The sequence below is a fragment of the Cynocephalus volans genome, chromosome 3 (genome assembly GCF_027409185.1).
Source record: "Cynocephalus volans isolate mCynVol1 chromosome 3, mCynVol1.pri, whole genome shotgun sequence".
NCBI classification, from domain to species: domain Eukaryota; kingdom Metazoa; phylum Chordata; class Mammalia; order Dermoptera; family Cynocephalidae; genus Cynocephalus; species Cynocephalus volans.
This window is the reverse complement of record NC_084462.1, coordinates 63,233,589-63,358,479: the sequence shown is the minus strand read 5'-3', so window position 1 is coordinate 63,358,479 and position 124,891 is coordinate 63,233,589. Positions and strand designations below refer to the sequence as shown.

The following is a 124,891-nucleotide window of genomic DNA, read 5'->3' as shown; positions in this document are numbered from 1 at the left end:
TATTTGCTTCAAAACTAAAAAACGAATCAGGAAAATGGGAGGTGAACTGTCGTTATTTAGTACTGCAGCAAACCAATATGTAGGTCTGTTATGTAGGCATAAATATTTTCCTTTTTTTTTTACAAACAATTAATTTTGTTACATTTTCCTTTTTTGTACTATAGTATTTTTTTTTTTTATATTGGCATATAAGTGGAGTTGAATAAAAGAGAATATTTACTGTTTCTTTCCTGGCTATTATTATTTGTTTCATTTCATGATTATATATACTGAAAATAATTTTGTCATATAGAGGAGGGAATATTTATGTTTTTTTTTTTTTTTTTTCTTTTTCGTGACCGGCACTCAGCCAGTGAGTGTACCGGCCATTCCTATATAGGATCCGAACCCGCGGCCGCTGGGAGCGTCGCCGCACTCCCAGCGCAGCACCCTCCCGAGTGCGCCACAGGCTCGGCCCGAGGAGGGAATATTGAAAATTGATCCCTCTGGGTGTCAGATATTCTGAGTATACTGCTGGGCCCAAATGTTCACCAAGTGAATGATATTCAGTTTTAAAGTTAGTCTTATTGTGTGTTTAATATTTGAAATTTTGCATGTATTTCATAAGCAAACCGTTCCTTTGGCTACATATTTCATTTTTGCCAAAATGGAATATCAGTGATTATGTGTGTGTGTGTGTGTGTGTGTGTGTGTGTGTATTTGAAGACACAAAAATGATCCAGTATTGCAATTCTAGTATAATTAGGCTATTTTAAAACCTAGCAAGTTAAGTGTCCATGTGTTTATTGATAGAATCCTAATAATTGCTGAAATGTATTGAATATTTATGATGTTTCAGACACCATTCTGTTTGCTTTATGTGTATTAATTTTTTCATAATAATCCTGTTGGGAAGGTATAGTTATTATCAATCTCACACAGCAGCTAGTAAGTGAGGCAACTAAGATTCAAACCTGAGCAGTCTGACTCAGATACCTCAAGTTCAACCATGGTGCCTTGCTGCGTCACATATATACACAAAGTTGTGCCTAAACACATTTGAGGAATCATTACGGAGTGGGAAAAGCATTCTGGATTCCAGGGTTCCACCTCTAATTCATTCTGTAACTTTGAGTAAGGCAATTAAGTGAATGTCTCTGATTTAGAGAGGATTGAAGTTCATCTAGAAGTTCTCAAAATTTTTTTCTAGCTCTAAATTTTTATGATTCTATGACTGTTTTTACGTAAAGAAGAAAATTAGACTTTTCACTTACCTAACAAACTACAAGTGAACCAGAAAAATAAAGAACCAGTATGACTGAATTTGTAGGTAGATGAATTTGATGTTTTGTAGTTGCAAAAATACACTATTCTTCAACCTTTCATGTTTATTATTTGTATAACTACAGAAAGACCATTAACTTCTGAAAAATTGATTGCTGCATTCCAACAATTTGGCTTAATATGAAAATTTATAATATTTATATATGCTACTTCTATATAATTATGATGTTCTGAGCCATTGTGCTGATCTTCTTAGTGCCATGTAAAGTAAAAGATCTTTGGGAAAACGAAATTTTTTTTTTTTTTTTTTTTTTAAAGATGACCGGTAAGGGGATCTTCACCCTTGACTTGGTGTTGTCAGCACCACGCTCAACCAGTGAGCCAACCAGCCATCCCTATATGGGATCCGAACTCGTGGCCTTAGTGTTGTTAGCACCGCACTCTCCCAAGTGAGCCGGCCCGGAAAATGAAATTTTTAAATGGATGATACATCATACTACATACTACTTTTTTCCCTTTGTTCCTATGAAGGCTACCACCTTATTGAAATGACAGTCCTTATTAAGCTTCTGTCTATCATAATGCATGTAAAATCTTTTCTTGGAAGACATAACAGAAAAAGTAACTTTCATAATAAAAGAAAAGTAACTCCTTGACTTTCCCCAAAAGTCCCTGTTTGTATGGTATAAAGGGCTCCTCCTCCCCATCCAATAACTTATAATAACATTCTGTTTCCTTCTTACCCCAACTTCTATCCTTGTATTTAGAAATAACAACAATAGATAATTTTCCTTGGACTTAAGGGAAAAAAGATTTGGGAAGGAGGAGAAATTAAACATGTCAACCAAGTGAAGTTTCTCTTCTTATTATGAAGTCCTTTGAGGTATCACTAAATAAAGGAAAAAGTTCATAGGAAATTTGTAAACATGTTCTACTTTCCTTCTCTTCATGTGTTACTAAAACTGTTATACAATTTTTAAAAAATTTTTTCTTTATAGTGGCCATAATTCCTATTAAAGCAGAAGAAATGGAGGTGAGCCATAAAGAGAGAGTCAGTTTCCTCTCTTCTCTTCAATCTAGAAGAAAATATTTTTATCCAAGGACAGATCAGGCAAGTAATCATTCATTCATTCATTCTTTCTTTCTTTTTAATGTTTTGGTGGCTATATAATTTGTTAACTATAATCCTAGGTCATTGGTTTGATAAAACTAAGAGACAATAAGGATAGTTCCTGCAATATGGAAAATTCTGTAATTTTTAACTTTATGGGTCTTAATTCCAATGTTTGATAAGCCTGTCTACATAGAACTATGTTCAATTATATGTTAACTATATAAAAAAAAATTATGAACAACAACATGCTGTAAGCTGGTTAAATCTTAAGTCTGGTGTTTGTGATTTAAAAATAATATGAATAGAATTAAGTATGAATAGAATTAAAGATAGTTTTGGAGAATGGAATTCTGGAGAAAAGTCCAAGTTGTTGAGCTTAGAAAAATGAAGGCTTGCAGGTAACAAAAATGCTTTTCAAGTAGAAAAGATGCTGTCGTACTGAGGATGGTGCCTGTCCTTTTTCATTCTTTACAGGGGAAAAGCAGCAGGAGAAATTTAGACTAGAAAAATGAAAGATCTTGAAATTAAGAATATTTAAGATTGGAATTATTTACCTTGGGAAATTGTAGAATCCTCTTTCTAGAAGGTTTTCTAAGTAGTGATCATCTCTGCCAATGATAGCTTGTGTACCTGTCATAAGGCCTTCTAACTTTATGGACTCTATGGTTTTGAAAAGCAGTGGTGATTTATGTCTAAGGCAGTAGCTGATGTATTTCTAATGACAGAATACATAAATTTATAGAACTTGACTTTAAGAGTATTATGGAAAACTATAAGGTTATTTTATGATCACGGAAATAGTCAGATGTCTTATTTATTGTATTCCATTGTTGTCCATCATTAATGTGTTTAATTTTTTTGGTTCATGTAATATTCTCCAAGTACACATATGTTAAGACTGACAGAAACTGAATTGTGAACTCTTAATGATTCACCTCTACCAAGACTAGGGAGAAGGGTGGGAGGACAAATTTAAAGAATAGTGTGTTCAAATAGGATTGTTGAGAACGGTTTTCTGAAATGTGGGATAAGGTGGAGATTTGAAACAAGAGAAGTAGCCCACAGTGTGATAATGTGAAAATGGCATTTGGGAGCAAGGAAAAGGCAGTTTCTCACTTCTTCCCATTCAGTCAGAGAAAGAGGAGAAAGTAAAGACTAAATGGTTATATTGAAAAAGGCACCTTGTGATCTAAGGGAAAACCAGATTTTTATTAGAGTGAACTGCAGAGAAATGAAAAGTAAATTTAGGATAAGAAGAGTTTGTACTCAAAGAAATGATCTTTCTAATAGATATGATTGAGAAATGGGGCAGGGGGAGAAGAAATGACTGAGAAGTTGAATTGGGTATGGAGTGAGAGGAGTTGGGAAGGTTTGATAGTGAAGATGTGAGGGTCAGAGACAACAGGAAAAAGAGGTTTGTGCTCATGGAGGTGAGCAAATAAAATGGAAATGAAAGAAGCATTTGAGTAGGAGAGAAAATAGACACGTTAGAGGAAAATCAGGATCATTAAGATAATAATTCTTTGAAAGCAAGGAAGTATTAAGGACTACCAGTTGTATAACTGAGGAGAACAGGGGGATGGTAATTACTCCTGAGATTGGCACACACATGCGAAAAGTAATTAGGCTGATTGACCCTCTTATTTCAAGAGAAGTTTTCCTGGGACAATGTTTAGAGACATATCCTAGTTGGATATTGATTATAGACTGAGTTTCTAGGCTTCAAGGACACAGGAAACCTCTAGGAAGACCAGGGTATGAGGGGCAACACTGAGGGGGTAGTGGTTTCGGGATTGCTATGATTTTTCTCTCTTTTACATTTATATATGGAGCTGTAGCCTTTTGTAGGAGCATGCAAAATTCAAGACTATTTCTGGCAGCAAAGAATGGAAAGTTTGCTATTTCCATGTGGCAATAGCTTAAAAGAGTTTATAAATCACTCACCAGCCAGGTTTGAAAATGTGATTCTTGATGAATTATTAATTTGGAGAAATTTGTGTTACTTCATATTTTGCATATAAAGTGAATGTTTATTATCCATTCATTTTACATTTGCATAAAATGCGACCATATACTATTTAGGTTTTCTAGTTAAGAATAATGATGATAGCTAACACTTGTTGAGTTCTTTTATGTTCCAGGTATTTTACGTGTAAAAATTCATTTTATACTCAGATAAGCCTTTGAAGTAGGTACTATTATTCTGTCTTTTCTTCCTCTGTCCCTCATGTATAAATGAGGAAACTGTGCACAATGATTTTTGCCTAATGCCACACACCCATTATAGGGTAGAACATTCTACTATGAAACTGCAATTTGTATTCTAGCCCTCTGGCTCCAGAGCCCATGCTCTATATACTGTACACCTACACTACATACGTTTTTATATATAAAAAGTGTGAGTTGAGGGTTTTTTGGAAACTATTATATTTGAATGTTTGGTGACCTGAGTATATTTATAGGTGGCCAATTTGTGTGAAAGAAAGTGGCTTTTGGGCTGAGCCCGTGGCGCACTCGGTAGCGTGCTGCGCTAGCAGCGCGGCGACGCTCCCGCCGCCGCGGGTTCAGATCCTATATAAGGATGATCGGTGCACTCCCTGGCTGAGCGCCGGTCACCGGAAAAAAAAAAAAAAAAAAAAAAAAGTGGCTTTTGTGAGCTGCTACATGGAATGAAAATTGATTTATTGCTCCTATAAACATTTTTTAAAAAGAGGTTCATGCCAATCCACTCAGTGATGTGAAGGGCTATTACCTGGGGCAGGCCAGCTGCTATTATTCAAAAGACCACACTAAGGTGGTGTAACCTTAGTGAATTTTCCAGGGTCTGACCTTCATTTTTGTAGTCTTAGAAACCTGGTCTAGTCAGTAGTGTCCCAAGAGAGGATTAAATTAGTCTTACAACCTTATAAGCCTAATATGTAATGCCAGAATGTAAATTTATTAATATACAATGAAATAAAACTGTTACAAAAACCAATTGTACCAAGATGATCAGGGCATTTTCTTCCAGGTGGTGGACCTATATGGGAAACCAAATTATAATCAAGAGGTTTCTTGGTGAACAACAGGCACATTGAATATTTTTTTTCACAGTATTTATCTATTTCAGAAATTAAGGGTTTCATCAATAATAGCTGCTATTGGCATTTAATGTGAGTTTTTAACTTATAAATAGCCTCCACCAATGTGCCCCACCACCAGGGCCTCTGCTGCTATAGAAACAGTTGTTAATAAACATGGATATTTTAGAGAATCTGTGGGTTCAGAATTGAAGGAAGGAAAGAGTCTGTGAAAAGCAGAATTACTAAAGGGTGCTAATTTTGGGAATAGACTCCTTAGTAGAATCGGTTTGTTTGAGTGGGGATCTCTTTACCTAAAATGTATCTGTGTAACACTGCCTGAGGGGCTTATTTTTCTCACACTCTGTTATAGTGTCTGATTGCTTTCTTAAAACTATAAATATTTATGTTTGGCAGATATTCTTAGTGGTTTCCCCGATACCATTACCCATTGCTTACCTTCATTTTATTACGGTAGCAGTGTGCCCAGCTTCAAGCAAAAAACCATGACTAGTTGAAGGCAATCATGACAATTTCATTCCTCTTTGCCAGTGATTGCGAAGGGAAGTCTGCTGAGTTCAGGGAGGGCTTTTGTTTTCCTGATAAAAAGGGCATAGTTGCCTAGTACTGTCCTTTTCCCCCTTTCTTGTGCTTTAAATGTATTCATGAAGCCTGGAGCTGTAGCAGTTATCTTGCAAACATCAGATGACAAGTAGGAGACTGAAAATGTGATTCCAACAAGCTGAGGATCTTAGAGGAGAAGGATTGAAAGAAGCTGGGACATTGTTGAACAGCAGTTCCAACTTTGGATTGTCCACCTCCAGACTTATTATGGAATAAGATAAGGAGAGGAAAGTTGTAACCCTTGTTCTGTGATAGCAAAGCATTTGATTAACCTGTGCCTTCTGTTCCATGGAAGGTTGTGTACAAACTGAGGCTGAAGTGTTAAGAGAAATGATAGGAAAAATTTGGAATATTGCCATGTGTTGGTTACTTCTTGTGACTTTTCAGTAGGATACTACAGAAGCGGGTGAGCTCACATTAGTAGTCCTGAGCATGAAAGCAGAGAAGGGGGGAAAATACAGCTTCGCTAAAGAGATATTCTGCCTTTAGGTCCCACTGCAGATTAATAAAGAGCCCCATAATTTAGAATTTTGCAGAGCTTAATGGTAGTACCTCCCCCACTAAGGCTATTGTTAGAATCGCCTCAAGTCTATTAAGAGTTCAGAGGTCAGCAAAGAGATGAGAATCTCCAGGCCTAAAGATGATTTGGAAATATTTTTTGGCTGTGATTATTCACACAAATAATTGATGGGAAGCAAAGAGAATGGAAGTTTGATATATTTTTGAGGAAATTATATTACAAAGCTGGCAATTAGTTGTGATTATTTTTACCCTCCAAGCAATTTTCATCCCTACCTCCCTAAGTCAAACCAATATGAAGTAGGCTATAAAAGCTGTGGAGCCCCTGGGAAGAGCATCCTTTTCAAAACCTACCTTAGATACGGCCACAGAGGACAATGACGAAGCAGATCCTCCTGGGACTTAAACTAGGAGCTGCCTTATTGACTAGCCAAGGAATTTACTTTATTGCCTGCCAGGAAATCTGTGATTTCTGTTTAGTTAGACTTGATATGGATTGTGGACCGTTGACCACTACGTGCTTCGCAGTATCCCCTTTTCTAAATGGGAATTTTTATTGTGGTTACTCTGTTCTTTCTTTTTCACTGTTTTAAATATGAGAGGGGAGTGGTTTAAATATGGATAGCTTATCTTTTAACTGTATAGGTGGTCAGACAAGAGTTGCCATATTTAGGCTTAAGAGAGCAAATAGAAAATCACCCAGAGATTCTGCTTCAAGCTGGATGCAACAATTGGGTGAGTTGTCTTCCTTGAGGAGAGGATGAGTATGTTCTTTTTAATGCATATATATAGGAAGAAGTGGGTGTGTGCATATTGAGTTGAGGACTGTGGCAGACATTATTGGTTGACCAATCCAATATCCATTTCTTAACTCTACTATAAAAGTTAGAAAAATTAAATATCTGATTTTCTAACCTTTCTTACTGCTGTGGTGGCCATGTAATTCAATTCTAGCCCATGACTCTGCTAGGGACTTAATGGAAGTATTTCCCTTTTTCTGATGCAAGGGTCAGACAGGGCTGGGGTAACCGCTTTTTCTTGCTTTGACCTTAGATATGATGCTTGGAGCTGCAATGATTATGTTGGAACCATTAGGCAATAAATATGAGTACAAAAAGTTAATACACTTAGGATGGTGGAGCAGAAATATTGAAGATATTGATGGCATCATTGTTTAGTAAACCAACCTTAACAATCGCTCAGTTCAAGATGTCTTATGAGAGAAATGAATCTGTATTTGTTTATGCTGTTGTGAACTGGGTTCAAGATTACTTATAACCCAAAGCATTCTAAACTAATACATTATAAAGGTTTCTTTTCTATGATAGTGTCAGGAACAGTTTTTGTTTGATTTTAGCCATGATGTTTTATTAGTAAATAATGATTATATGAAGTGAGAAAAAGATTATAACTTTTCACAATAGGCCAATCCAACATGTTAAACTGCATTACTGAAGTGTTACTATTGACAAGGATCTTCTTGATATATGGACCAGTTTACATTTTTACTTTTTGGAATAGAATATCAGCATAGCTCAGCCTTGCCCTTTTAATATAATTAGGGAACACCTTCTGAAAATTGGTTTCCCATGCTAAATTACACAGTAAGAAATGCTAAAATTTTTTCCAAGCAAATAAAATTCTTCAGAAAGAAATTGCTGAGTCCAGTAGAATAGATTCAGTATAAAGTCATGGCTTCTGTATAGAATAATCTTTTCGTTCTGCATCATTGACTGCTAGTAAATGTTTATTACCTCCAAAGTGATATTTTACTCTAAATGGCTTATATCAGACCTTTAAAATGTTTTTTGTCCTTTTAAATGATTTCTTCATCATTTCAGAAGAATTTTTTATTCCAATTGTTGACTGAACCATATGAGGTTCAAGATTTTGTTTTTCTATTTTTGCCTTTCTAAAAATTAGTAAGCGGTAATAGCCATGTGTGCCAGCTTTTTATATCTCATAAGGACATGTGTGAACACCAACCAAAGAAAAATACAGGATTAAGGACAATAGACATTTCTATGGATATAGTTTGTAGAAAATTTATATTTGGCCTTCAAGGAAGGGTAGCTTTTAAATTTTATGTTCATTACATATTCACATATTGACAAAATGTGATCCAAATTATTTTCCTAGAAAAGTATTTTATTTTTATTTGGCAGATGGCCGGTTTGGGGATCTGAACCCTTGACCTTGGTGTTCTCAATACTGCATTGTAACCAACTGAGCTAACTGGCTAGCCCTAGAAAAGTATTTTAGTTTGAAGCATTTTTTGTTTTGTTTATGTTAAATTCTAAAACCAAAAGCTTTAAAAAATGTTCTGAAAGGACCTGGCACTGAAGATTTTGTGATTACTGTACCTAAATGTGTGAGAAATGATTTGCGGGGTATCGAGATGTATTGGTCTTTACTGTGATTTTGTTGCTGGCTTTGAGATAGGAGGTGCTCAGTTTCTCTGGGCTGGGGTTTCAGGACACACCTCTGGGTTTCAAGCCATTCTCCAAGGTCTTAGGCCCCTCCTCTAGACCCTCCCATAGAGGAAAGCTACTGTTGCCAGTTAGACCTATTTTCAGCATCAACACAGGGAAAATGGGACCACAAGGGGCTGGCTTATGCAAATCTAGTGGCTGGGCATACTCAGTAGAGAAGTAGTTGAATAACCCTGGTAGTTGAATGACCTTCCACTCGAGGTGGTAGAAAGCACAGAATATTCTTGAATATGCCTGGTACATGTGATAGGGTTTGACCAATGAACATGCTCCAAGAAAGGACCAACTCAGCATGTGCAAGACTATGTTACATAACTGGGAACCACTCCCTTAATTGAATATTCATTAGACAAAGAAACCATAAAAGCCAAATCCCAGCAGAAGATGGAACTGTTGCTCACTTCCTGGAGCAGCCTGCACTCTGCCTATGGAGTGTGTATTTCTTTCTTTTTGTATTAGACTTACTTTCAGCAAACAGCTGCTCATTCTCTTGAGCCAGGCTGCACTCCGTACAGAATTTTAAGTATGTATTTCTTACTTTTCTATTAAACTTGGTGTGGGCCCTGCTCAGTCTCTGGAGCTATGCTGCACTCTCTGTGAAATCTTCATCTCTTATTCACTATATTAAACTTGTTCTCATTTTCTGCTGTGACTATGCTCTTGAATTCTTTCCTGTGGCAGAGTCAAGAACCTGGTAAGATGATGGTGTGGGTTGAGGCTAACATCAGGCCCCCCAACCCACATCTGACATCGGCTTCATACATAATGTTTTGCTTTCCATTCATGATGTACCCTGAAGACAAAAACAAAACAAAACAAAAATAAAAACAAAAAATCCCCAACTAATATGGTAAGACTAGCAAAGTTAACATGTAAGTGGGAGATTCTTAGATGTATGGTTAAGGTATTTTTAACCAACTGACTGAAAATCTTTTTGGTCTATTTCTACTGAGATTTGAATACTCTGTTGAAGAGCTTTGAAACAAAGTTTAAAGCTTGGGGTTTTCTTGATTTAAATTACTTGTATTTTCAAGAATGATTTGTTATTAGGATGGTAGCTCTATGCCTATAATGCAAAGTCTTTTTGCTGGGTGATTCTCTTGTCTGTTTTTTATGGTTACCCTGTTTGCTGGCTTTTCTTAAATCATGTATGATGTACCCATGCTCATTTTCTTTCACTATGGGATGCAGCATTGCTAACGGCTACCTCCATCTTTAACCTTATCTCATGCTTTGCTCTGCCCAAACTGCAATGGTCTTCTTTTAGTACAGGTATCTAGTTATCTGAGTCCCCACAGTTACGAATTGAAAAGGGAAGCCAAAGATATAACAAATATTCATTGATAGACAAACCATTTATAAAATTAGTTGTCCCTCATACATGCATGTTTGTCTAACTTAGGGGCATCATTGGCCAGTCTTTTTTCAATTGTTGAATACTCCTATGAAATAGATAAAATACAAAGTGTTTTCAGAGTTAAATTGCAATCTTGAAAAGATATATGAAAATTGATGAAAATGATGTTGGTGAACTCAGATCACAAATGAAACCAATGACAAATAAAGATCTGGCAGTTAGGCCCTAGCAATTGGAGAAAAGAAAAACGATGATAATGATCTTCTCTCTTAAAAATAAAGGAATATCAGGATTAAAAGAGGGTGTTGGGAAAATTTTCGACAATCTCTTAAATTTTTACAAACAAAACATTCTTAACAGTTGTTATATTTATACATAACACAATTTTGTAAGAAAAATTATGCCCAAACCCCAACCTGATCTATTAATTTCTAAGAATTAGTACATAATTGCAATTATAGCCAAAGTTTGTTAAATATAAGATGAAATAAACTGATCAAAACTTTCATTACTATTTATAAATGAAATTTTAGTCTCTGTTTTAAGCACATTTGCTTTAAATGGCTTTTTTTTCTAATATCCATTATCTCCAGAGAAAGAAGTTCTCATATATATTCTGTGTCTGAGATTTTTCAGAGTTTTATATATCCTGTATCTAGGATTTCAAGAATATGGGTATATTCCCATTATAAGAATAAATATATAGAGTCTACTTTCCATGGCAAATTCTTTAAAATTCCATATATAAGATGCTCTCTTGCTTGGTTAACTTCTGCTCATTCTTCAGATCTTGACTTCTTCAGGAAAGCATCCCCTTGCTAGGCTACAGTTGCAGTTTTACTTCTGTGTGTATGATTACTTTATTAATATCTGTCTCTTTCATAGTCTCTAAACTTCATGAGGCAGGGATCTTTTTGAATTTGTTCATCATTGGGTATCTCCTGTGCCTAGCACGGTACCTTGTTTCCAGCAGGCACTGAAAAATATATTTTGAATCAATGACAAATAGTTAGAGTGTGCCATCTGGAGCAAGGCAGATCTAGATTTAAATCTTGGTTCTGCCAGTTATAAGCTGTAGTCTTGGGAAAATCCACTTAACCTCTCTTAGACTCAGTTTTCTTCTCTGTAAAATGAAGATAATCCCTACATTGCAAGATTGTTAAAAACTGTAGTACATATGAAGCTTTCATTATTTTGTTTGGCATACTGTGAGTGTACAATACATAGTAGCCGTTATTGTTAACTGTTGGGAGTACAAATTGTGTGATATTTTTGCTAGTTTATGTTTGTTTTATAACAGAAATAGATTTAATTATCTAGAGAACATGGAGGAACTTTGGTCAAGGGACCCTACCAGTTTCTGCCCTTTTGAGAAATCACCATCTGGTCCTGGAGGGAGCATCTGCGAGGCCATGACTAGGAGATAATCAGCCCAGGCCAAAATGCCAGACTAAGTATCAAAATAAAGTCAACCCTGCTAAATTCCATATCACTAAGGTTGTGGTCTGACCTACAGGAGAAGCATAACAGCCAATTTCCCAAACAGGCCAGTTTAAATCTTCAATAGCTATGATAATAAAGTTCCCCCTGCTTTAATTCTTACACAAAAGAGATAGCCTGAAGTAGTCTATTGTTAAACTCTTCAATTATTTTTCTGTTGTTCTGGCTCCCTGTCCCCCTCTTACAAGAAAAGTAACTTTGAAATGACCAATATGCTTTTTGTTCTTCGTTTCTGCTTTCTTTAGCTTTTTTCTGTCTATAAAATCAACCTCCTCTGCTCATCTCATTGGAACACTTATTCTATTTATTTATTCTATTTTTATTTATTTATTTATTTGTTTGTTTTTAATTTTTATTTATTTATTTAATTTTTAATTCTATTTTTACCTCTTTGGGCTTGGTAATTTGCCAGAATGGCTCACAGCACTCAGGAAAACAGTTTACTTATGACTGCTAGTCCATTATAAAAAGATACCATTCAGGAACAGCAAGTGGAAGAGGTGCAGAGGCCTCTTTATGTGAGAAGAGGTGCAGAGCTTCCATGTCTTCTCTGTGTGTGCCACTTTCCTAGCAACTCCAGATGTTCACCAGCCCAGAAGCTCTCTGAACCCTGTTGTTTAGAGTTTTTATGGGGGTTCCATTTGAAGCACCCATGTCCTCCTGACTGCACCGCGCCCTGCTATCATATATGCCCAGCTGTGCCCCACTCTGCTGCAATGGCTGATGCAACCTTTGACTTTCCCACCCTGCTGTAATGGCTAATGGACCTGGAACTTTTCCCGCCTAAGCAGAAGTTATAACCATATAAGGTCGCCACTTTATCCCACTGTAAAAACCAGAAGTGTAACAATATAAAAGAGACAGCCCTACTGCATTCGGGGCTCAGCCTTTGTGACACAAGTCTACTGAGCTGTTGCTGGCATTAATAAACTCTGCTTCCTGCTGCAAGCTTCAGTGTCCTGCCTCTCCTTGAGAGTTCGCTGTAACATGGCTATAACATGCTGTAACATTTGGGGGGGGCTCATCTGGGATGGCGGAGACAGCAGCTTGACCACCTCCCTTGTCTCTCGGTCTTGGCCCTGGGACACCTAACAATGCAGACCACAGTTGGGCACCATAGGAGAGTTCTCTGTGAGTGGGAAAGACCTTGCCTGGTAGACACAGAGGTCAAGCCCTGAGCACAGTGAAACCCAAAGAGGCACAGGAACCAGACCAGGGGAGCTCCATCTGTCGGACTAGGTAAGGACCCAAGTCCCACTAGGTTCCTACTCCTGTGAGAGTAGAAGGGGATCCTGATCACCTCCTAAAGAGGGGAATGTTTCAATACTCCATTTCACAGAGGAAAACACATTCCCCAGTCAGGTCAGGATTTCAGTAATTTTTGGGTGGTGAGCTCTGTTTCATGGAGGAAACCACATTCTCAGGTCAGAATTTCAGTAGTTTCTGGGTGGTGAATGAATGTGTGTGGTTGTGTTTGAGTGAATGAATTGAGTGCGGAGTCCCAATCTGTGGTTCCATGGTGAACCTCATACAGCTAAGGGTGACTCTCACAAGAGAGGTCCCGACAGGGGATTATACCATCTCACCAAAGCCAAGAGGTGCCTGAAATATCACTGCGAGGTGAGCAGCCAGAGACAGACGAAGTGATTGGAATAGAGTGTCTTTTGGGACACCGATCATGGGTGGAAAACATGGGAGGAACACCTAGCAAACAAACTCCCCTTGCCTGTATGCTGAGGAATTTTAAAAAGGGCTTTTCTGGTGACTATGGTGTCAAACTATCTCCTGATAAACTCAGGGTAATCTGTGAGGCGGGTTGGCCATCTTTCAATGTAGGATGGCCCTCTGAGGGGTCCTTTGACCTTTTCCTTATCTGTTGAGTCAGAAGGATCATTACTGGCCACCATGGAAATGACCTTCAGGGCCACCCTGACCAATATCCCTATTATTAATTCTTAGGAAGACTTAGTTCATTCTCCACCCTCCAGGTTAAAGGCCTGCATGGAAGAACACTGCCAAATTCTCCTGGCATGAGCAATGTCAGTCCCAGATCAGACTCATACCCAAAGGGGACTGCTACATGTGGCCTCCCCAAGCCAGTTATCCTGCCCTCAGATCCAGAGGATCTGCCACCTCCCTACGGGACTGGGCCAACTGCCCTGCCACTCCCACAGTCCCAGATGCTGCCTTCCACTCCAGTGGGGATTCCAGCATCTCCTCCTGGCCCATCAGATGAGACAACCTCACCCCTCACTTCTCCAGAGACCCCTACCACCTCCTGTCCTGACCCCATATGGTCCAAGCCAGACCCAGCCTTCAACCAGGTCACCATGGGGAATGGCTCTCCAGATGCCACTCTGAGAGACTCAAGGTCCCTTATGCTATGATCAGGATGGACACCGGCAGGGAGGAAACCCCACTTTCATCTATCAGCCATTCACAATGACTGACCTTATGAATTGGCAACATCATACACCCTTGTTATATTGAGAAGCCCCAGGCTATGTTCAGTCTGGTCTCGTCCATAGTCTAGACTCGCTGGCCCACCTGGATAGACTGCAGGCAACTCCTGATGACCCTTTTCAATACAGAGGAGTGATGCTGCATCAGCCAGGCAGCTCTAAAATGGCTCCAAGATGCCCAAGTGTATGTCCAGACCCATTTCCCCGATGAGGATCCACACTGGGACCCCAACACAGATCAGGGCCTGTGGATGCTGGAACGATACCAAGAGGCTCTCCTGGAAGGCCTAAAAGAAGTGGGGGAAAAAAACGACCAACATGAGTAAGATCTCTGAAGTCCTCCAGAAGCCAGATGGAAGCCCCAGTCAGTTCTGTGAAAGGCTCTGTGAGGCATTCCACCACCACACCTCCTTTGACTTAGAATAGCCTGAAAACCAGAGGGTGGTCAATGCCGCATTTGTGGGCCAACCACAGGGGGATATTCACTGCAAGTTGCAAAAGCTGGGTTTGTTGGCATGAATATTACCCAACTCCTAGAAATTGCAACCAAGGTGTTTGTCAACTGGGATCTGGAGGGCCACCGCGAAGCAGACAAGAGAATGAAGAAGAAGGTGGGCCTCCTAGCTGCTGCACTGGTCAAAAAGTCAGGACCTCCAAAAGGGCCCTGGCCAAGGCCAAAAGCCTACCAGAGGACAGCCACAGGATGCACCCAGTTCCAGACCACGTCTGAGACCCAAAGAATGTGCCTTGTGTCATGAAGATGGTCATTGGAAGAATGAGTGTCTCCAACTCCCTGCCACTGCTAAGGGCAGATTCCAGCCCCTAAGAAAGGGACAAGCCTCCCAAGGAGACTGCAACCCAGGCAAACTGGCTACTAAGGCACCCCAGCAAGATTTCATCAGCCTGGCTGAACTTGAACAATATGAAAGTGAATAGGGCTTACTGGGTTCCCTATCCCTTAGCCCCCAGGAGCCCTTGGTCCAAATGATGGTAGGGAGCCAACCTATAAATTTCATGGTGGATACTGGAGCTGAACATTTGGTAGTCACACAGCCTCTTGGATCTCTTTCTTGGAAACAGACTACCATAGTTGGGGCCATGGGAAGCCAACAGAGATACTCCTTCTTGCTGCCCAGAAGATGCAACATAGGAAAAAGAGAGGTCATTCTTGAGTTTCTCTATCTGCTCAGCTGTCCAATACCCCTACTTGGACAAGATCTCATAAGTAAGTTACTGGCCCAAATAACTTTCTTGAAGACCAGAGAAATGTCCCTGACTCTGGAGGTTCAGAGGCTCAGATTCTATTCCTCACTGTTCCCCAGGGGGAAGAGTGGCAATTGTTTAGTCTTTAGGCCACAACACCAACATTTCTAGAGCTTTCTTTCTGAATGCCTGGAGTCCGGGCTGAAGACAACCAACCAGGCCTGTCAAAGGATATTCCCCTGGTCCCGGTGGAACTGAAACCAGGGGCATTGCCAGTCTGACAAAAACAATACCATATCCCCTGATGGGCTCAACAGGGGATACAAAAACATTTGGACAGACTCATCAAATATGGACTTTTAAGGCCATGCCAGTCCCCCTGGAACACACCTCTACTGCCAGTGCAGAAGCCGGGACCAATGACTTCTGATCAGTACAAGACCTCAGGGCAGTCAACCAAGCAACCATCACCCTGCACCCTGCTGTTCCTAATCCATACACACTTCTGAGCTTAATCCCTGCTGATGCCACTTACTTCACCTGTCTGGACCTTAAAGATGTCTTCTTCTGTATCAGACTGGCTCCCCAGAGTTGACCCATTTTTGCTTTCCAATGGGACAATCCCCAAGGGACTCAAGGATAATTAACTTGGACATGGTTGCCTCAAGGATTCAAGAACTCCCCAACCATTTTCGGCATGAGCCTGGCTTCCAACCTACAGGATTTCCCAGTCAAACAAGGTGGATGTACTCTGCTGCGATATGTTGTTGACCTGTTGCTGTCTGGAAGAACCCATCAAGAATGTATGAAAGGGACTGAACTCCTCAACCTGCTTTGGGAAAAAGGATACAAGGTATCTAAGAAAAAGGCCCAAATAGGCCACAAAAAGTCAAATATTTGGGGTTCTATGTCTTTGAAGGACAATGCCAACTGGGACCAGAGCACAAACAGGCTGTCTGTTCCATCCTGACCCCCAACACTCGAAGACAGGTTTGTGAGTTCTTGGGGGCAGCAGGTTTCTGCAGGATCTGGATCCCTAACTTTGCAGTGCTGGCCAAACCCCTATATGAAGCAACCAAAGGGGTGGAGAAAGAACCCCTGATCTGGGAAACAGCTCAACAAAAGGCCTTCCTGAACATAAAAAGGGTGCTTACAAGTGTCCCAGGACTGGGAATGCCTGACTTAGAAAAGCCCTTCTTTCTATCTGTCCATGAGATACAGGGCATTGTGGTGGGAGTTCTAACTTAGCTTCTGGGGTCCTGGCACTGCCCAGTGGCATACCTTTCAAAACAGCTGGATGCAGTGGCCTGAGGCTGGCTGCCTCATCTCCGGGCAATAGCAGCCATGGCACTTCTGGTTGCCAAAGCTGACAAGTTAACCCTGGGACAAGAAACCACTGTGCAGGTGCCCCATGCTGTCCTCACTTTGCTGGACCTAAAGGACATTACTGGCTCACTAATGCCCGACTAACTAGATACCAAAGCATGTTATGTGGAAATCCTCACATCTGGAAGTAAGTTAAGACTCTCAACCCTGCTACACCGTTGCCAGTTGGGACTGGAGCCCTGGATCATGATTGCATAGAAGTGCTCAAAGAAGTGTACTCCAGCCAGCCGGAACTCAAAGATCAGCCTCTCTCAGACCCTGATGTTGAATACTACATGGATGGGAGCAACTCTGTCAACAATGGCCAATGCCAAGCAGGATATGCCACAGTCACTCTCAACTCCACCACTGAAGCCAAGGACTTGCCTCCAGGGGCTTTGGCCCAGAAAGCCGAGTTAATTGCCTTGACCCGTGCCTTACAGCTGGCCGCTGGAGCTAAAGTCAACATTTACACAGACTCCAAGTTTGCCTTTACTACCCTCCATGCCCACGGAGCTTTATATAAGGAATAGGGTTTAATCACCTCAACGAGCAAAAACAAAATACCAAGAGGAAGTCCTAGAACTCCTGGAGGTGATTTGGGCTCTGAAAAAAGTGGTAGTCATGCACTGTAGAGGCCACAAAAAGGGAAGTAATTCAGCATTTGTACCTGAAATTCTTTAACTGCTTGCCAGAATTTAAAAATTACCTGGCAGCTGCATACTGCCTATCAACCCCAAAGCATGAACAGGACTATAAAAACTCACCTCAGAAAGCTTTGCCAAGAAAACCACCACACTGGAACAAAGTCCTCCCCATGGTTTTGTTCCAGATCCAATCTACCCCCACCAGGCATACAGGTTTCTCTCCCTTGGAAATCCTGTACAGAAGGCCTCCCCCTCTCATCAACGCTATTCAAGGTGATCTGATGAAGGTCAGACATGTGACCTTGCAACAACAACTCCTGGCCTTAAGAAAAATCATGCAAACCATTCACCAGTGGGTAGGAGAATGACTTTCAGTTAGTCTTAACCCCCCTGTACACTCCTACAAGCCAGGTACCTCTGTTTGGGTAAAAGAATGGAATGTACAGCCCCTCAAACCCCTGTAGAGGGGACCTTTTACTGTCTTGTTGTCTACCCCTACTGCAGTCAGAGTAGCTGAGGTCACTGTGGATACATCACAGCAGACTCAAACCAGTCATGACTGCTTGGGACTGCATTCCTCACCCCACTTCACTCTGCAAGCTGACTCTCCAGAAACAAGGACCCAGACCTGCTTCGGAGACTCCAGATGACATCAGCCCTGCTCTAGTCAGTCCGAGGGCTGACTAGTCTATGCATGGCAGAAGCCTGGGGATCTCCAATGAAAAATTGTGTCCATGCAGAAATTGCTGGACTTTGCTTTTTTGGACTGGTGATACTTTTCTTTGCTTTGCTTTTCTGTTGTGTGTATCACATCTCTTTACCCTGTTAACCAGTTCAGGAACCTCCAGACAAGCCATACTTCCCATCCCCTGAGGGAACGTGAACCCTAACCTGATTTTAGCTTGGGCTCTTGCCCTGGTACTCCTCCTTGGGCTCCCCACAAAGGGGGAAGATGAAAAGGATAGAGGGCTGACCTCCTCCTGACAGGCCCCAAAAGGCCCAACCAGAGTCCCCAAACTACCCCCTCTTAAAACATCCCCAACTAAGTGCGTAGTCATCAATGATGGGGATGAAATAGACGGCAGTACCTGGACCACGTGCACTTCAACCAACCCGGTGGGTAGGGTAGGATTCACGACCGTCTTCAACCCCTTGCCAGCCCTGGGTCCTCACCCACCAGCCCTGGATCCTCTCCAGTCCAAGACTTGGGACTCTACACCCAACTCAAGGCTTCCCTTAAAAAGGCCTCCCTAGATCTGCCCACGGTTGGCCAGAATCTGTTTATATACTTGGCAGAAAATATAGCCCAAATCCTAAATGTGCCAAACTGTTGGGTATGTGGGGGAGCCCTAATGAGTGAGGAATGGCCACAAAAGAGATCTAGCCTGAGGTTTCTGAAATCCTCCTTTGGAACGAGACCATAGTCCCACAGGCATCTGCCCCTCCCTGCAGTTGGGTTCTGTCCTCAGAGGTCATTGGACGGAATTGCCTAATTAGAAAAGGCCGAAATTTCACTCAGTGGGTTGGAAAAACCTTTTGCCAACAGCTGTATTCCTTAAATGAAACTTCCCACACCTGGTGGCCTAGTGCCGCCATTCAGTACTGGGCTCGATCTCTGACCAATGAGATCATTGGTACAGACACCACCAGCCCTGTACACCAGACTCCAGACACCAGCCCTGTACACCAGACTCCAGACACCCCCAATTAACAAATTATACAGGATATTGGCCCTTCTAGGGAATCCCAGAAATTTTCCAGTACTGGGAAAATTTGAACTCTACCAATCCAGAAACTTGGGGAGTACCCAAAGGGCTCTTCTGGATCTGTGGGAAAGGGCTTATTCCCATCTCCCCCTAAATGGAGTGAATGTTGCACTCTTGGAATTATTCAGCCAGGTTTCTTCCTGTTGCCACAGGAGCAAGGTCCACAAATGGGAATCCCCCTACATGATGACCTGAGGCTCAAACGGTCTATTGAGTTGGGGGGAACACAAATGTGGGAAGAAGATAATGGCCACCCCAGTGCATAATACAATATTATGGCCCTGCTACCTGGCTCAGGATGGTAGCTGGGGGTACAGAACCCCCATCTACATGCTAAACCGTATCATAAGACTCCAGGCAGTTTTAGAAATAATTACCAATGAAACTGCCATGGCTCTAGAACTCCTGGCCAACCCGCAAGCCCAAATGAGAAGAGCCATTTATCAAAATTGGTTGGCATTAGACTACCTCCTAGCGGAGGAGGGAGGAGTTTGTGGAAAAATTAATTCTTCAGACTGCTGTTTACAAATAGATGACTACCAAAAGGCAGTCGCTGACATAGCCACAAAAATAAGAAAATTAGCTCATGTCCCTGTGCAAAAATGGCCAGGCTGGAACCCAGGAAACCTCTTCAGAGGCTGGTTTAACATGTTTGGAGGGTTCAAAACCGTCATTATTATTGTCCTTTTCATAATGGGCACCTGTCTCTTCCTCTCTTGCCTGCTTCCTCTGGTAATACACATGATCACATCCTTCCTGGAGACCATAATAGAATGAAAAACAACACCCGAAATGTTCTCACCATGGCAATACCAGCCATTAGCCCGGGAGGACCCTGAAAGTTATAATGATGCTGTATGACTGGGCCATGTCTGTCCACAGATAATGCATCAAAGGGGGGAATGAGGCACCCATGTTCTCCTGACTGCTCTCCTGACTGTTCCCCACCCTGTTCTCATATATGCCCTGCTGTACCCCACTCTGCTGCCATGGCTGACGCAACATTTGACTTTCCCGCCCTGCTATAACAGCTAATGGGCCTGGAACTTTTCCCTCCTAAATGGAAGTTATAACCATATAAGATCACCACTTTACCCCACTGTAAAAACTGGAAGTGTAACAATATAGAGACAGCCCTGCTGCATTTGGGGCTCAGCCTTTATGACATGAGTCCTCTGAGCCGTTGCTGGCATCAATAAACTCTGCTTCCTGCTGCAAGCCTCGGTGTCCTGCCTCTCCTTGAGAGTTTGCTGTAACACAGCTGTAACATGCTGTAACACACTAAATAGGCATGATTGATTAAATCGTTGACCATTGGTGATTGAACTCAATCTTCAGCCCCTCTCCCCTCCCTGGAGGTCAGGGGGTAGGACTGAAAGTTCCAGCCCTTTAATCACATGGTTGGTCCAGTCCCCATCCTGAAGCTATCTCTAGATAGAGGCCACTGCTCATTTCACTACCATACAAAAAGACACTCTTATAACTATTGAGAGTCCAAAGGTCTTAGAAGCTCTTGTGTCAGGAGCCAAGGACTAAGACCAAATATTATGACAAAAGATGCTCTTATCACTCAGAAAATTACAAGGATTTTAGGAACTCTGTATCAGAAACTGGGGATAGAGACCAAATATTATATCTGTTATGTCACAGGTAGCCACCACTTTAATCAAGATATAGAACATTTCCATAATCTCAGAAAGTTTCTTCTAGTCAATCTTCTGCTCCCAGAGGATTGCCTGTTCTTGAATGTCATATAAATTAAATCATTAAAATATTGTTGGCAACTGGCTGATATGGAGATATGAACCCTTGACCTTGGTGTTGTCAGCACCACACTCTAACCAAGCGAGCTAATTGGCCAGCCCTTTTTCTTTTCTTTTCTTTTTTTTTTCTTTTTTGGCAGCTAACCAGCCAGCCTTGTACTATTTTGTATATGACTTCTTTAGCTCAGAATTATGTTTTAGAGATAGCTGGATCTCTAAAACATAAGTCAGCTATGTTACTATTAGTATTGTTTTTTTTTTAATTGCTGAATACTATTCCATGGTATGACTATACCACAGTTTGCATATCCATACTCCTGGTGAATATCCAAAATCCCCGTGATGGCAACTGTTTCTAGCTTCTGACTATAGGTTGAATATCCCTTATCTGAATGCTTGGGACCAGAAGTGTTTAGGATTTTGGATTTTTTTGGATTTTGGAATATTTGCAGAATACATATTGGTTGAGCATCCCTAATCCAAAAATTTGAAATCCAAAATGCTCCAATCAACATTTACTTTGTCATGTCAGCACTCAGAAAGGTTTGGATCTTGGAGCATTTTGGATTTTGGATTTTCAGATTAGTGATACTCAACCTGGACTACAAATATAGCTGTTGTGAATATACTTAGACAAGTCTTTTTGTGGACATAGGCTTTCATTTCTCTTGGATATACCTAGGAGTGAGTCAAGGCGTAGGTGAATGTTTAACAGTATTAGAAACTGCAAAAGTGTTTGTATCACTTAACACCCCCACCAGTGACATATTAGAGTTCCAATTATTCTGCATCTTCACTAACATTTGCTATTGCCAGTCTTTTAAGTTTTGGCCATTCTGGGGGTGCCTAGTGGTATCTCATTGTTCTCATTTGCATTTCTCTAGTAACTAATGACATTGAGTACCTTTTCATATGCTTATTGGTTGTTTGGATATTTCCTTTAGTGAAGTGTCAAGATCTTTTGCCCTTTTAAAAGTTGGGTTGTCTTTTCATTACTGACTCATAAAGAGGTCTTCATGTATTTTCTATATGAGTCCTTTGTCGGATATATGTACCATAAATATTTTCTCTTCATCTGTGGTTCTTTCATGTTTCAATTGCATCTTTGAGGAGAAATTTTTAATTTTGATGATGTGCAAATTATCATTTTTTCTTTAATAGTTAATGCTGCTTATGTCTTAAGAAATCTTTATCCAAAGTTAAGAGGATATCCTCTAATGTTTTCTTTCAGAAGCTTTATAGTTTTAGCTCTCATACTTAGGTCTATGATCCATCCTAAGTTAATTTTTGTATAAGATGCAAAGTAGGAGATTAAGGCTAAATGCTGGTCTGGAGCTGGCATAGACTCATTTCTACTGTATTTATTGGTCAAAGAAGTGCATAAAGCATCCCATATTCAAGAGGGTGAAGAACAGACTTAACCTATTGATGAAGGAGTGCCACATGCATACAGAGACCAAAGGAATTGATATTGGCCATCTTTGGAGACAAGCTACTATGTTAATATCTAGAAGTATAATTAATTTTTATATATTGACCTTGTATTCTGTAGTCTGGCTCAATTCACTTATTAGTTCTAGAAGTTTATAGATTCTTTTGGATTTTTTTGTACACAGTCTTTTCATCTATGAATAATGACAGCTTTATTTCTTCCTTTTCAATTTTTATGTTTTATATTTCTTTCTATTGTCCTAATGTTCTGGTTAAGACCTTGCTATGGGTTAAATGTATCCCACAAAAGTTCATGTATCGGAAACTTGACCCTATTATAACAGTGTTAAGGGGATGAGAAATAAAAATGTGGTATTTGAAAGATGGGGCCTTTAAGAGGTGACTAGATTATGAGGAATGTGCGAATAGGATTTATCCATTCATGGAGTAATAGAAGTAGTTCTGATGGGTTTAAAAGGAGAGCAAGTGAGAAGGTTAGTTCTCTTGCTCAGCCCATTCTCTGCATTGCTGTAGAGAGTCACCCAGCCAGGAAGAAGGCTCTCACCAGAAGTGTTGCCTGGACTTTGGACTTCTCAGCCTCCCAAACTGTAAGAAATAAATATTATTACTTCAAGATTACTTGGTTTTCGGTGTTCTGTAAGCAACAGAAACAGGCTAATAAAGACCTCTAGTATAATGGTGAATATAAGTAGTGTAATTGAATATCTTTGCTTTATTTCTAATCTTAGGGGAAAAGCTTTTAGTATTTCAGCATTAAGTATGATGTAGACTGTAGATTTTTAGTAGATACTCTTTATAGGATTAAGGAAGTTTCCTTAGTTTATGGAGAGTTTTTTCCCTTGTTGAATGGGTGTTGGATTTTTATCAAATGCATTTTCTGCCTCTATTGAGGTGACAATATAATTTTTATCCTTTATTTTGTTAATGTGGTGAATTAAATTGGTTTGCACATGTTGAACTAACCATGCATCACTGTGATAAACCCCATTGATCATGATATACTATCCTTTTACTGTATTGCTGGGCTCAACTTGCATGTCCACGTTTATGAGGATTAATGGTAATTTTCTTTTCTTTGATTCCTTCTCAGGTTTTGGCATCAGAGTTATATTGGCTTCAAAAAATTGAGTTGGGAAATGTTCTTTCTCTATTATCTGGAAGAGTTTGTATAAGATTGTTATCATTTCTTCCTGAAATGTTTGGTGAAATTCACCAGTGAAGCCGTCTAGGCATGGAGTTTTCTTTGTGGAAAGATTTTAAATAGAGATTTAATTTCTTTAACAAATACAAGGGCTATTTTGGATTTCTGTTTCTCCTTATGCCAGTTTTAGAAAATAGTACTTTTACGGGAATTTATCTATTTCATCTGTGTCATCAAATGTAATGGCATGAAATAATTCCTAACAGTGTCTCATTAAAAATGTTTGAATCATCTGTAGTGACATTGCTTTTTTCATTCCTGTTATCAATAATTTGTGTGTTTTCTTTTTTCTCTTTATTCATTCTGACCATTTATGTCTTTGAGTATTTAGTCCACTTACATTTAATATACTTATATTACAGTCTCCTATCTTACTACCTAATTTCTATTTGTCCATAGGAACAAGTATGTTTCTATGTTCTGCCTTCTTTTTATTAATCAACTATTTTTTCATATTCCATTTTATCTCCTTTATTTGTGTTTTACTTATACCTCTGTATCACTTTTTAGTAGTTACTCCAGGGATAACAATAAACATCCTTATATTTTCACAATTTACCTTTAATTACTATTATACCACTTCCTGTATAATTTAAGAACCTTCCAACAATATATTTCCTTTTCTTGCCTTTCATCATTTGTATTATTGCTGCCATACATATTATATACCTACTTATATTATAAACCTAACCATCCACTTTTATTATTTCTGTTAAAATACTTTTATATTTACTGCTTACAGTGTTGTTCATTTCTTCTTATGGTTTCAGGCTTCATTATGGGATCATTTATACATTTAGCCCGGAGAAATTACTTTGGTATTTTTTGTCTCAACTTTTGTTTTAAAGTGTCTTAATTTTTGCCTTCATTTCTTGAAGAATATTTTTACAGAATCCTAGAATGGATGAATTTTTCTTTTAGCATTTGAAAGATGTCATTTTGCTACCTTCTGGCTTTCTTTGATTGTGATGAGAAATTAGCCATTGTTTTTACCTTTCAGCAAGTAGTTGATCTTACTTTTTTCTCTTTGGCTTCTTTTATGGTTTTTTTCTTTTTTTAATTTTCAGTAGTTTTACTATGATATGCTAAAATATGGTCTTCCTTGTATTTGCCTTGTTTGGGCTTTGCTGAATTCCTTCGATCTCTGGGTTTATGTTCTCAGAAATTTTGAAAATGATTTGGCCATTATCTCTTTAAGCATTGTTTGTGTCATATTCTCTTTCCTTTCTTCTGAGACTTTAATTATACATGTATTACACCATTTAATATTGTCCCACAGCACTTGGATACTTTACTCCATTATTTTTAATTCTTTTACTCTACATGCTTTTATTTCGATAATTTCTATTGACCTGTTTTAAAGTTCACTGATCCTTTCTTCTACTATATCCAGTCTGATGCTTAGCCTATCCAATGAAGTCTGTATTTCAGATTTATTTTTTAGTTCCATTTGGTCTTTTTTAGAGTTTCCATTTTTCTCCGGAATACTCTATGTCTTCTTTCGTTTAATCCATCGTTTTTTCTAAATTAACATATGTATAATAGTTGTTTAAAGTCCTTGTCTGTTAATTTTTACATCTGTGTCACCTATGGTCAAGTTTTATTGAGTGTTTTTTATCTTATCTACAGGTCACATTTTCCAGCTGCTTTACATGTCTAATAATTTTTTGTCTTTTTGTTTTGTTTTTTGGTTTTGGTGGCTGGCTGATAAGGGGATCTGAACCCTTGACCTTGGTTTTATCACCACCATGCTCTAACCAAGTGAGCTAACTGGCCAACCCTAATAATTTTGATTATATGCTAGACGCCGGTAGCAATGCATTGTATAGACTCTAGATTATGTTATCCTCTACTGAGGAGTCCTGAGTTTTTTTTTCTGGCAGGCAATTAGTTTACTGGTGGATCACTGTAATCCTGTTAGCTAGGTTTGAGGCTTTCTTTTCTTTTTTTTTTTTTTTTTTCTTAAAAAGATGACCGGTAAGGGGATCTTAACCCTTGACTTGGTGTTGTCAGCACCACGCTCACCCAATGAGCTAACCAGCCATCCCTATATGGGATCCGAACCCGGGGCCTTGGTGTTATCAGCACCGCACTCTCCCGAGTGAGCCATGGGCCGGCCCGGTTTGAGGCTTTCTTAGGCCTCAGTTATGTTCTCATTTCTAGTATGCAACCTTTACTTCCTCTTAGGACATGGTTCACACTCATAAGGCTTGACCTTTATGGGATCTCAATTGCAAATGCCTAGGATATTCACCAAGGTCTTTTCACTTTGGCTAGGGACTCCAGAGTTACCCCAGAATTCTGCAACCGCTGAAAGCCATTCAACTGTCATCCACAAGTAGGTATAGTCTGCTAGGCCTTTTAGAATAGCAATTCACATTTTCACCATTAAAGAATTTATGTGACCATTTCCAGACTGCCCATTTGTGAGCAATGTAGGCACTGTACTTTTTTGTTTTTGTTGAGTAATGGATGAAAAACTATCTCATAGTTTTTATTTCTTCTTCTCTGACTTTTTCAATGAGGATAAACATCTTTTCAAGTTTATTAGGCCTTCAGAGTTCTGTGAAATGCCTGTTCCTATGTTTTACCTATTTTTAGGTTATTTTCTTATTAAATTATCAGCTTTTTGTACATTGGAACTATTAATATTTTGTCTGTTATAAATGTCAAATAATTTTTTTGATTTTTAAATGTTCTTCTATTTATGATAGTCTTTTGCCATATAAAAGTTCTTAATTTTTATGTTAAACATATGTACTTTTTCATTTGTGGCTTATGGGTTTCCTATCTGTATTAGAGAGCCTTCATTTGTAGGAAACAAAGAAATATCTAGCCAAAAAAATTTTTGTAATACTAGTCAAGTGCAGTAGTGAGAAGGGGTGAAAGAGTAGAGAAAGGAGTTCTATCTGTAACTGACTGTGAATAATCAATTGAGATAACTCCCTGCCTTTGGACCAGTCAATCTAACAATTTTAAATAGGAAGAAAAGATTTAATATGAGGAATTACTGCTTACAAAAGTTTTAGAAGAAATAAAGGAATGAGATCTAGGCTGCACTTTGAGGAATGACTGCCATAAAAACAATTCCAAACTGGCCTGCTAGACTGGAGGACTAAGACAAATAATTAAATGCAATGTGGGTTCCTGGACAGGATCCTAGAATAGAAAAATAACATTAGTGGAAAAATTGGTGAAATTCATACAGTCTGTATTTCAATTAATAGTGTACCAATGTAAATTTTTTTGTTCTTGATCATTGTACAATATGACGTTAACATTACAGAAACCATGTTGAGGGATATAAAGGTACTCTTTGTACTATTTTTGCAACTGTTTTATAAGTTTAAATTAGTTCAAAATAAAAAGTTAAAAAAACTCAAAACCGAATAACCTGCTAGGTGATCTGCTCTTGTTGCCACAGTTGAAACTATTGACAAATACTGGAACTGATTTCAAGAACATGTTGCCAAAACTATGGTTCAGGGATCAGGCTGCCAATTCCTACTACCCAACATCCTTGAAGCCAGTGAATGAACACTGTCAGAATGCTAAGTCTGACTCCCAGCACCATTTGTTTAAAAACTGTCTTTTCTCATGGCTCTGCAGTACCATCATTGTTACAGGAGTATATGCAGCATTTGTTTCTGGGTTCTTTGTTCTGCTTGATTGGCCTACTTGTGTAACCCTGTCCCAACCCATACTGCCCAAATTATTATTGCTTCACAATGAGATTTTATATCTGATCAGACAAGGCTTCACTTTTTGTTGTTCTTTAAGAATGGTTTGGCCATTGTTAGTCGTTTTTTTCCCATGAAAATAACCTGTTGGTATTTTTATTGCCATTGCATTGAATCTATAGATCAATTTGGGAGATGTGACTTCTTACAATGTTTAGTCTTCCAGTCCATAAATATGGTATATTCCTCCATTTATTTAGGTAATCTTTAACATCGTAATTATTTATATTTATTTTTTAATTTTCTTCCTGAAGTACTTGTACATATTTTATTAGATTTATTGCTAGGACCTTGATATTTTTTATATTGTCATCAGCTATGTGAGTTGCAATCTCTTTTTCCATTCTGTGCTTTTTCTTTTCTGTCTTTTATAGTGTCTTTTGATAAACAAATATTACTGATTTTTCTTTATGCTGGTGTTTATGGTGGTTCTGAGTCCTATTTAAGAAATCTTTCCCTACTCCAAGGTCATGAAGATATTCTGTATTTTTTTGTGTGTTTGTTTGTTTCCTTGCTAAATTTTGTTTTCTCTCTTTTTCTTTGCAGGCATAATAGGATAATTGATTTTTTGTGTGTTGATGTTTATATCCTGGAATTTTGCTACTCTTTCAATTTTAATTTATGTGAAGATTATCATGCAGTTATTTTATCTATGAATAATGACAATTCATTTCTTCTTTGTAAGCTTTTTATCATTTTTCTTGTCTCTGTATGTATTCATGACCTAAAGCAAACACTCTTCCCTTGCTCCCAAACTCAAAGGGAAAGCTTTTCAATGTACCGTTATTAAATAGACGTTTATAGTAGGGAATTTTTTTAAGGATATGCTTTTTATCAAGTTAAAATTGTTCCTTTTTTCCCCTAGTTTATGAGTTTTTTTAATCATTAAAGTTTTTTTAATTTTATTAAAGGTTTTTTGTGTTTTTTTGGTATCTATTGAAATCATGCAGTCTTTCTCTTTAATCTGTTAAAATAATTACATTGAATTTTTTCTAATGTTAAACTAACATTGCATGCTTTCTATATACCTATATGGTCATGAGTAATATCATTTTTATATACTGATAGATTCAATTTGCTGTTTTTTAAGTTGATTTTAACATCTGTATTTATCTGTGTGACATTGTCTATAATTTTTCTTTCGTGCTTTAAGGGCATCCAGGATTTGTTTTAATCAGGTATTGTTAAGACAAGCAGACACAGAAATGACTGTCTTGAAGGAAAAAATTTATCATATCCATAGATCCCAAGAGTAGGGGGCATGACATTCCACACAGGGCCACATGGGGAAGCACCAGTGTCAGTCAGGAGGCAGAGGGAGGAAATGTGGACAAGTGCCTTCATTGTTGTTTCTGTGGGAAGGAAGGGACAGAGGCAGGGTAAGCAGGGTTAGGATTTGATGGTTTGAATCATTTCAGCAGGCTCTGGAGCATAGGGATGTCTCTAGTTGTCTGGTGCCTGACCCTGGGGTGATTAGGGCAGATAATGGTCCAGGGTATGAGAGCTCAGCAGAGGAGGTGGTTGGGGTGTAGGCTCTGGATTGGTTGGTTTGCATTTGAAAGGCGTGCCCCCAGGTGAGTTGTTTACCATCTCTAGGAAATGGTTAACCCTGGAAGGGCAATCCCTCTAGGGTCAGCAAGGCCCCAAGATATCAAAGCACTAGAATACAGCAAATAGAAGATGTAGTTAATACCATCTTTGTCAGATTTTGGTGTCAATATCAGGCTAGTCTCATAAGAGTTAGGGATTTCCCCCCATTTTTTCTATTTTCTGGAAGGTTTAATATAAAATTAGAATTATTTCTTGCTTAGATGTTTGGTAGAGCTTGCTGGGTGTAGAATTCTCTTTATGGGAAGATTTTCTATTAATTTATTCCTATTTCCTTAATGATTACAGAACTAAATAAGGGAAAATTGTTTCTTATTGTGTCAATTTCTTTAAGATATTTTTATGGGAATTTTCAGTTTCACCGAAATTTTCATAAATTTGTTTGTAATAGCCTTACTATTGTTAAGAGCTTCAAGATCTGTAATAATTCCCCCCTTTTTTTAACAGACATTGGTTATTTCTGCCCTCACTTATTTTTTCTTGATCAGCCTCAACAAATGTCAATTTTGTCAATTTTTTTAGACTTTCCAAAGAATCAACTTTTAGCTTTATTAATTCTCTCAATTGTATGTTTGCTTTCCATTTTACTTTTTTTTGTTCTTATCTTTGTTTCCTTCCTTCTACATTGTTTGGATTTTTTTTTTCTAATTTTTGGGTTGGATATTTAGCTTATTATTCGTAAGTCTCTTTCCACCTAATATATGCACTTAAGGCTGTGTATTTTCCTCTAAATGCTGTTATGGCCAACGTATGACGGGTAAAAGAAATTTTTCCACGAGAACCGGGTGATAGGAAAAGGAAAAGAGTTTATTTCTGGCAGCCAGGGCTACGCAGGCCAATCGAAGTGCACAGCCCCGAGTTGAAACCTCTCGCAGCTTTTATTTTTAGCTAGGCGGGAATTTTTCACGCCTGACACAATCTAGCCAATGCAAGCCAGCCAACGATACATAAGCTAATTTTGCAGTTAGCCCTGTAGCCCCTCCCCACCCTGGATTCCCCATAGGGACTTTCCAGGCTAAAATGACAGAGCCACCTAAAATGGCATTGGCCATGCTACTCTGTTTATTCCCCCATTTATTTTAGCAAGCGATTTGTACAGAAGCAGAATGCATATGTTAAGGTCAGTAGGGGTCGGGGTGTCCCTTAACAATGCTGCTTTAGTTTTATCCACAAGTTTTAATATATAAATTTTCATAAATGAGTTAAAATTTCTTCATTGACCCATTTATTTCTAGTTTATTCTGATTGTGGTCAGAGAACTTACTTCGTTATGATTTCAGTCCTTTGAAATTTTTGAGATGTGTTTTTCAATAATTGTATGCATTTATGAATGTTCTGTATATGCTTGAAAAAATCCTAGCAGTTGTTGGGAACATTGTTTTATATATATGTTCATTAGGTCAGGTTTGCTTATCATGTAGTTCAAACCTATATCCTTATTATTTATTTATTTTTTGTGTGTGAACTTATTCTCTCTATACTGAGAAAAATGTAAACGATACCCACTATGATAGAGAATTTGAGTTTGAATATGCTCTTGTATTTGCAGTTTACTGTCTATCTTATGTTTTATATTTTTTTCCTCTGCTTTTGCCTTCTTTTGAAATTATTTTTTAAAAAATTATTGTTTCCCCCTCTGTGAGTTCTGACTCATACACTGTTTCTATTCTGCTGGTAATTAACCTAGAAAGTACAACATGCATTCTTAACTTGACAAAGTTTAATATTAATCAATACTTTTCCTCTCATCCAAGAAAAGAAAAGTACCTTAAGACACATTTAATTTACTCCCTCCCAACTTTCATGCTTTTGTTTTCAGAAATTTAATGCTATATGTATATTAATTAAACCCAAAGAACATCATTTTTTATGTAGTGTTTAGATTTATCACCATATTTACTGCTTCCTTTGCCTCCATTCCCTTTTGCATCTCAGAGTTTTTAGGTAGGATAATTTTCCTTTTTTCCATTCACCCTTTATAATTTACTTTAATACAACTTTTTTAGTTCAACTTTTTTTCCAGTTTTGATTTATCCAAAAAAATGTTTACATTTTCAAAAGTAAATCTGTAGCACATTTGTATATAAACAAATCTTTGAGGGGACATTTATTTTAATTTCTTTTAAGTAGATTTCTAGGAGGAGAATTGCTGGGTTGTATGATAAATATATGCTTAAATTTTTAATAAATTGCCACACTTTTCCAAAGTGGCTATACCATCTTACATTTCCACTAGCAGTATATGGGACTTCCAGTTTCTTTATGTCCTTGCCGAGTGATATAGTTTGGATATGTTTGTCCCCCCCAAAGCTCATGTTGGAAACTTAATTCCCACTGTGACAGCGTTAAGAGGGTGGAGAAGTGATTGGATTGTAAGGGCTATATGTCCATGTGAATGGATTGATCCATTCACCGAATAATAAGTTGATGGTTTGATGGGTGGTAATGGGCGTGGTTCTGGTGGCTTTAAAAGGAGAGTGCGTGAGAAGCTCTCTCTCTCGGTTAGCCATTTGCCATGTGATGCCCTGCATCGCTGTGTAGAGTCACCACCAGTAAGGCCCTCACCAGATGTGTTCCGTGGACTTTGGACTTAACAGCCTCTAAAACTGTAAGTAGTAAATTTTGTTTTCTTACAAATTACCCAGTTTCAGGTATCCTGTTATAAGCGAGAGAAACGGACTAATACACCAACAGTATATTATCAGTGTTTTTTATTATAGCCATTCTAGTAGGTATATAGTGATATATCATTGTGGTTTTAATTTCAGTTTCTCTAATGAGAATGAATGATGTTGAGCATCTTTTCTTGTACTTTTTAGTCATTTATACATGTTTGGTGAAAGGGCTATTCAGATCTTTTGCCAATACTTTACTTGAGTTGTTTTGTCTTTTTATTTGAGTTGTAAGAGTTCTTTATATGTTCTGGATACAAGTTCTTTTATCAGGTATACAATTCTCAAATATTTTTCTCCCATTCTGTGCCTTGCCTTTTCATTTTTTAATGGTATTTTTTAAATAGGAAAAGATTTAAATTTTGATCAATTCTAATTTGTCAATTTTTTTATTTTATTGATTATATTCTTGGTGTCATATCTAAGAAATCTTTGCCTAACCCAAAGTCACAAAGATTATTTTCTATATTTTCTTCTAGAAGTTTTATAGTTTTAGCTCTTACATTTAGGTCCGTTATATGTTTTGAGTTGATTTTTGTGTATGGTGTAAGGTAAAGGTCTAAGTTCATTTTTTTGTACATGGATATTCTAATATCCCAGTACCATTTGTTAAAAGACTGTCTTTTCCTTACTGAATTGCTTTGGCATCTTTGTCAATATAAGGGTTTGCTTTCAGTTTATAAGTTTCAACCTATACATTCAATATATTCCCTGACAATATCTGACCATAATTTTTTTGCAGTAATTGACAGGATAATTCTAGAATTTATATGGAAAGTCAAAGGACCAAGAATAGCCAAAATAGGTTTGAAAAAGAAGAACAATTTGAAGGACTTACCTTACCTGATTTCAAAACTTACTATAAATCTGCAGTAATCAAGACAGAATAGGGTTCAATGCCTGTTACCAGCCAGCCACAAAGGAAAAAAAAAAAAAAAAAAAGGTGCTTTTTTCAAGAAGAAAAGAGAGAAATACTAATTTAGACCACTATCTTCAAACCAGAAGTTTCTTGGTTTAATTTCTTGTTATCATGACTGTAATCCATTTTGGATATTGCAAAAGTATAGCTATCATAGGCATTGAAAAAATTTCAGGAAGTTTTCCAGTTGGTGAATTTTATCTTTTTAAGATAAGACTAGTAGGAGTTAACATTCTTTTCTCATGTTTGGAAGATGAACCAGAAGAACTTGTAGAATCAGGAAGAGTGAGATTTAAGGGTGTGGCCTGGCTTCTTGGCAATTCCTGGTTCTTTTGGGCAATTCCAGGTCATTTCATACAAAATTATTTTTTAGAGATTATGAAACATGTTTTAGAAGGTGTAGATTGAGGTGGTGATTATTATTCTGCCTTATTCATATAAACTAAAATATGGAAAGTTTGATATACTCTTTCAAAAAAACCCTTGATAATAAAAAGCTTATAATTTTTTTTTAGTAACACATAAGAAATTAAAAGTCATTCTAGCAGTCAGCTATCAACAGTAAATTCATAAACAACTACTATGAATAAGGCAATGTACTAAATCTAGCCTGGATGGATACAAAGATAAGACAGGTTCCAGTCAAGATGGCAGAATAGATGGCCCCAGTGTCACTCTCTCCCACAAATCAACCAATTTACAACTATAAAAATGTAACATCAGCCAAGCTCAGGGGAAAAGGAGAAGAGACCTACAGAGTTCATGAAGGCAGGAGAAACCATGATGAGAGAAAGAAAAAACTGCTTGGAGTGTTTTGGGCCACAGCTGCTTTAAGGTTGCAACTGCTGAGCGCATGGAGCAGGAGCCGGCAGAAGCCACAGTTGTGCCCTTCAGATGGAGTTAGTTGGAGGCAGTAGGGGAGAAGATTGCCTTGGTGGCCCCCACGACAGCAAGACCACTAATAGGGTTCCCGTGGACCCACAAAAGAGCGAGGAGCCAGAACAGCTGAAAAAGGGGAGCCATTCAGAGGCCTGTGAGTCATCGCAAGGGACCAGCACAGAGCTCGCCCCATGGGAAGTGTTTGGAGCACAGGCAGTGGGGGAGACAGGCCCACTGGGAGAACACTGGGACACAGCAAGGACAGCAGATCCGCCCCCCAGTCAGCTTAGGACCACTCGGAGGATACTGGTCGGGAATGCAGAATTGCATGGGGTGCAGTTGGCTAAAAGAACTCAGGCCCAGATTAGAGTTTCTACAGAACCCAGGTACACCGGGTCTCTGGAGAGCTGGAAGTACCTATAAGGTCAACCGTTAAGCCCAGAACTGCACAAAAAGTCTTCCCTAGGGAAACAGCAGCAAAGCAGCAATTTAGCTCAACCACAGAGCTCAAGTACTGGTTCCCACAGGAAGTTCCCCCGTTTTAGAAGTAAGCAAAGGACAAAAAATTAGTTCCGGCCCAGGCATATCACCAGTGCCTTGGGGCCTGCCAAGGGACATGAGGTATGGAGCTGGGGAATGGACCCCCGCCCACAACCACTCACACCACCAGTGCTTTGGGGCCCTGACAGGGGCTCAGCCCAGGGCTTGGAGCTGGGTACTGGACCCCCTCCCACAACCAGGCACACTGTGCCAGCACCTCATGGCCCATGGGGGCCCAAGGCATGGAGCTGGGGACTAGAACCCTCCCACAGCCAGGCACACCATGCCAGTGCCTCAGGGCCCACCCGGGGACCCAGGGTATGGAGAAGGGGACTGGACCACCCTCCCACAACCAGGCACACCACGCCAGCACCTTAGGGCCTGCCCAGGGACCCCAGGCATGGAGCCAAGGACCAGACAATCCTCACAACCAGGCACACCACCAGCACCAAGGAGCATGCCAAAAATATCACCTCCATGTGGGTGGCTCACCACAGCCACCACAATAACCATGGCTGCCATGAAAGTGGCTAGACGCCACAACCTCCATGCAGATGGTCCGCCAGCCACTGGTGTGCATTTACACAAGGAAAGTCACCAGTAGAAATAAAGAAGAGGAAGTCTCTCTCCACAAAGCCCATTTCAGAGTGACAGAAGAAGCATCTGCTCTATGATAATATTGAGGGACTTGATCACACCTCTCAGCATTGGACATATCATTTAGGCAACAAATTAACAGAGTAACCATTATTCTTTCAGAAGGAGAGAAGAAATCTAGGCTAATTAGAGGAGGGAGGGGAGAGGGAGAAGGGGATGGGGAGAGGTTGGACAAGGGTCATAAAGAATAATTACGATTTGTAACGATATATATGCTAGTAATATTGATTTGATCAACATATCTCAATGATGAACCCCCAAAATATGTATAATCAATTATGATTCAATAAAAATTTTTTTAAAAAAGATAAATAAGAAACAATTTCTGAGTTAGGAAATATATATTTAAATTAAGGAAATAAAGCATATTCACATAGAGACTAAAGAAAAATCCAGGGTAGTAAATGAAGAAAGGTGATTCAATTTCCATTTTCTCCTGGTAATTTCCTTGTTAGAGTTTTAATCCCTTCATTAACCTGGTAGTATTCTTTGGATCTACACTGGTTCAGTCCTAAAAAATATACAGCACAGAATATCACAAACACTCAAACTGTAGTCTACTTTAGTGGTTCTCAAAATATGGACCAAGACCAAGTGACATCAGTATCACCTGGGAACTTGTTACAAATGCAAATGCTCAGACCCCACACCAGACCTACAGAATTAGAAACTCTGGGAGTAGAGCCCATCAAGTAATTCTGATGCATGCTAAAGTTTGGTTTAACCATTACAGAATAGGAAGAGATTATTTACTCTTTTGTTCTGGAAAATTTTCTTTTTTTTTTCTAAATCAACTTTATGGAGGTATAATTTATATACAGTAAAATACACTCATTTTAAGTGTATAGTTCAATGAGTTCTGACAAATATATATAAAACCTATCTCCATATATCCATTTCTACAATCAAAATATAGAACATTTTTACCACCCTCAAAAATATGTATTGTTTTGTGTCTGGCTCTTTTCACTTAGGCTATTTTTGAGATTCATCTATGTTGTATGTTTCAGTTGTTTGCTCCTTTTTATTGATGGTAGTATTCCATTGTATAAATTTACCACAATTTGTTTATCCATTCACCTGTTAATGGATGTATGGGTTTTTCCAGTTTGGGACTTTTATGAATAAGACTAGTATGAATACTCATGTACATAACTTTGTGTAGACATGTTTTTTATTTCTCTTAGGTAAATACATGGGAGGGGAATGGCTGGGTCATGTCGTAGTTTATTAATTATCTACTGCTGTGTAACAAATAGTCAGAGGCTAAAAACAATTAAAAATTACCTCACAGTTTCGTTAGATTACGAATCTGAGAATGACTTAGCCAGCTAATTCTGGCTCAGGGCCAGTCAAGGTGTCAGTCAAGGCTGGGCTCATCTCAAAGTTTGTCTGGGTGAGAATGCACTTCCAGGCTCACTCATGTGTTGTTGTTAGGCCTCAGTTGGCATCTGGTTTCCCGTAGAGTAAAACAATTTGAGAGAGGGAAGAAGTACTAAGACAGAAGCCATCATCTTTACCATCCAGTCTAGGAAGTGACATCCCATCACTTCTGTCATGTTCTGTTCTGTAGAAGTGCGTCAGCAAGTCCAGCCTACACTTAAGGGGAGGTGATTATACAAAGGTGTAAATACCAGGAAAAGGAATTCATGGGGCTCCACCTTAATGGCTTTCTACCATAGTAGATATTCACTTAAATTTATAGGAAACTATTATACTGTTTCCCAAACTCTTTGTACCATTTTACATTCCCACTAGCGATGATGAGAACTACAGTGGTTTCGTATGCTTGCTAACATTTGATATGGTCAGCCTTTAAAATTTTAGGCATTCTAATGGGGGTATAGATTTCATTGTGGTTTTATTGCAATTATCTGAGGATGTTGAACATCTTTTTATGTGCTTATTAACCATTCATATATCTTCTTTGGTAAAATGACTCCACATTTTTTGCCCATTTTTAAATTGAGTTGTCTTATTACTGAGTTGGAAGTGTTCATTGTATATGTGTATTGGATACAAGTCCTTTGTCAGATATATGTAGAGGAAATATTTTCTCCCAATCTTGGCTTGCCTTTTTGTGTCTTAATGGTGTCTTTCAAAGAGTAAGTTTTTATTTTAACCAAGTGTAATATCAGTTTTTTCTTTTATAGTTCATACTTTTTATGTTCTAAGAAATCTTTACTTTCTACAAGCTTGCAAAGATTTTTGGAGATTTTATTTTTATTAATGTAAACTGATGGGGAATTGGGAGCCTCTCAATACTGTTATAGCAATATACTGTAGTAATTAACTATAGTAATTTGTATAATTCATATATATGAAGTATATATAAACTGCTTTGTATGACTATACATTTACTGTTGTTGAACTTTTCATGCTTTTCTCACCAACTAGACTATATATGTTCCTTAAGAGTGGAAAATGTTTTTAATTTGTTTGTGTATCCTTCATTTTCTGGTACAAAGTAGAGATTGAGTAAATATTAGGTATGCGATAGTTTTTGAATTTAAGATAACAGTGGAACATTTATGCGGACATGTTCAAAAGAGGAACTTATGAGAACTATTAGAGCTGTAAATTAAAAATTGAGAGTCTTCCCCTTAGAGAAACAATCGAAGCCATGTGAATGGATGAGATCTCCAAGGGAGAGAATATATAGAAATGGGGTCAAATCTTGGGGCATAGCACCTCTGAACTATCGTCAACAAGGATGCTGCATTGTTCTCCTAAGAAGAAGGATGAATTTGGATTAGTTATTTGCATTATTTTGACATCTCTGCTTATAATATTTCTATGCCATTGAGTATTAGAATAATATTCTTCTGTTTGAATAATAAGGATAAAATCTTTCAGTAGGCAAATTAATCCAATTCAAGTACTGAATTATGAGGAAGCTGTAGTTTGGCCTTACCAAGTGCTTATCTTTAGCAATGTTTTGAATTAATTATAAATATCTAATTGGTAATGATATTGAATTCAGAGTGATGCTTTTGGGTTGTGGATTGGTTTAAGATATAAACCTATGCTTAATGTAGACTAAATATAGACTCTGGGATTCTATCATTTTCTGTAGATAACTTACCATTCAGGTTTTTATTGGTATAATTTAGGGTCCCCAAGAAAGAATTCTAGAAATAGTCTGCCCTTTTAAAGTTGCAGACATTTCTAGCCCTCTTGCAAGTTGGAGATTAGGTACGCCTTGGAGGAAAAGAATGGCTTAGGAGGGATAACTCCCTTGTTCCAGTTCTAAACTGCTCTTCAATTGCTTTTTATTTTTACTTATTTAAATAGATTTAATTCTTAAAAACAGTTTTAGGTTCACAGCAAAATTGAGCAGAAAGTACAGAGTTCTGATATATCTCCAGCCTCCACACATTCACAGCCTTCCCCACTATCAACAGCACATTGACATGTCATTATCACTCAAAGTCCATAGTTTACATTAGGGTTCACTCTTGGTGTTGTACATTCTGTGGTTTTTGACAAATGTATAATGACATGTATACACCATTATAGTATCGTATAGAATAGTTTCACTACCCTAAAAATCTGCTCTGCCTATTCATCCCTCTCTTCCCTCTTGCCCCCCAGTAACCACTAGTCTTTTTACTGTCTTTCTTTTTTTTTTTTTTTTAACTGATTTGCTTTTCCAGAATGTCATATGGTTGCAATCACACAGTATGTAGACTTTTTGGACTGGCCTCTTTCAGTTAGTAATATGTGTTTAACGATCCTTCATGTCTTTTCATGGCTTGATAGTGCATTTCTTTTTAGTGATGAATTATATTCCATTGTCTGGATGTAACACAGTTTGTTTATCCATCTTTCTACTGAAGGAAATCTTTGTTATTTACAAGTTTGGCAATTATGAATAAAGCTGCTGTAAACATCTCTGTGCAGGTATTTGTGTAGACATAAGTTTTCAACTTTGGGTAAACACTAAGGAGTGCAATTACTGGATCATATGGTAAGAGTTTGTTTAGTTTTTAAGACTAAACTATCTTCCCAAGTGGCTGTACCATTTTGCATCCCACCAGCAATGAATGAGAGTTCCTGTTGTTCCACATCTGTGTCAGCATTTGGTGTTGTCTGTGTTTTGTATGTTGGCCATTCTAATAAGTGTATGGTACTATCTCTCTCTTTTTTTTTTAATTAAAATCTTTATTCATTATTTTCTTAGAATTGAAACCCATAGAACACATTAGAAATTTAGGTGAGTATCTGTCTTGTTTGGTGTCTTACCAAGTGCAATCTCTATTTATGTAGTAGCTCTGAGAGGAAATCCTTGGCAGATCAAAACAGGGTAATGGTTCCTACACCTCCCATTTAAGTAAATAAATTAGCTTCTGAGCAAGTTTTTCAGTAGTATTTTGTGTTTGTGAGGAACACCTTAGTTCCTAAAAACCTGAGGCAGTGTAGTACCCAGCCCCTACCTTTTTACTACCCAGACTTGAGAAATTGAAGAAAGAAGACTAGCCTTCCTCTGTAGAAAAATTTCATGAAGTCAGGTCTACCTGGCTCACCAATGTGCCTAGCCAGTGCTGACATATACCAGGGTTGCTCAGTAGGTGTTTGCTCAATGAATGGTTGTTATGCCACTTAGGATCTGATCTCAGAGACTGAGAAAAGAACCTTTTACTGGCAATGTAATTCATTGTTTCTCTGTGTCAAAATATGTTTTTCTTGCTAGAATACATCTGTGACTATATATATACATATACCTTTACTCATGTTTCCTGAAGCTCAAGCACACAGGATTACTCATACAAGATAGCTCACTGACAGATACTGTTTTATCATCATTGAGGTGCAGTCAGTTACTGGTCAAAGAAGAATACATGGATGATAGAGAAAGGAGGTTGAAGGAATATGGTGGATAGGAAGGGAAGGCCAAAGCATTTATTCTTTTAAAGAAAAGAAAAGATGTATTTCTTTGGAAGGCAATGCTGCTTTCAGGTGACACTGAAAAGTTGCCATGTATAGGATTCATATTTCCCCAAATGATATGCAATGGATATATCCGACTTCTTCTATTTCCTTTTTAAATGTCATTTGACATATTAACCCTGAGGGCAAACAGGGAGAAATGCCTTATTAATACATTATTGAACAATAATTCGATCCTACTAATTTGTTCTGCACAGAAAATTATTTACACCCCTCCCCAAACCCACAATGCAGACTCATGTTAAAGAAAAGTTTTACAATGAAACCTTAATCCCCAAAGTTCCCCATTCAAACTTTGTAATAAACATTTTCAAGAAGTGGGAGGAGGGCAGGAAATGGCAATCTGTTCTGATTTTCCTAGTTTTATAATATTAAAATATATCCACATCTAGCTTTTGATGTTTGGTAGGCACACCTAATTTAGAGCCGACCAAAAACCCTCCAATGATTTGATTGTAATAGCCCTATATTCTAATAAATAAACCGTAAAGAGGACAGTATTAACAAAGCTCTTAAAAAAGATATCTACCTCTTTTTTCAAAGAAAATTTAGGGCTTTGTGAATTTTAGGGCTGTAAGCTTATGGTTGTTTTTCTCCAAGACTCACCTAAACATACTTTTCCAGCTTAATCCAATCCTGGTTAGAACATAAATTTATATTCTCAATGTCATGTCACACCATTCTGTTAGCTTAGTTCTAATTTTAACCACTATGGATCTGAACACATTTTAAGGTCATGAGTATGAAAATAGTAAGGAAAAGAATAAAATAATACATTTTTCTGCAAAGCTTTGAAGAAAGGATGAGATGTTTTTCAAAGCAGCTTTCTCTCTTGCTTTTTTCCTTAGCAGAATCTTGTGCCTCCAACATTATGAATGAAGTTCCCATCTTGACAACAGTTTTTATTCATTTCAGTGTGGCATACTAAAGGAATCAGGTGTTTGAAAGAACACTAATCCATAAATTAGTTCAACTAAAATTTACTAAGGAGAGCAGAGCTGACTCTTTTCCTGTTGCCTGCCACCTGGCTCCCAGAAGCTTGGGGGTAAGCACCATTCAAGATATTCTCAAGCTGAATTATCAATTTCCCTGGACACAAACAGCAAGTAGCTTTAAAATTGGAATCAATGCCTCCTTTTGTTAACACTATTTCAGTGTTTTTTGCTAATATCTGTCTTCTTAAATTCATTGACATTCTTGTGTTCATCTCAAAATGTATATAAAAAGTACAAAAGTTTCCTAATCTCATTGCTTTAATTTGCATTTCCCTGATTACAGATGATGTGGAGCATCTTTTCATGTGCTTATTTGCCATCTGTATGTCTTCTTTGGGGAGGTGTCTGTTGAGATCTTCTTGCCATCCTTTAATCAGATTGTTTGTTTTCTTATTGTTAAAGGTTCTTTGTATATTTTAGGTAACAGTCCTTTATCAGATGTGTCTTTTGCAAATATTTTCTCCCAGTCTATGTTTTGTCTTTTCACTTTCTTGACAGTGTCTTTCATAGAGCAGAATGAAGTTGATCTTGTCAGTTCTTTCTTTCATGGATCATGCCTTTGAATATTCTATCTAAAAAGTTGGCACCAAACTCAAGGTCATCTAGATTTTCTCCTATGCAATCTTCTAGAATTTTTATAGTTTTGCATTTTACTTCTTACACTATAATCCATTTGGGTTAATTTTTTTGAAGTATGTAATGTCTGTGTCTAGATTCATTTTTTTTGTATGAGGAGGTCCAGTTGTTCTAGCACCATTTGTTGAAAAGACTGTCTTTTCTCTATTGTATTGCTTTTGCTCCACTGTCAAAGATCAACTGACTATTTTTGCTTTGGTATATCTCTGGGCTTTCTATTCTTTTGATCTGTTTGTATATTCTTTCACCAATACCACACTGTCTTGATTATGGTAGCTTTATACCAAGTTTTGAAGTTGGATTGTGTCGGTCCTGTGACTTTGTTCTTCTCCTTTAATATTGTGTTGACTATTCTGGATCTTTCACTTCTCCACATAAACTTTAGAATCAGTTTGTTGATATCCTAGAAATAACTAACTGGGATTTTGATTGGGATTGCACTGAATCTATAGATCAAGTTGAGAATGCTGACATCTTGATAATTTTGAGTCTTCCTTTCCGTATACATGGAATCTCTATTAGTTTTTCCTAGATTTCTTTCATGAGAATTTTGTAGTTTTTCTCCTATAGATCTTGTACATGATTTGTTAGATTTATATCTAAATACTTCATACTTTTTGGGTGCTAATATAAGTAATATTATGTTTTAAATTTCAAATTCTATTTGTTCATTACTGGTATATAAGAAAGTGATTGACTTTGTATAATAATATTGTATCCTGCAATCTTGTTATAATTGCTTATTAGTTCAAGAAGCTTTTTTATTGATTTTTTTTGGAATATCTACATAGATGATCATGTTATCTGTGAACAAAGACATTTATTTTGTCTCTTCCTTCCCAATCTATATACCTTTCATTTCCTTTTCTTATCTTATTGCATTAGCTGGAATTTCCAGCAGGATGTTGAAATGAAAAGGAGTGGTGAGAGGGGGCATCCTTGCCTTGTTCCTGCTCTTTGCAGGAAAGCTTCTAGTTTTTCACCAGTAAGTATATGTTAGTTGTAGGTTTTTTGTAGATGTTCTTTATGAAAAGTTGAAGAAGTTTCCTCTATTCCTAGTTCAATGTGGTTTTGTTGTTGTTGTTGTTGTTGTTGTTGTTGTTGTTGTTGTTGTTGTTTTTAATCATAAATGGATATTGGATTTTGGTCAAATGACTTTTCTGCATTTATTGATATGATCATGTGATTTTTCTTTGTTAGCCTCTTGATGTCATGGGTTACATTAATTTATTTTAGAATGTTGAACCAGCCTTGCATAGCTGAAATAAGTTGTTGAATTTGATTTGCTAATATTTTATTCAGGGTTTTGCATTTGAATTTATGGGAGATACTCATCTGTAGTTTTCTTGAAATGTCTGTCTTAATTTGGTATTAGGGTAATGCTGGCTTCATAGAATGAATTAGGAAGTATTCCCTCTCATATGCTCTGGAAGAGATGGTAGAGAATTGATACCATTTTTTCTTTAAATATTTGGTAGAATTCACCAAGTGAACCCACCTGGGCCTGGTGCTTTCTATTTTGGAAGATTACTAAGTATTGATGTAATTTTTTTTTTTTTTTTTTTGTGACCGGCACTCAGCCAGTGAGTGCACCAGTCATTCCTATATAGGATCCGAACCCGCGGCGGGAGCGTTGCTGCGCTCCTAGCGCAGCACGCTACCGAGTGCGCCACGGGCTCGGCCCATTGATGTAATTTTTAAAATCGATGTAGGCTTATTCAGATTGTCTGTTTATTCTTGTGTGAGTTTTGGCAAATTGTGTCTTTCAAGAAATTTGCTCATTTTTTGTAGGTTGTCAGATTTGTGGGCATAGAGTTGTTCATAATATTCCGTTGTTATCCTTTTAATGTTTAAGGGATGTGTAATGATGTCCCCTCTTTCATTTTTTATATTAATAATTTGTGTCTTTTTTCCATTTTTCTTAGCCTGGCTGGAGACTTATTAATTCTAGTGATCTTTTCAAAGAACCAACTTTTGGTGTCATTGATTTTTCTTTATTGATTTCCTGTTTTCAATTTTATTAATTTCTACTCTTAATTTTTATTTTTCCTTTTGCTTACTTTGGGTTTAATTTGCTCTTCTTTTTTCTAGTTTCCTAAGGTGAAAGCTTAGAGTATTGATTTTAGACATTTCTTCTTTTCCAGTATATGCATCCAAAACTATAAATTTCCCTTTAAGCACTGCTTTTTCTGTATTCCACAAATTTTGATAAATTGTAATTTCATTTTCATTTAGTTCAAAATTTTTTTAAATTTCCATTGAAATTTCTTCCTTGACCCATATATTCTAAACATATATTTAGAGGTATGTTGTTTAATCTTCAAGTATTTGGAGGTTTTTCTAGCTATCTTTCTGTTGGCGATTTCTTGTTTAATTTCCTTGTGGTCTGAGAGTATACATTGCATGATTTCTAGTCTTTAAAATTTGTTAGGGTGTGTTTTATGAGATAGAATATGACCTGTCTTGGTGAATGTTCCATGGTGTCATTGAGAAGAATGTATGTCTGCTGTTGTTGGATAAAATATTATGTAGCTGTCAATTATATCCAGTTAATCGAAGGTGCCGTTGAGTTCAGCTATGTCTTTACTCACTTCTGCCTGCTGGTTCAGTCTGTTACTGATAGAGGGGTGTTGAAGTCCTTCTTTTTTTCTCCAGCTTTATTGAGGTATAGTTGACAAGTAAAAACTGTACGTATTTAAGGTGTACAACATGATTTGATATACGTATACATTGTGAAATGATTTCCATAGTTAAGCTAATTAACACATCTATTACCAAACAGTTATTTTTTGTGTGTGTGGTTAGAACACTTAAGATCTACTCTCTTAGAAAATTTCAAGTATACAGTACAGTTTTATTAACTATAGTCACTATGTTATACATTAAATCCCCAGAACTTATTTATCTCATAACTGAAAGTTTGTACTCTTTGACTTACATCTCCCCATACTCCACCCCTCAGCTCTTGGCAACCACCATTCTACTCTCTGCTTCTACAAGTTTGACTTTTTTAGATTTGCACATGTGAAGGTACTTCCAAGAGTTCATTGAAAGATTTGCATTATCTTTTAATTCTGTTTTTTCATGAATTTTTGAAGTATCCTTGTATAAGTGAGATCGTACAGTATTTGTCTTTCTGTGTCTGGCTTATTTCATTTAGCAAAATGCCCTCCAGTTTCATCCATCTTGTCTCAAATAGTAGGATTTCCTTCTTTTTTATGGCAGAATAATATTCTTCTGGGTGTATGTGCACACACGCACACCACATTTTCTTTATCCATTTACCCATTGATGGACACTTAGGTTGTTTTCATATCTTGGTTATTGTGAAGTATTGAAATTGCTTTTAATACTCTCTCCTTCGTTCTTAATCCTTACCAGTTGAGCAACTCATTCTGTAAGGGGTTAATTCTTACAAATTTAGACCACTTAATTCAGGAGAATGTTGAATATAAATACTGTACAATTTTGTTTTAATTTTACTCTTAATAAGAACAGATGAAAAAAAATTGCATGAGAAAATAAGAAAGCAGCATACATAAAAATCCAAAACCAAGTTAATCCTTTTCATTGTTGCAAGTTGAATTCTTAAAATCTGTAGACTTAGGCTTTCAATCTATACCTAAGATATAGGCCAAATAGCATCCATTAGATCAGTTTGGGTGAGTTGTGTATCTTCTGAAGCCTTTGGCTATAGCTTAATTTCCTGTCTTGCAGATCTTTAGCCCGGGGAACTCTGTAGGCATTTCATATTGGGATTACATGAAGGAGCAGGTCTTTTGAATGGAGGTTTTCCTGTGCTGTGACCATCTGCCAAACCCAGCTTCTTCTACTCCCACTGTCTTGAATCTCTAGAATTCGATCATCTAGTTATGCTTATTCTAGGTATAGCAGAACCTAGATAAAACTCATAAAAGAGATTATATTAAGAGCTAATACTTATTGATTACTCATGATACGTGAGGAACTATCCTAAGGGCTTTACACAATTAGCTTTTTCTCTTGAGAATTAAAAGAGATAAGAGTTTGGTAATATTATCATTTTCATTTTACAGGTGAAAAAACAGAAGCTTGGAAAGGTTAAGCAATTTGATCAAGATAGCACTGTTGAAGTAGCAAAACCAGTTTTCCAAAGCAGGTTTGCCTTACTCCAAAATCCATTCTCTACTTGTGCAACCAAGCCTCTCAATCTTGAGGACTTTTCTGAGACAGTTTTAGGAACCAATTGCTTAGGCTTGAAAGTAATAGAACAACATGAAACTAGTGCTCTCTCATAACAGTGAAACACATTTTTCTAGTTTTCTAATTCTTTTTTTTTTTTTGTCTTTTTTCGTGACCGGCACTCAGCCAGTGAGTGCACCGGCCATTCCTATATAGGATCCGAACCCGCGGCGTAAACGTCGTCACGCTCCCAGCGCTGCACTCTCCCGAGTGCGCCACGGGCTCAGCCCTTGTTTTCTAATTCTTAACCCCAAATCTTATTATTATGAATACAGCTTTTTACATCCTAACAATGTAGAATTGTAATTTGTACAAAATTGAGAGTATAGGATAAGGTAAAAGTGCTTAGATGGTGTTACTTTGAAATTATTTCTTTAGAGGGAGGAAAATTATATCCATGGATGTTTAGGTGATAGGATTATTGGGAGTCAAAATTCTTTCGTACTCTCTTTTTCTTTTCTTTGCATTGATTGTGGTACTTTGTGGAAATGATCAAAGCTTTTGGTGTTTTAGTTTCTAATGTTGTAAAATGTGCCATTTTTCTATGTTCTAAAAGTGAAGTTTGTTTTAAGTTGAAATGAATTTGAACTCCTAGGGTTAAAGGTGTTATTACTATTAATGATGCTATAGGATTTTATTTATCTTTCTAAGTTGAATAAAACCTCTTATTTCTTATTGCAAAGCTTTAATGAAAATGTAGTTATACATGTTGTCCTACAAAGAAAATTGCTTTTGTGTCATTTTGTTTTCTATTTTTAAAAAATATGAGGCAAATACCTGGGCCATGCGCTGTGGAGCTTCCCAGTTGCCTGTGTGCTCCCTCTGGCTTCACCCCCTGCCCACAGCCCCTTGCCTGCCAGCCCCAGGCTCATGGGCTGTGGGAATGGCCTTAAGATGGATGAAGATGGTAGCAATGAGGGTGGCAGCAACATCCAGGCCAGCAATAGAGTCAGCCCAACACCCAGGGGTTCCTGAGAGATGGGGGCTATGGACCTCAGCCTGGCCCCTGCTGCCACATATCCAGGCCAGCAATGGAGCCAGCCTGATACCTGCCTGGGGGTCCTGAGAGATGGGGGCTGTGCGCCTCAACCCTTCCCTACCACCAGCCAGCATCAGAGCCAGCCCAACACCTGCCTGAGGGTCCTGAGGGATGGGTGTAGAGCTGGATTTGGCCCACAAGCAATAGTTTGCCAGTACTTGCTTTAAACAGTAAATTCTTCATCTGTAAAATAGGCATGATCATACCTACTGATGCAAGGAAACCCCTGAAAAATCTGATTGTGGATTAAGAGATTTCTTCACCATTTGCTATATGACAATTCTTAATCCAAGAAGGGATGGGTTCAATAAACTGGATTTTTAGAGCATAGTACAGCAAAGCCTTGGTTATTTTATTCCAAAAGCTAATTTATACAAGTGACAACAGAGAAGGAAATGGAAGCATAAATATTCTGCAGAATTATTAACTCAATCTCTGGAGACATTATGTAGACTTGCTACTTTGTATTATTTCTTTTAGAAAATAAGGGTTGTCTCCCTCTTACTATCTCAAATGAAAAGTTATAATTGCATATCATAACGGATAACTATTTTGTAGATTAGGTCCCCCCACCCCCTTATTGAGGCTTAAATACCCACTGTAACTGTGGAGGGTGAGAAACCCAATTACGGTAATTGAAAGGTGGGGCCTTGAAGAGGTGATTAGGTTATAGGACCATGCCATAATGAGTGGATTAATAATGGTTGTCAATAATGGTGGTCATGGCATAGTTCTGAGGGCTTTAAAAGGCAATCACATGAAAGTCTGTCTCTCTCTGCTCCACCATTTATTGCCATGTCAGACACCTTGCTGTAAAGGACCACCAAGGAAGACCCTCACCAGATGTGTTTTCCTGGACTTTGGACTTCCCAGCTTCCGAAACTGTAAGCAATAAGTTTTGTTTTCTTTATAAATTACCCAGTTCCAGGTATTTTATTATAAGCAACAGAAATGGACTAATACAGAAAATTGGTACCAGAGAAGTGGAGTATTGCTTATAACAAATACCTGAAAATGGAGAAACAGCTTTGGAACTGGGTATAGAAGACAGGCTGGAAGAGTTTGGAAAAACAGGCTAGAAAAAACCTACATGCTGGTCAAAGTTTAGAAGACAAGAAAACCAAGGAAAGTTTGGAATGTTTTAGAGACTGGTTAAATGGTGGTGACCAGAAGCTTATGGAAATATGGACTGTAATGACCATTCTAAGGTCTCAGATAGAAATAAGAAGGACTTTATTGGAAACTGGAGCACATATCACCCTTACCATGAACTGGCAAGGAACTTGGCTACATTCTGTTCATGCCTAAAAGTTTTATGGAATGTGGAACTTAAAGATGCTGAATCAAGGTAATTGTTAGAAGAAATTTCTAAATAGCAAAGCATTCAGGAAGTCTCGTGGCTACTTGCAACAGCCTGAGTTATGGCATCAAAGGCATGACATAAAGCCAGAAGTAATGATTAAAAGGAAAGCAGAGTGTAAAGATTTGGAAAATTTGCAGCCTGGCCATGTGGTAGAGAAGCAGAGAGCATTTGCAGGAGAACAATTCAATGGTGTAGCCCAGCAACTGTTTGCTAAGGAGATTAGTACAGAAGAAAGGGATTATCAAGACAAGTGAAAAAAGACCTTGAAGGCATTTCAGAGATCTTGGAGGCTGTTTCTTCCATTACAGAATGGTCCTGGGCAACAGACCCAAGGCACCCTCCATGGGCTTGCTACCCAGGGCCACCTCAGAATGCTGCTCCCCACACCAGCACCCCAGCTGCTTTGGCTGCTTCAGCCATGGCTAAATTGGCCCTGGGTGTGGCTGGACCCACAGCTTTGGAAGACACAAGCCAGAAGCCTTGGTGGTCTTCACTAGAACAATGCCAAGAGGAAACGTGGGGCTGGAGTTGCAGCAGAGAATCCCCAGCAGGACCACGCCTAGTGGAGCCATGAGAGTGGGACTGCCATGGAGACCTCAGACCTATGGATGCCAGCATGCAACACCAGACTGCAAGAGCTAAAGTATGGCCTCAGACCAGGAAAGCCATAGAAATGGAGCTGCCCAAGAAGGTGGGGACACAACCCCCACATCAGCATGCAGAGGGTATTGAACATGAAGTCAGGGTACATGATTTACCAGCTTTAAGATTTAATGCCTGCCCTGGGTTTCAGATTTGCTCGGGACCTATTACCCCTTTCTTTTGGCCCACTTCCCCCTTTTTGAACAGGAATATGTACCCTGTATTTGTCCCTCCATTGTATCTTGGAGGTAGATAACTTGTTCTGATTTCACAGATGGACTTTGAGACTTTGGACTTTTGAGTTAAAACAAGTTAAGACTTTGGTGATGAAATGAATGTATTTGTATGTGAAAAGGATGTGAGTTTTGGGGGGTCAGGGGCGGAATGCTGTAGAATGGATGCCCCTCAATCTCATTGAGGCTTAAATCCCCACCTTAACTGTTGAGGGTGAGAAATCCCATTATGGTAACTGAAAGAGATGATTAGATTGTAGGACCATGCTGTAGTGAATGAATTAATAATGGTGGTTAAGGGTATGGTTCTGAGGGCTTTAAAAGGAGAGCACATGAGAGTCTCTGTCTCTCTCCTCCACCATTTTCTGCCATTTGAGACCCCTGCATTGCTGTAAAGCCACCACCAAAGAAGACATCCACCAGATGTGTTTTCCTGGACTTTGAACTTCCCAGCCTCTGAAACTGTAAGCAATAAATTTCATTTTCTTTTACAAATACCAGTTCCAGGTATTTTGTGTGAGCAACAGAAATTGACTAATGCACTCTATTATAAAAGAGGAGTTCATGTCACATTGCCCCTTTGGGAACAGTCTTCAGGTCATATCTACAGAGATTAACTATGTATGAACTTCCCCCGCATCCCTCCTAATACTGGCTGGCCGAGAGGGGGGAGTCTCAACATTTGCAACAAAAACCTCACCAGTAAGAAAGCTTAGAAACTATAGGAGGCAATATATGATTATACCATAACATTAATCTGAGTTGAAATAAAGGAGTCTCATAGCAAAAAGTATTTTAACTGATTTCTGTCCCTAAGATTTCTGAATTTTTACTCTCAATTTCATAAAAAAGACTGAATGAATTAATTAGTGCCTGAAAAAAAGTGAGTTCTCTCTGATCTTTGAAAAGGATTCCTAAAAAAAAAAGAACTGTTGGGATTCTTGTAAAGATTAAAAGAGATAATTTTAAAGCACTTAGCTTTGTGGGAACTCAAAAATTAGCTATTATTATTTGTTTTTATTATCTTCTATATTCTTGTTTATTTTATGCCTGCTAGAGCTGTCAAAAACTGAGAGGTGTTGATAAATCTCCATTCTGTCCATTTCACTTCATATCTAACAGTTTGGTCTATATATTTTAATGCACTTGGTACATAATTTAATTTTATTAAAAAATGTAACAATTTGAATGTTCTTTTAATCTTTTCTAATATTTTGAAATTAGATATTTTGTTTTTAATTGTACAGATTACTTTTACTAATAAACAAACTTCTCTCTAATCTATAATTCTTTGTTGGAGGCAAAAGTGGATTAGTGGTAGATTGAGCACGTGAGTTATGCTCTTGTGTCAATTTAAACTGCATTAAAATAGATTAGGGAAATACAAAAAAGAGTAAATTTTAAACAGCAAGGAGAAAAGGGAAAGGAATAGTTAAGGGTTACCAGTAGACATGTGATTTCACTAATTTTCTGGAAGATGGAAAATAATGTTGGTAGATTAAAACCACAGCCCAGAATGTGCTGTAAGGAGGCTGTAGTGAAATGGGAGCCTTGTTTCCTCCTGTCAGGAACCCAGAGAGACCTCAGTCTTAGTCTTACTGGGCAAGACAGAGAGCAAAAGCAATTGGACTGAATACATTTGGTGCAATGGTAATTGCAGATCAATATTCAAAACAGCCATTATAATAGCTCTCATCCTCTTTTGCCTCATACAGAGTAGGCTGGGAGGAGGGCAGTCAGATGTATACTCCCAAGGGAAAAAGAAGTCTCTTTTCCTAAAGAAATCTAATAAGAGCTAGGACTTCTAACATGATTGTTGACACTGGAACAAGGTTCAGCAAACTTTCTGTAAAATGTCATATGGTAAATATTTTAAGATTTTCAGGCCAGATAAAGTTATGATTTCTGTGTTAGTTTGTGCTGCTATAACAAAACACTACAGATTGGGTAATTTATGAGTAATAGAAATTTATATCTTATGGTCTAGAGGCTGGGAAGTCCAGGATCAAGGCACTGGTAGGTTTGGTGTCTGGCAAGGGCTATTCTCTGCTTCCAACACAGCACCTTTTTGCTGCTTCGTTGGTAGGGGTCGATTGCTGTGTTCTCACACAGTGGAAGTCCAAAAAGGCTGAACACTGTATGAAGCCTCTTTTATAATGGCCTTAATCCCATCACAAAGGAGGCACCCTCATGACCTAATCACCTCCTAAAGACCACACCTCTTAATACTATTTCGTTGGGGATTAAATTTCAACATGAATTTTGGAAAGGGCCCAAATATTCAAACCATAGCGATTTCTGTGACATATTCTTTAATTTTTATGTTTGTTTTTTTACAATCATTTAAAAATGTAAACATTCTCAAGGGTCATACAAAAATAATCTGTCTGTGGCCTGTAATTTGCTTATACTCTGCTCTAGAAGGTCCTTCTGATTCTGTCATCTGAGAGCTCTGTAGTCTGTTAGCTGGCTCCTTACCAGCTCTTCTTGAAAATAAACCTGCCATCAAATGTTCTACCCAGGTACATAGAGCACCTAATCCTACTTCCCACTCAGAGTGTGATGTCTATTGGGAAACAGATCTACTCATACAACATCAGAGGAATCCACACCTCTTATCTAGAATAATCAACCAAGAATAAACCACCATGAAATATGAGCAGACAACCAAAGCTTATCAGTTATTTGAGGAAAAGCAACATAAGAGAGGACTGAGATAATGAACAGAAAAACTGATCCTGGAAGGAGGTAATTTAATGCAGGAAACCAAACAGAACTGAGAGATATTTTCTAACTAGTAGATTGTGGGAGATTTCAGATGCTGTTGTACCCCTAAAATAAGAATAGCTGTGGAAAATGAATAATAAGATAATGAAGAATTCTTTACAGATTAAAAATATCATGACTTAAAAAAGTCAATGGCAAGGATAAAAAGTATAGTTGAAAAAAACCTCCCAGAACATTGATTTAAAAAAAAAAAAAGAAGGAAAATATGACAAAATATAGATGCAAAGGGGACAAATCTAGGATACCCAACAGTTAAATTATAGGAGTTTTATAATGAAGGGAAATAACTTATCAAATAGCTGTATTTCTCAAGGCTTAAGAAACATGGGCATTCAGAAGTAGAAAGGGCCCAAATGACTCTAGCACGATTTGGGAAAAATTTTTTGAAAATGAGACTAGTTGTCATTCTCGTAAAATATTAGAATCCCAAGCATAAGCAGAAAATCTTAAGTACTTCAGGGTGTTGGCAGGGAGGGGTCAAATAGGTAGCTACAGAGTTTTAATAATTAGACTGGCATCCGAATTCTCCTCTGTATCTCTAGATACTGAAAGAAAATAGTGCAATATCCAAATTGAGGGGAAATTGTTTTCAATGTAAATTAATATGACCAGCCAAATACTATCTTCCATTTATGAAGACAGAAGAAAGATGTCTTTAGTCATGCAGGAACTCAAAGTTTCTACTGTATCCTGTTTTAGAGTCAACCAAACTGAAGACAACTGGAATCAATCCAGAGGATCACTGAAGGGAAATTTTAGAATGACACCAATGTGGCATGATTTTAATCAACTTACAGAGTTTAAGAAAAGAGAATCTATTTTATCTTGCTGCTGGGAATATTATAAATGGCCTAGGTATTATGACACTGAAACAAGAGAAAGAAATGTTATTCTTGCACAGTACATGGATCTGCCATGAATAATATTTATGTATTCATAATAATAAAAGTACTATTTGTTGATTTTCAACTTTTAGAGTAAATTTAGAGACAAAGTATGAAAGACTTCATTAGGGTTGTAGACCTGAATGTAAAGGTTAAAAAGGCCTTCATTGTGTAAGAGTCAAGATATAGCTAACAAAGAAGGGAGGGGAAGAAAAAAGTTGGAAGTAAAGTTAGCAGTAGTACAGTTACTTATTTTATATGATAAAGAGTCAGTCTGAACTGACCCAAGTTCATTAAGACATAAAGTTATAGGTATATTATTTAAAATAAAAAGTGTAACCAAGAGAATAATAAAGATAGTGAGGAAAGGTTAAAGAGGTGGAGGGTAGTGTAAGAGGGCTAAAACCTCATCTTTCATAACTGGAACTTAGATGTTGTCTGGCTGGAGTGATTAATTTAGAAATAGAGAGAAAGAGTATAAGCACTTTGATTTATGGAGGTAAATACCAGAAAACTGAAAACAAAAACTCTTGAGAAGAGCTTGCCTCTTGGGAGAGGAACCGTGACTGTTTTCTTTTGTTCTTTTCTTATTTCTCTGATCATTTCTTAACAGGCTCCTCCTCCTCCTCCTAGTACTTAAATGTTGGTGTTTTCCAGAAATTGGCCCATGGCCTCAGTCTCCCACAACACATGCCCACCATGAGCTAGTTCATTCACATAAATGGCTTCAACAACATAAGTGGGCTTTCAAGTCCCAAATCTCTTCTCTGTAACCTGATTGTTTTCCTGAATGCAGGATCTGTATTTTCAGACATCTCCTTCTGCATGCATGCTCAGTAGCACTTAAAATTTAACATGTCCACAACGGAAATCGTTAGCTTATTCATGAAATCTGTTTCTGTATTCCTTAGTTTTTAACAGGTTCGTCAAAATATAATTTACATACCATAAAATTCACATGTTTTAAGTGTGTAATTCAGTGACTCCTAATAAATTTACAGAGTTGTGCAACCATTTTCATAATCTAATTTTAGGACATATCCATCACTCTAGGAAGTACCCTTCATGCTCATTTGCAGTCATTTTCCTTTTCCAGCCCTACTTGCAGGCAACCATTAATCTACTGTCTCTACAGATTTGCCTTTTCTAGACACTTCATATAAATGGAGTCATATAATATGTGATCTTTTGTGACTGGGCTTCTTTCACATAACATATTTTTGAAGTTCGTCCATATTGTAACATGTACTAATACTTCATTCCATTTTATTGCTGAATAGTATTCCTTTGTGTAGATATACCACATTTTGTTTATCCTTTCATTAGTTAATGGACATTTTGGTTTTTTCCAGTTTGGGATCATTATAAATAATGCTGTTTTAAACATTAGCATACAAGTCTTTGCATGGACCTCTTTCCATTTCTCTGCATACATTTATATGGTAAATTTATTTCTAACTTTTTAAGTAACTATGAAACTATTTTCTAAATAGTTTCTACAATTTTATAGTCCCACCAGCAATGTATGGGGGTTCCAGTTTCACCATATCCTTGGCAGCACTTTTGATTGTCTGTCATTTTTATTATAGCCATTCCAGTGGGTTTTAAATGGTATCTCATTGTGGTTTTAATATGCATTTCCCTAATAGCTATTTCTTTAATTGTTTAATTTCAGCAATACTTGAAAGTTATTCTTGATTTTTTTTCTTTCCTACCCTGCTCACCTATTCTATAAGTGCACCTCTGAAGTATATTTTTACCCAAACTCTTCTTTATCCTAATTCTTATTGCTTTATTTTGTCTCTATTCTTGATTATTAAAATAGCCTCTAAACTGCTTTTTCTAATACCATTTCCTTTGCAGGTTTTAATCTATTTTCCACACTGCCATTAAAATTAATTTTCCAAGGGCCGGCCTGTGGCTCACTTGGGAGAGTGTGGTGCTGATGACACCAAGGCCATGGGTTCAGATCCCTATGTAGGGATGGCCGGTTGGCTCACTTGGGAGAGCATGGTGCTGACAACACCGAGTCAAGGGTTAAGATCCCCTTACTGGTCATCATTAAAAAAAAAAAAAAATGAATTTTCCAAAATGCTGATGTGTTCATGTCACTCCTTTGCTAAAAACCCTTCAAAGGCTTCCCATTGACTTTAAGACAAAATTTACAATCTGGACCCTACTTGTTTTACACTGTCTATTCTTGCCACTCTTTTCCCCACCATCCCACTCTCCTACAAGGCTGGCTGGTCAGCTCAGATGCTTAGAGCACAGCCGTGTAACATCAAGGTCACTGGTCCAGATCCCCATACTGGCCAGCCACCAAATAAAAAACAAAAAAAAAACCCTCCCCCCCCCCACACCCTGCACACATCCTGACCTGTGATCTACCCGCAATTATCTGAATACATTGGATCTTCCTGTTACCTCTGTCTGGAATGCTCGTCTGTCTCTGTTTACAAGCTCTTACTCATTATTCAAGATTAAGTGGAAATAACACTGCCTCTTGGAATCTTTCCCTGATTCTCTTCAATAACAGTTAAACATTTTTTGTGTGTGTTAATATAGTGATATACATATGTGTCTGTGAGAATATTATGTTGAATTCATGAAATTGTCATTTTTGTAAGTCAAAATGTGGTTTATATGAGTCAGCCTAAAACGCTTTTGTAATTACTTGTTTATGTGCCTGTAACATAGGCAAGAGACTGTCATTTGTTTAAGGGTGGTAGACCATTTAGTACACGTTTGTTGATAGGTGAATGGAGAAATAAATTAAGACTTAAAGACCAAGGTTTTCATTTAGAGTAAAAAGTTAGATTTTCAAGTAAAGTAGAAAATCTACTTTAGAATTACATGGCCCCAAAGCTTTCATATTTGCATCGTGCCAAAAATAATCAATACAAAACTATCAGAATATATCTCTTAATAAATACATCTTGAATGTTATGAAGTCACAGAGTATCTCCCATATACAAGTTAGTAGTTATTTTCATATTAGTAAATAGCATCATATTTCCATCACTTAAATAAAATAAAGGATACTTACTTTTTATAAAAAGATTTAATGGGTGTATGTATATGTGTACATATATAATGATTATTGCTATGTAAAATTTGCCTTTGAATGTGGGAGATAATATGTAATAATGAAAAAAATTGTTTCAGAGTATGTAATTGTATGAGTTTATTTAAACATTTCCTTAAAAGAATAAAACAAATGTACTAGTTTCTGTGTTTTACATCAAATAGTAATGTCTGAATTGTGCTTTTAGAAAAGATAACCATCTGAATGCTTGGCATAGTTTAGATAATTACATGATAAAGAACCCTGTACTTCCTTTATACAAAATCATACTTTAAGTCAATATTTTAAATTTATAATTTTTAAAACTTAGCTTTCTTTAATGCATATATAATAGCTTTGCCATAGTTTTCAGGTAGTTATATTGTCATTAGTATTAGTCAAGTTCAGTGATTACATTAATTTCCAGTTGAACATGATGTTATAAGTTCTATTATAGCTATTACCTTCTTTCAGTTTCATAAGTTCTTCAAGTCATTATTTATCTAAATTTTATGTAGTTTGTAAGAAAATTCTTTTTTAAAAAAATATTCTGTGGAACACTTGTCCATTAGCTCCACATTAAAATTCTTTTTCTCCATGAACTTAGACAACACTCTTGAATTATTCAGACATGCAAAGGTAAGTAAGGAGTCTAAAGAATGTGGCTTATTTCATAATTTTAAAACTTGGACAGTGATTTGGAAGTGCAGCTTAGTACAAGTCCTTTTCCAAATAAAATTCTGCTCCATTTGCAGCTCTGAACATGTGGACTAAAGGGGTGGTTCCCTCAGCCTGTGCCTGACCTCTGTGCACACCTTGGTCTGTCTCACCCACATTGCAGCCATATAAATCAGATTTTGACGTGTTATAAAATGCAAGTCACAGCTGCTGTAGTCTGCAGTATTCAAAAACTTTTGAAACACTGCATGTCCAACAAAATTTATTTTTTGTGTGAATGTAAGTTTTTATTGAGGTAAGCCCTGTTTGTTTGTAAAAAAAAAAAAAAGAAAAGAAAAGAAAAAAAGAAAAAGAAACTCAGAATGAGTCAATAATTATTTCAAATCAAATAGGTTTAATGTTTGTCCTTTCTCTCTTGCTCTTTTGCTCTCTTGCTCTCTCGCTCTCTCACTGCTTCTCTGTATAAGAAAGAGTGATTGGCTTTGGGAGAAGACCTTTGTATTACACCTGTGTTAATAGGAAGTTGTAGATTGAGATTTCTGTTACAAAGTCGTTGTGCTTAAATCAGGAGTAAATCACCTTTATAAAACAGAACTGAGACCTTGTAATCATAATGTAAGTGTAAATTCTTCCTCTCTTCAAATATATTTTTTAATTCCTTTGTTTCTGTTACAGCAGATAACTTCACACATAAGCATGTCTCAGTAGCTACTTTGCTTTGCCAGATGCCAGGCTTTTTTTTAAAAGAAAGGCATGTGTAGATTGGTAAATGTAATGTGCGATCTATTGGTAAACTTAAAAATGTTTTCATAAAAGTTTTAAAGGTTCTATAAAAATGCAAACAATTTAAATGCTGTTAAAGATTTTTCTGTAGTGTGTGTTTGGCCATTTTCAATAAATTGAAAAATCAGAAGTTATCGATTCTAATTAAAAGTCAGATTATAAATAGGCTTTATAAAAAAGCAAAACGTCAGCTTTAATACCCAGGTCAATGGTTCAGATCCTTGTACCGGCTAGCTGCCAAAAGAAAAGAAAAGAAAAGAAAAAGCAATAAGTCAATTCAGGTCATTCAATTTCATTTTCTACCTCGTATCTTTCATAAATGATCTCATGTAGTACACTATTTTACTTTAATAATGTTTATTAAAAGTAAAACTTATTAGATTTTTCTTTAGAGAGATTTAAGATTAAATTACATTATTTAGGCAATGATTTATATTTAGTGTATTTATACTATTTAAAGTTGATCTTTTAGTTTTATGTGTCCAGATTTTTCATTGATATGTAATAAGTATCTAAAAAATAGATGCTCTAATTTTGTTATTAGTATATAAATGTCTTAATTATTTTCAATGTTTAAGAGTATTGCTATTAGGATATTTGACACTTTATAATGCCCTCAAAAAAGCATTTTTCCTAAATTATTAATTTTAAATTATTTTAGGTGCTGTTTTTCAACCCTAATGTTTTGATCAAGAATGAAACTATTTAAAAATTAAGATGTCAACAGGTAATTTCTTGTAAGTTTATACTTTTGTCAATGTATGTTAATAGCAATAGAATAACAATAAAAAATGTATGTTAACACAAAACTATATTTTTCCCTATCTAAAATCATTTCAAAAATATGAAATATTTTGGTTTTGAAAGACCTTCCTTTATAACATAAAACTTGTTTATTTTAGGTTTATATGTTTTATTGGTTTTTACAAACTAATAAATTCTAGCTCACTCTGATATCAACTTCTTAAATAATAAGTAAATGAAATTAGTCAGAATAAAAATAGATTCAGAGATAGTGATTCAGGTTAGATGAGTTTTCTTTACTGACAAAATACCTGTGTTGAGGGCTGGCCTGTGGCTCACTCGGTAGAGTGTGGTGCTGATAACACCAAGGCCACAGGTTCAGATCCCACATAGGGATGGCCGGTTGCTCACTGGGTGAGCGTGGTGCTGACAACACCAAGTCAAGGGTTAAGATCCCCTTACCGGTCATCTTTAAAAAAAAAACAAAAAAACAAACAAACAAACAAAAAAAAACCTGTGTTGAGATATGTCTGGTTATCATCCAGTTAAAAACAAGGATTAATTAATTTCAGCTGTGATGTTACATTACACTCTCAATGAAAAACCATGTGATGACTCCCATGATTCTGATGTAATGTCATGTTAATTGGGATCTTGTTTGTTACCCAAATTGTTCCTGAAAATTTGTATAATCATATTAGAAGTTGTTTGACTATAAAGAAGTATGGTATTACATAAAAACGGAAAAAAATCTAAAAGAATTATTTTTGGTTGATTTACTTTCTTTTTTACCACTTAAATTCTTTGTAGTTCTGTTTTCCTCTTTATACTATTATACTTTCATAGTTATAGTGTGATGCTAGAATAGGTTTTTCTCAATTCTAAAGTTAAAAAGTTTCAAAATTTCAAATGCTAATTGTAGAGATATCTGGCTTATGGCAATTATATCTTTTTTTTTAAAATAAAATTTTGTGGCAATTATATCTTGACAGACACTGTTCTCTTATTGGCAAATAAATGCTAGATTTTTAAAAACGTTGATAAACTATTTTTTCTAAATGCTAAATTGGATGCCAACTGGGAGTAAAGCCATTTTCTTCTTCACATTAGGTGATTCTAGGTAAATGCCTAGACAGAAACAATCAGGAACTAACCACGCAGTTTTAAAGCAATATAATTCCCCCCTTTAAGAGTGAAAGATAAAGTATTCAGCAGTTTTCTGTTCTAATCATAAATAGTAGTATAATGACTCTGTGAATTTTACTATTGTTATTTCTATTTTCTATACAGTGGCTTTGGTGACCACAAGTGAAAGGAAAGGGATGTTTTTCCTAAGGTGGGGGTGGGGGTGAGGTTGGAAGGAAGGAGAGATACCAAGGGAGAAAGGAAAGGCAAAGATAAAGAAGGAGGTGAGGATAGAGAAAGAGGAGGGAGAGAAAGGAAGCAAAAGAGAAAAGGAGATTTATTTTCTTAATATTCTAAAAGTTTTGACTGTATATCAAGCAATGACTTGAGTTTTAATTTAACTTCAGAATTTGTCTTTACCGTTACTAGCTATTACCTAAAATCCCCTTGCAAATCAAAACCTTATAAGATTATATAATTTGTGGTTTTTGACATTAAGAATGTTATAGATAGGAATATTTAGAGATAATTTTGGAAATCAAAATGTATTTCAATTATCTAAATCTTTTTTCTACCACACTTTCAGATCTTATATATTTGAGTACTAATAGGAAAAATAAGAATCTAAGTACACCCTGGGCCAAGAAAGCTCTAAGTAATATACTGCAGAAGCTCTGTACTAAATGAGAAAGGCCCTGTTTATTCTAAGATCTTAATCACTTCCTTTTACTCTAACTAATATAGAGACTTCTTATTTCTGTTATATGGCTTCTAAATACATTGTAGTTAATGGCCATATCCTTAGGACAGATTAATTCTTCCCTCAAAGGGATAGAAGTCCCTGCCCATCCAATAAGAATAAGATTCTTTCATTTCGAGAAAACATTCTTCATTCTAATATTTAGAATTGCAACTTCATTCTAAGATAGTTATTCCTATTCCTTGTTGTGTTAGAGAAATTTTAATTTGTCTTTCTCTTTTTCTTACATGTGCGTGTTTTAGCTCACGAAGAGCCCTGTGGTCCCAGCCACAGGTCATTTTGCCTGAACGGGGGGATTTGTTATGTGATACCTACTATTTCCAGCCCATTTTGTAGGTGAGTGAAGTGGATTGGGGGGGGAGGGTAATTTTATTTTTTATCATCTACTACTTTGAGAAGTGACAAAAAGTAAACAAAAAGTGTAAGATGAAAAAGTGTGAGGAAGACTTCATATATATGAAGGGCAAAATTATGCTTTTGAAACAAAACAAAAACAAAAGAAAGTAGCGAATAAAAATCTCATTCATCAAGGTGTTTATTTTGAAAATCGGTGGTGGTAGTTTCTAGCCAAGACAGATTTGTTTAAAAAAATCCATTTTAGTGAATTCTCTGATTTTAGCAATTCAGGGAAGGCAGTCTATGTTTAATATTACTGGCAAAACAGCTAGAGAATTCACTAAAGTAAAAAGCCCAACATGAGATATTTTGTTTCAAGTTTAGAATACATAAATCCATGATGACTAAGTTGGTACCAAAACTTACACTTGATATATCATAAAGAAAATTAAGAGATATGTTTTTCTAATGGGGGTAGCAAGTAAAAAAGGATGTCTTAGCCGCTATTGTTTTAAAATAATATGATTCACTCTGCTTGTATAGATACAGCTAGTGATCAATAAAAGACTTCAAAACAGTACTTGTATAGCTGGCTTCCTGTGAGTTTGGCTGAACAGAATTTAACGGCATATGATAAACCTCTTTTTGTACTACGTGAGTTAGCAACTTAGTAAGACCAATGAGGTCCACGGACATTGTGGAGCTAACACCTAGTGACCTCAAGATATTTTGTCACATGTGTGCGGGTTACTCTTTTTTGTTCATTAACTGAAGAGAGGTATAGAATCTAGATTTAAGATTTAAAACCTTGCTAAATAAAGGATAGAAAAGTAAAATTTGTAGGAAGAGTTAAAGTTACTGGGATTTTGTCTGAAGAAGAGGAGGCAGAGAAGTAACATCATAATTATCTCAAGAAGTTTTTAGGGGTTTTCATTTGAGGAGTAGCGCCTAGGTGTTTTTCCTCCCAAGTGAATATATAAAGGGAGAGGGATAGAGGAAAAAACTAACAATTACTTAACACCCCACTATGTGCCTGAACAGTTTCTTTTTGTTTTTAAATCTATTTACTAAGATATAATTTATATATGATAAACTGTATTCATTTAAAGTACACAAATGATAATTTTAACAAATGTTATACCCATGAAGCCACTGCCACATCAATATAGAATATTTCCATTGCCCCTCTAAATTTTGTTGTTGACCCTATTCTTTATTTACATTTTGGCATTTCATTCTCACAAAAACCTTAGAGAAAGGAGGCAGGGGAGACCATAGGAAAATGAAAAATAAGGAGAAAACGAGAAATCAAGTGATTTGCCAAAGATCATACAGAGAGGAAGAAGAAAGAAATGGCCTTTAAACACAACTCCCAAGGTTCACTTAACCTTATAATATATTCATTCTGGGTTATTTCTAAGGGGATATAGCACAGGACATTCATAAAATGAAACTAAAATGCTTATCAGAAGAAAAACATTTAATTAGTAAAAGATACTAACACTGTGTTTTGATCTTGGTGGGTAGCTACATGGGTGAAAAGACTATCCTTTCTCCATTGAATTGCCTTTATGCCTTTGTCAAAAATCAATTAACCATGTATGTGTAGGTCTATTCCTGGACTATTAGATTCCACTGATCTATGTTTCTGTCTTCACCACTAAACAGTCTTGATAAATATAGCTTTATAATGAATGTAAGCAGGTAGCATGAGTCCTTAACTTTGTTCTTGAGCATTGATCTTTAGCCCTCTTTTCTAATAGACTGTATTTAATGTTAAAAATTTCAAATACACTTTAGCTTCAGATAGTTCAGTTCTAAGTTTTAAGTTTTTTCCATAATGATTTTTTCTTTCACCTATGGGGGTTTTTAGGTTATCTTTTTGTTTTTATATCTAACTTAATTACATTGTGGTCAGAATACTTGGTCCATCAAGCTGTACATTTACGATCCGTCTGTATACTGAGTGTCTATTATACTGCACTGAGTAAGTTGAAAGAAAATTAAGAGTACTGGAATTTAGAGAGTCATAGAAATGGGAAGAAACCTAGGTTGTCTCCCCTGTTTTTGTAACTTGAATATATGTTTTTAGTATATTTTCAAAAAGTTACCAATGAAAGAGAAAGGGCAACTTTGCTGGCACCCACACTAGGTTTAAGAATGTGTCTAGTTTCTTCCTAATTTCAAACTTTAAGAATGGTACTTAAAGAGTAGATGAAACTTTGCCTCAGGGTTTATGATGGATAGGAATGAAGCAAGGTCACGATGTTGCACAACAGCAGGAGATTCTGTGGGATTGATGCCCTCTGTGTGATGTGAATGTTGTATCCTGGTTGTTCAAAACTTGGAAGGAAGCAAAGTCAGGGTGTGGGTAGAGGGAGACAAAGGGGAAGCAGAAAAGGAAGGAATGTAGTAACTGAAGATTCAGTGAAGTTGAATGGCAGATATATTTTAAATATTATTTTATAAAAATAATTCTTTTCCAATGATCATAGGACCACATTTTTAATGTAGCTCTGTAACCTATAATAGCAATATATCTAAGGGTGATAAACTGATTTTCAATCTCAGCTCATATTATTTCCTGCATTCCCTATTTCTGTTAATGACATCCCAACTGTCTTGTAAATGAGAAACCCCAGACTCATCTTTGACTCTATCACTTCCCCCTTCTCCAGCTTTCAAATCATATTTCTACCTTTGCTGTATTCTCTCATCTCTCTAGTTCTTTCTGTTCTTACTATCACTATTGTTATTATTACTATCACTGTTGTTAGCCCTTTCTTAACCCCTGCTTTGTCTATAGAAATAGTCCTCTAACCAATTTTCCTAGAGCTTAATTCTCATCAAGACTCCTGCTAAAATAAAACAAAAAAATTCAGTAATAGCCCTCATATCTACCCTTCTGCCATCTATGAACTAAAATCTCACCTTTTTAATCTAGCTTTTAGAATTTTTTACTGTTTGGCTCCAAACCATGTTCTTGGCTTTCTCCTATTCCTTGGTCTGTATTCTAACCAGAATCACTCGCTATTCATATTAGATATACCTTGAATTATGTTGACTGTAATTTGTAATTGTACTCCTGCCCTTTCTTCCTATCAGTGCATTTTCAAATCCTACTTACATCTCAAGGCTACTTCCTCTCTAATCTCTTACCCCATTGTAAATCAGAATTAACCTCTCACTCCTCTGAACTTTCAGAGAAATATGTGAAAATTATTACTACATTCTGTATTTTGCATCGTTTATATGCTCAGCTCCCTTATTGAATTATAAATATTCCCTACTCTATCCCAGCACCTAGGACAGTGCCTTGCCCAGGATAAGCAAAAATGTCAATAATTGTTGACTGAATATATAGTTTACTTTTAGAAATAGTTTCATTTATGAATCAGTGATAAGTATATTTTTCTTGAGTGAAAAGGGTAAGTGAATTAGTAAACAAAATAAGAAACACTATAGTGGCAATATACAAGCATACAAGTATGCTTTACAAATCTATTTATTTTTATTTTTTATTTTTTTGCTTTACAAATTTGTCTTACCATACATTTGTCTTTTTTCCTCTTGCCCATTTTTTTTCTTTATTGTACTTTCTTTGAGCATCCTCTAGTTTTCATTATGTAATTTCTTCAGTTGGTCATTTGGCTCGCTGATTTTTTTTTTTTTTTAAACATGACCAGTAAGGGGATCTTAACCCTTGACTTGGTGTTGTCAGCACCACACTCTCCCAAGTGAGCCACAGGCCATCCCGTGCTCACTGATATTTTTAAGCTAATATTTTTAAATTAAGGACTCCATAATATCAACTCTTTAGTGTTTGTTGACGTTTGCTTTGAAGCCTGTTTCGTAGATAGTGTTTTAAATGGTCTGTGTGTACTAGAGAAGAATGTGCATTCTTTAATTGATGGGTTCAGGGTTTTATATATTAATAGATTGAGTTTGTTATAATGTGCTGTTCAGAGCCTTTATATTCTTACTATTTCTTTTTTATTTGATTTATCAGTAACTGAAGAAGTATGTCAAAATTCCCTGCTGTGATTTTTGGATCTTCAACATCTTACAATTTTTGTTAATTTTTGCTCAAACTATTTTGAAGCAATGTTATTAAGCACATATAAATTTAAAATGGTTATGTCTGCCAGTGAAATTTCCCTTTATCATCAGTATTTGTTAAAAGACTGTTCTTCCCCCATTGAGTGGTCTTGGCACTGTTTCAAATATCATTTGAACACATATGTGAGTATTTATTTCAGGGCCCTCTAATTTATTCCATTGGTCTATACAGTTGTATGTCTAATTTTAGGCCAGTACCACACTGTTTTAATTACTGTAGCTTTGTAGTAGATTTCAAAATCAGGAAGTGTGAATCTTCCATCTTTGTTCTTCTGTTTGGAGATTGTTTTGGCAATTCCAGGTCCCTTGCAATTCTATATGAATTTTAGAATGGGCTTTTCTATTTCTGCAAAAAAAGTCATTGGGATTTTGATAGAGATTGCATTGAATCTGTAGATTGCTTTGGGTAGTACTGATACCTTAACAATATTAGGTTTTCCAGTCCATGAACATGGATGTGTTTTCGTTTATTGATGTCTTTTAAAATTTTTTTCAGCAATATTTTATAGTTTTCAATGTATGAGTCTTTCACCTTCTTGGTTAATTCCTGTGTATTTTATTCTTTTTGATGCTGTTGTAAATGGAATTGTTTTCATAATTTCCTTTTTAGGTTGTTCATCATTAGTGTATAGAAATGCACCTGATATTTGTATCCTGCAACTTTGCTGAATTCATTTATTATCTCTAACAGTCTTTTTGTGGAATCTTTAGGGTTTTCTACATATGAGTTTATATCATTTGTGAACAGAGATAATTTTACTTATTACTTTCCAGCTTGGATGCCTTTTCTTTCTTTTTTGTTTTTTGGCAGCTGGCCAGTAAGGGGATCCAAACCCTTGACCTTGTTGTTAGCAGCACCACATTCCAACCAAGTGAGCTAATTGGCCAGCAACTTTTGTTTTTCTTGCCCAATTGCTCTGGCTAGAACTTCCAGTACTATGTTGAATAGAAGTAGTGAAAGTGGGCATGTTTGTCTTGTTACTGATCTTAGAGGAAAAGCTTTCAGTCTTTCACCATTAGGTATGATGGTCACTGTGGGTTTTTCATATGTGGCTAATTATTATGTTAAAGTAGTTTTCTTCTATTCCTAGTTTATTGAATGTTGTTATCATGGAAGGGAATTGAATTTTATCAAATGCTTTTTCTGCATTATGTGAGATGATTGTGTGTTTTATTTTTCCTTCTTTCTGGTAATGTGATGAATTACATTGATCATTTTCATAAGTTAAATCATCTTTACATTCCAAGAATAAATCCCACTTGGTTGTGGTATATACTCTTTTTAATACACTGCTGAATTCATTTTGCTAGTATTTTGTTGAGGAGTTTTGCATCAATGTTTATAAGGGTTACTGGTCTGTACTTTTCTTTTCTCATAAGGTCTTTGTTTAGCTTTGGTATCAGGGTAATACTGGCTTCATAGAAGGTTGTGTTCCTTCTTCAATTTTTGGGAAAAGTATGAGAAGGACTGGTGTTATTTCTTTTTTGTTTGGTAGGATTCACTAGTAAATCCATCAGGTCCAGGGCTTTTCTTTTGGGGGTTTTTCTTGATTATTAATTCAATCTCCTTACTAGTTATAGGTCTGTTCAGATTTTTTATTTCTTTGTGATTTATTTTGGTAGGTTTTGTGTTTCTAGGAATTTGTTGATTTCATCTAGGTTTTCCAATTTGTTAGCAAACAATTCATCATAGTCTAATACTTTTCATTTCTGTAGAATCAGTAGTAATGACCCACTTTCATTTCTGATTTTAGTAATTTGAGTCTTTTTTTTTTTTTTTTTTAGTCATCTGGCTAAAAGGTTTGTCAATTTTCCCATATCAGCCAGATGCAAAAAAAAAAAAAAAAAAAAAAAAAAAATCTCAAAAAACATAAAGATTTATCAAATTTGTTTATCTCGTAAAAGAAGCAGGTTTTGGTTTCATTGATTTTTTTTTTCTATTGTTTTTCTATTCTCTATTTGATTGATGTCTGCTCTATATTATTCCCTTTCTTCTGCCAGTTTTGGGTTTAGATTATTCTTCTTTTCTTGTTCCTTAAATGGTAAAGTTAGATTGTTTTTTTGAGGTCTTGTTTTTTAATGTAAGCATTTATAGCTATAAATGTCTCCTTTAGTACCACTTTTATTATGTCCCATAAGTTTTGGTATATTGTATTTTTATTTTCATTTACCTCTAAGTATTTTTAAATTTCCCTTGTTATTACTTCTTTGATCCATTGGTTAAAAGTATGTGGTGTAATTTTCACAAATTTGTGAGTTTTCTAATTTTACTTCTGTTACTGATTTCTAACTTTGTACTCTTGTGGTCAGAGAAAATATTTTGTATGATATCTATCTTTTAAAATCTATTGAGACTTATTTTGTGGCCTAATGTAGGTCTATCCTGGAAAATGCCTTGTGTACTTGAGAAGAATGTATATGTTGCTGGTGTTGAGCAGAGTCTTATGTATATTACTGTTAGATCTAGTTGGTCTATTATATTGTTTAAGGCCTATTTTTCCTTACTTATCTTCTGTCTGGTTGTGCTATATATTGTTAAGAGTGGAGTATTGCAGTCTGCAACTATTATTTTAAAATTGTGTATTTCTCCCGTCAATTCTGTCAGTTTTTTCTTCATCTGCTTTGATGATCTGTCATTAAGTACATAAATGTTTATGATTGTTCTATCTTCTTGCTGTAGTAAACCTTTTATTAATATACAATGTCCTTCTTTGTCTCTTGTAACATTTTCTAATATGTCTATTTTTTCTGATATTAGTTTAGCTGCCTCTGCTTTCTTTTGGTTACTGTTTGGATGGAATATCTTTCTCCTTGCCTTCACTTTCAATCTATTTGTGTCTTTGGATCTAAAATGTCTCTTGTAAACAGTGTATAATTACATCATGTGTTTTTATCTGTTATGGTAATCTCTGCCTTTAGATTGGAGAATTTAATCCCTTTGCATTTAAAGTAATTACTGATAAGGAGGTAATGCCTTCTCTCATTTTGTCATTTGTTTTCTATATGTCTTACTGCTCTTTTTGTCCCTCATTTCCTGCATTACTGTCTTCTTTTGTATTTAGTTGATTTTTTTTTTGGTAGTGAAATTTTTAAGTTCCTTCCTCGTTTCCCTTTGTGAATATTTTATAGCTATTTTTTGATGTTACTATGGGGATTACATTTAACTTCTTAAAATTATAACACTCTAATTTGAATTTATACCAGCTTAACTTCAATAACATACAAGAATTGTGCTCTTTTATAGCTCCATACCCACTCCTTTCAGTTGTTGATATCACAAAATTACATTTTTCTACATTGTGTGCACCCAAACATAAATCAATAATTCTTCTAAATAGATGAGTCTCTTAAATTATATAGAATAGAAAATGTGGAGTTATGAACCATTGTTACAATGATACTACCTTTTTAGATAGCCCATGTATTTACTTTTATGGAATCTTTATTTCTTCATATGGCTTTGAGATACTGTCTAGTGTCCTTTTATTTCACCTTGTAGGATTCCCTTGATCATTTCTTTCAGGGTGGGTCTTGTGGTGAAGAACTCTTTTAGCTTTTGTTTTCTGGTAATTTCTTAATTTCCTTCCCAGTTTTGAAGGACAGTACTGTTGGATATAGGATTCTTGATTCATGTTGTTTTTCTTTTACCCCTGGAAATATATTGGCCTATTGCCTACTGGACTCCATACTTCTTAATGAAAAATCTGCTTGTATCATTGAAGATCCCTTTCTACTCTCTTGCTGTTTTCAGGATTTTGTCTTTGTCTTTCAAAAGTTTTATTGTAATGCCTTTTGGTGTGGGTCTCTTTGAGCTCATCTTACTTGGAGTTCACTGAGCTTCTTTAATGTTTATATTCATGTCTTTCACCAAATTTGGCAAGTTTTCAACAATTATTTCTTCTAATATTTTCTCTACCCCTTTCTCTCTATTCTCCTTCTGGAACTTTCACTCTGTGTATGTTGGTTTGATAGTGTCTCACAGATCCTTTGGCTCCATTTACTTTTCTTCAATATTTTTCTTTCTGTTACTCAAACTCAGTAATTTCCATTGCCTTATCTTCAAGTTGGCTGACTCTTTCTTCCATGTTCTCAGTCTGCCTTTGGATTCTTCTAGTGAATTTTCCATTTTAGTTATTTTACTTTTCAGCTAGATTTTCTTTTTGGTTTCTTTTTTAGATCTTTTAAATCTCTATTGATATTGTCATTTTGTTGATACATTGTTTTCTTGACTTATTCCATATCTCTCCTTAGTTCTTTAAGCATCTTTAAGACAGTTGTTTAAAAGTCTTTGTTTAGTATATCTGCCATTCTGTCTCTTTCAGGGACAGCTTTTGTTGATTTAATTTTTACTTTGAATATGCCATACTTTCCTGTTTCTTTATATGCTTTGTGTTTTTTTTGTGAAAATTGTACATTTGAATCTAATAATGTGGTAACTTTGGAAACAGACTCTTTCCCTTCTCCAAGGTTTGGTGTTTTTTTGTTACTGTTTATTTTGCGGGGGTTGTTTGTTTGTTTATTCTAGGCTGTCTCTGTGCTGAGGATCAGTCCAAAATGTAATCTTAAGGTCTTTCAGGGTTTTTTTTGTTTGTTTGTTTGTTTGTTTGTGGTTTTTTGAGCCTATTCCTGGGCATGCACAGTCACATTCTAATCTACCTTGTATATGCAGTTGTTTTTGAATGTTTTTGTCTTTAATTTCTGGCTCCCAAAGGGGAAAAAGAAAAATGAAGGTGGGAAAAAGGATCCTGGCCCTTTAATTTCCCTGGAAGTTATGTCAGCCTGAAGGGGAAGGGATTGCAACAATTGGGGGGGAAATGCAACAACAATGGCCACATCCCCTCTTTGTGTCTCTGTGATTGGAAGCAGCAATCAGTGATCATAGCATAGATACCTGATATTTGGTGGGAAGGGTCCTTTTGGCCCACCTAAGCTGCTCCAGGAACATGTACACAGCTGTTTGACACAGGGCTAGGGGTGGAAGGGTTGTTAGCTGCTATTGTGCCCAGAGCTGAAATTCACCAAAATTAACCAAAATTTACTATCCAAGCCTTCCCCTGGAAGTTGCAAGCCTTCATTAGACTCCAGAGTTCCAAAATAGTTGATCAGACAGATTCTGCCAGTGTAGTTGTCTAGGTGGGAAGACAGTTTTCTGGTGCATCTTACTTCAACATCTTCCCAGAATCCTCATGACCAATTGTTTTTACATAGAAGATATCCAATAGTGTGGTCAACTTTTTCCATTTAACATTATCTCATAAATGCTTTTTTACATTGTATCATATTCTTCACAATGATCATTTTAATGTCTGCATTTATATTTTATAGGTTGCTTAACTGTGTTTCCTGGTACATAATGAGCAATGACCAGATATTTGTGGAATGAGTGAACCTCTTTGTAAATATGGATTTTTTTTTTCCTTTCAAATTATTTTCTTAGGCTAACTATCTGGGCCTGGAATAAATTAGTCAAAGGTATGAATCTTTTTATTGTTCTTGTGACATATTTCCATGGTAGACAGTATTGAGTTTTGCTTAAGAACACAGGGTGTGTATTTAAAGCTGTATCAGGATGGCTTTGCCCATACAAGCTGTATGATGCTGAACTAGTTGTTTCACCTCTCTGAGGTACAGTTGCCTTATCTATAAAATTGGAGAAACAATAGTCTGCCTGCACAACAATGTTATGTGGAATATGAGCACAAGTAATATTTTATTTTATTGATTTGTTCTCTTATCTTTATTTCTTTTCTTCCACTTTCTGTGGGCTTAATTTGCTGTTTATTTTTTAGCTTCTTGAATTCATTCATTTTCAGCCTTTTATCTACGTTAATATAAAGTTTTGAAACTATAAATTTCCCTGAGGACTGATTTAGATGCATCCACAATTTTGGTGTGTATATTTTTATTTTATTTTATTCAAACGTTTACTAATGTTCCTTGGAAATTCTTCTCTGATCTGTTAATTCTATGAAAGTGTGTTGCTCAATTTAAAAATATTTGTGAATTTTCTGGTAATATTTTTGTCATTACTTTCAAGTTTAATTCCATCATAGTCAGAGAATATGCTCTACAATTTTGTTCTATGGAAATTCATTGAGGCTTACTTCATGGCCCTTCATGTAATCTATTTTGGTTAACGTTCCATGCACATTTGAAAAAGAACTATAGATTGGTATAGTGTTCTATAAATGTCAATTAAGTCATGTTGTTAAATAGTACCATTCAAATTTTGTTTCCTTGCTCATATTTTGTCTGATTATCCTATTATTTACTGAGATATGTATGTTAGCATCTTCAAGTATGATTGTAGATTGCCTGCTTTTCCTTTCAGTTCTGTCAATTTTTGCTTTATATACTTTGAAGCTATTATTATATGTGCATAAGTTTAGACCCAATCCCTTACAGCAGCCTAACAACCATCAAAAACTCTGTGGGTTTCTCTTAATCTTACTAAAGTCCCTTTGCCTAGGCAAACTCAGTCCCCAACCTATGCCTAGACTGTCTAAATGCCCCAGGGGAAAAAGTGGTTGTCAATGTGAGTTCATGAAGGAAGAGCTCTTATCTGTCTGGAATTTTAGCTTATCTAGTCCCGTCTGTGCTTCCACATACTTCTGATGTTTTTTAAAATATGATTTTTGTAATTTGCCTTTTATTTTCTAGTTGAAATGGGAGCACCGACTTGTTGCAAACTACTATTTGTTACCTGGTTCATTTTGAAAAGTTAAGTTAAAAATTTTAAATAGTTCACATCTTTCAAAGATCAAAAATGAAATCAAAGGATGTACTGAAATATATTCCTCTCACTTCTGTATCTATTGACATTTTTCCTCCCTGTTTATAAATATGAAAAACAGTAGGGTCTGATCTAGACTTCCAATACTACTTTTTGCAAATTTAAGGAAATAAAAATGCATATTTTTATCCTCCCATTCTTACTAAAATAGTGCCTAGCAAATAATAGTCATTCAATAAATATTTGTCAAATGAACAAAAGAACATTCTATACTTGTGGTCCAGTATGGCAGCCAGTAGCCACATGTGGCTATTTAGCAATTGAAATGTGGTTAGTGTGACTGAGGAACTGAATGGAGATATGCAATGAGCATAAAATAATCCTTGGATTTTGAAGACTTGGTGCGAAAAACAATGTAAACTATCTCGTCAATAATTTTTATATTGATTACATGTTGAAATGATAATATTTTGGATATATTTAACTGAATAAAATTTATAACTAAATATGATTCCACCTGGGTTTTTTTTTTTTTTTCTCTTTTGATGTGGCTACAAATATTTTAAACTAGGCATTATGTTTCTATTGGACAGTGCTGCTGTATACACTATTCTGTACTTGGTTGTTTTTTCTTAGCAGTATATCCTGTATATCTGTTCATCTCTATACATGGCTTCCTAATTCTTTTTTATAACTGGAAGATATTCCATTTGTGTGAATGTACCATTGTTTATTTAACCAGGCCTCTATTGATTGATGTTGTTGCACAGACACTGCTTCAATAAATAACCTTGTACATAAATCTTCGCATGTATGGAATTATATACCTATAAAGGAAATTTCTGGAAGTGAGATTGCTGGGTTAAAGGTAAATGCATTTGTAATTTTAACACGTGTAGCCAAATTGCTCTGCGTAGGTATTATAATACTATTTTGAACTCCCACTAGCAGTGTATTTGGGTAGCTTTTTCTCCATATACTTGCAACAGAGTTGTCAAACTTCTGGAGTTCTGCCAATCTGATAGATGAAAACATAGTATCACAATGTTTTTTTTATTTCGTATTTTCCTAATTATGAGTAAAGTTGAGTATATTTTGTTTAAGTACTAATTACAATATTTTTTGATAATGTATTTGTTTACATGCTGGCTTATTTTTAATTATTGGATTCTTGATTTTTTTTTCCCCTAGAACTTATATTAGGAAGATTAGCCTTCTGTCTATAATATTAATTGCAGGTAACTATTTATAGTTTATTATTTTTCTTTATTTACCCAGCCTATAGTATTTATTTTTCCATGCAAGAGTTTTTTTTTGATTTTACTACAGTTCAATTTGTTAGTTTTTTTTAATTTTTTTTATTTTAAAGCACTCAGAGTTTGAGTCATACTTAAAAAAGCCTTTCCTACTCCAAGGTTATGAGGTTTGTTTCAAGTATCTTTATCTTTTTTTGATTAAACCTTTATTCTATTTGGATTATTTATGTGATGTGAGAGATGGATCCAGGTTTATCTTTTTCAATATGACTGCTGTCTTAGTTTATTTGTGCTGCTATAACTAAATTCCTGAGACTGAATTATTCATTCATTCATTCATTCATTTACTTGTCAGGGGGTGGGGGGTGGGGCAGCATGGCCAGCCCATACAGGGATTGAACCCTGGACCTTGGTGTTATTCGCACCATGCTCTAACCAATGAAATAACCATCCAGCCCAGACTAGATAATTTTTAAACAGTAGAAATTTACTTCTCACAGTTCTGGAGGTTGGGAAGTACGAGATTAAGGCACTGGCTTTCACTGAATTGTGAGGACCTTCTTGCTACATCTTTACATGGCAGAAGGAGCGAATACTGTGTGTCCTCACATGGTGGGGCAGAAGAGCAAAAAAGGATGAACACTGTCTTCACATGGCAGAAGGGCGGAAGAACAAAAAAAGGCGTAAGCTAGTTCCCTCCAGTTTTTGAGGCCCTAATCCATTCATGAGGGCAGAGAATGCCCTCTCTCTTAATACCACCACAGTGGGGATTAAGTTTCAACATGAATTTTGGATGGGACACATTCAGACCATAATAGCTTTCAAGTCTTCCCAACATTATTGGTTTATTTATCATAATTCCCATTAGAATGTCAGCCCCATGAGGACAGAAATTTTTAGCCATATGTTTACTGCTAGAGCAGTACCTGAAACATAGTAGGTACTCAATAAATACTAAATGAGTTAATCCTCTTACTGATTTGAGATGCTAACTTTGTTATATAATAGGTTTCATATGTATTTGAATTCTTATTGAAATTTCTGTTATTTTCCTTTGTTCCATCCATTTATTGATGTGCCAGTACCAATCTCTTAGTTGCTGAATCTTTATGGTTAGCTTAATATATGGTAAGTCTGTTTTTTGCCCCATACCCACGTTGTACTTGCTTTTTTATTTTTCCATATGAACTGTAGAACCAGTTTATCTTTCCAAAAGAAAAAACTGTAGATTTTTGTTTGTTTGTTTGTTTGTTTTTTGTAATTACACTAAATTGATAAATTCACTAAGAAAAATTTATTTCTTTATGATGCTGAGTCTTATCCAAGATTGATGTGTCTTTTTATTTGTTCAAATCTTTTGTGTATTTCAGGAGTGTTTAAAACATTGTGTATATGTTTTGCACATTTCCAAAGTTTTTGTCTATAGATTTTGTTTTTTTGTTACTGATGTAAATCAATTTCTATATATAAATTTCATGAGTGTTATGTTACTCCTATGCTTAAAACCCTTCAGTGATTCTCTGTCTCACTCAGATAAAAGCCAGTGGCCTATAAAACCCTAATAATATGGCCTCCTATTATTGTTCTAACCTCATATCCTGCTACTGTCCTATTGTTTGTTCAATTTGCTCCAGCATCATTAGCCTCTTTGCTGTTCCCTGATGCCAGAAGAGTTCCTGACTTTAGGTGTTTCCTTGGCTTTTCCTTCTATGTTGAATGCTTTCCCCCAAGATATCCTGATGTCTAACTCCTCACCTCTTTTAAGTCTTCACCATCATCATACCAATGAGGTCTCCCAGATCACTTTTTAAAAAGGAGAACCTATTCTTCTACTCAAAATTAATACTACCTGCCATTTACAAATCTCAAACCAGCTACTAACTTACTATATAATTTACTTATTTATTATTTATGTTCTATCTTCCGAGCTATTAATATAAGCCCTACAGGGAAAGAAAATTTTGTCTGTTTTGTTCACTGATATTTCTGATGCATGTAGAACAGGCATAAAGTAGACACTCAATAATTATCTGTTGAATGAATGAATGCCCCCAGTACTCTAAATTTTTTATTGTCTGTAATAATTTTTCTGTTAACTCTCTTGGGTTACACATTATGTAGGGTAGAAATTGATAAAGTAGAATTACCTGAAACCTAGCTCAAGCTTTATATGCTTTATGGAGCTTTTCCAGACAGAATTAACCATTTTCTATTTTATGCTGTTATAGAGGCCATTTGTGTCCTGTAGATATTTATGTGGTTCTCTATGTTTTCCAGCCTAACTTGCAGTTAGATTAGGTCCATGCTGTGAATTGAATTTGTGTCCCTCAAAGATCACGTATAAGAAACTTAACCCCTACTGTGACATCATTAAGAGGGTTGGAAATCCTATTACGGTAGTTGAAATGTGGGGCCATGAAGAGTTGATTAGATTGTGAGGACCATGCTCTAGTAAATGGATTTATAATGGTAGTCACGGGCATGGTTCTGAGGGCTTTAAAAAGAGAGCACGAGAGTCTTTTCTCTCTCTGCTCTGCCATCCTTGCCATGTGACTCCCTACTGCTGTAGAGTCACCTGACCAGATGTGTTCCCTGGACTTTGGACTTCCCAACCTCTGAAACTGTAAGTAAAAATATTGTTTCTTTACAAATTACCCAGTTCCAGGTGTTTTGTTATAAGCAACAGAAACAGATTAATACAGTCCGTGTACTTGGGTTTTGGACAATAGGGTATGAACAAAAGGGATGCAAGCATTTCCAAGTCTGACTCTGAAAGACCATTTTTGGAAAAACTGTAGCACTCATTTTTCCTGCCTCAGTGACTTTGGAGGCCATGTTTTCCAGGTAGCAGAACCAAGAGATGGAAAAGGCCTGCCTGACCGGCACTGGGCATTAGACTGTAATGTGCACAAGAAATAAACTTTTGTTGTAATAAGCCACCATTACTTGAGGGTTTGCCTTTACTGGCAGCTAGTATTAATTTTGTTGACTGTTATGCCCACATTGTACCGAGACATATTGCTATTTATATCTCTTTTGCTATACTTAGTGATTTATGTGTATGCTGCTCCCTAATAGAATCTAAGCGCCTTAGAACAGAAGCATTCTCTTATTTGTCTTTGAGTCTCCTCCATCTAGTGTAGGTTACGGAATTTAACAAGTTCTCAAAATATTCGTTGAGTAAATTATTGAGGAGAAAAGCTGGTATGATAGGAGTATTTAATACCAAGCAAACAAGGCTGAGAAAGATATAATAAAGAAGAAGTTTTTGCAAAGAATATCTTTACAGTATAGTAGACTTAAAAAATATTCGTTGAGTTGAGTTGAATATGAAAAAAAAATCAAAATTTTCTCACATTAGGGGATGAATTATCTCAAAAAGTTATTTGTAATTTTGTACAGAGGTGTTACTGAACTGTTATTTGCCCTTCTTATTTAGTTTATATATTTTCCTTCTCTCATTAAGTTGATAACAAATCAGCTTTTCTAAAAATCTCAGAAACTTTTCTTAGTCTAATAGACTATTAGAGTGGGAAAAGATTCAATCAGGGGAAGGGCATAACAAAAGCCTTAAAAATACTATTAAAATAATTTCCTCTTTTTTACACCTGCCTCATACTTCTTACAAAATATCTCAACTGATATGTGTTAAGTGAAAATTCCAAATATAAAGTTAATCCTGGCCATCAAGTAGAAATGTGTAATAGTGATATTTATGGATCTTTATGATGCAATTCTCATAACACATTTCACTGGAATATTCATGGTTTGATCTGGGACCTATTTATTTTCACATTCTACTACAACCATTTCATCTGATTCCCACTAAGAGTACAAGCAGATGTAGTAATAATAAATACAATATTGAGATCTAGTACTATCATTATGTAGATGAATGACCTAAGCAAATCACTGGTCACTGTAAAAATAAATGATTATGAATGGGAATATGGTACTTTTTTCCAGTTTTGTGAATAAATTTCTTTTGTGGTACATGTAAGTGAGATTTTATGTCAAGGACTATTATCTGCTTTCCTGACCTTTCCACAGTGTGCTCTTTGCCAGCAGTATCTCTTTATTCCACTATGTCATATAGTTAAGCACATATGCCCTATTAAAAACAAAGCTAATTGGTTAATAATATGAAGAATTGAGCTTCAAACTCTTGCAGTTAAAACAAAAGATTTGTACTACTCATTGAAGTTCATATGTCTAGGCAATAAATAGCCTCTCAGAATACTGTGTGACCATGGTATTATTACAATCCAATGTCTCCCCTTAGCTTGTATGGTAAGAATCTAAGTAAGCATGTTGTAAGGGGATCTGATCTCTCACAAGCAGATACGTATTGACTAGGCTTATAGAGACTAATGTCTAATGTAAACATTTCAGTTTATTAATTTATAATGAAATATAACTAACACAGACTTGAGTTAATGTGGGCCAGACTGTCTCTCTCTGTAGACTGACTTACATGGGAAACCATATTTGTAGTCAGAACATTGTCTAGTGAGAATAGAGAGAACAAGAAAAAAACAAGAAAAATTATATAATTTGAATGTCTAGCTATAATTGGCCTGATGCATTTATTTCCATGAGAGGAATAATCTTGCCTAGGACTACTGTAAGTGAAGTCTTCTGGCTACTACTCCCTGTCTAATTGACAGTGATTATGTGGGCACTGCTGATGTTTGCCCCTGTGCCTTTCCTTTCCCTGAGTTTCCCTTGCTGACCAACAACTCCTTAGATTGAGAGGCTTTCTTTAGATATGTTAATATATATTCAGCCCGCTTCCATTATTTAAAGGAACTTTGTTTTGTTCAGCTCTGATTCATTAACTTTATAATTTGATTTGCATTAAATAATCTTGTTTCCTTCAGTTCTAAGTAATGCAGGTCATATCAGTACCCCACTTGTATTTAATACACAGTCTAAACATAGTCGAGGTATATTACAAAAATATTCTTGCGTTGCTTATTTTTCTTTGTGTCCAACTTCTTCTAGGCCCTGACTTTCAGGAATATGATTCTTGTGGCTAATATACCATTCTTCTACTTCAGTCTTAGAGAATACACATGGATTTTAAACCCTGTTACAGTCCTTTTATGCTTGAGTATCATCAATTAAAACCAGTTGCTTTATGTAAAGCTGGAGTAGCTCATATCAGACATACCTCCTCCCCCTTACAGATATAAATGTTGTACAGATATAAACAACACTGTTTGAAGGCACTGGTGAGTGACTAAAAGTAGGGAGAAATAAGAAATTGACATTTGGAAGAAAGGACTGTTACTGAGTAAGTTTCCAATTTTTATGGCTTTACATGAGGACAGGCCCTAATCAAAGCCACATTGAGTGGGTAAAGCTGAATAGAAACTTTAGGCAATTAGCACAGCTGGAAATTGATGGGGGACATCCTGGAGAGAGCCACACAGTGGGAGGCCACGTTCTTTATTCAAACTCTGCTCAAATGTTTGGTTTGCCCTGAGCTTGTATGCATAGAGAAAACTTCAGACAGCCCAGCTAAGGCTAAGAAAAGTGAATAGATACATCAGCTGTTTCCACAGTAGAGGAGACAGAGTAAAGAGTTTCAGTTAAACCAAGTTATCCTAATGATTAAAACAAAAAATCAGAACAGCATAACAGAATCTAGACTCTTTAGAGTGTATCTATCTCTTATAAGGTCTGGGATAGAATTTAAAATGACTAGACATCTGAAGATAGAAAAATGTAATCCCATACTCAAGAGTAAAGAAAATCAGTGGAGTCTGACCCTGAGATAACCCAGATGTTGGAATTAGCAGACAAGGATTTTAAATCTCAAGGATATTACAGAAAATATGCTTATAATCAATGACAAAATAGAAAACCTCAGCAGGGAAATAGAAAATATGGAAAAAGAAATAAAGGGAAATTCTAAAACTAAAAATAACTATATCTGAAATAAAAAATTTTCTGGATGGGTTTAACAGCAGCTTAGAAAAGACAGGAGAAAGAGTAGGTGTCCTTAAAAATAGTTCGATAGAAATTAACTATGAGAAACAAAAACAAAACCAAAAACTACGCAGTGGCAAGTCAAATAATATTAAATGATCAACATACTTGCAATTGGAAACCTAAAAGGAGCAAAGATAACGTGGCAGAAAAAACAATATTTAAAGAAATGATGGCCCCAAATTTTACAAATTCAGTGAAAGACAAATTTGCAGATTTAAGTTCAGCAAATGCCAAGCAAACTTGGGCACATCTTAGTCACATGGCTGGGGAAACAAAAGATAAAGAGAAAATCTTGAAAGCTTTAAGAGAAAGTGACACATTACTTTCAAACAAACAGCAACATGAATGACAGCTAATATTCTATCAGAAACCATGGAAACCAAAAGATAGAGGAAATAAATATTTGAAGTGATTAAAAAAAAGTCTGAACTCAGAACTCTGGAACTTGCAAAAATATCCTTCAAGGATAAAGGCAATAATAGCAGCATTATTCATAACAGCCAAAAAAGTGGGGAAAACCCAAATGTCCATCATTCTAAAATTAGATTGTAGTGATGGTTGCACAACCCTATGAATATATTAAAAACCTTGAACTGCATACTTTAAATGGGTAAATTGTATGGTACATGAATTATATGTCACAGTAAAACTTAAAAAATGAAGTCCATAAAAAGACATTTTAAGGTAAGAGAAAACTAAGATAATTTCTTACCAGCAAGCCTGCACTAGAAGAAATGCAAAAAAAAAAAAAAAAAAAAAAAAAAAGGTCTTCAGGCTGAGGGAAAATAATATTGGATGGAAATCTGAGTCTACAGAATGGAATGAACACTGAAAATAGTAAAAATGTGTGTAAATATAAGACTGTCTCTTAAATCTCAACTTAGATAAAATACATATGACTATTTAAACCCAAAATAATAACATTGTATTGTGGAGAATATAGACTGTGTAGGTGCAATATCCATGACAACAAACTATGGCATAAAAGAAAGGGAAGTAAATAGAACAATATGATTGCAAGATTTGTGCATTTTATGTGAAATGATAGAGTATTAACCCTAGGTAGACTGTGAAGCTAAGAATGTATATTGTAATCCCTGGAATAACCACTAAAAATGTATTATGGAGTTAGCTAAAGGTTCAAAGATAAATGAAAATGAAATTCTATAAACAATATTCAGCTAACCCAAGAAAAGGAGGAAAAGAGGAAGCCAGGTACAGAAAATAGATGGGACAAAGGGAAATAGTGGTATGATAGACCAATATACAACCATATAAATTTTGTTAAATATGAGTGGACTAAACATGCCAGCTAAAAGGGTTGTCAGATTGAGGGAGAGAGTGAGGCAGAGTGACGGGGTGGGGAAGAGACTTTAGTTACAAATACACAGTAAACGATAAAAGTAAAAGGACAGACAAAGATATACTGTGCAAACCAGTATAAGAAAGCTGGAGTGATTATATTAATATCAAATGAAGTAAACTTTAAGGCAGAGTATTACCTAAGACAAAGAGGGATATTTCATAATAATAAAAGGAGCAATTCACCAGGAAGACATAACCTTAAACATGTATGTACCTAATAACAGAGCTTCAAAATATATGAAAAATGTGACAAAATTAAAGGAAGAAAGATAAATCCATTAACTGGAGATTTTAGCACTGCTCTCTCAGTAGTTCGTAGACCAGTTAGACAAAAAAAAATCACTTAGGTCATAGAATATCTGGAGATCCACTATCAACCACCTTGACCTAATTGACATTGCTAGAAAAACCTATACTCCAAAACTGTACAATACATATTTTATTAAATATACATGTTACATTCAACAAGACAGAGCTTATAAAAAGCTTATTTAAAAGTCTCATATTTCACAATTGAAATTTTATATAGCAAAGATTAGCAAATTATGACCTGTGGACTAAATCTAGTCCATCCCTGTTTTTGTATGACATTAGTTAGTCAATGGATTTTACATTTGTAAGTGTTTTTTATGTGACATGGAAAATTTATATGAAATTCAAATTTCAGTGTTTAACAGCCACACTCATTCATTTACATATTGTCTATGACTGCTTGTACACTACAAAGTTGAGTAGTTGTAACAGAGACCGTATGGCCCACAAAGACTGAAATATTTACTGTTTGGCCCTTTCCCTAACAGAAAACATTTTTTTGACCCCTGTCATGGAGTATGTTCTCTTACCACAATAAAATTTTGTATCAGAAATAAATAACAATAAGGTATCTAAAAAAGCTAATATTTGGAGATTGGTACCTTGAAAAGATTAACAAAATGAAAAAACACCTAGCTACACTAATAGAATATGTGAAAATTACCAACAGCAGAAATGAAAGAGTACAGATACCACTACAGATCCTACAGACATTAAAAGGATGACAGTGGAGGCTTTTGCTTCTTGCCTTGATGGAGTAATTCAACCAGACTTGTTCTCCTGCTTTAAACATCTACAAAAATGGGGAAAATACATGAAACACCCCTTTTACAGATATTTGGCAACAGGCAGTGCTGGACAGTGATCCCTGAGAGAAGGCAAACAAAGTGATCCCTGCAATCTCCCTCACTTTCTTCCTGGAGTTACTTTCTGGACTGAGGTGCAGGGAGGTGAGTGCACCAAGCAAAGCACTCTTGTTTTGCTGAGTTGATGAGAGAGCTCAAGGGTCAGGAAAGTTGACATGGCTGGAATTTGTGGACAGAGTACTAGAGAAGAGGAAGATGTATAAGAGAGTTCTAGAAATCTGCACAGGGATCCTTTTTCAGCGTCTTGCTGAATACTGGTAGACTTGTGCAGTGTGAAACTCGACAATGGGGCAAAGAACTTCTTTGAGAGCTGTAAGCTAAACAATTCCCAGACCTCAAACAGGGCTGGGATATGTTTTAAGTTCTAACCAGCCAGAGTGGAGTGTCTTTGATAAATACCAAGGACATTCAGTTGAGATCCCAAAAGAGTTGCTCTTTATTTTTAAAGTAGGCCTTTAGGCTACTCTAGTCTTACCCTAGCAAAGCTTAAAAACAAGCCTTAAAAGAATCAAACCCATTTACAAGCAACTTACAAGCCCCCTGCAAAGCAAAGTTTAACACTCTTTAAAGGAAGACAATAAAATCCAGCACTCCAAAACATAAGATTCACAATGTTCAGCAAGCAATAAAAAATGACTGAGTACATAAGGAAGCAGGAAAATGTGACTAGGAGGAAAAAATAAGTCAATAGAAACAGACCCAGAAATGTGACAATGGTGGAGCTAGCAAACAAGGTTTAAAGCAATTGCTATAAATATGTTAAGAATTCAAAGGAAAACCTGAATGTAATGAAGAGAGAAGTAGAAGATTCCTAGAAGCTGGAAAATATCTGAAATGAAAAGTTCACTGGATAGGCTTAACAAATTAGACACTGCAGAATAAAATATTACTGAATTGAAGACATAGCAATAGAAGCTTTCCAAAGTAAAGTACCTAGAGAAAAAAGACAAAAGATCAGAGCTCAGTGACCTGTGGGACAATAACAAGAGGTCTAACATGTGTGATAAGATATCTCAGAATGCAGAGGGGGCAGAAAATATATTTGAAGAAGTAATGGCCAAAAAGTTAATAGATTTGAGATATTTTGCATCCTAAGACTTTTGCAGACCAGCAAAGGCCAAGAGCATTCATCATCATCATTAGACCACACTACAAGAATGTTAAAAGAAGTTCATCAGTAGAAGTAAACTGAAACCAGATGGGTACTTACATCTACACAAAGAAATGGAGAGAGCAGAAATATGTTCCAGAAATATGTTCAATCCAACATATCCGCATCGCTTTTAATTGAAGCAGAAATGGTGCTCTTCTAACATCAGAAATTGATGCAGGATTCTATGTTTGTCACCTTCTAGGACATATTCATGTCTTTGTCTCTTCCCCAGGGTCTGTGACTGACTCCTACTGTCTCTTTCCAGTTGACTTCTGATATAAAAAAGGACATAGACTTCTTGATTCAGATAAGAGTTAATATCACTAGTTGGTTCCTTGGCATCATCCATTTTATACCATTTATACAGTTAATGTCCAGTGTGAATAAACAGAACGTAAACCCTTCTCCATTTAGCTAAGACATATGTTTACCTGTCAAGAGACTCTTGAAATGTGTGAAATGTTACAACATAAAAGTAAGAACATTAGAAGGAGCTGTGTAAAAGTCAACATCTTTGAGGCTGGCATCCTCTTTGACACATGCTGTAATTGTAGAACAACTTCTCACAGATTATGAACCAAGCTTTGAAACAATTTATAAAATATGAGCTGCTCAGTTATTTTGAATTGTTACAAAGCTTGGTTCATATTCTGAACTGCCTTTATATCCAGGGTAATGTCAAATTAAGTGTCAAGCATGTGAAACTCCTTGGTGGTGGAGATACTTTATTTGAGAACTTTATAACACATGTCTATATCATCATGGCCATTCGAGCATGCTTCCTGTATGGCATCCACATGGGATGTAAAAAAGCTAGTGATTTCTATTAAATTTTCCCCAGTATCTTATTAAATTTGATTCCCTTGGTTTTTCAAGCTGTATAATCATATCATCTATAAATAGTTATTACTTACCTCTTTCTAATAGCTGTGCCTTTTATTTCCGTATCTTGTATACTTGCATTGTTAGGATCTTCAGTACAATATTGAATAACAGTAGTAGCAGTGGGTGCTTTTGACGTTTTCTTGTTTTGACTTTAGTGGGAATGCCTTTAGTATTTCCACTAGTAAATCTGATGCTGACTGTTGGCTGGGATAGATATGTTTTATCATGTTAAGAAAGTATCCAATCTGTTTGTATTTTATTGAGGGTTTTTTATTTCCAGTTCTTGGATTTCCATTTTTTTGTTTCTTTCTGTATCTGCTGAGACTTCTCATTTCTCTGCTGAGATTTTCATGCGTTGTAAACATGTTTTGCTTCACTTCGTAGAGGATAGTTATATTAGTGGCTTAAAATTCTTGTCCATTACTTCCAATATGAGATTCATTTTGGGTTTGAACTCTATTTTCTTTTCTCTTTAGAATGTTCATTAGTTTTGGTTCTTTGTATGGTAGAAGATTTTAGATTTCTGGGACAGTATAAATGTTAAATTGTGGAGATTCTAGATTCTATTATTTTTCTCTGATAAGCATGATTTTCTTTGTTTAGTAATTTTCTTGTTTGGGCTTCTACTGCAAACACTGTTTCTTCTGTGACAGCTCCAGTTTGTTCAGATATTTTATTTTTAGCTGAGCTGTTTTAAATCTGTTTTGAGCATGCATGGTTCAGAGGTCAGTCAGGAAGATAGGTAGACGGAGTTTGGGGATTGCTTCTCTGGCTCGTGTTCATCCAGGATTCTCCTACTCCTTCAGCATTCATGGCTGCTTTTTTCTAGTTCCCCAGATCAGAAGGAGTTCTTCCAAGCACGGACCCTACTGCTGCTGTACTCACCACTTGGCTTGCACTTAGCCCCAGGCTAAAAGCTGTGGAGACAGGAACTTACTTGTATTCCCCCCCACTCCGTCTCCCCTTCTCCACACTAGTATTAACTACCCCCACCCTCAACTCCTTAACCCCACAGAGTCTGTCTTTATCTGTTCACTCTCCAGGACCTTTGAATAGTTGCTTTTCATATTTTGTCCAGGTCTTTATAGTTTTTTTTTTTTGGCAGGGGATTGGGGGTGGTGGTCATCCTATAGAATCTTAGCAAGTCATACCCAGAAGTGGAACCTCTCACGTTCATCAAGTGTGGTGGTGGTGGTGGTTGTTTTAAATCGAGAGTGGTGGTTGAATTTTATCAAATGCCTTTTCACAGTCTATGGACATGATTGTGTTTTCTCTCTTTAACTATATACCTACATGATGAATTGAACTGTTAAATTTCCTGATTTTGAGCCATTTGTGTATTCCTGTAGTACCACCCATTTATTATTTTTTTAAAGGTCTGCTGATTCTTATCACTTGTTTTTTATTTAGGATTTTTGCACTGATATTCATACATGAGATTGGCCTATAGTTTTCTTATTTGTACAGTCTTTGTTGGGTTTGGGGATCAATAATATCTTTATTTCATTGAAAAAATTTAAATATTTTCCTTCTTTTTCTAGGCTTTAGAACAGTTTAGCATTAGAATCATCTAATCTTATTTCACTTAATATAATTCTCTCAAGGTCCATCCATGTTGTTGCAAATGGCAGTATTTCATTCGTTTTTATAGCTGAGTAGTATTCCATTGTGTAGATGTACCACATTTTCCATATCCACTCATCCAATGATGGACATTTGGGCTGGTTCCAACTCCTGGCTATTGTAAAGAGTGCTGCGATGAACATTGGGGAACAGGTATACCTTCGACTTGATGATTTCCATTCCTCTGGGTATATTCCCAGCAGTGGGATAGCGGGTCATATGGCAGATCTATCTGCAATTGTTTGAGGAACCTCCATACCATTTTCCATAGAGGCTGCACCATTTTGCAGTCCCACCAACAATGTATGAGAGTTCCTTTTTCTCCGCAATCTCACCAGCATTTATCGTTCAGAGTCTTTTGGATTTTAGCCATCCTAACTGGGGTGAGATGGTATCTCAGTGTAGTTTTGATTTGCATTTCCCAGATGCTGAGTGATGTTGAGCATTTTTTCATATGTCTGTTGGCCATTTGTATATCTTCCTTAGAGAAATGCCTACTTAGCTCTTTTGCCCATTTTTTAATTGGGTTGCTTGTTTTTTTCTTGTAAAGTTGTTTGAGTTCCTTGTATATTCTGGATATTAATCCTTTGTGAGATGTATATTTTGCAAATATTTTCTCCCACTCTGTTGGTTGTCTTTTAACTCTGTTAATTGTTTCTTTTGCTGTTCTCACTTATTGGTGGGAGCTAAAAATAAATAAATGCATGCACACACACAAAAAAACTGAGGGGGGGGAGGGAAGAAGACATAACAACTACAATTCCTTGAAGTTGATACGACAAGCAAACAGAAAGGACATTGTTGGGTGGGAGGAGGGAGAGGGAGGAGGGAGGGGGGTTTCGGTAATGGGCCACAATAATCAACCACATTGTATATCGACAAAATAAAATTAAGAAAAAAAATAATAAAATAAATAAATAAATAAATAAAAATAAAAATAAAAATAAAACCAATATGCGAAGACTGGCCACTTAGCTTAGTTGGTTAGAGCATGGTTCTAATATCACCAAGGTCCAGGGTTCAATCCCTGTACTGGCCAGCTGCCCCCAAAATTAAATAAATAAAAAATAAAGCTAAAAATATAATAAATCATCTAAGCTTTAAAGTTTGGTAGAGTTCTCTGTGAAACTGTTTAGGTCTTTTTTTTTAGGAGTAGCTCCTAAATTTGTATTATGGATTCTGTGGTTTGAATATGTCCCTCAAAGTTCATATCTTGGAAACTTAATTCCCAATGCAGCAGAGTTTGGAGGTGGGGCCTAATAAGAGGTAATTAGGTCATGAGGACTCTGTCCTCATGAATAGATTAATGATATCTCAAAAGTGGGGGTTTTTTTTGATTGGTAAGGGGATCACAACCCTCGGCATGGTGTCGTCTGCACCACACTCAGCCAGTGAGCACACTGGCCATCCCTATATAAAATCCGAACCTGCGGCCTCGGTGCTACCAGCGCCGTACTCTTCTAAGTGAGCCACGGGGCCGGCTCTCAAAAGTGGGTTTTTTAGAAAAGTGAGTTCGACCCTCTCTTGACCTCTCTCTTGTGCATGCTTGCTTGACCTTCTGTCTTCCACCATGACATGACACAACAAGAAGACCCTCACCAGAAACCAGCACCTTGATATTGGACTTCTCAGCCTCCAGAACCTTGAGTCAAATACATTCTGTTTATTATATATGACCCGGTATGTGGTATTTTGTTATAGCAACAGAAAATGGACTGAGATGATGAAGAATGATCTGTATGGATTTTCTTCTCTGGAAATTGGTCTGTTTAGATTTTCTATTTCTTTTGGGGTTGTTTTTGGCAAATTAGATTTTCTTATAAAATTATCCAATTCATCCAGGTTTTCAAATTTATTAGTGAAGAATTTATCAAAATAGCCTCTTTTATGATTTTAAAAAATATTCTCCATTTCTGTGCCTGTTTTCTTTATAATATCTTTACTTATGTTTTTGTAATTGTCTATTTTAGTTGTCTATTTTGCATAACAAACTATGCTAAAAATGAATAGCAGAAAACAACCATTTTATTTGCTCATAATTCTGTGGAATAGGAATTTGGGTTGGTCATAGGCAGTTCCATTCCACAAGGTGTCATCTGGGGTCACTCATGGGGCTGCATTCAGCCTGCAATGGCAATTTCCTCACTGTACTTAAAGCCACTCCTAATATTCTCCTTACTTCCCCTTAGGCCTCCACCTACTGCTTGGTCCAGAATCCAATGCTGTACATTTTAGGTTTTTAGTCACACCAGCACCCTACTTCTAAGATTATCTATTTCTGTATATATCTACCCCGAAACTCAGCGGCTTAAAATAACAACCATACTATAATTTGCTCACAATTCTGTGGGTTAGGAATTCAAGTAGGGTGGTGCTAGGTTGTTCTCCATATGTTATTAGCAAGGATTACTCAAGCAGCTGTGTTGAACTGGGTGTTTAGTGTGGTCTGAAACATTCAAAGTGGATTCAGGTCTCCCTCCCAAGTGGATAGGCAGACTTCATATGTTTGGTTTTAGTTCTGTCATGTTATTTTTTGTTTTTGTCCTCTTTGAAAATTTATCCCCATTATTTTTTAGATAGTATCTATTAATTCCCAACTATGAACAATCGTGAAAAAGAGCATGTATCTTCTTCTCCCTTGCCTCTCCTCCACCCTTCAGTTTTAGAAAATAATATTCTTTTTCATAGTGTTTTTAACAACCTTTAATATGCTTATCCTTCTCTACTACTAGATATTTCATTGTTAAATTACATGCTGTGACTACCAGCCAATGTATGCTTTGACTCTGTGCTCACTCTATCTCCCATTTTCTTTACCCTCTTCCCTTCTCAATTTTTGTAAATCATGTAATTTCTACTTTGTCAGGCTATACAGCATTTTCATTCTATTTTGTCACTCCATTCACTCCTTGTTTCAGTCTTTGTTCTAAAGTTAAATATGTTCTTGCTGCCCGCCCTTTGGCCAATGCCTCTGCAATTGTTTCATGATTAGCTGAAGTTTGTCTTCTAGCTGCTCTTCACAAGTACAACTCATAGGTTCAATATTTCTTCCATGCTCTGGCATACTTGCACATACTGATGTCTTTCTCCATTTCTGTACTGCCTGGTTCTTTCATAGGCCACTGCAAATAAGAAACCTAGTACCTGCAGGTCAAAATGAGCCCTTCATTTTCAGGAACCATTTTTAATCATACATTCCAAGATCTACCACCACTGGCCTCATTGATAGTCCCTAGAGCTATTACTTTGGGACTTCTGCCCAATCTCGGCTTTTGATATTTCTTAGACACATTTTAGAATCTCTGGATTACATCTTTTCAAATAGTATGAAGGAGGAAATGGAGACACTTTTACTCCTTTTAAGGACATTTTCTGGAAGCTGGAAGTTGCACCCATCACTTTCTTCACACCCTATTAGTTGGGATCTAGTCACATGACCGTACGTCACTGAAAGCGAGGCTTCAGTGCAGTCTTTATTTCTTGCAGCCCTGTGCCTAGCTAAGGATTCTATAATTGGACGAGAGAAAGGATAAAAAGGATAATGGGGATGAAGAGGACATCAAGTATTTTCTGCCATATTCCCACTCTTTTGTTAAATATAAGGAGCATTATTGTCTAAAAGACACATATTTAAATTATGAAGAATAACATATATAACATTGGTGAGGATTAAAAGATGGATGTGAACTTTGCAAGCAGAAATATGAAATATTCCTTCCTTTCTAACAATTATCTAAACTGAGAAGAGACTTGGTTGTCTATAAAGCATTCCTTGAAGCTGTCTAAATTCTTTTGGTAATTGCTTAAATTTCCTTTAGTGGGATACATGTAGCTAGTCGTTATTACTCAAGTCTAGCTAAATGTATAAAGACCTTGATTCATGTAACTGATTATCTCTAAGTTGCAAGGTTCTCTATTTCATGCATATATTCCCTGGAGGAGTAATGCTTTGGTCATTAATAAGTATTACTTAGTAGTAGGAAACAATTTATTAGGACTGAGTGAAGTTTCTGAGGGATGTAGGGAACAGAGAGTGATCTAGAACATGAGACCGTGCCCAGATATCTCTGCACAATGATATCCTAAGCATTTTTGAAGACTCTGGGCTCTGGGTGCCATGTGGCAACAGAAAATTGAAAAGTGAGATGAAGGGATGACAGAGAAAATCTTGAAACACATTGCCCTTTTTCTTGGAAATACTCTAGTTTATGCCCGTCATTCATACTGAGTGTACTCTTCCTTATACTTTCTATTGGTTTGCTATATTTCATTACACCAAATAACATCAGTGGAAAAAAAATCCCCAAAGAAAAAATTTTTTATCTATTTTGAATTTATCCAATATTTTTCAATATATACACACTATTTCTGCTTTCACTAATCTCTATTTTCCTTTTTACTATCCTCTGGAGTCTAGATATTTTGGAAAAGCTGACTGTTTCTTGTGTGCTTTGTGAAAATTCCTTGAGATGCTTTCTTTTCAGTTTATTTTTACTCTGAAACTAACTTGTTTGATTACTGAACAGTGGGTTCTTGTCCAGTTGTAGATTGTAGACCCTTTGAAGCAGAATTCTTTCCATATTTTGAACATGTTATAAGATTATCAGGTGAAAAATAGTGGAAGCAGTCAATAAAAGGCAGATAATATGGTTGTTACTTTACATTTACCCACAAACATTTTTCAGGAAAAAAGTATAAATTACTTGACTTAATAAAATAATTCTGAAGGTCTTCCACATGATAGCTGTAAGGATTTTTATATAAGCTAATACTAAGAAAGAAGCCTCAATTACTATTTATAGTGTAATATCAACTTCATTGCTTGTCTTGTTTTAATAAAAATTTGTTAAAATTATTGAGAATGGGCATTTATAGGAGGCAAGAAAAGTATGTGATGGAGAAAAATTTAATAAATTTCTTTTGACATACAAAAAACTAAATATTAAAATGCAATATGTTTAGTTTTATTGACCTCTTATATATGTTAAGCTGTTAATATAATACCTAAAAAATGAAACGTATCATAGTTGGGTGAATAAATAGTGAATGATCATTATTGTTGACTTTTTTTTTTGGTCCACGTTTTACTGGTCTAATCTAATGTAGTCATGATTCAAACAGGAAATATAACTTTTTCAGTAAAATGTAACCTTTTAAACCAGATTTTAGTTTTAGCTATTTTGGTCTTGACAAATAATATTTCAAAGTGGCACCAAGATAAAATTATTTGTGTTTCTCCTCTAAAGTCATGTATTCCAATAAACATTATTAAACAGCCCAACTTAAAAAAAAAAAAAGAGGGATGAGAATCTACTCAGTCTGGAGATAAGAAAAGAACAATATGAAGAGTTTTGCTGATATAAGCACAGGCTAATGCTGCTACTGCCTATCTACAGCTATGTCGAGCTGTTTCGCTGTTATTCAGGTGTCAGCATTTCTATTATGGACTTGTGTGTAGTTGTAAGAATTTACTGTAATTTATAGTCTGTAATAACAGCATGCTATTGTCTCTGAACTTCAACTGAGAACCTTAACACAAAAGGAAGAAAATGTAGCACAAGTGTTAGATATCCAGCCACATTATTTAGCTTTTTACTCACTTTTTAAAAAATTTATGTGTAATTGTCTTAGTCTGTTTTCTGTTGCTATAACAGAATACCACATTCTGGATAATTTATAAAGAAAAGAAATTTATTTCTCAGTTTTGGAGGCTGGGAAGTCCAAGAGCATGGCACTGGCATCTGGCAAGGGTCATTCCATGGTGGAAGGGCGGAAGGCAGAAGTGAACACACTAATCAGAGAGAGGAAATCAGGCCAAGCTCCTCTCTTTTATAACTAACCTACTCCTGAGAGAACACCTTTAATTCATTCATGAGGGTGGTGCTCTCAGTATCTGTTCACCTCTGAAAGACCCCATCTTTTAATCTTGTTTCAATGGCAATTAAGTTTACAACACATGAACTTTGGGGGACATATTCAAACCATAAGCAGTAACTATCTAAAACTTTTAAAAGAAATTATAAAAAGCTAAGTAATTATTATATGTCTTTATAGTTTTTTATGTATGTAGTATAATTTTATAATCAAATACTCTATACATATATTTTTTATTCCAGTTTTACAAGTAAATTTCAGAAATCTAGAAACCAAACTTTTGTTTAGCGTGTCAAATCCTGCATTATCCCTTTCTCCATGTAGTTGTTCATTTCCTTTTCATTCTTTCCCTACTTATACAATTTATAAATTAGGAAAGCAGCAGGCAATCAGGTCATAGCTCATGTTCAAGAGTTTATTGGATTGTTTGTGCATAAACATTTTTGAGCACCTTCAAAGCCAAGTGCTTTGAAATACATTATCTCATTGGATCATCCCATGATCCCTATTAGGTATGTATGAGGTTCCAAGTTTAAGTAACGTATTTCAGGCCATTGGCCCATTCTACTACCACACATCTGCTTTATGTACCCAAGACTTCTCTTGGGAACACATATTCTAATGACTGCCCAAGGAAAAGGTTTTTGTTATCAGGGACCAATTGTGAGGTAGCAGAAATTTATCCTTTTGCCTCTTTTTCTGTCATGACTCTTTCCTTGTACTAAGGAACAATTCCTGCCATTGTTCTTCCTTTCTGTTTAAAAATTTTTTTCTGGAAATCTCCATTCACATTGAGGTGTAAATGTCAGTGTAGCTTAATGTCTTACTTTTCTTAGAGATAGTGGCATTTTAATTTCTTCAGTAGAAAGAGAATTGAGAGGAGAAGTAGAATCTTATGGTTCCAACTGTCTAGCTATTAGGCTGTCCTTTACCTATATTTCATCAAAGCTGCCATTAAATTTATTAGACCTAATCCAAATGGATTTTACGAATATATCATCTAGTTCTTTGAAAGATAAAAGGTAATTCAGTTGCCTTATTGCTTGACATCCTATTTTAAAACTATTTTTGAGATTATTTTCCTTTTCCAATGCAGTACACAAATGGCAGAAATTTGCCTGTGAAATATTATAATTGTGAAATAAATTACATTTTTAATTTTATATTTTTAGTCATTAAAGACAGGATGGTAGATAGAAGAAATTTCAAAAGTATGATTCTTTACTGGTAAAGAGCTTGATCCAGGGTAATTTGTTTTGTCATGATTTTTGTCTTACCTTTATTTTTCATGCATAATATGCTCCTGAAAACATGTTTGAAGGTCATTGTCAGAAAGTCATTGGTAGGGTGGTATAAGGCATCCTAGAGACCTATAAAATATCAGAATTCCCAAATGTTATGGTGTAGTTGCTGTTTGCCTCTACCCTGGCAACCCTATTGGCAGATAAGTATCTTCCCAGGCTCTGGGCCCTTGGGTCAGTCCTCCTAGTATTAAAAGATAATTAAATAAAAAAGTAAAAGCATGATCTCATACAAATAAAAATGAACATGTCAAAGATTGTATTTAACTCATTAATTGGTGAGGGAAACAGTGTGATGTTACAATTAGTTAAAAGGAGAATTCAAGCAACAGACACATGTAGACAATCAGGAATGCTGAAAAGAATTTGTAAATAAATGTAATACTGATCAATATCTTCAGGTCAATAATCAGTTGTATTCTATCAGATAAAATTCATTTGCATTTCTATTGAAAGGAATCATATACATTACTATAAATTTTCTACAATTTACAGAGTTGTAAAATATCTCAAAGACAAGGAAAGACAGAAGCCACTATAAAATCAGATAATCAGGAAGGGTGCATTGGAAAAGACCCCAGTAATCTTTTTTAAAAAGTTTTTATCTATTTCAAAGTCTTACATAATTTTTCATGAGAGTCTCCCCCCTTGTGATTATAATAATCTCAAAGATTATTCTTGTTCATACTTATATAAATGTAGGAAGAGTGTTCATTAAATACATAGGTCACCTTGAGTTTGCTTTTGCAAATTTGAGCCATTTAGTATTGAACATCCATGAAGGTTGCAAAATTAACTTCTGTTTGAAAGTTTTCATAAGGAATTTTGGAATTGGTTTTAAGAAACCAAGCCTAAGAAAATCTCTCCACAAGATTTCATCTGTAGTTCCTATACATTCAGGTGAGTTCCTCTTATCTTGAAATTCCTTAAATTTACAAAGGTTCCTGGTGTGACTCTCTTATGGTCTGTAGAGCCTGGGCCTGTAAGCCAGGTACCAGGCCACTTTTACCAAGTGGACTTTGGAGATATTGGATCCATAAGTAAAGTCAACCTTAGTTCTGTAAAAATGTCTTTCTTACCTAATTCAATGAGAATCATTCTCAGATATGACAGTCCAGGTAAGGTCTTGATTGCCAAAATGATTTGCCCAGTTTTATCTTAAAAAAAAGGAGAACAGCTTCATATTGAATATATAAGTATGCAAATAACTACATTGCCATGAAACGTAAGGATACTCAAAGTTTCTGAATTTGGGGTCAGGGCTATTGAATGAGAATCAGATATTATTTCAAAATATTTTGTTTCAGCTTACAAAAGCAGTGTTTACTAAATTTTTGTGGGATATACATAGCTTAAGGAGAAAGGTTTCTTTTTAATATCAGAAAAATAGATTGTTAAAATATTAACAATATTCTAAACAAGTATCCACAATAAATTTTCCCTCCTCAGTTCATTCAGTCCTATGTTCCTTATGATCTTGGGTTACCAGTCTGCTTTCATGAAGCTCTCTGCTTCTGAACTATAAAGAATCCTGGAAATCCTGACTCAGTTCACTGGTTTTGTATGAAAGTTATGTAAACAATGTCATCTCAGAACCTTGTACCTGAGAATCTATTCTTTGAAGAATTAAAAGATTGCAGTTCCTGGTATATTCCTTTTTCATGAGGCCCTGGCACTGATCTTTTTGGTTGAGAACACAAACTCTGGCCTATAACCTAGAGCAGAGCTTTCTGACAAACATCGGAATAAAACAAAAACTATGTAGATTACAGATATAATGGCTATGGTTAATTTGTTTCTGTAACCATAATATAGGAGTGGAGAAAGATAAAATTCTCTATTGGTATACATTATATAACTATTTCATAAACGTTTTGATTAGTATTTGCTCTGAGATTTAAAATATAGTATGGAGGGCAGCCCCTGCTGATGGACAGCATGAGTATTGTGCACTACAGATGCTGCTGCTGTGCAAGTGGTCCACCATCACTGCCACCACTGCCATAGGGTGGTCTGCCACCACAGCAGCAGCCACCGATGCCACAGCAGCCTTTGCTCCCATGAGGCAGCCTGCTTCCTTCATGTTGACTGCATTCATCACTTGACTGCACTGACACAACGAGGGTCACCAGTGGAGCCTGGGGAAAGAGGTGAGCAAGTTCAGACCTGTGACTCAGTGGCAACCCACAGGGGGAATTAAGTTGCCTGCCATGGTAGCACACCTGGGGGTGAGAGGTATGTGTGCATCCTACATGACTACCTTGATCCAGAGACACACATGGAATCCCCAGAGAGTACAGAAACCCAAGATAGCCAAATAGAGTAAGGAAGAAAATTCTACACCAGCAGCAACCCTCTCCCAACTGGTGGAAGCAGGGACCCAAGAGGAACCTCTGCCTATAGGAAAGAGGAAAGAGACGCTCCACCCAGGGTCACCCATTCGAACTGAGGAGCTCTGGTATTCTCCAGTGCACCCACCAGTGTCATAGGATGCTAGCTAGGGTGCCAACAAGTCCACCTATGGCCACCTCCCGTAGTCAAAGAGCAACAGGGCACCCAGGTGCTTCTCCCAAAAATTCAAGAGCTCACTTGTGTCTTCGGTGACCCAGCACAGTGTCAATAACCTCAACAAGGAATCACTAAATGCCCAGTGCCTAGGCCATGGAGGCACTTATATGCAACTCTGATACTAAATACAGTTGAAGTACCCACAGGGTGACTACACTGCTGCATCTACCTGGAACCAATACTAAAACACCCTACTTAACAGTCAATATAAAACACATCTACGGGAGGAAGTCTCTCTCCTCAAAGCCCACTCCAGAGTAATAGAAGAAACAACTGCTCTAATGGATGACCAGACATCAGTGTAGAGATACTAGAAATACCAAAAAAAAAAAAAAAAAAAAAAACCTACAACACCAGCAAGGAATACAATAATGCTCAAGTACTAGACCCTATAGAGCAGGAAACCTTTGAAATGACTGAAAAGGAATTCCAAACAACAATCTTAACAACACTCAATGAGATACAAGAATATTCAGTTAGATGACACAGCAAAATGAAAAAACTACCCAGGATATAAAGGAGAAAATTTACAAAGAGATGAATACCTTAAGAAAGAATGTAGCAGAACTCTTTGAACTGAAGGATTCATTCAGCAAAATAAAAAATACAACCAAGAGCTTAAGGAGCAAGCTAGAGCAAACAGAAGAAAGAATTTCTGATTTTGAAGAGACAGTCTTTTTGAACTAACCCAGGTGGATAAAACAAACAAACAAAAAATAGATTAAAACTAGAAATTAATAACAAGTGAAATTATGGAAACTATATAAATACATGGAAATTAAACAACACACTCCTGAACGACCAGTGCATCCAAGAAGAAATTAAACAGGAAATCAAAAAATTTCTTGAAACTAGTAAAAATAATGACACATCATACCAAAACTTGTGGGATACTGCCAAAACAGTACTAAAAGGGAAGTTTATTGCAATAAACACATACATCAGAAGAATAGAAAGATTTCAAATAAACAACCTAACACTACACCTGAAAGAACTAGAAAAACAAGAACAGTCCAATCCCAAAAGTAGTAAGCAGAAAAAAATAAAAGATCAGAGCAGAACTAAATGAAATAGAGACCCAAAAATTGATAAAAAGATCAATGAAACAAAAGCTGTTTTTTGATAAGATAAACAAAATAGACAAACCATTATCTAGACTAACTAAAAAAAGAGAGATGACCTAAATAACAAAAATCAGAAATGAAACCAGACATTACAACTGATACCACAGAAATACAAAGAATCATTACAGACTATTATATACAGCTATATGCCAACAAATTTGAAAACCTGGGGGAAATGGATAAATTTCAAATCATCAAGACTGGACCCAAAGCAATCTACTGATTCAGTGTAATCCCCATCAAAATACCAATGACATTCTTCACAGAAATGGAAAAAAACAATCTTACCTTCTATATGGAACAACAAAAGACCCCAAATAGCCAAAGCAATCCTGAGCAATAAAAAAAAAAATAAAGCCGGAAGCATAACACTACCTGACTTCAAATTAAACTACAAAGCTATAGTAACCAAAACAGCAGAATAGAGAACCCAGAAATCACCCCTCAGGCTTATGGCCATCTGATATTTGACAAAGGCAACAAAAACATACATTGGGGGAAAGTCCGCCTTTTCAATAAGTAGTGCTGGGAAAATTGGATATCCACATGCAGAAGAATGAAACTAGATATGCACCTCTCACCACATACTAAAATCAACTCAAAATAGATTAAAGACTTAAGTATAAGACCTGAAACTGTACAATTATTAAGGGAAAATATAAGTGAAACACTTCAGCAACAAGGTCTGGGCTCAGGCTTTATAAACATGAGCCCGAAACACAAGCAGCAAAAGAAAATATAAACAAATGGGACTATATCAAATTAGAAAGCTTCTGCACAGCAAAGAAAAAAATCAACAGAGTGAAACAACAACCTATAGAGTGGGAGAAAATTTTTGCTAACTATGAATCCGACAAGGGATTAATATCCACAATATACATAGAACTCAAGCAGTTACACAGTAAAAAAAAAAAAAAAAAAAAAAAAAAAAAAAAAAAAAACCCAATTAAAAAATGGCAAAGGAACTGAACAGACATTTTTCAAAGGAAGACATACAAATGGCCAACAAGTACATGAAAAAATGCTTGACATCACTAGTCATCAGGGAAATATGAATTAAAACTACACTGAGATACTACCTCACCCCAGTTAGACTGGCTATAATCAAAAAGACGGTGTATAACACATGCTGGTGAGGGTGTGGAGTGAAGGGATGCTGTTAATGGAACTGTAAATTAGTACAACCCACTATGGAAAACAGTATGGAGGTTTCTCAAACAACTACACATAGATCTTCCATATGATCCAGCAATCCCACTTCTGGATAAATACCCAGAGGAAAGGAAATCATCATGTCGAAGGGATACATGTACTCCCATGTTCATCACAGCTCTGTTTACAATAGCCAAGACATGGAACCAACCTATATGTCCATTGATGGATGACTGATAAGGAAACTGTAGTATATATACACATGGAATACTACTCTGCCATTAAAAAAGAATGAAATACTCCAGTTTGCAACAACATGGATGAAACTGGAGAAACTTACATTGAGTGAAATGAGCAAAGCACAGAGGGATAAATACCGCATGTACTCACTCATTTCTGGGAGCTAAGAGGGAAAGAAGGAAGGAAAAAAAGACCACAGTAGTGCATTGGTCTTGCAGAGGGAGAGAACATTCCTTGGGCTACAAAGTGGAGTGGGGGAGAAAGGGAAGGTGAGGGAGGTGGGGATAATTGTGTGGGGTATATGGGGTACAAAAGCAATTTCTGGTAATGGGTATGCTGCCAGTATGAATCTGGCCCTAACATCATGCCATGAAGGGTGACAATCGGCTTTGTATCTCATGAATATTCATAATAAAATAAATAAATAAGAAGACTGAACCAAGAAGAAATAGAAAACCTGAACACACAAGTAACAAGCAATGAATTTGAAGCAATAATCAGCAGTCTCCCAACAAAGGAAAGCCCAGGACTGGATGGCTTTACTGATGAATTCTACCAAACCTTTAAAGAGAAATTAATACCAATTCTCTTCAAACTATTCCAAAATATAGAGTCCATTCTCCCAAACTCATTCTATGACACCAGCATCATCCTGATTCCAAAACCAAAGATATAACAGCAAAAGAAAACTAGAGGGCAATACCTCTGATGAACATAGATGCAAAAATTCTCAAAATATTAGCAAACAGAATACAGCAATACATCAAAAAATCATACATCCCAGGGATTCATTCCAGCGATGCATGGATGATTCAAAATATGAAAGTCAATAAATGTGATACACCACATCAACAAAGTCAAGGACAAAACCATATGATTATCTCAATAGGTGCAGAAAAGCATTTGACAAAATTCAACATCCCTTCATGATGAAGACTCTCAGCAAACTAGGTATAGAAGGAAAGTATCTCAACACAATAAAAACCATATATGACAAACTCACTGGTAATATCATCCTGAATGGGGAAAAAGCTGAAAGCTTTTCCCTTAAGAACAGGAAGAAGACAAGGATGCCCACTCTCACCACTCCTATTTAACATTGGAAGTACTAGCCAGAGCAATCAGGCAAGAGAAAGAAAGAAAGGGCATCTACATAGGAAAAGACAAAGTCAAACTGTTCCTGTTTGCAGATGACATGATCCTATGTATAGGAAAACCTAAAGACTCTGCAAAAAAATTCTTAGAACTGATAAATGATTCAGTAAAGTTGCAGGATACACAATCAACACACAAAAATCAATAGTGTTTTTATACTCCAACAATGAACTAGCAGAAAAAGAAATCAAGAAAGCAAGCCTATTTACAATAGTCACCAAAAAAAAAAAAAAAAATACTGAGGAATAAATTTAACCAAGGAGGTAAAAGATCTCTACAATGAAAACTATAAATCACTGCTGAAAAAAATGAAAGAGGACACGAAAAGATGGAGACATTCCATGTTCTTGGACTAGAAGAAGTAACATTGTGATAATGTTCATACTACCCCAAACAATCTACAGATTCAATACAATGCCCATCAAGATACCAATGACATTCTTCACAGAAACAGAAAAAACAATCCTAACATTCATATGGAGCAACAAAATATCCTGAATAGCCAAAGCAATCCTGAGCAAAAAAAAAAAGCTTGAGGCATTACACTACCTACCTTCAAATTATACCACAAAGCTATAGTGATGAAAATAGCATGGTACTGGTATAAAAACAGACACTCAGACCAATGGAACAGAATAGAGAACCCAGAAATCAACCCACATACTTACAGCCAATTTATTTTTGACAAAGGCACCAAGAACATACACTGGGGAAGACTGCCTCTTCAATAAATGGTGCTGGGAAAACTGGACATCCATATGTAGAAGAATGAAACTAGACCCATACCTCACGCTGTATACCAAAATTAAATCAAAATGTAATATAATATATGAATCTATAAAATTCTTCTAAAAGAAAACATAGGGGAAACATTTCACAAAGTAGGACTGGGCATACAACTTATGAATAAGACCCCCAAAGCACAGGCAACAAAAGAAAAAATGAATGGGAATATATCAAAATAAAAGCTTCTGCACAGCAAGAGAAACAATTAACAGAGCGAAAAGACTACCTACAGAATGGGAGAAAACATTTGCAAACTATGCATCTGAGAAAGGATTAATACCCAGAATATACGAGGAACTCAACAATAAAAAAACAGATAATTCTATTAAAAAATGGGCAAAGGATCTGAATAGGCATTTCTCAAAGGAAGATATACAAATGGCCAACAGATCCATGAAAAAATGCTCAACATAACTAAGAATCAGGGAAATGCAAATCATAACTACACTGAAATATCATCTCACCCCAGTTAGACTGGCTATACTCAAAAAGACAGAGAATAACAAATGCTGGTGAGGATGCAGAGAAAGGGGAACTCTCCTACACTGTTGGACAGACTGTAAATTAGTGGAGCCATTATGGAAAACAGTATGGAGGTTCCTCAGACAACTACCGATAGGACTGCCATATGATCCAGCAATTCCACTGCTGTGTATATACCCAAAGGAAAGAAAATCATCCTGTCGAAGGGATACCTGCACTCCCGTGTTTATTACATCTCTATTTACAATAGCCAAGAGTTGGAACCAACCTAAATATCCATTGATGGGCAACTGGATAAGAAAAGTGTGGTATATATACACAAAGGGATACTACTCTGCCATAAAAAAGAATGATATTCTGCCATTTGCAGCAACATGGATAAACTTAGGGAAAATTATGTTATGTGAAATAAGCCAGATACAGAAAGAGAAATACCACATGTCCTCACTCATAAGTGGGAGCTAAAAAAATAAAGAAGGAAATATACAACAATCACAATAATTCAGTCAACTGTCAAAAGGAGAGAACAGAACTGAGGCCACTAGCAGTGGGAAAAGAGGAGGTGGAAGGGGGATTAACCAGCAACTGGTAAAGGGCCACAAAAAATTATTACATTGTGTAACATGGAATATACTAATTATCCTGATTTGAGCATCACATATTGCACACAGGTATTAATATTCAAGGCTGTACCCCATAGATATGTACAATTATGTTTCAATTAAAAATAAATAAAATATATTATGGATGTCTAAGGCATTGAGAAATCTCCAGGAACTTCTAGAGATTTTTATTCAGAGTGTTACTGTTATGATTATTTCTATTGTCTCGTTTTTTAAAGGTAAAAGACAAAAATTTTTGTGATTTTTTTCCAGGGGTCCTCTTTTAGGTGTAAAAGACATCCTGAAATTTTTATTTTATTTTTTCTATATTCAAGATCCAATTTTGGGCAGGCAAAATAAAAAAATAGTGGATATTTGGGCAGTTGATGAAGATAGCATCATAGGTTCCTGAGAAACAATACTTCATTAACTCTTTACTCAAAGGGACAACAAACATTTTAAAAAAGGAACATAGAAAGTCATGCAATTGTAACAAAACTTAGGGTTTTTTTCCCCCTAAATAATCCAGGATATAAAAAATTCAACATAAAGCACCGAAAAATATTCTAACACACTGGAATACTGCTCTCTAAGGAGATCACACAAATGGTAAAGAATATCCTGTCATATTGTATCTGAAAGCATTTATCAGTAAACCAAGAAAGTAAGCCCACTATAAGTGAGAAAACTTAACTAAAATTTTAACACATTTCATAGCTTCTTTTCAGACTTAGATATTATAAGATAAAGAAAATGCAATTTACTTAAGTTCTGTCCTTTGTTATGCTTTTACATATTCTGGAACAAATTGACCCTTTACTTTAGATTTCCGTGGTTCTTTCTCAGGGGTTCCACTAGGTCAAAACCATTTTTATAACAACACTAAGATGCTACTTGTAACATGCTGTGTGTTCATCATTCTTATTTTCAAATGAGTCAATAAATAGTATTTTTTAAAAATTATGTTTCAATTTCCCATATAGTAAATACCAGTAGTTTTAATCCGTATAAACAAAAACACTGAGTCCTCAAAAAGCCCTAGAGTCATTTGGTTTGGAGGCCAAAAAGCATGAGAACTGCTGCTTTTGAACAAAACTACGCTTTTTCATTGAAAAACAAGAAAGCATATACAGTTGTATTTCTCTGTCATGGTTGTTCCTAGTATAGTCTCGTTATGTGTGTTAATTATAACTTTCAACCAAGTAACTAACTTCTGTTTTACAGAGAAAACCAGGTGGTGGATAACTGAGAACTGTCTAGCATATACAAGCAATTTAGTAGGCATGCAGAAGTCACGTACACACAAATTACAACTTTCTACAGCCACACACATCTTTTACACAAAAGTGGGGTACAATTATCCCCACCTTCTTAAAGTGGCAAAAGTGAGTATCTTTATTAACATGATCCAAAGCTATAACCTTTATATAAGAAACAAAAGTATAAACATAAAATTATACTGAGTGATTAATGTTTCAGTATCCTTATTTAAAAATTATTTAAGTATCTAGTGAAATCCATTAATTAATTCAATTTAGTATCAGTTCATGGTTTTAAGTTACCTTAGAAGTTATCCACTGTAAAACATAAATACTACAAAACATAATTACAGTTGAAATAAAATGTCAGAATGATTCAATTTAGTTGAACACAGTTTTACATTTTTTATAATTTTTAACAATATACAGGAATAATGTTAGCTTATTCTGATCAGTAAGCCTGTACAAATTTAGGAAAAAGAAACCCATGAAATAAAATACATTTTTGTGTTATGCTTAATATTGATAAATCAGAGAAAAATATAGCTATTTTTGTTAAACCAAAATTATTTATTTATTTTTAAATTATTTTAATTTTATTTTTAATTTTTTTATTTTGTCTATATACAATGTGGTTGATTATTGTGGCCCATTACTGAAACCTCTCTCCCTCCTCCCTCTCCCCCCTCCCACCCAACAATGTCCTTTCTGTTTGCTTGTCGTATCAACTTCAAGGAACTGTCGTTGTTATGTCTTCTTCCCCCTCCTCCCCCCCCCCGGTTTGTGTGTGTGTGTGTGTGTGTGTGTGTGTGTGTGTGTGTGAATTTATTTATTTATTTTTAGCTCCCACCAATAAGTGAGAACATGTGGTATTTCTCTTTCTGTGCCTGACTTGTTTCACTTAATATAATTCTCTCAAGGTCCATCCATGTTGTTGCAAATGGCAGTATTTCATTCTTTTTTATAGCTGAGTAGTATTCCATTGTGTAGATATACCACATTTTCCGTATCCACTCATCCGATGATGGACATTTGGGCTGGTTCCAACTCTTTAAACCAAAATTATTAAGCTGGTCTTGTTTGCCAAGTTTTCTTAGTTTTGGTGAGAAGATTTTTGTTTAAGTGTAGCACATTTAAAGCATTAGAAGTTCAGTTTCCTTATTCTGGGAATTTTAGGAATACTCAATTTATATAAGAACTTATTTATCTGTATAAGTCAATCAGATAGAGCTACTTTAATTTAAGAGACTTTACACTACAATTTATTAATATCCTCTTTAGATAGTAAGATACTTCATCCTCACATAATGAGAGGTAAAGGCCTTTCTGAATTTGGGACACATGGAAACAGTATTATGGCTTCAGATCTACAAATTTGGCACAAATCAAGAGTAAACACAGAAGCACATAATCTTACCGGTTCAGATGTCAAAGGAGTGTTCTCCTTCCCAGTGGGCATAACATTTTTAATTGGTTTGAGCTAAAAAAAAATAGACAAATAGAAAAACATTAAAAAAAAAATCTAACCAGGTTGTTTGTTATCTCTTACCCAATAGAGAATAGACATCTCATCCATCAACAGAGATCATTGGATGGTCAAACTATAAAACCATAGCCCTTATCATTGCTCTTACTAATGGGAAATACTTATTAGACATAACTGAACCAACAACAGAACAAAACAGAAAAGGAGAGAGGGAAGAAAGCTAGCACAACAGAGCCAGCTGAATTTAAGGTTCTGCTGGTGCTTGGGATTTACCCCTAGAAGCTAGGAAAAGACACAACAGGGCATAAGCTGCCCAGGAGGCTCACTGCTCTGGCAACTGAGTTTATCTAGCTCTGTCAGATGAATCTATTGGGCACCTCAGTGGATTATCTTCAAAATTGTTAAAGAAATTAAATTTTTATAAAAAGGAAAATCATGATTTTCATACAAATATAAAATGAACACATGTCAAAGATATATTTAACTGATTAATGAGGAATTGATTGATTAATGAGGGAACCAATAGATGTTACAACTGACTCAGAACTCCAACTATACATACATATATAGTCATGTGTCACAGTGACAGGGATCCGTTCTGAGAATGTGTTAGGCGATTTCATCATTGTGGGAACATCATAGAGTATACTTACACAAACCTAAATGGTATAGCCTACTACACATCTAGGCTATATGGTGTATATATATACATGGCTCCTAGGGTACAAACCTGTACAGCCTCTTACTATAGGTGTTGTAACACAATGGTAAGTATTTGTGTATCTAAACATAGAAAAGGTACAGTAAAAATACGGTATTATAATCTTATGGGGCCACAATCATATTCTGTCCATTGTTGACTGAAATGATGTTATACAGCACATGACTCTATAGGTAATTAGACATGTTGAAATGAGTTTACAGATAGTTATGAAACTAGTCAGTATGCACCAGGTAATCTATTGTATTATACTGGATAAAATTCATTTGCATTAGCATCAGTTTCCTACAATTTACAGAGTTGCAAAATAGCTCAAAGACAATGAAAAGTGTAGGCCCCTATAGAATTAGATAACCCAGAACGGTACATTTGACAAGATACCTGGTTAATCTTTTTTGTTTTTCACTTCAAAGTTTCTCGCTCGAGAACAATCCAGGCAGCAGCCCTTTCCAGTCCTTGAATTCTTGGTCAACGTAGATACAAGGTCAGCCAGCTCCTAGTCTTTAACCTTCCAGCTGGAACTTACTAGGTTCTTGGAACAAGAGCGGGAGAAGGGGTTTTTCTTCACCTACTCCAAGTCCTGTGCAGGGATAGGTGAAGAAGAACCACTTTCTCCCTGACACTAGCTTGGCGAGGCCTTTACTTGCTGCCTCACTTTCTTCTGTGCATCCTGTGACCCTGCCTGAGGATCACTTCAGAGCCAGCCATTGCAGTGTGGAGGTGGAACTTTGTGATAGGAGGAGGTTTAACCTGGCAAAGAATTATCTACTGGAATACTTATCCAGAGTGACTTGGTAAGCTCTGGTTTCACCAGGTCCCTCCCAGGGGGCATTCTCAAGCAGTACCTGCCCACACAGCCACATGCTCAGACCCAGAAAAGGTCCCTGCTGCCTTGGCTAATACCAAGCTGTGTACCATATCCACAACAATAGCAGTCCCACTGTTTTATAGGTGGAAATTATCATTTGTCAAGTGATAAAATAAAGACTGGAATCTATTTAAAAGAAGCAGTTTAGGAGCACAAACATTATAATATGAAAGGCTAGTTATATGAATGTAAAATGGCTAGGGTTAAGGATCACATATAATTGGAAATCAGAAGAAAAACAACATTTGTTGTGCTTCTGCATTTGGCATGTTTTCTTACGTAACTGTATTTTGTATTTTTGTCTGTCAGCAGTCTTGCTGGACCTAACTGTATGTTTTACTAAACTCAGTTTCCAAAAGGAATTGTCAGGATTTTATGAGTTGCTTTATTAACCACGGAAAATGTTAAGGTTTTCTTAAGATCAGTTGATTAAGATAGGCTGGTTCTTGGCATTCTTTTTAGATAAGACTTCTGCCTTTTCATCTCTAAATTTGGTAGAGGTTGTAGTTCAAAGAAAAAAAGTTCGAAATGCCTCTGTGATACTAGTTAGGACAAAGTCTTCTTTACTTTGACTTTTGGCACTTTCTTAAACATTGGGAATTAGATTGATCTTTAGAACACTTTTACAGAAAGGAAATAACAGCCTCAAAGCTTGTAATAGAACAACAGTTGCAATTGCATAAAACAACTGCTCTACTTAACTATGCATTTTGTTAACACTTTTCATTTTAGTAACCTACTTCTTTTTTTTTTTTTTTTTTTTTTTTTTTTTTTTTTTAAACAGGAGGAGGGGGGGGGTAGGGAGAGAGAGAATTTATTTTTATTTATTTATTTTTTTTCCGTGACCGGCGCTCAGCCAGGGAGTGCACGGGTCATTCTTATATAGGATCCGAACCCGCGGCGGCGGGAGCGTCGCCGCGCTGCTAGTGCAGCACGCTACCGAGTGCGCCACGGGCTCAGCCCTAGTAACCTACTTCTGATATAAAAATTCATCCGTATTCTCAGCAGAAACAACTGATACATCTTTCTTTGTCTCACCATTCTTAGAACAAAACTTAAAAGAGGGGAAATCTTAAAACCTCACATTTTACCAGATCGCTGTGCTTATCAGCACATAACAGGATATGGTTATGAAACAGTGGAAACATACCTGCTCTCTTAGGTCTACTTCTCTTCTACCTGAGCTTGCCTTACTGATTTGTGTCACTTGTCTAAGAGTAGAAACTACCTTTCAGAACTAACTCAGGTTAGCTACTTGCCATTCTAGGAAGCCAAGGGCCATGAAAAGAAATGTATACCCTACTTTAAAGTTCCTTCATTTTCTTCTTATTGCAAAATGAAGCTATATCAAATTACGTATTTGCTTCTGAATTAGTTATCCTTTTGGTTATTGTCTTATCATCCACTATTTCCTTTGCAAGACAGCTGAAAAATATTCCATTATCTTATCAGTAAAATTTCATTTCCTACATAGGAATACCATGCAGAGTGACAACTGTGACTTTTGCCTAGCTCTAATACTTAACTTCTTTTGTCAGGAAGTGAACTGATGCTGACTTCTCTTTGTCTTATTCCATGTTGGTGCATGAGATTTTCCCTGCATTAGAAGGTTGTTGTGACCTGAAGCCTGGGAAGGTAAGATGCCAGCATGATACTGTCTATTTAGAACTATGGTTTAATTGAGTTTCTGGTGATTTGAGAGCATAAGTCTTTCTAGCTGATCCTGGTTTATGGTCTTGATGAAGCCTTAAAGTTTTACCAAAACATGAACAGTGAAAAATCTCTACAATTGGAAGGCCCATTAATATATTATTTATAATATTTAAATACAATTTTATATTTACTGAAATTATTATTTAAAAGAAAGGGAAAACAGACATATACCAATTTTTATGTATAAATAAATACTTTGTATATACAAGTATATATGTGCATATTTTTTACAGTAAGAATCATAACGTGATAGACTATGAAAAATATATATGTACTTTTTGTTTGTAGTTTTACTTATTCTTCCAATTTTTTTCTTTAAATAAATAGACTTTATTTTTTAGAGCAGTTTTAGATTTCCTCCCTGATCATTTTTATTGAGGCAGGCAAAATATGGAGAACAAAGACTTGAGTGACTTATTTTGTTAATATGGAGAAAGAAGAAAACATGAAGAAAATTAACAAATCACAAAATTCTGCCTTAGTAATCTGGTGAAACAAGCAGCATTCTTTGTGTCTCCCAAAAAGTCCACTGGAGAAAATCAGCCAGTGCATGCACACAGTAATGAAGGTGATGTTGTTACATTACTGTTGGCTTACTCTCACTGCATGTTTGACCTGCTTCCTTCATTCACTGTGCTTTAGCTAGTTTCAGTAAATAAAACATTTCAGATTCTTACAGTGATTTACAGAAGCTAAAAAATTGTAATCCTTCACAATAAAAGTATAAACAATACCCTGTGTAATGACAAATATGGATTATTCTCTATGCAGACTGTTTTATCATTTATATTCAGACACAATGTATAGTTCGTTTCAGCATATGAATTATCTGGGTAGCAATCAATCTTGAAAGAATGTAAGATTTTGCTTTTTAACTGGACTTAAATTATACTAAAACATTTAAAATGCTAATAATTGTCAACTTTTAATGGTGGTACTATCATAAACACAACAAAATTTTTGTAAGACAATATTAGCTAAATATCTCTAGATATTATTAAGAATCTAATAAATGCTTAATGAAATTGTGTTTATGCACTAGCTAATAAAAGAGGCAAAGGTTGTAAGCCAGTCTTCCCTGAGTTCTTGACCTATAAAAATCTGGTAGGAGTTAAGTAGGATTTTTGCTACGTTTGTGTATGGCCCTGGAGTGTTAAAGAGATCCAAGCCCATGTTGTCAGTTTTCTCGAACAGTTCTAATAGTTTTATTTTATTTTATTATGTTTTTGTTTTGTTTTCTCCATTTTTATGAGTTTCAGATTGAACTTTGATTGCCACAGAGTATTGGTCAAATGGAAGTCAACATTAGGGTATTCCAGTATTAGACTTTTTCTTTCCAGGAAAGATGAGCCCAAGTGAACTGGTATTGACATTGATTCTCCCTTTAGGTTAGCAAATTCTTTTTATAATATAAACTTTGTTTCTTGTTTCTGAGAAATATTTAATAATAATAGTAGCTTATTTATTGATTGCCATGTTCTTAATCTATAATCTTAAAGATCTTAATCTTAAAGATCTATAATCTTTATTAGGCATTATATTCCCTCTAGTTCAACATTAGGTGTATACATGGCCTTTGCAAAGTAACTACTTTCATTTCAATTTCACTTGTATAGTATGTTTCAATGTTCAAAGCACTTATAGACATCATCTTATTTGCTCTGACCCTAGCCCTATGAAATAGTTAAATCAGGTGTTGTTATTTTGATTTTATAGAGTCTTGGAGAGTTTAAGTGACTTGCTCAAGATCACACAGCCAACAAGCACAAGAGTGGGGCCAAGAAACTAGATTTTTCCACCTCACAGTCCGATATTCTTTCTTGAAGCTAAATGGCACTCTGTTGACGTACATGATTAAAACCTTTGTTCTTTTATTCATGCTAAAGGTCTCTAATGTTGTAAGAACTTACCTTGAATGCTGAAGAATGTAATGAATATATTTCATGTCCAATGTACTGAACATAGCTTCTGTGTTTAGCATCAGATTGTTGGTGGTATTCAGTCAGAAAACCAACACATATAAATTGGATTCTGAGTTTTGGAGTTTGTCACCTAGTTGAGCATTTGTACCTCTTCCATCCAGAATTAATCTTCAATTCCAGGAAAATGTGCGTGATCCCTTAGTGCTACTTGTTCACCTCATTAGATGGCATAACTGTTTGCTACTTGGCAGTCTGTGCAGAAGTGAGGTCCAGAAATAATTTAGCAAGAGTTACTTACATAAAGAGTGAAAGCTACTTAGTTCTGCGTAAATGCTGGTGCAATACTTGACCTTTCTGTGTTTTTTTCTCCTAGTACTACCACTTGTCTGTATCTACTTAATTTACCCTTATTTATCTTTAAATAAGTTGATTAATTATATTTGCCTGAAATTTTATATTTGTGCCATAAGTGAGGTCATAACATTTTTATAAATGAACTAGAGCTTTAAAAGTGGAATCCTTGTACACAATCATTGGTAGGCAGTGTTTACTTTTTTGTATGATAAATATCTGAAAATTTTAAATTCATTTGTAGGTTAGCCAATCCTACACATTTTGGATAACACAGAAATATTTAAATTTGTCTTTGCCTTTCTCTAAATTCTGATTCGACTAGCTAAACAATAATAAGATTTGTTTTCCCTTGACTTTGCTTTGCTCAAAGTTATCTCGCTTTTACTTTCCCACAAGAGCACACATTTGCTTTACCCAGGCTGTTAAGACTATAGAACACTCTAGTGTTGATTGGTTTACTTTATATGCCTTTTTCTGTTTGTTTAAATCCTGATCTAACCAACTTTTTCCAACTCAAAGTATTTATTGTCCAGGTAAAACATTTATGGTTAGTTACATCAGCTAGCATGTCTTGTTTTCTTTGAAGTTCAATCTTATGTAAACTTCAGTAGCCTTCCTTGAAAATCAAGTAGTAAACTTATAGCTTTTTAAAAATAAATCTTCCTTATCAAAAAAATTATACTCTCTCATTTCAGGATTTATTTATTTAGGGCTCTAGTTATTTTATTTTATTTTTTTTTAGAATGGAAACAGCCCATTTTTGACATTATTTCAAAACTGGAGAGTTATTTTAAAACTATGACAGGAATTTCTTTCAATGGCTAAAACTTTTCTTTAAAAAACCTTTAGAAGTCACAAATAATTGTTACTTACTAACTTCTATTGAAAAAAATAATTAGGAAAATTATAGAGGACTTTTTATTTTTTATTTCTTTGTTACTTTAAAGATACTTTTGAAAACTAAATTTAGAGCCTGTTTTTTTACTGTGTGGAATGCTGCCCCTTTCTTCTTTGTTTATATTGTGATGGCACAGGTATTGATTGTGATGGCAATCTCTGTTGACTTTCTAGGGGTGTGTGTGTGTATTTATTGCCCTTTTGGGAAGGGGGAGGTGGAGCTAGAGGAGAAAGAAACAAAATATTTTCATTTAATCTTTTTTCTCATGATTATTTAGCTGACTTAAACTATGGAAAAAATTGGTATTTTATATTTAGACTTTAGGTAATTATGATTTTTCCCAAAATATTTTTACTTGCATTTCAGTTTGCCACTCATACTCTATCTTTAATTTTCCCTTCTATTTCTCTTCAGCCCCATCTTGATGGTAGTTTGAGAGACTCTAGAGAGCTGCTTAACTTAAACTGACACCCACAGTGGAAGCTATGACCAATAACACCACTGCCTCACACTGAGTAGGGCTTGAATTCATAGAACACCTTTCATGTGCTCATTTGACTAAAATTGATCCATTGTGCTATATCTTGATGTTATTTCCTCTTATTTATTTGTATACTGCTTTACTATTCTATCACATTAGTTGTCAAAGCTAGTACTTAGTTCACATGTAACTTTCTAGGCCTGATATGCTTATTGGTCTAAGTAGGAGAAATAGAGATAAAATTTCTAATTACCTACCTAAGCTGGAAAGTGGTAAGGAGAATTCATTTAATAGAATCAACCTTTCTATTTTTGGTAAAACCAGCTTAAAGTGTATACACACACTCTTTTACACAGAATTATTGCTAAGTGTAGTTTACTCCATAACTTCTTGGGTTGCTTTATAAATAAACATCAATTTATATTAAAATATTCTTTATTTTAAATGCATCTGTAAAATAATGAAACTGATCTGGTGCCAAACAGTGTCATTCTCATTAATTTATATCAGTCTCTGTGTTTTCTAATCCTTTGAACATCTTTACAGGGAAAAAGGAACTGATTGGTAATACCAAAGATTATGGTTCTTTGTCATATAGCTTTAGAGAGGTAAAAGTAATTGGCTTTAAAATATTTGGCAAATGAAAACATAAATAAATATTTTAGAAAAGGAAAGTAGTAAGGTAGGGAGTAGAACTACCAGATATTAAAAAGTATTAAAAGTAGCAATATTGAAGCAGTGTGGTAGTGGCCCAAGATTAGATGTGTAGATCATTGAAGAAGAATAGTAAGAAAATGCTGTTACTTATACAAATTTGGCATATGTTAAAGGAGGCACTGTTAAACAATGCGTAAAGAAATGATTATTTAATAAATGGGGCTGGAATAACCAGTTAACAGTTTTGAGGAAAAATGCATTTATATCCTCATCTATTCCAGATACAAAATAATAACTTTGAGTTAAGTATAACAATTAATTATTCCGTGTTCACAATCTGAAAATTAGTCTTCTTTTTCTTTATAACAGCTGGAAGCCTTTTGCTTTCCAAATTAGCTAATGGAACAGAGAATGCAATTCTTTATCTAAAATTTTATTCTGTAGGTGCATTGAAAATTATACAGGAGCTCGTTGTGAAGAGGTTTTTCTCCCAAGCTTCAGCATCCAAACTAAGAGTAACCTGTTTGCAGCTTTTGTGGCACTGGCTGTTCTTCTAGTAACACTTATCATTGGAACCCTCTACTTCCTTTGCAGGTAACCAAAATAGAAACATGATTTTGAAAAGAACAAAATAATGCATAAAGTAGTTATTCCACTAAATAATTAATATGCCTTTTAGTTCTAGATATTTTTCCAGATACTGTTTTAGGTTTAGAATTCTCTCTCTAGTACAGTATTTGTTAGTAAATTAATGTCACTTTTTAAAGGATTTTAATAAGCAGTCTCAATTTGTTCTTTGTTACTGTCATCATTTACCTTGACTTCTCTAAACTACTAAGGTAGACCCACATTCACCATAGTAATCATGCCAAAAACACCTAGTATTTGGGGTAGGTCTATTTAAAGTAAATTTTGAATGTGAAAGAAAAGAAACAACTTATGCAATACTGTAAATGTAAGTTTAAGACATATGGTTATTATCTAGGGTCAACTCTTTAGTCCCTAGTATGTGCTAGGCATTGTGCTAAGCATAAAGAATACAATAGTGAATAAGACAGTCATGTTCCCTAACTTCATAGAGATTTAAATCAATTTGGAGGAATAGACAAATAAGCAGGTGATTTATTTGAGGAGAGTGGTAACTTATAAGAGAGACAAAAGGAAAAATTACATGCATGAAGCAATGCTATGTACTGAAGGTTACCTTCATTCATTAGTTTTGATCTGCAACTTTTTGAAATTTTGTTAAAATAAATGAATATGAAATTTATTAAGTTTAGGAGTTTTCTGGTATCATAACTTGCATCATTAATTAATATTTATTAAATTCCCACTATGTGCTATCATAGATACTTGTAAAAGTAGAGCTCAGGATAATCATAAAAGATGCAAGTGGACTTGAGATGTTAATATTCTAAGAGAGGTAGCATATAGGTAAAATAGTGTCTCATAAAATCCTGATTTCTGAACTAGTTTACATCAAGGAGTATTTAAAAAATTGAAGGGAGTTTGCTCTTTTTAAATATGTGGTATTATATATTTTATTCCAAAACATCATTTAAGCAATCCAGTAGGTTTTATCTCTCATAATTTTAGCATCTGACTACTTCAGCTACAAAAATTTGAATACAAGCCCATGGTATCAGATTGTATTTCTCAAAGATATCTCTCATTCCCAAATACTCATCTCCAATGTGCCCTTACCACTCATTCCTCAAGAGGTAGAGTTTATTTCTCTGAATTCTTTAATCTGGGCAGGCACAATGACTGCTTTGACCACAGAATATTGTGGAAACAATGCTGTTCCAATTAAGGGCAAAGACTTTAAATGGCCTGGAAGCTTCTACCTCTTGCAACTCATACTTGGGATGCTCCCTTGTAGAATCAGCTGCCATGTGTAAGAAGCCTACATAGTATGAAGATCCAGCCCCAGCTGAACTCCCAACCAACAGCCAGCATCAGCTGACAGCCATTTGAATGAGCCATCCAAGACATCCAGCTCATTTGAACCTTTAGCTGACTCCTGACTTAGCTGCCAGTTGACTGCAACCACACAGAGACCCCAAGCAAAAAATGCCCAGCTATCAACCCACAGAACCATGAGAGATAATTTTTTTTAATCATCTAAGTTTGGGGTGGTATATCATGCAGTAGTAGATAACCAGAACACCTATCTTTGGAATTAGGTTTATTTTTTAGTTTAAATGTAAAATATTTGGAAAACGAAATAATGACCTATCCTTATTCTATCCCTTGAGACATTTTGTCAGTCTAATATGCTAAAGGGAAGACCAACTGACTAACTCCTTCATTAATCACTCTAGTGTCAGCTTGGAAATATAGTTTTCATCTGTTATTGATTAATGAATTACTTCTTGTAATATCATCAGGATAGTTCAGGTTTGTAACTGTCAACCCTAACAATTTAGTGGCTTAAAAAACAAAAGATTATTTCTCATTTATAGTATATAATTATTATGGATTGGCAGACAGGGCTTTGCAAATCATAGTCACTTAAAGATTCAATATGATGGAGCAGCCACCATCTTGAGTGCTGTTGATTGTCATGCCAGAGGGAAAAGAAAGTTCTGGAGGGTCTCACACTTTAATTCAAATGATCTGTCCCAGAAGTGACACACATCACTTCTGACATAATTCATTGGCCAGAATGAGTTTCGTGGTCCTCCTCAAGGTGTCAGGAAATGCAGTTGAACCATATGATCATAAGGTAGAAAGCCAGAAATACATGTCTAACATGATGACCAAAGGTTTATAAGGAAATCTGCTATTCCACTGGGAAATATTAAAAGTGATTCGTACAATGTTAAATCCACAGAACTCTAGTATTACTGCGGCTGAAATTTCTTTGTCAACCCACTGAGTTTGTGAAGGGTATGGTGTGCTCACAGGTACTCAGTGCCACTGAGTAGCAAAGTTACAGAAAAGATACCTTCTAAGCCACAGTTGCTCTGCAGACTTGAGCCAAAATTTAGAAATATTTCTGGGCTAAACTGCCTTATAGCAGGCTAAACAATACCTTTTCGGTAGAAAGTATAGAAATAATAGAAGGAAAAGTATTTGAGAAGAAGAAGTGGTGCTGAATAAAAGAGAAAAGAAACCTCCAATCACAAATGTTATGTGGGTTTGCATCCTGAATTCATACTATCTGAATGTCTAGGGGGAAAAAAGGTAAGAATGACAAATAATCCAGGGTAATAATGTCCCCAGGTGGTTGACAGAAACAAATACAAATCAATTCTTGAAGAACCTGCTTTTATTCTTTACTTTAAAAAGAATCTCACAGTATAAAATGATTACCAAACATAGAAGGAAAGAGACCCATTAATTAGAACTAGCAGAAACAACTGATAGTAGAATCAGATATTCAAAATCTTTATCTACTGGGAGAATCAGACATATGATATACAATAAGTATGTTTAATATGTATCAAAAAATAAATGAGAGACTTCAGAATAAGCAGATTTGACAAAGACCAAAACGGAACTCCAGCAAATGAAATATAGTTATTATAATTTTTAAAAACTCAGTACATGTCTTAGTTCAATAAAAATTTTTTAAATTTAATGTGTGTTTTTAAACAGCAGATTAGACATAATAAAAGACAGAATTAATGAATTGGAAAATAGATAAGAAGAAATTACCCAAAGGTAATCCTAAGAGAAAAAGAACTGGAAAATATTAAAGAGAGGTCAAGAGAAGCCAAGTGAGTGTATCTAACTTACGTTTAATTGGAGTACCAGAAGAAGAGAGAGAATGGGGCAGAGCAGTATTTGAAAAGGTAATTAATGGCTGAGACCTTTTCAGAACTGATGAAAATCACTCATATATTCTAGAAGCCCAACAAATCTCTCAAGCAAGGTAAATAAAAATAAATTTACATATGAAAAAATAAAAGGACAAATGTAAAGAATGACATAGATGGTTGATTTAAATCTAAATATATCAGGAATTATATTAAATGTGTACTAAAGATTCCAGGCAAAAGTCAAAGATTGCCATAATATGTGTATATATTTTAAAATCTAAAGTCCAAAAACATTAGGATACAAAAGGTTAGAGGTAAAAGGGTTATTAAAGATATAGCAGGCAAATAACTTAGAGAAAGCTGGTATAACTACATAAATATCAGAAGAAATAAATTTTAAGGTAAAAGGATTAATTCGCCAAGAAGATTTAACAATTTGAAATATAAATGTACTTATTAGCTATCTTAGTTTGGGCTGCTATAACTAAACAGCATAGATTGGGTGGCTTAAACAACAGAAATTTATTTCTCATAGTTCTGGAGACTAGAAGTTCAAGGTCAGGGTGCCAGTGTAGTCAGGTTCTGGTGAGGGCCCTCTTCCTGGTTTGCAGACAGCCATCTCCTTGTTTGTGTCCTCATATGTTAAAGAGAAAGCTCATCTTATGATAAGGGCACTAATTCCATTCATGAAGGCTCCATCCTCATGACCCAATAACCTCCCAAAAATCCCACCGCCAAATACCATCACATTGGGGAAGGCCTCAAGATATAAGTTTGGGGGTGGGGGGGGACAAAAACATTCAGTCTACAGCATTAGCAAAGTCCCCAAAAATATGAAACAAAAAATGGAAATATAAAGAAGAAATATACAAAGCTACCATTACAGTTAAACTTTAATGTATGACCCAGAAATTTAAAAGGAGATAAAATCAGTAACTCTATATAAGATTTTAACAATATAATTAACAAGCTTAACTACTAGACTTATTCTACAACACAGTATCCAAATCACATACTATCATAAGAGGATAGAAAAACAGGGAACCTGAAAAGACGGTGTGTTAGTCTGCTAAGGCCATCATAACAAAAACCACAATTTATTTTCTTACAGTTACAGAGACTTAGAAGTTCAAGATTAAGATGCAGTCATAGTTGATTTCTGGTGAGGCTTTTCTTCCTGGCTTGTAGATGGCCTTTTCTCTGTGTGTTTGTGAAGAGAGAAAGATCTCTGGTGTCCCTTCCTCTTCTTATAAGTATACTAGTCCTATTGGACTGGGGAACTACCCTTATGACTTCATTTTACCTTAATTTGTTCCCTAAAGATCCTATCTTCAAATACATTCACAACTGGGGGTTAGGGCTTCAAAATATGAATGTAGGGGGGACACAATTCAGTTTATAACAGAAAATATATTAGTCAGGGTTTTCCAAAGAAACAGAACCAATAGCATGTGTTTTTATATAGAGAAAGAGATTTATCTTAAGGAATTGGCTCAAGCAATTATAGAGGCTGTCAAGTCCAGAATCTTCAGAGTGGGCGAGCAGGCTGGAGACCCAGGGAAGAGCCAGTATTACAGTTCAAGTACAAAGGCTGTCTGCTGGTTGAATTCCTTCTTACTCAAGGGAGGTCATTCTTTACCTATAAAGGCCATCAACTGATTGGAAGAGTCCCAATCTCATCCAATCTCATCCAAAAAACACCTTCACAGAAACATCCAGAGTAATGTTTGACTAGATATCTGGGCACCATGGCCCAGCCAAGTTGACACAGGAAATTAGCTAATCACAGTATGAAAAAGAACATTATGGGGAAATCTTATTCATTAACCTACATGTAAAAGATTATAGATTAGCAAACCAAATCCAGCAGTGTATTAAAAAATACATCATCAGTATTTTGAACTCACCAGTAAAATTCTCTGACCATCTTAGGTTTGTTCCAGGAATGTACAGTTGGTGTAACATTAAAATAATAAATGATATATTTCATTTATAGATTAAAGGAGAAAAATCTTCCAAACTTCCTAATAAAAACTCTTACCAAACTAGGATGGAAAAAAAGTGTGCCTATGAAAAGCCCAGAGCAAGCAGCGTGTGTGGATAGTTGACATACAGCAGTGATAGTGTTGCAGAACAGTGGGGAAATAATGGACTTTTTAATTCATGGAGATGGCATTATTGTTTATCTATAGAGAAGAAAGTAAAATTGGATCTTTGCCTCACAGCAAAATCAGTTCAGTTGGATCAAAGATCTAAATATGAAAGTCAAAACAAAAACTCTCAGAAGAACATTTATAGGATGTCTTTGTGCCCTTGGAGGTAGGGATAGATTTCTGAAAGAAGAATGAAAAAGCACAGATCGGAAAAGAAATGGGTGATGAATTTGATTGTATTAAAATTGAAAACTTCCAGTTATCAAAAGACGCCATTAAAAAAAGAAAGAAAGAAAAGCCAAACTACAAACTGGAAGAAGATGTTTGCAACACATGAAAATAGACTTATGAATATATATCTTGTAGGTATCAACTCCTATAAATCATTAAGACAAAAGTAAACCTGTAGACAAATGGGAAAAATAATTGAATTTATAGTAGATGAAAAGCCCAGAAAATAAACATGAAAAGACAGTCATTGGCCAGGGAAATGCAAATTAAAACCACATTGAGATACCATTATCTCACCCATAAAATGGGCAAAATATTTTTAAAAACACCAAGGCAATATAAAATGTTATCAGATTTTAGAATATGATACAAGTTTTGAGCACTTCTGAATCAGTTTGCAAATAAACATGTTCATGCTCTACAACCCAGTAGTTCTGGGTATATACCTTCCAGAAACTCTCACAAATGTAATACTAGGAGTTTATAGCAGGAACTGGACATAATAGCAAAAAGTTGGAAATTACTCAACTAATTAACAGTAAAATAGACAAATAACTTATGGTATGTTCCTACTAAATATTCTGTAAGAGCAGAAATGAATCACAGGTACACACATCAACCTGGAAGAATCTTAAAAACATGAGTGAAAGCAAGTCATAGAAGAAAACATAACAGCACGATTCCATTCATATAAAGTTTAAAACTAGGCAAAACTAAATAATGTATTGTTTGGGTATACAAGTATATAAGTGGTAAAAAAAAAAAAAGCATAAAAAAGGAAGACACTATATTAGCACAAAATACAGGACAGTGGTTACCTCTGGAGGGAAGGGAAAGGGAAGCAATTAGAGAAGGCACAGAATGGGGCTTCTGGGATATGTTAATGGCCTATTTCTAATCTTGTGCTGGGTGCATAGGTGTTTATTGCTGATTTAAAAACTGTACATAATTTTTTTATTACTCTTGTATGTATGCTTTATTTCATAATAAAACAACTTTTGCTAGTCATAAAGTTAAACATTTTCATTTTAGAACATTTGGAAAATGGATGTAAATTTAGTCAATGAGAAAAAATAGCACCTTTAACATTCTTACAAAAATAACATCCTTGAATAATTCTTAGATAGGCCTGCAATGTGTTTGAAATAATATATTTTCATTTTGAATGACAACACAGCAGGGGTATTTTTACATGATGACATGGGTAGAGACATATGTCTTAACAACACCAAGAGCAGAATTACTTCAAAAATATCATGAGTAGCTATTGCTTATGGAATGTAGACATAGGAGTTGGGCTCCTGTATACTGACCAGGTGAAATATATTTGTCTCTTAGAAATGTGGTGCTTTCAAGAATGAAACCAAATCACTGCTTACTATAATAGTTTTTGCATTCATTAGTGATTAAAGTTGCTTTAAGCTGAGGACCTTTTTGAATTTTAGTAATTAATTAGTGCCATCTTTGAATGAGGTGCAAAATGATACCCCACTAATGATAAAATGTGGGCTAGAATCAATAGTCCTTCAGTAGTAGGTAGGTGCCAGTGTGCTTTTAGAAAATACATATCATTTTGCCATGATAAAACTGGTTTTGAACTCATTTTTATTAATGTAAGAATATATTGAAAAAATTAAAGCAACTGTACATTTCAAAATCGTTTTAATATTTAAACTAGTTTTTAAAATATCTGTCAAAATCACATAAATTATAACCTATATTAATCCATCAGACCCAAAAAACTGATGAACTATAACCTTAAAAAGGTCCAAAATGACTTTTTTTTTTTTTTTTTTTTGGCGACTGGCTGGTACAGGGATAACACTAGTTATAACACCATGCTCTAACCAACTGCGCTAACTAGCCAGCCCCAAAATGACTTTTAAAAATGCCATTAATAGAATAGTTAGCTAAAGCCACACCATGTCACATAAGAGTCCCAACTAATAATGGATACTAACCTTTTTAAAAAGGGCAGAAAAACATGACAGTAAGATATAACTGTACTGTTTTAAAGGAAAAAGACTAAGTGATATCATCCGTCTGAAGCCCCCCAAAATGACCTACCCGCACTGATGGATTTGTTGAATAATGGGGCACAGTTTTAGGGCAGCCCTGACAATTTCAGGTAGTCATGGAAAGAAAATGAATGTTCAAATATTCAAGTATAAACGTTCTTTCTAAATCTTCTGACATGCTTTTCCAATTACCCATTTTCCATTTGTGTGTTTCTCTCTTCTTTGCTGTCAGGAAGGACCACCCTCAAAGGGCCATTTCAGTCCCGTATGATATCAACCTGGTAGAGACAAGCAGTACTAGTGCCCAACACAGTGAGTACATTCAAAGTGAAATGCTTATTTTAAAGCCCTACATGAGATTTTTATTATTGTTATATGTACGGTTTGGATTTGGATCTATCCAAAAATGGCTGACCCTAAGAATTTTTCTGTGGATTTTGTGCTAAGCACCCTTTTTCACATGAAGACAAATTTCTTATTAGCAGTATGACACAAATCATATTTTTTCCAAAAGAAAACAATGTTATTTCAAAAGGTAAAATTATGTTGTTAGCTATAATGTTTTACACAGATATAAGGGACTAGTTTCTCGGAGGTATTTTCAAGTGGCCTGGTATATGGGGAGGATGAGGAGGAATTTTACCTGTAAGGATAAGCAGCTCTTTGGGAAGCTTGCAGACAAATTGAGGTTTTAAAACAATCTTGAGACTTCTGCTGCTGGCAGAAGATGAGTAACAGGTACTGGATTTACTTCATCCTCCTTGAAACAATGAAAAATGGACAAAATACATGAAGCAATGATTTTCAAGACATTGACCTCAGGCAACAAAGGACCGTGATCCTTGAGAGATGGTAAATGAATGAGGTGAGCCAATGATTACCTTAGAGTACTGCCGTGAGAGAGTTTCCACAGTATATCACAGAGTAGGGGAAACCAGGCTGAGCTTGCCAGACTCCCTGAGTTGAGAAGATGGAACTGAGAGTCCAGAAAGATCAAGATGGCCATAGTTCACTGAACAGAGTACTGGAAAAGAGAGAGTTGTACAGAGAGAGAACTCCGGAGATCTTTAGTTTAAGTATTCACCTGAGTACTAATCAGCACATGTATGGGAGGAAAATACTTGAGGTTAGTGAAAGAATCACTTGACAGGATTAGAGGTTACCAATACTCACACGGGGCCAGCAAAAGAATCTGCTCCCATCAACAAGACTATAAACCTCATTATTAATGGGGCACTGGGTGAGGTACACAGAAGGGTATAACCAGCCCTAGATTAAGCACTGTTCCAGTCCTGCCTAACAAACCTTAAAACATGAACTGAAAGAATCAAATTGTTTCCAAATAACTGCATCCTAGATCAAAGCTCAACAATACAAAAAATACCCAGTACCTAACAGGTAAAGTTCACAATGTCTCACATCTGATAAAAAATTAACAACCTGTAAAGAAGCAGGAAATGAGTTCAAAAATGAGAAACATTAATAAATTAAAATTGACAAGCAGTGAGAAATAGCAGGCAAGCACATTAAACAATTACTATAAATGCATTCCATCTATTGAAAAGTTAAGTAGATACATGGAAGATTTTTTAAAAAATACCCAAATTGAACTGCCCAAATTGAAATTCTAGTGTGGGAGATAAGAAACCCTGGATAGTGTAAACATCAGATTACACACTATAGAAAAGATTGGTGAACTTGAAGATGCAGCAATAGAAACTATAAAAAAAAAAAGAAAAAATTTTTGTAATGAAAAGAGCACCAGTGAGTTATGCAACAACTTCAGGTAGCATATGATTGGCTTAATAGGAGTCCCTGAAGAGACAAAAGAAAGGAGGGACAGAAAAATATCTTTTCAGATTTAATAAAGGGCTGGCCAGTTAGCTTACTTGGTTAGAGCTTGATGTTGTAACACCAAGGTCAAGGGTTCAGGTCCCATACTGGTCAGCCACCAAAAAAATAAAAATAAGTAAATAAAAGACAGACATTAAACAAACAAACAAACAAAACAACTATCAACTCACAGATACAAGAAGTCTGACAAACCCTGCTCACAAGAAGTATGAAAAAAACTACACCAAAGCACATCATGATCAAATTGCTCAAAATCAGTGATGAAAAGAAAGACTTAAAGGCAGCCAGATAAAGACACATCACATAGAGAGAAACAAAGAGAAGGGTGACAGCAGACTTCTTTTCAGAAACGGTGCAACCTAAAGGAGTGTGAAACAACATCTATGCTGTATTTTTTTAAAAAAACTAAATCTAGACTTCTATACCCAGCAAAAATATCTTTCAAAAACAAAAGCAAAATTGGCAAATCAATCTTGAAAAAGAAGAACAAAGTTGGAGGACTCACACTTTCTGATTTCCAAACTTACTAAGAAGCTGTAGGAATGAAGACAGTGTAGTTCTGGCATCCGAATAGACATATAGATCAATGGGATAGAATTGAGAGTTCAGAAGTAAAGCACACATTTATAGCAAATTGATTTTTTAAAAGGGTGCCAAGACAATTCAGTAGGGAAATAGTGTTTTCAACAAGTAGTGCTGGAAAAACTGGATATCCACTCAAAAAAGAATGGATTTCAACCCCTATATCATACCACATATAAAAATTAACTCAACATGGATCAAAGACGTAAATGTAAGAGCTAATAACATTTAACTTTTAATAGAAAACATAGGTGAAAATCTTTGTGACCTTGGATTAGGCAATGGATTCTTAGATATGATTCCACAAGTTTAAGCAACAAAAGAAAAAAATACTTAAACTGGATTCATCAAAATAAAAAAAAAATTTTTTTGTGCTTCAAAGGATGCCCTCAAGAAAAGACCACCCACAAAATGAGAAAAATTTTTTTCAAATCATGCATATGATAAGAGACTTGTATCTAGAATATATAAAGAACACTTACAACTCAGTAATAACACTTACAACCAATTAAAAATGGGCAAAGGATCTGAAAAGACAGTTCTTCAAAGATGAAGAACTTCATCATTACCCATCAGGAAAATGAAAATCAAAACACAGTGAGCTATCACTTCATACCAGTGAGGACAGCTATGTTAGGAAAGGACAATAACAAGGATATGGAGAAATTAGAACCTCATACATTGCCAGTGGGAATGTAAAATGGCTGTAGCATTTTGCAAAACAGTCTGGCAGTTCTTCAAAAAGTTATGCATAGAGTTATCATATGACCCAGCAATTCCACTCCTAGATATATACCCAAGAGCAATGAAACATGTCTACACAAAAACTTGTACATGAATGTTCACAGCAACATTATTTATAATAGTCAAAAAGTAGATATTGCTCAAATGTCCATCAGCTGATGAATGGATGTGCTATATTCCTACTATGGAATATTATTTGGCAGGAAACAGAAATGAGGTAGTGATACATGCTGCAACCTGGATAGACTTTGAAAACAATATTCTAGAGTAAAAGAGGCCAGTCACGAAGGAACACATTTTTAATTCCACTTTTATGAAATGCCCAGAATAGGCAAATCTATAGAGACAGAAAGATTAATAGTTGCCTAGGGCTGGGGAGATGTTAGGGGGTGATGACTAAGTGATGGAGTTTGGATGTGTTGTCCCTTCCAAAACTCATGTGGAAATTTGATCTCCAATGTGGCAGTGTTGGAAACTGATTGAGTCATGGGGGCGGATCCCTCATGAATGGATTAATGCTCTCCCTGAGGGAGGGGGTAGTAATGAGTGAGTTCTCGCTCTATTAGTTCCCGTGAGAGCTGATTGTTTAAAGGACCCCGGCACCTCCTCTCTCTCTCTATTGCTTCCTCTGGCCATGTGATCTGCTTGTACCCACCGGCTGCCTGCCACTTTCCACCATGAGCAGAAGCAGCCTGAGGCCCGTGCCAGATGCAGCTGTCCCAGAATCGTAAGCCAAATAAACCTCTGTTCTTTATAAATTACCCAGTCTCAGGTATTTCTGTTATAGCAACACAAAACGGACTAAAACACTAAGGGATGTGGCCTTTCTTTTTAGGAATGAAAATGTTCTAAATTCAATTGTGGGGATAGTTGCACAACTCTGTGAATATACTAAAAGCTATTGAATTGTACACTTTAAATGGGTGAATTGAATGGTATGTGAATTATATCTCAGTAAAGCTATAAAAATAAATCAATAATATTTAGGAAAAACCTGAGGGCAAAATAGAGATTTCTTCAAGTATATAAAAGTTTGAAATTTGAAAGAATTTATCATCACCAGACCTGCACTAAATAAATGTTAAAGGAAGTCCTTCAGGCAAAAGGACAATGATATCAGATGGAAATACAGATTTACATAAAGGAATGAAGAGCACTGGAAATGGCAACTATGTGGGTAAATATGTAAGATCTTTTTCTTATTATTTAAATATTCTTAAGAGATAATTGACCACTTAATCAAAAATTATAACAATGTAATGTAGGGTTTACAACATTTGTAAAAGCAAAATGTATAATAACGAAACACAAAGGTTGGGAAGGGAGCAATGTAGGTGTCCCATTGTAACATTCTTATGCTACAGGTCAAGCAGTGCATCACTTGAAGGGAAACTGATGAGTCAAAGATGCATGCTATAAACCCCAATGTAACCTCTAAAAGGTCTAAATCCCCCAATTAAAAGGTAGGGATTGTGAAACTAAATAAAATATTAACATTATATGCTATCTATCAGAAATGTACTTTAAGTATAAAGATGTAAATAGGTTAAAAGCAAAGGGACAAATAAAGATATGCTGTACTAATGCTAATCACAAGAAAGCTGGAGCAGCTATCAAAGTAGATTTCACAGCTAGGAATATCATGAATGATAAAAATTGTCATTACATAAAGGGGGCAATTCTCCAAGACATAACAGTACTAAATGTTCATGCACTGTGATGGTTAATTTTTTGTGTCAACTTGGTTGGGTCACAGTGCCCAAATATTATTCTAGATGTTTCTGTGAGAGAGTTTTTGGGTGAGACTTATGTTTAAATTGGTGGACTCTGAGGAAAAGAACAGATTGCCCTCCATAATGTGGGTGGGCCTCATTCAATCAGTTAAAGCCTGAATAGAACAAAAGGCTGACCTCCCCCAAGGAAGAAATTCTGCCAGCAGACTGCCTTTGGACTTCATCTGCAACATCTGCAACAATGCCTGTTCCTAGTTCACAAGCAGACTTCCTTTGGACTTGAACTGCAACTCCTTCCTGAGTCTCCAGCCTGCCAGCTTCACCAATCAGATTGGACTTGGCAAGCCTCCACAGTTGCATAAGCCAGTTCCATAAAATAAATCTCTTTCTGTATATACACACATCTTATTGGTTCTGTTTCTCTAGAGAACCCTGACTATACATGCACCTTAATAACAGAGTTTTAAAATACATGAAGCAGGGCTGGCTGGTTACCTCACTTGGGAGACTGTGGTGCTGGTAATGCCAAGGTTAAGGGTTCAGATCCCTGTACCAGCCAGCTGTCAAAAACAAAAACAAACAAACAAACAAAAAACTGATAGAACTGAAAGAAGAAATATACAAATCTACAGTTATAATCAGAGATTGCAATACTCTAACAATTGATAGAACAAGTAGAGAAAAAAATCAGTAAATATATATTAGATTTTAACAACAGTATCAACTCATTTGACTTAATATGTGTAGAGTACTCTACCCAACAACAGCAGAATGCACATTCTTTTCAAGTACACACAGCTATTTACCATGATAAACTATATTCTGGTCCATATAACAAATCTCAATAAATTTTAAAGGATTCAGGTCATACAAAATATGTTCACTGACCACACTTGAATAAGAAGTTGATACCAGAAATATCTCTGGAAAACCCTCAAATATTTGGAAACTAAACAACACACTTCTAAATAACCTGTGAGTCGAAAAAGAAATTAAAGAGGAAATTAGCATTTTAAACTGAATGAAAATGAAAGCAAACCTTACCAAAACTTTTAGAATGCTGCTAAAGCAGCATTTGGAGAAAATATATAGTACTGAATATCTATATTAGAAAAGAATGTTTTCAAATTACTGATCTCATCTTCTACCTGAAAAACCTAGAAAAAAACAATAAATCCAAAGTAAGCCAAAGGACAAAAAGATCATGTAGAAATCAATGAAACAGGAAATAACAGAATAGAGAAAATTAATAAATCAGTGTATCCAAAACCTGGTTCTTTGAGAAGATCAATAAAATTGATAAACCTCTAGCCATACCAGTCAGGAAAAAAAGAGAAGACATAAATTAACAACATCAAATGTCTGGTGACATACCTACCAATACTGCAGATATTAAAAGGATAATAAGGGAATATTTGGAACAACTTGGTAGACAAATTCTTTGAAAAACAAAAACTACCAAAGCTCTCTCAGAAATACCTTGAATAGCCCTGTATCCATTAAAGTAATTGAATTTGCATGTAGAAACTTTCCCAGAAGGAAAATTCCAAGCCGAGATGGCTTAAATGGTGACTTCTGCCAAACATTTAAGGAAGAAATACCTATTCTTCTACACAGACTCTTCCAAAAAATTGAAAAGGAGAGAATACATTCTATGAGAACAGCTAATTAGTAGTAGAGCAGTGTTGCAAGATAGAGGACCAATATTAAAAAGTTAATTTCATGGCTGGCTGGTTAGCTCAGTTGGTTAGAGCTCAGCCTTATAACATTAAGGTCACAAGTTAGGATCCCCCTACTGGCCAGCCACAAAAAAT

At 35.8% G+C, this 124,891-nt stretch overlaps 1 protein-coding gene across 1 annotated transcript; it reads left to right on the top strand.

Annotated features, from left to right (window-relative positions):
- Window positions 1-57,776: 57,776 nt before the first annotated feature.
- Window positions 57,777-122,740, top strand: NRG4 (neuregulin 4). The gene is made up of 5 exons (XM_063090019.1): window positions 57,777-57,804; window positions 59,949-60,042; window positions 110,440-110,589; window positions 118,397-118,476; window positions 122,709-122,740. Exons 1-5 carry the CDS (start codon window positions 57,795-57,797, stop codon window positions 122,738-122,740), a joined length of 366 nt encoding a protein of 121 aa, XP_062946089.1. The 5' UTR covers window positions 57,777-57,794.
- The last annotated feature ends 2,151 nt before the right edge of the window (window positions 122,741-124,891 follow it).

What these genes read in the sequence shown, in the direction of transcription:
- NRG4 (XM_063090019.1), top strand. An exon ending in ATTTCCAGCCCATTTTGTAG is followed by an intron (nt 60,043 to 110,439) that starts GTGAGTGAAGTG and finishes TTTATTCTGTAG; the next exon opens with GTGCATTGAAAATTATACAG. An exon ending in CAGTACTAGTGCCCAACACA is followed by an intron (nt 118,477 to 122,708) that starts GTGAGTACATTC and finishes CTTATGCTACAG; the next exon opens with GTCAAGCAGTGCATCACTTG.